This window comes from Tauraco erythrolophus, chromosome 19 (assembly GCF_009769465.1).
Source record: "Tauraco erythrolophus isolate bTauEry1 chromosome 19, bTauEry1.pri, whole genome shotgun sequence".
Taxonomy (NCBI): Eukaryota; Metazoa; Chordata; class Aves; order Musophagiformes; family Musophagidae; genus Tauraco; species Tauraco erythrolophus.
In genome coordinates this window covers 9,470,919-9,593,457 of record NC_141483.1, presented here as the reverse complement: position 1 = coordinate 9,593,457, position 122,539 = coordinate 9,470,919, and the positions used below count along the sequence as shown (strand labels likewise).

The 122,539-nt window shown below is 41.9% G+C and overlaps 2 protein-coding genes and 1 non-coding gene across 15 annotated transcripts; all 3 read left to right on the top strand.

The window, feature by feature from the left end:
* The first annotated feature begins 1,852 nt into the window (after positions 1-1,852).
* LOC147527424 (small nucleolar RNA SNORA49) lies at positions 1,853-1,991 on the top strand. The gene has a single exon (XR_015222731.1). It is a non-coding gene; the product is annotated as a small nucleolar RNA SNORA49 (small nucleolar RNA).
* Positions 1,992-5,157: 3,166 nt separating this feature from the next.
* On the top strand, positions 5,158-54,684 carry EP400 (E1A binding protein p400). Of its 12 annotated transcripts, none has more exons than XM_086623640.1 (55): positions 5,158-5,235; positions 7,184-8,537; positions 10,733-10,843; positions 14,740-14,827; positions 15,260-15,367; positions 16,067-16,446; positions 16,703-17,005; positions 17,819-18,004; positions 19,398-19,538; positions 19,646-19,724; positions 19,993-20,039; positions 21,069-21,123; positions 21,823-21,912; positions 23,121-23,228; positions 24,000-24,193; positions 24,400-24,577; positions 25,246-25,382; positions 25,750-25,919; positions 26,395-26,569; positions 26,976-27,112; positions 27,745-27,931; positions 28,897-29,063; positions 29,872-30,026; positions 30,535-30,771; positions 31,837-32,001; positions 32,847-33,014; positions 35,012-35,103; positions 35,871-36,169; positions 36,875-37,077; positions 37,179-37,348; positions 37,564-37,760; positions 38,229-38,340; positions 39,014-39,157; positions 39,450-39,608; positions 39,877-39,960; positions 40,561-40,692; positions 40,813-40,857; positions 40,968-41,121; positions 41,546-41,787; positions 42,344-42,517; positions 42,760-42,807; positions 43,827-43,963; positions 44,543-44,599; positions 44,720-44,798; positions 45,371-45,505; positions 46,635-46,680; positions 46,772-46,881; positions 47,495-47,699; positions 48,202-48,365; positions 48,746-48,952; positions 49,262-49,457; positions 50,072-50,202; positions 50,839-51,006; positions 51,765-51,842; positions 53,647-54,684. In XM_086623640.1, exons 2-55 carry the CDS (start codon positions 7,215-7,217, stop codon positions 53,917-53,919), a joined length of 9,330 nt encoding a protein of 3,109 aa, XP_086479766.1. In that variant the 5' UTR covers positions 5,158-5,235; positions 7,184-7,214; the 3' UTR covers positions 53,920-54,684. The 12 variants fall into 12 exon arrangements, with proteins under 12 accessions (XP_086479766.1, XP_086479764.1, XP_086479761.1 ...); XM_086623638.1 differs by having other exon boundaries at positions 45,371-45,571; positions 49,283-49,457; XM_086623635.1 differs by having other exon boundaries at positions 45,371-45,571; positions 50,839-51,000.
* A 1,714-nt stretch (positions 54,685-56,398) lies between these two features.
* Positions 56,399-64,999, top strand: NOC4L (nucleolar complex associated 4 homolog). Of its 2 annotated transcripts, none has more exons than XM_086623418.1 (15): positions 56,399-56,494; positions 56,596-56,716; positions 56,855-56,961; positions 57,212-57,319; positions 57,836-57,985; positions 58,586-58,685; positions 58,987-59,021; positions 59,125-59,175; positions 59,710-59,821; positions 60,454-60,514; positions 61,053-61,163; positions 62,472-62,635; positions 63,397-63,479; positions 64,400-64,513; positions 64,830-64,999. In XM_086623418.1, the coding sequence occupies exons 1-15, from the start codon at positions 56,399-56,401 to the stop codon at positions 64,944-64,946; spliced, it is 1,530 nt and encodes a 509-aa protein (XP_086479544.1). In that variant the 3' UTR covers positions 64,947-64,999. The 2 variants fall into 2 exon arrangements, with proteins under 2 accessions (XP_086479544.1, XP_086479543.1); XM_086623417.1 differs by having other exon boundaries at positions 56,581-56,716.
* Positions 65,000-122,539: the final 57,540 nt, after the last annotated feature.

The following is a 122,539-nucleotide window of genomic DNA, read 5'->3' as shown; positions in this document are numbered from 1 at the left end:
CTAAAATAAATCTGTAAGGCAGAAAAAGAACTCATTCTTTTGCTGTTTAGACATCTTTACAGTTACTGTGAAGTCAGCTTTTACAATTGTAGTGTGTTTTTAAAACCAGACTGTCTGAAAGTTTGTAGTCATTCAAGATGCATGGAAGTAGAGATCCCTTGCTTTTTGTACTTACATTGCACCTAGCAGTAGTTAAGACTTTGCTCCATTAAGAAGTTTGATCCTTATTAGAATCTTTTGGTGAGTTTTCTTGCTGTTTCCAGATTCCAAAGATGATTAAAGAACATGGGAGATCTGTGATGCTTGTGTACCTCTGTGTAATGTTTCAGAGGACTGGAGCCTCAGAGCATTTGGTGTATTTTGCATTTTACAGTATATTGTGTTTCCTCTGCGTGTTGAGAGAGGCAAAATCCTGTCTGCCGTACGCTCTGCAGCTGGTATCTCTTCTAGCTCAGATTACTGACTAAAAATAACTGTTCACTTTTTAACTTGATTTTGTATTTGGATGAAGGGATTAACAACTTCTTCATGTATGTTTTTTGTATAATTTATTAACTTTTAGCTTATTTACACAACTGTGATGTGGACAGAAACTTGAAGGCAGGACTAGAGACTTCTCAATGTCTCAGTTGCAGCAGACAGTGGACACAGCAACACTTATGGCGTATCATCATGAGGGAATAAAAAGAAGACAACCCTTGCCATGTTTTCAGAAAATCAGCACAGGAAAGGTGTGTGATACATATAATAAACTCTTGCTTTTCTGATGTTCTCTCCTTTTTTTTTTTCATAGTGCTTGAAGTTGAGGAAGAAATAATGTTGTACTGAATGCATTTGTGCATTACTTATTTGAGTATCAAGTTCCACTAGCAGTTTTCTAACAGGAATTTGCTCACAAAATTGAAACAAAATTCCTTATTGTGTGTCTTTTATAAACAGAATGATACTATTGTGCAAGCTGTTAAAAATTTCTATATTAAAGTTTTAGTTTGTTTTATAGAGATCTGTGTGTATTGCCAGCTGTAGCTGTTGCTCCTCCATATTTATATGTAGCAAATCCTCCTTATACATATACCCATGAAATGAAGGTCTTGAAGTTTAATCTAAAGAAACAGATACTTCCCAACGTCCATTCAATGCAGAAGATGGCAAGGCCTCATTTTCTACAGTTTCCAGATCCTTGACTGGTGCAGTGTGATTCAGGTATTAAAAAACCCACCACCTGTTACAACTGTGTGAATGTGCTTTTTCTAATTGTCAAATGCTACCTGCAGAACCTTCAGGTTCTTATTTTATAAACAGGTAAGATGGAAGCTCTGGCTGTCTTGCTTTGGAAGCTGAAAACAAGAGGACATCGTGTGTTGATTTTGTTGCAGATGATTCCAGTACTTGATATACTGGAGCTTCTCTTGAACTTCCATTTTCTCACGCACATAAGAGTTAATGAGAGTGGTGCTCACAGTTGGCGTTATCTGGTAGGAGGACCTTTTACTCAAGTTAATAGTGAATAGATGCTCATAGTGGGAGGGAAAATGCTAAAGGGAAGTCTAATACGTTTGCAAAATGCATTTGCATAATTCATTTCATTAGTTATTTAAGCAAATTGTACGTATGTAGCTGTACCACAAAATACGTAATTATATATTAAATATGTCAGTCATAGTATTATTTGATGAGGCATCCGGGGTGTTTCCAAGGGGTATGCTGCTAGTTGTCCTACATTTGAGTAATTTGTTCTTGAAATACAGACTTTTTTTTCACAATAGCGTTTCGATTAATTCCTTTTTCTTTCATTAGCTGTAACTATCTAATTGTTAGTGTTTCAAGTGTAGTTGCTGTTTTTATGTTGGCACTTCCTCAGCCTTACTCCAGGGGCTTTTATTTTCTGTAGAGTGCCCTGGCATTGCCTGAGGATAAATTGAATGTATGCTCATTTCCCTCCCCAGTAAGATTCTCAGTATCCTCTGGGGCCTACAATTTGAGCAAACATTAACGATATAGTTGTTATTCTTTTCTTATTTTTTATTTCAAATTGCATTGTTATGCTTTCTGTCAGATGCAGTATAAAACATAAAGGAATACTTTGCCTTAAAGCAACACAAGGCAGCACAATAGAAGGGATTCAATTTGGTCAATAGACAAGAAAAATGATGAAGCACGCGCAGAATGTAATAATCCAGTCAGGTGTGCTTAGTCATAGGACATAATGTGACTACTGTAATAGATCTTTAGATTTTTATCTGGTTGACTACGCCATAAATTAATAGTTTTAATGGTACACAAATTATTTTTTAATTGTGTAGATCTGTAATGTGGACAGTCAGGTAACTTGAAATGTTTGCAAGCTTAATATATGTTGGGAGTAATAAGAAAGCCATTTTTCTGATCTTCTCATTCTGTAAAAAAGTTTGTTTAGATATTTATGCTTTATTAATGTGAATTCGTAATTAAGTTGCTTGTCTGCTCATTTCAGAATCCATAAAAAAACTTCAAGACAAGTGATTCTTCTGTGCTCTTCTTTCTTCTCACATTCCTTCCACAGATGTCAGCCATGTGGATGTGAACACTGTTGTCTTCTATGACACTGAGTTAGAGCTGCTGATGGATACAAAGACTAAAGAATGGTCTGATAAAGTTGCAAGTGACAGAGATATTCATGTATAAAGGTGACTTTTATGCTAAGAAATAGCATAGGTGTTTTAAAATCAAAAATAGAGGGAAGATGTTTTTAGGTGACAGTAGAATTTTTGCTTGAGGTTGTCCTTTTCCAGTCTTTTAAGATCCCTTTAAAGATTGGATCAGTCATACACACTTTTTCCTTTTAGACTAAAGGGAAAATAAAACCCCTGTCCTTTCCCTTACTGTATCTTCTATTCCTGTCTTTCCCTCCCACTTGCATCTTCTAGGCCATCTGGATTTCTTGTTGGGAGAGTCAAAATGAACATTAGTGTTTGTGGGTGTTTCCTGCTCTTGATAAATAATAAATGTTTCTCTTGACGGTCTGTCATTGGATTTCAAATCCACTAGTGATGAGATGCTGATGTTCATGTAGTTGTAAAATATTTTTGAAAGCTTCTCTCGAGCAACTGTTTCTTTTCCTGGAGGGATCTGCTGAGAGCAGAGGGGAGCTGTTGCTCACCATACACCGCTGGCCAGGTATGCATGGGTGGTGTCTGTTAGCAAATACCCTGCTGTTTTAGGGATTTTTTTTTTTTAAATCCAATTGAATATAAGACAAACTATTTATTGTGTGTTCTGAAAATAAGAACTTAAAAGAACCCAGTGTTTTGAAAATATGATATCAGATGTAAAAAGAAAGCTTTCCTCTAAGAAACTTAAAAAGAATACTAAACTTCCTATGAAAATATCTGATGGGCTCTAAAGGAGTGTTGATGCTCACTGCCATAGGCAAGGAACATTTAGACATGATACACTGGAGTTTCAGGAAGTGTCAGTGTTTTCTAGGGAACAGTGTTTAATGAGTTTCTTTGTTTTACAGGCTTAGAAGTGGCAATTCTGTTGAAGAGAGGCTGTAGAAAAAAAGGTATTAAACGTTTGATTCAAGAAGTGGCTGCTCAAGGAAATGATTGTTCAACAGACTTTTTAACTCAGGTACTGTGGCATTAAGAATACAAACAGTTCTTTAATGATATGTAAAAAATAAGTGCTTTACTAGGTCTGAGTCGGAATTTTAAACATAATCTAGTTTTATGTTTATTTCCATGCTTGTTTGGAGGCCAGTGGTATGTGATAACAGTTAAAAATCAGTAAAAATCCTGAATTGTTAGCTTGTATAGAAAATTAGAAGGTAATATCTAGAAAGAAAACTCTGTTTTTTCCAATGATAATTTTACACTATTTTGGCATTGTTTTACTCAAATGAAAACAACATCTCCTGCAGCAAAAGGAGGATGTGTCAAATGTGTCTATAACTGACTTTTCTGAACTTGATTTTAAGATGATTAAAAAACTTTCAGCATCATACATTGTCTTATCAAATACTTGAAAACATATTTCCATAAGGTTCTTTGTCTGAGTATGGAAAAGAAGATCCCAGAAAGTTTACAGAAGAGACACCATGTGAGATAAAAGAGAGATTACATAGATTCAGAGTTGTATGCTTCAAGAAGTACCGTGGCTCCTTCACAATTAGCTGGCTAGCTTTGTGGATCCGATATGATGATTTCTCTTCTCTTATGTAAACTTTTAGAAATACTTGAAATTTACTTTCCTGTGCAGCAATCAAATGGCTTTCGTAAAGTACCTTATTTCCACTCCATTGACATACGAACTTAAATACTGAAACAATTCTGGGAGATAATCGGGGCTTGTTAATGTATCTGTTCCCGTGCCGAAATATTTAAGGCACCAAATGTTCTCCTGAGGATTGTGAAGTGCATTGGACTAAATTGTATCTTGTGATGTAAAACAGTTTTACAGTCCTGTGCTTTGTCAGATATTTGTTAAAGGCGTTGGATCGGTTTCTTCTTAGCCATGAAATGACTGTTCTTAGCATTCCCCAAGTTCTGTCGGATTCCGGTTGCCTCCTTTTCCCTGTGGCTACTTGTACAGAACCCAAGTAGCAGCCTGCTTGCTAACAATGAGGCAGGAGTGTGCATAGTAACGTGGGTGGGATTATCATCTTTTTTTCCAGTTAGGAAAGTGGAAGTCAGTAGTTGGACCCTATTCTCAGTGATCGTGGCGGGATGTGGGAAGACGAGCTAGGGACCGGAATGTCGGATTTTTGCTCTTTCCTACCTTAATTATGGTGCCACTGTTTGCAAATAAAATAAATACATTAATTGACTGGGGAGTTACACACCAGTTACCGGCACTGCAATAAAAGTTTATTTTTTTCTTGTTCTGTCCCCGCGTCTCGTTCCTGCGCGTGCTGTGCCCGAGTTCCAGCCCGGGGCAGCGCTCCGTGCCCCGACATCCAGCCAGCGCGACAGCAGCCCGCAGGTGCCCGTCTGCCCGCTCCGCGCCTCCCTGCCCGGGGGCGAGCGGAGCCCGGGGCCCGGCGAGCAGCCCGGGCGGGGGGAGTGCGGCGCGCATGCGCGGGCGTTGGCGCAGGCGCAGAGCGCGCTCCGACGGCGGCGCAGGCGCCGGGCGCGGAGCGCGGCGCAGGAGGCGCGGTTTGTCTCCTGGCGGCGCTGGTAGCGGCTGCCGCTCCGGCCGCCCCCCGCCCCCGCTTCCTGTGAGGAGCGAATGGAAAGTCTGGCCCCGGCGCCCGCGGTAAGTGAGGCCCGCCGGGCTCGGGGGGCCGCGGGAGGTGCCCGGGTCCCGCTCTTCCGCGCCTTCTTCCCTCTCCGGTCCCGCAGGCCTCGGGCCCGAGGCCCGGCGGCACCGGTCCTGGCGGCGGGGGCGGCCGCAGAGGAACGGGCCTTCCCCGCGCCGCCGCACGGCGCTGGGGCGGGGGGCGACGCACCCGGGGGCGGGCAGGGCCGGCCGCGTCCCACCGCGGGAGGGGGGGGAAGCGGCCGCGGCGGTTCTCCGGGCGCTGCCCGTCCGGGCCTCGGCGGGGGAAGCCCCGCGCGAAGTTGCGGTGGCGGCCCGGGCGCTCGCCGTGGGCCCGGCCCGCCGCGCGGGCCGTTCGCAGACTTCAGTTTTCGCACACAAAAGGCGATCCCGTCTCCCCGGGCAGGCAGAGGCCGGCGGTGGCAGCGCGCTGGTGACGCTTCCTTATCAGCGTGTAATTAATTAAGTGTTTTCACTTGGACCGTAAATGTGAGCGAGGTATAGCTAATTAAAATAATAAGACCTTGTTACCGGCGATAGGTGATATCGTATGAATCTTAATTATTTGCCATCAGCGCTATGAAAGAGTCACAATACCACGAAGTGTTGCAGCGTTATTAAATGTTTTGGAAAAGGTGCCTGTAAGGAGCGGAATGGTTTTTTCCCTTCCCGCTTTGCTGAGGGATCTCCCTCAGATGTGAGCTCCGCGGAGCGGGAGGGACGAAAGCTGCCCGCAGCTCTGTCGCGGTCCGGAGCCGGCTGCACTCCGCGGTACCTGCCCCGCGTCGGAGCTCCGGTGCTCCGCTGCTACAGCACGGTGACAGCGCTCCGCCGCTTCCCACCTTCCCGGGAAGCCGGCTCTTTCCCGGGGGCAAGGAAGGGAATATCTCCGTCCTCACGGCTTGGGCAGATGGCTGCAGGTAGCCCGGGACGGGTCCGGCACCGCTTCATCGCCCGCCTTGCAGCGGTGATGGATGGTGTGCTGCTGCCTGTTGCCGCTGGTAACCAACTTCAGAGTTGGGAGCAAAGACACATACTTGTGTGTGTGTGTTTAGCCCGAAATACCAAAACCCAAACTGTTGTTTTCAAAATATGAGAGACTTTGGAAAAAAAAATCAGTTTTCATTTTTCTTTTGCTGCTGGAGCTGTGTAACGCCCAGCGCTGAATCTTACCTGTCAGTTCATGTCAGTGGAATTTTTTCTGTGTTGATGATTGAAATACAAAACCAGAACGTTTTTGGATTTCTGGATAGCTTGGCTCAATAAACAGCATTTTAAATTAAATGCAGATTTGAATTTATTTTCGTCTTCTTAAGGGATTAGTGTTAGGAAGGAAAGAGAAGGCAGAGTTAAGTGTCAGGTACAATACTTTTTCATACATCTAGATGATTTGGTAGGAAGATTTTTTCGTGATGCATTTTTTTCTTCAATAGCTAGAACAATAAAGTTGAATAGTCTTTGTCTGTTTTTATCATATTTTTAGTTATTGTTGAAGAAACCTACTGTACATTTGAAGCAGCTGTTGTGTTTTTGAGAACATTTTATTAAGTGTTAAAGGCACTGAAACATTGGAATAATGAACACAAAAAAGAGTAGGTACTTTTGATATTGGAGACTGTTGGTTCTTGAAGTTCCACAGAAAGGGAAAAAGCATTTTTTTAAAAAAGTTTTTGAAGTCATTGTAATTAGCTAAGAGGAACGTATCATTTATAAACTATTCAATAGCACTTCGTTAGCTAGAGAAATGGATGAGGGATGAGGGATTTAAGTGAGCTTTTGTGATGATGAGGATTTCAGATAATTTGACTGCTGATGTAAAACGTTTTAAGTTACTGCAAAGACCGGATAACCAAGTTCTTACTGTAAGATAGTCTTTCCAATAGTAACTAAATAGTTTCAGTTATTTTTACCTTCCCTAAATTTCTGGTTTTGTGTGTTTCTTCAGAGTATACTGTAAAAAACCTAGAACAGTGAGAATGCACCATGGTAATGGTCCTCAGAATGCCCAGCGCCAGCTCCAGAGGTCTAGGTCCTTCACGGGCAGCGAGGGAGAAGAGCAACAGGCAAATTTACCCCAGTCCCCTGCAGCTTCTTTTGCACCTTCTGCAAGTCCATCTGCACCCCAGTCTCCCAGTTACCAAATACAACAATTTATAATGAGTCGAAGTCCAGTAGCTGGGCAGAATGTGAACATCACGCTGCAAAATGTTGGACCGGTGGCTTCGGGAAACCAGCAGATCACACTTACCCCATTGCCAATTCCAAACCCAACATCGCCGAGTTTTCAGTTCAGTCCTCAGCAGAGGCGGTTTGAGCACGGATCTCCGTCGTATATTCAAGTTACATCACCGCTGCCTCAGCAAGTTCAGTCTCAAAGCCCTACACAGCCTAACCCCGTGCCAGTGCAAACGTTACCAAACGTTCGGGCAGGCACTCCAGGGCCTGGCTTGGGTATGTGCAGCCAGAGCCCTACGAGAGGATTTGTAGATGCTAGCGTGCTCGTGAGACAAATCAGCTTGAGTCCTTCAAATGGTGGACACTTTGTGTATCAAGAGGGACCAGGAATTGCACAAATTGCCCAAGGAGCTGCTGCGCAAGTACAGCTTCCGTCTTCTGGGACACCTGCTACAGTAAGGGAACGCAGGCTTTCTCAACCTCACTCGCAGTCTGGAGGCACCATTCATCATCTTGGTCCTCAGAGTCCTGTAGCTAGCGGAGCAAATATGCAGTCTTTGACTAGCCCGGGCCATATTACGACAACCAGCTTGCCACCCCAAATCAGCAACATCATTCAAGGGCAGCTTATGCAACAGCAGCAGCAAGTGCTTCAAGGACAGCAGCTGGGTAGACCCATTGGATATGACAGGACTTCTGGTGGATTGATAGCAGGAGTCGGAGGACCTAGTGCATTTGGAATGACGTCACCACCTCCTCCCACAAGTCCTTCACGGGCTACTGTACCACAGGGGCTGTCGAGTCTTCCTCTTACTCCTACAGTTAATACAGCGGTGAAGAAACAACCCAAAAAATTGGAGGAGATTCCTCCTGCCAACCAAGAGACTGCTCAAATGAGAAAACAATGTTTGGATCATCACCATAAGCAGATGGAAATTCTTAAGGAAACTTTTAAGGAATGTTTGATTGAACTGTTTTTCCTGCAACATCTTCAAGGGAATATGATGGACTTTTTAGCTTTTAAGAAGAAACATTGTGTTCCACTGCAAGCATACCTGAGGCAAAATGACTTGGACCTGGAGGAGGAAGAAGAGGAAGAACAGTCTGAGGTTATCAACGATGAGGTAAGAAATCTGTTGGTTAACGTTTTGGAATAGGATCGTAGATGAAGTTGTGGCACCTGGATTGTGAAGTATTAGAGAATGTGACAATACCTGACAAATCGTTTTTACTTGATGAAGTACAGCATTTTTTTTTTTAAATAGTTGGTCTGAGAGACTGTGGTTCTGCTAGGTAGTGGGATTTGACAGGTCGGTTTGAGCGTGCTGTTAGATGTATGTATTTAAAAGAAAAGAACAGAGAGGTGAAAGGAGCTTTAACTGTCCTAGTGAGTATGTAAGCCAACACACAATAGAGATGGCATTGGTGTGAAAGCTGTTTTAAGGTATGAGAATGAATATGAATAGGTATCATAGGCTAAATTTCACTTACCAGGCTTACATAAACCAAAAAAGAATACGCAAAAAGTCCTGTAAGAGATTAACCTTTATTTGCCTCGTGTGACTTTTAACCATAGATGTTACCGAAGTTCAGTGTTGCTGTGGCCAGCAAAAAAGTTGAAGTAATCTAATTACTCAGAGAGAACATGTGAATCGTAATGTGTGTGGGTCTGTAGTAGGGAATCAGGTTACAGTCGTAGAGCCCTGTGCAGGTATTGCTGTCTAAATGATTCAACAAACAGCTTACAGACTGGACGTTAACGAGTTAACTTCGTTATTTACGCAAAGGTTTACAATTACTACTGACTTGAATTCAGTGTTTATTAATGGCAAAGGGCCTGAAATAAGCTTGCCACGGGCAGATGCCGTGCAACTTTTCCTGCACGTGTGTACCTGTTTGTGTGGCTCCCGACCTGCAGCACCCCGGTGGGTGCTGGAGCGGTGCCCGTCTTGTGCAGCGCCTACCCGCAAGCCTGCATGGCGGGTGGTTGCCACGGAGTAGATGCAATTGATGCCACAGCATCCCTTGGCACTCACAAATACCTTTTAAAATTTGTAAAAGTATGTATGGGTATATAGTTGTCAGTTTGTAAAGAACCAAACCAAACCTGTTATGTAAAGAAACTTATACTGCTTTGAAAGAATCTGTTAGAAACGGGTGTCTTCAGTGGAAATTGGTGACTCTCAGTGTGAATCAGTAGTGTTCCTATCTTCAGTTGGAATTTGCGGGAAATTTTAGCAGTATAACAGCTGAAGTGTAATTTGTTCATTGCTTTGTGGTCAAAACTTCTTGACTAGGAAAATATATTTCTAGTTGCAATAGCTATTGATAATTTTGAAGGAATCATTTCTTCCTATGTATAGTAACGTAAAAGCTAGCCTGTTGTTGTAATTTGTTGACAATGGATATTCAATATTTTTTTTTCACCTGGTTTGTGTTTTGTCAAATTGTTTAGGTGTTCTTGTTGTGTTGCGTGTTTGTCAGCTGAAATACCAGGTATTTTTAACTACAGTATGCACATTTCGAGAGATCTGTAGTGGGTGTAAATTGTACAGATTCGTTGAAATCAGTGGCACTACTGCAGTTTACATCAGTTGAGGCTCTATCCCTTGGTCTTTTGGGTTTGGAGTTTGCTGTACTCACTGCCTTCCTGCGATGGGTTGTCTTTTGTTTGTGAAAGCTGCTTGTCCGTTCAACTGCTGGAGAGTTTTGCAAAGTGCCACAGCGAAAGTCTTTATGTGTTTTCAAATGCTGAATCCTTTTGAAAGATTAAGACATCTTTTGAGTATGTTCTTTCTTTGTATTTTTTTGTCGTCTTCTCTTTTATTTCCCCCTCCCCCCTCTGTATCACTTTCTGCTAAAGCAACGCGCTTCATCCCTCGCCTGGAAAGGTTGATCACTTGGGGAATTCAAGGGGCGAGTGAATGGTGGCTGTGCTCATTGCTTAAATAAATGTTGGAGCTCTCTTAAGTTCAGACTGTCTGTCATGCTAATTTGTTGTCCATTAGGAGCAGCAATCATTCAATTTAAATCACACTTTTCCGTTAACTGGATTTAAGAAAAGGTTTTCAGCGGTGAGAAGTCACTGCAGATAGTCACGCCGTGCCCTGTTCTGCCATTAACAGTGAGACAGAGCTGCAAGGGTGGCCCGCGGTCAAACCGCGCCGTGCTGGTGGTCGTGTAGGTATTATGATCCCCTCTTCAGCGAGGTACCATCAGTGCAACAGGAGTGTGTTGAACAGTACAAAAATCAAGAAGAAAAACTTTTAAAAAGAAAATGATTCTCCCTTCTTTTTTTTTCCCAAAATATTTCTCTCAGGTAAAGGTTGTGACAGGAAAGGATGGGCAGACTGGTACTCCTGTCGCTATAGCAACCCAGCTTCCTCCAAATGTTTCTGCTGCTTTTTCATCCCAGCAGCAACCATTTCAGGTACTTTTCAATGGTTCTAAAATGTAGTTTCATCCCAGATTTTTTTTCCTCATTCAGATTTGATATTTCTTAGATGAATTAGAATTTTCCCAAGAGCCCATCCCTTATCATCTAAATAAAACAAAAAAACCACTTTGCAATCTTCAAATGCATCAGTATTAATGAAGCCTTGAGGAAGTTAAAACTTTTGTCTCCAGGTTGCTGGCTTATTTCATTAACTTTCAGCTTGAATGTTTTCACTTTGGTTTGTTTGTCTTTTGTTTCCCTAATGCATTCGGTTCATTTGTGCATTCTGCATAGTAATAATATGGATTCTTTTGTCTGTGGCATTGTAATTGTGGATTTCTTCTAAATTTCTTTTCTTTTTTTTCCTTATCTGTTAAAGGTTTTGAGTATGACTACAGAAGGTTTTGGATTTACCTCCCCTGAAATGTTTTAACAATAATAACACTCTGACACAATTTTTTAAAATAACTAACTGCTTTCTATTAGCTCTACCATAAATGTTGGGAAGAAGAAACTGAAGTGCTTGTTTTTATTATATAAGTCCTTTTTAAAAATGTTTTCCTTTTTTTTTTTTCATTAGAGAGCGAACAAAGTAAAGAAATAAATGTGATAATCAGTTAAAATTTCTGTGGATTAGTGATGATGCAGCTTTTAAGTTCAGGCTCATATGGGTTTACGCAGCTTTCTTCAAATCTGTGCTACCCAGACATCGTTGCTTTTTTATACCCTGAGAAGTAATATACCCTAATTCTCTGCAACTAAAATATTTGCCTTTTAGCTCACTTCTATACACTTGAATAGCAGGTATTGTGGGGTGAATTACTCTGCTGTACCATACAGCACTGCCTTCATCTAGGTTTCGCAAAATGGAGAGTTAAATGACATGCAAAATGAGTCGTATTCCTGTGTGTAACAAATGGGATGTGCACTGTGGTATTTTACAAATGAGTTGCACAGTAAAGGCACTTGCACTGAGAGCTCTTTGTTATGGCCAGTTCTGACATGTCTTGGAAGCTTCTCTGGGTAGTCAGGCTTCAGCTAAGCTGGTTAAAATACATAATATTGTATCTGGTTATTGATTATAGTGATTAGGGTTATCATCAACCTCTAGCTGCACCAATGATGAAGTGCTTTTGAAATTACGCCATTTCAGAGCTGTTTCAGAGAAACTAGCGTGCACATGCTAAAAACGTACAAAACTCTCTATGTAATTGCGATAATACCTTTTAGCACAAACTGTGAACAGAAACTGTCATCTCCTTCCATCAGTCTTTGTCCTTGTAACTGTTCATAGAGAAATAATGTGTCCCGATCAGCAGCATCATTCAAATTTGAGTGTGTAAGTGCAGCACTCAGAGTGATTATTGTGGGCGTGCTGCATAATCATGACCTCTGGAGAACTACATTATTTTAATTAAAGTTAGGACAGTTTTAGTCTAATATTAGTGGTATATGACTGCAATTTATAAAGACATAATATCTTTGCTCTTTGAAGCGTCTGGCCCAAATTACACGGTGATAATGCAGACTGCTGGGAGACATACTCTTAAGAAAATGTCAGTCAAAAATTCTAAAGTAGAGATGCAACCTGAAACTGTGAGTATGCAGTTATCCATAAGAGCAAGAGTGCAGGTGAAATAAATGGCATTTGAAGCAGAGTTTGGAGAACACACTTTCTTCAACAGATGTCCCAGAAAGCATTTGATGCAAACAGGACACAAACTGAATTTGTTAATTAATCCAGTAGCATTGTAGTAAATACATTTTTGTGACTTATTTTGAAAAATCTGTAAAGACCTAAGTGTGTGATACTCTGCCAGACACTGGCCATTGGACTTGACATATCCTGCATGTCTGCCTTATGAGAAGATGAACATTTGAAAACTTGATCCATATTGAGTGTGATACAACAGTGAACCATGACCATTAGGGATGAATATGAGCCAGAGATTCTGAAAACCAAAATTCACATCTCGAGGCTATAGCTGTATTGCTAGAGTGGCCACAAATGCCCTCACAGCAGCATAGAGATGAAGTGTTATTAACTCATAGCTATTGGTAGAATCTGAGTGGCGTAAGATGTATTCAGCTCCAAAAGGCGTGTTTGAAACCCAGATGTTTCAGTTGGCCGTAGCTGTTCGATGAAGCATTGAAGATGCAGGGTTGTGCCTGCTGCGGTTTATTTCAATATAGGCTGGTGTTTACTTCCCAGGGCTTAATTTGCATTGGTAGAATTTCTGTTCTCTGTTTCTCTGAAAATCAGAGAAGAAAAGACCTGTGAAGAAACTATAAGATTATTTGGAGAAATTGCTGTCTTTGCTATGTTGTCATAATAAATTTTCACAACATTCACAAACCCTTACTGTACATTGGTATGACAAAGGCTCTCACCATCAGAAAATTACACTTAGAGAACTTGAGTGCTCAATTAGCTCATTTTCTAGGACGCAGAGTCTGCCATACATAAAGTCTGTATTTTCTGGTAGGATGTCTTAAAACCTTTCTTGGGATAGCCCTTGTTTTTCTCATATCAAGCTTCGTAGTAGAATATTGGGTATAGCATGACTAGATATTGAGGAGAATTAAAAAGTATGACTTGGAAACTTCCTGAAAGGAATTGGGCTTGCACAAACACTGGTGGACATTAGTAAGTCCTTGCCAGTAGTGCTGAGAGCCCAGGGTGCATGGGAATCGTCATACGCTCAAGCTTGTTTGCTTCAATAATCTTGTACATGAGTTTGCCTTCTCAGTTTGATGCTGAAAGGATTATCCAGGATATATTCTCTGCCATCGTTGCCATTATTAACTGTAGTAATTTAAAAATAAAGTTTTCATGCACTGTGTAATCTTAACTGAAGCTAAACTCCAACTTGCTGAATCAAACCCCGGTGAGTTCTTTTGCATCTCAATATCAGTAGTGTTTTTCCAGGCATGTTAATTCATAGTTGTGTGATGTTTATGCTCAGACAAAATGTCTAGTGATTTCTGATGAGCTCTAATGTCACATTAGCCTTATGGCAATATTGTGTTTCTCCTCATCAGATTTCTTCATGGTACTCGTTTTGCCAGCTGTGCAAACAAACACATGTCTAGCATCTGGAAAACTGGGATTGGAACTTGTGTAACTTGGCTGAGATGTTTTTATTCCATCTTCTGAGCATTAGCAGTTTTTCCTGTAATATTTCAAGGCTAACTCTCGTGGAGCTGTATCCTGAGAGTGACAGTGGTGGAGATGCAAGTAAGCTTAAACTGTCTTCGGGACGAGAGTTAATTTGTGTGTTACTGATGTTTCACACGGAGTGAAAAGGATTAGCTTTCGCAGATGTATTGACTCTCATTTCCTACTTTTGTGTCTTGTCAGTTATGATACAGTTTATGCGTAAATTCTCTTTCCTCATCTAATTTCCCTTCTGTTAATCCTGTAATGAAGTCACAATATTTAATTTTTGTCATGTCAGCTTTTTATTGCAGCTATGTGAATGCGTCATTTTGACTTCATTGCAGCATTATGCAAATGTGAAGGGTAATACATTAATGAAAATTTCCATTTATTAAAAAAACTCCCCAAAACATTGGACAAGTTTATATTTCACATATCCTACTTTCCTGGGTTTACTGTCACTTTTAAAAAAATACAGACATGTATTTTACATAACCAGCTTCATCAGTTTAGTTCCTGATTTAAAATTTAAACTCAACAAGGAGTATCTGTGCATTATGGACATCTAAAACTTTGTAGCAGGTATTGAACGAGTCTTGTTTTCTCCATTGTACGACTGTTTGGAAGGATTTGTTCTGTGCTGGCCTCTTTAGATCCGTTTGTAAATTACATCTTGGTGTTAAACTATCTACGGATTGAACTTTTGTGATTTGTTTTCTTTTTTCAATAGCAAACACATACAGGGACTGCAGTAACGGGGACTGTGAACACCATAGAAATTGAAGCTTTTAAGAGACAGCAAGCACTTGCACCAGCAGGTATGTTCTGCTGACAGAATTTCACTTTGGTTCTTTTTTTTTTTTTTTTTTTTTTTTTCCAGACAGTTAATGGAGCCCACTGTTTTGTAGCTCTTGAAATACAGTTTTGCCTCACCTCAGGAATTGCCGGATTCTTAGGACTATCTGTTGTGAATGGTGCTGTGTGAAGAATGCACTCCACTCACAACATCTAGGACTGGATTTGGCAGGCATGGAGACGTTGTTAGGTTGATTGTTCTGGCTAAGAAGATTGGAGATGGCCAACTTGAAGTTAGAGGGACTCTGCCCTTGAAGCATGTTCTTCATAAATGCTACACATGTATAGTAGTTATAGCTTTCTGAGCTGATGTTGGAATCATGTGTAGTAGTTTGCTTTGTAAAATTGAACCCATTCCATTATACCATGCCATAAATGGAATTTGAATATCACAGATTCGTCTAAGAGACCACGAATTGAAGTGGGCCGTCATGGGATGGTTTTTCAGCACCCGGGTGTGGCTTCAGGAGTTCCTCTTCAACAGCTAATGCCAACGGCACAAGGTACTGTGTCACCACATGCCAATTGCACATTAATTTAACAAGGAGATGTTAGTGATGGGACTAGAAACTTGGGCTTCCAGCCTTCCAAGATCCTAGTCCCACCACTCACTTCTCCATGTAAATTAATACTTGGTATGCAATGCCTGGTTTGTTGAAGGAGCTGAGTGACGGGCTCCGAAGGTGCATGTGGGCATGGAAATACGTCACAGGTGCTGATGCAAAATGGTTAATCTGAGAATTCTGGAACTGAGCCAATGATTTATGAAAGGAAACCTCCTAATTTGCAACATCACGACAAATTTTTGTTCGTTAGTCATGCCAAGCTTTAGAATATGTGTTAGAGTGAATGTGTTAAGAACTAAACATTATTTAGACTTGATGCTGTTATTTTAGGTATTGCTATTTCATTAGCTCACCTGTCCTTTTTTTTTTTCAAGTATAAGACATTTAGAATACATTTAATGACTTTTTTTTATAGTTGCTGTGCTCCAAATTTTAGTTGCCGTCCTGTGCATGTAATACTTTGTTGTTTATTGTAATGGTGATTTCTTTTGTGGTTGTGATGTGAACGTTTACAAGTGATGGTGTCTTGTGGCAAAGTAAGTAACAAATTAGTCTGTGGTTGATTTCCTCTTTATATCAGTAAAAAGCATTGGACATTTTAATTTCATCTGTGCTGTGTTTCCTCTTGCTTTGTAGGTGGAATGCCTCCCACTCCTCAGACCGTGCAGCTCACTGGACAGAAACAGAGTCAACAACAGTATGACCCATCTAAAGGCCCTCCAGTGCAGAACGCAGCCAGCCTGCATACCCCTCCGCCGCAGCTGCCAGGGAGACTGCAACCTGCCAACGTCCCCATGACGTCTCTCCCAGCTGCGCTGCAGCTTTCACAGCAGCAGCCACAAATTGTGGAATCTCCAGCTCAGCCCCAGATTCAGGTGAAGATCCAGCCTCAAAGTGTACCTCTGACTTCAACTCCGCTTCCAGCACCTCTTCAACAACAGGTGCCACCAGCAATCCATGTGCAAGGACAGACACCAAACCAAGTGTCACAGCCACAAGCTACCACACAGCAGCAGGTATGTGATCTTTATTGAGGTGAAAATACATTTATTTCAATGCCCAGCAAAATCTAAGAACATGATCTTCTTGAAAATACATGAAACATGTTAACGTTTTTAAATTCCACTGGACACTTAAATCCTTTCCTTATAAAAATGGAGGTGTAAGTTTTTTATTAAATTAAATTTAAGTCCACTTTATGTTCTGCTGTAGTGTAGACTAAGACAGTACTGAATCCTAAACTCACCACTAACAAATGTGTTTCTTGGGCAGACTGTGACACTGACACGACCATCTGCAGATCCTGCTCAGACTTCTCAGCGTCTTACGGCAAATACACTACCGCCTACCTCATCCGTGGCGCCAGCGAGTGTCTCAGGCACAACACCGCCTGCCACATACCCCGCACAGACAAACAGGACCTCTCCAGCAACCAACAAGTCCCTGTCTCCTGTCGCATCCAAACCCCCAGGCTTAGCAGTAGCAGCAGCACCTAAAACGCAAAGCCCAGCTCAGAATGCAGCAGTATTACCACCGGACAACTCTCAAGACAAGCTTGCTGAGCAAGTAAAGCTGGTAAGATTTTTTGATTTTTCCCGAAACTTATGAACAGTTAACACACAAATAGCAATCGACACGAGCAATGTGTTAGATGTATTATTATGGGCTATTTTTTGGGGGACTTTGCTCTTTTTTTTTTTTTTTTTTGTCTGCTTTACATAGTAAGTTTTGCTTTTGTGGGTGTTAAGGTGAAGAAGACTTACTGGTCTTCATATAGTTGTTGCTTTCTTTCTGTTTCTATTACATTGATAATATATTATAATAATATTATATTATTACACAATATATTGTATATTATTTATATATAATTATTATATATTATATTATAATAATATAACAGTATTATATTGATTCTATCTACTCATTCGATGTGAATGCAACCTTATTTTCATAGCTAACTGGAGGTGCTGTTTTGCTTATTTAACATCGTGGAGAACTTGTTTTTTTCACAAAATCAAACAGTATTAATAATGAAAATATATTTATCTTCTGTGGATAAATATATCTGCAATTTCAATTTATATATAAAAAAAGGGATTGTTGGATTACAGTTTGCATATGTCTTGTAACATGTTTTTTGTGCTGCCCGGTGAACCTTTTTTATCCTATTATTTAACGAAGTACCTCTCATAATACAGGTTGAAGTACTGTGATTCTTTTTACGCACAAGTTGAATTTAGTCTGGTAATTTTTTCGTGGATGCAGTGTTCAGACTTCATTTGTTGTCAATTATTTTGATGGAATGGGAGCAATTATTATTTTTCTGTTTGGCTACTATTTTAGGTGCATTCTGTGGCTTCATTGTAACTGTATGTACTTCTTTTTAAGGAAAATCAAATCCATCAGCGAATAGCAGAACTGAGAAAGGAAGGTTTGTGGTCCCTGAGGCGACTGCCTAAACTCCAAGAGGCTCCAAGACCAAAATCTCACTGGGATTATTTGCTGGAAGAAATGCAGTGGATGGCAACTGATTTTGCCCAAGAGAGAAAGTGGAAGATGGCAACTGCTAAGAAGGTACTTGAAAAACATTTTTTTTGACTCAGAACAATTAGTCTTGGTAGCAATGCTGTTTGAATGTTCTTTTTCTACAGATAGAAGTGATCGGGCTATAAGGCACTGATTTTTAACTTAAATGAGAAGTCATGTTGTCAACTCTGGATATTCTAGCATTTGAAACAGACTAGATAATTGTATTGATTGTGGATGCAAATAATAGTTGTGGATTTTATTCATCTGGAAATAAATAGCTTGTTTAGGGGACCCAGTCAATACGTTGACGGTGTCATATTTGAAAAGTACAACTACTGTGGCAATCTCACGAATACTGTTCCCTTTCAAGGAAGAGTAAATATAGAATTTTGTAAATAACTTCCATTGGGGGTGTGTGTCTGTCTAATTCTTCTTTCTTAATCTTAGAAAAAGATGAAGGAGAGACCATGGAGTTCTAAGGACAGCAGTGGAAACATGATAGGGAACTGTTTCCATAGGGAAAGAGAGCAGCACAGTGGGAATAATTAAGTCAGTGATGGAATGAAAATTGGGGTAGTGTGAGGCGAAATATGTAAAATCTGTTTATTTACAATAAGCAAGTGTTTTCTATGGATTCTAGTGATGATGCACCTTGTTCTGATACATTTATGACCAGTTTCGGGTAGTGAAGTGAGCAACTGAAGGTCATTAGTTTAAATTGCCATGTTGTTTTCTATTGTATATTCTGAAATGATGGAAACTCAGAACTCTCTTCCTTATAAGCAAAGTATTGAAATAGGTGTATCATTTTGTAAAATGAAGATCTGCATTTTGAATGTAATTTAAATCTGAATTTGAAGCACTTTCCCTTTGTGGTCAACAATAAGTTTTTAGGAATAGGGGAAACAGGAAGGGCAAATACAAAATGATCCTTCGTCTGGCGGTATGCTTCAGACTTCTGGAAGTCAGTGTTTTAGGGACCTCCTGAGCTAAAGGTTGCAGTCAAGTCAGTATTTAACAGCCGTTGACTGATCTTTCACTCATGTATGTACACTCTTTTTGAACTCGTTTTACCTTTGGTCTCTGACATTTTGTGGAGTGATTTCTATGACTTCATATGTGCTATCTGAAAAAAAGTTTTCTTTTGTGTGTTTGCTGCTAATTTCAGTAGATTTTTTGCTAATTTTTGTATTGAGAGAGTAGTGAATTCAGAGTTTCCTACTTGATTGCTTAGTTATGGTTCTTGTATTTTCTTTTTTCCTTTGATTTTTGTGTCTGTTGTTTTACTGGCATGGTAAGAATTAGAAATATTGGAGTTAAGTGCTACGTGTGTAAAGCTACGGTCGACATCCGGCTGCTGATAACCACTATAATCCTGAGAAATGCAATGGTGTGTATTTTGAGGTAACCTAATTCAGTATCTCTCATGGTATTTTAGATGGTAAGAACTGTGGCTCGTTATCACGAAGAAAAGAAACTTAATGAAGAGCGAGCTAAAAGGGAAGAACAAAACAAACTAAGGAGAATTGCTGCATCAATTGCTAGAGAAATAGAATACTTCTGGTCTAACATTGAACAGGTAAAATACTGTCTTATTAATACTTGTGCGAGTTGTACTGGTTTTTTAATCTTCACTAATTTATTTTTAAAATGTAAGTGCTTTATTAGACTTGATTTACATTTTAGGTTGTTGAAATAAAACTGCAAATTGAATTTCAAGAGAAAAGGAGAAAAGCTTTGAATTTAAAGCGAATTTCAAGGAAAGGTAATTGTATTCCATTTCATAAGAAATCCAATATAAATTCTGATGCTATTGTTTTACATCATTTCACTCAGTGGAATTTAATCTTGTTGCTGATAGAATTGTGAGATGCTAAAAAATAGGTTGTGAAGAGATCTGAACTATGAGTTACAGGATTTTTTTATGTTCTTGTGCTAGGTTTTGGTTTATGTTGAATGCATTTAAAAGTTCACGTAAGAAACATAAAATTGCTAAGTGTCTAATGCTTACATCAAGTATAATAATTTTCCAGGTAGGGATACAAAATCTGCAGAAGACCTTTTATTGGAAAGTGAAATGGTAAGTCTTTCTGTTTCTTGAAAAATCCATTAAATTAGTTTAAATATTACCTGTGTGAAAAAGTTTTCTGGTTACGAACCACATCTGTTAACAGCAAAGTGGATTGTGGTTGATATGTGTCTTTTGAAGGAAGAATTCATACATATTCAGTGGCTTTGAATCAGTCATTCTAAGATTGCATGACCAAAAAAATGTACAAATTAATTGCTAGACTTCACTTTGGGCAAGAGTTTCGTCTACTGCAACCAGGGGTAAACTTCGTGGAGCATGAAAGTGTATTTTCAGCTGTTCAGCTGTGATTTATCTGCTGAAAGATATAGGTATACGTTACAAAATGGATCAAAATGAATGAAACTTAAATATCTTTTTGCCCTAGATTAAACATGTGCTAGGACTCCTCAGCTACATCTGTGCAATTGGGAAAAAGTGGGCAAGGGATTGTTCTGAGACCCTGAGCCATCTGGCATGGCACAGCTGATGCCCGCTTGCTGAAACTCTCCCTTTTCACCAAGCAGAATGCCTGTATCTGAATTTCCTGTTAGGAACAAGCTCTAGCATGTGTTACCAGCCAAACTGTGGCCTAGCACTGTCTGTGAGTGTTAATTTGCGCAGGCAAAACCAAGCTACAGAGTATGCTGGACAGCTGAGAGTGAACAATTGTCGGCCTGTGCCATATCCCTTTTTCATTGACTAGTGGAAATTGAGTCCTTGATTCCAACCTGGGTAAAAGTTTTATGCCTCAATAACGTATCTAAGGGAGCGAGTGTGCTGTGGCTCTGTGCCACGGCTGGACCTGGGTACTTTGAACCATAAACACTTGAAGTGGCTGGTTGCAACACTACTTCGGTACAGGAGCAGCGTTTCTGTTTTTGTGTGACCAGGAAAGTGCTAATGGGTGTTAAGTGTCTGTTACCAAATGCTGTTGTGATTTCAAGGCACTTGTTATTTTCTTTAAAAACAAACAAACAAACAAAACCCTCCCTAAATTTGTGTTTTATGATTTTACATATTTTAATTATTTAATGTTAGGGTTCATCATCTGGAAGGAAAAGAAAGGCAAGCACATCTTTGACTGATGAGGAAGGTAAGTCACTTCTCAAAATTGTGCATCTGTAGCATAGTACATAAGATATATTAAAACAGTGAAACCACAGGTTTTCAGTCTGTTACTGCATGAATTCAGTGCTTTTCACAAACGAAATACCAACCCTCATCCATTTCTTAGCAACATTAAATAGTCAATTAGATAGTAAATTTTCCTTGAAAGAGCTTCCGTGAAAATTTGAAAACAAAATTTTCCCTGAAAACACATTGCCGTCATTGTTGATGGATTTTAATTCTTTCTTTCTTCATTCCTTTGTTTCTCAAACCTCACTAGTGGTCTTAAACTTGTTTTGAAGATTTCAGACTGAATAACTCATCTGCGTTAATTCCTTTCTTGTGATGTCATCTGTGTCATGTTTCTGACAAAGAAAATCCGTGGTTTAAAGCCACAGAGTAACCTATCTCTGGTGACCCTTGTCAACTAACGCTTAAGAGTTCAAGACTGCTTTGTCAAGACAGTTTTGTCCTGAGGCAGAAGTGCCTCTCTCCTTTTCATGTATCTTTTAGATTCTGTGTATAGTTGCTCTCAGATTTTTTTGTTTTCCATACGTGTCTCTTTCTTTTGGAATTTGCTAACTTATAATATTCTATGCTAGTACACTTCAGAGGCATATAATTACAAACTTCCTGAATTATTGTGTAATTTGAATGCCAAGGTTAGCATTTGTTTTTATTTTAGTTGAAGATGAAGAAGAAACAATTGAAGAGCAAGAAGCTAAAGAAGGAAACATAAACCATCAAACTGAATTGTCTAATCTAGCCAAAGAAGGTAGGCGTGTAGCTTGACTCCTGTCTGTGGTGGCCTCTGAGAAAACAGGTGAAAATATGCAGCAGTTATTGTATTTGTAAATAGGGTTATAGATGAGAAGTTGAATGAATTCTGGTGCTCAGTCATATGTAGTCCTTATTTATTTTTTTCTGTTTGGAAAGTTGTAGCGGTTAGTTTGTGGGATGATGATGGACATCTGTACTTTATAAAGTGGTCCATATACTTAACTAGTTATCACACAAGGGAGCTTGAGAAAAGGTATTTCTCTAGTGAAGCACTGCATTTCTTTAAAACCTCACACAAAAAGACTCTCAACCTAATTCTAGAAATGCAGGATAAATACTTAAAACCAGAAATGTATCAGATTGAACATAAACATTTTATCATCAACTGTCCTGAGTATCTCAGAAAGGTTTTGTGACCCACTTGATAAGTCTGAAAGGGCCCTGAAGTGCTGAGCTTGGGGGATATAAATACAAGATAAGGGGCTTTTAGGGACAGTGCTCTGGCTAGCAGCTCTCTTTCATTAGCAACGTAACAATAACTGCTCTGTTGAGCTTGATGTATGCAAGCTCATGTGCATACCCATAGGGATCACCTCACTTATCACGGTAAAAATCGTGCTGATCTGTAGAGGCAAGCTTCCCATTAAGCTAAGATCTCCTGGCAATTAATGTGCAGTTTCCAAATCCGTGGGTTTTATCTGTTTGGCAGCTTAGTGGCTGCAGCCAGCTGGCCAGTTGGAGTGATTATAACTCTTGGCCAGTCAGCCAGGTTCCTAATGAGGATGTTTCCTGATTTGATTGGCCACTGCCAGCATGCTCATTCCTGCTTCAACAGATGAGAAAAGGGATCATGGAGACAACTTTAGTGGGACTGAGGTACAGCTCAGCTTTGAAACTTTGAAGTCTTGAATTATCTTTCAGCCACGCAGCTGGATTTGATGCCCCTAGATCCCCAGCCAGTGGTTTGCTGTCAGTTTGTGTGGTGGGTTTGTAATACAGTACAAAGCAAGCTGGGTGAGCTAACTGCTTGGTGTAATGCCAAGTGTCCTCTGTGACTGAGGTCTTAAATAAATATTGCCATCATCCATCTAGTAATTACCTCTTCAGTTAACTTCTGATTAGAGAATTTGGCTTTATACCATTATGGTATTGCTTGTTACAAGTTTTGATATTGTTAAACTTACATCCTTGAATGACCTTCAGCTGAACTGCCTCTGGAAGATTTACTGAAGATGTATGAAGGTGCCTTCGCAGAAAACTTTCACTGGCCCCAGCCGAAGCCTGACAGTGAAGAGGATAGCAGTGAGGAAGGTACAGTACTTTTGGTTTAGAAGAAGTTGTGCTGACATACAGGACGAAATAAATTGATCGGCTCTTCAGGTCTCTGTTAAAAGACATTTTACACTAGGGGAAAACAGATACTGAGAGAATCACTTTTTTATTTTTAATTATTATTTTTTAAGTGAATAATAATGTTACATACAAGAATGAATGGAAAGTACAGTGGCTTTCTTGCTAAGCATTTGTAATGATCATTAGAAAAAATTATATATATTCCTGTTATTGCTAAATATTTTGGGATAATGGTCTGTGAAGGATTTCTTGCCTTTTTTTTTGATTTCTCAGTTTATGAAAAAGGGGTAATGTTTGCCTATCTTAAAGTCAAAATATGTGAGATTCTCAGGAACAATAGTGAGCCATAGAAGAGCCTCTCTACACTGAATTAAACAGCACACTCCATAGCTAGCTATTGTTACACAGTTGCCACCTGTTCTGTATTGAAGTGACGATAGAATTACGTATTTGAAGATAGGTTTTAGGTAGTATGAGAGGACCTCCCCAGAAGTTGTAGAAAGCTATTGATCATGTTAGCTCAGGTAGTGTGAACATCCAGAACATGTATGTGATCCTGAGCTTCGACTATTTTCATTTTAGCTTGACTAGCTTGAAAATCATAGAATTGTTTTTAAAAGTTAGTTGCCTCCTTTTAGACCCCTGTCTGAATTCTAGCCATCTAGATTCCTTTGTGTAACTGATACTTAAATTTATTTTAAATGCCAACATAATTTTTCTCTCTCATAGAAATGGAAGACCACATGTCTGATAGGGAAAGTCCGCAGAAAGAAGTTGTCCTCATAGACTCCCTTCTCAGCATTGACCAGTACAAGGGAATAGACAGGTCAAGTCCTCCGAAGAAGCACACGCGAGACATAGCAGAAGTTGCTGCTGCAGCAGAAATGCTGTTACCTAAAGGCAGCTCCAGGATAACAACAGCGGTAAGACTCTCTGTTTTCTGGTACTGTGTGTGCTTACTTTTACATAAAGAATGCTTTTTTCATGATTTCACAGATTTTTAGCGACAAATTACAAGAAGTATTTTCTAGTTATTGAACTATAGGATGGTTGTGCTTTATGACATATTGGAGCTTTATGCTCCGGTAATTTAACTCAGAAAAAAATTATCAAATAATTCACATTACAGGTAAAATACAATACTCCATCCCTACTGTATGGGCCTCTCAGAGAATATCAAAAGATTGGGCTGGATTGGTTAGCAAAGCTGTACAGGAAGAATCTCAACGGCATTCTGGCAGATGAGGCTGGGCTTGGAAAAACAGTACAAATTATTGCCTTTTTTGCCCACTTGGCTTGTAATGAAGGTAAGTTCATTTGCCTCACAATTTTAAGACAGGAACTGGGCCAGCATTACCTTTGTGAATTGTAGCCTGTGGTCACATTTTTTTCTGCTGAAGCATATCAGACTTTAGCTAAAGCAGAGGGTAAGATTATGTCATGAAAACTTCCATAGATTGTGTGACGTAGAGCTTCCTTCTTACCAAGTATACTGTTGGATCAATCTGCTGTTACCTTCTAGGTGATAAAATTTTTCTGAAGCCTAGTTTATTAGTACAAAAAAATCTTACAAATGGTTTAATGACCAGATGGTTACAGTTAGTTAAATTCAAGGAGTAAATATGAACAGTTGGGACAAATGTGTCTTGTGTATCGTCTCAGATATTACTAATAGTGTTGTAGTCAGAATGGTTTAAGAATATAAGTAAGGCAAAGCTTGTTGTAGAGGTAGTATCTCTTATTCAAGCAGCTGATGTAGTTGAGGGAAAAATAGATATTAGATGCACAAGGGGTACTTGAGGTCTGAAAAATAATAAAGAATAGATTAGTCGTTAAAATATCTCCGTTACTATTGGATTTCAGTTTTAATGATAAATTTAGTGCTCTGCACTTTAAAAATCGGGGGAGAATATAAGCCACATGAATTGTCAAGAGTCTCCTTCTGCTGTTAACTGCTGTGTTTCCCCTTCTGTAGGTAACTGGGGCCCTCACCTTGTTGTTGTACGGAGCTGTAACATTCTGAAATGGGAGCTGGAATTGAAGCGCTGGTGCCCAGGGTTGAAAATACTTCTCTACTTTGGCAGCCAAAGGGAACTTAGGGCAAAAAGACAGGTACTGTGTTTTGCAACTGTTACACTGTTGTAGTTAGCTCTTCCCTTAACCTGCATTTATCTATATGTTCTTTACATCCTGATGGGATATGAGAAGTTTTTAGCACTTTAAGTTGTTTTACAAATAGTTTCACACCTAACAGTTCTAGATTTTCAGAGGCATTTTTGGAACTCCCCTGGTGTTGAGCAGTACATGCAATACTTAACCTGCTTTCTGAACTGGACTGTCATTCGAAGACCAAGGACTGTCTTTTAGAGTGCTTTAGGTCATAGCATCTTTCTGTTCTTAGTGAAGAAACAGCTAGTTGTAAGATGCTTGAGACTTCTGCTGTAACTTTTCGTCTCATCCTCTCTTTCCTTTTCTGTAGGGATGGACAGAACCCAACAGCTTCAATGTGTGTATCACTTCCTACAAACAACTGTTCAAAGGCCACCCAGCGTTTATGAAAATGCGGTGGAAATACTTAATAGTAGATGAGATGCAACAAATAAAGAACATGACAGAGAAACACTGGGAGGCACTTTTCAGTCTCCGCAGGTATGGAGCAGAGAATTACTTTCCTGCTGACAGTGGGTTTTTCTCTCTTCATGTCACACAGTTCTCTCTTTAACAGAAAACAGATAAAAACCCTCTTGATTTGGTCTGTCCAAATTCCTGTGCAACATACACCTACAGGGGTGCCTTGAGTTGAAACAATCAGGATTCAGAGACATGCTCGGGTTGTTCTTGTTGCCACTATTCTAACACTGTAGTTCTTCTTTGCTGATACTCTGTGCTCCTAAACAGATCTCCTTGTATGTTCCGACAGTTGCAATGAGGAAGCTAGTTTGGTGGTATATCCAACATTAAAAAGATAATTTATCCTAGATTTAATTTTATTAGCACTACTACTACTTCTGTGTGTCTGACAAGCCTAAAGCTACAGTAAACGGTGTTTGAATATTGGTGTCCTTTTCATAATGATGTTAGCTAAATGCTCTGTCAGTTAAAAATTTTCTTTTATTATTCACAGCCAGCATCGTTTACTCCTGATAGACACTCCTTTACATAACACATTGATGGAGTTGTGGACCATGGTACATTTTCTGATTCCGGGAATTTCCAGACCTTATCTAGATTTTCCAGTAAAAGCAGCTAATGAGGAGAACCAGGATTATTGCCATAAACTGGTCATCAGGTTACACAGAGTATGTTGTCATTTTTTCTCTTCTGTCCTAATACAATAGTTAAGCTGTTGGGGGAAAAAAAAAGGAAGAAAGGCAAAGATGTTGTTCACCTTGAAATTTCTGGCCTTTCTTAACACTTTGTTCGATTCACACAGAAAGTTCCGCTGAAAGCAGAGGTTTCTGCTACTGGAATAGTATGAAGATTTCTTTGAAAAAGTAATACAAAGCTCAGATTTTGGAGCGTAACATACAGAAATTAAAGAGCAAATTAATGCATATATAACTGTGTGCCTAGCAATATGATTGTGTATGATATACGAAGTTTATCACATCAAATGTGTTAGGTGTGAGTAGGTTTAGCTTCATGTTGTAAAGCTGTGTCTTTGAAGTGAGAAAATTTTTTTCCCTCAATTGTGAAATGTTTCAGATGATTCAGCCATTTATTTTGCGAAGATCAAAGAGAGACGTTGAAAAGCAGCTAACAAAGAAATACGAACATGTGCTCAAGTGTCGTCTTTCCAGTCGACAAAAAGCTATGTATGAAGATGTCATATTACAACCAGGGTAAGCAGTTCAAACAGCAGACAAAAAAGGGTGTCGTTTTTGGTGCTTAAACAAGACGATAAACGATTGTCACGATTGGAAGTGTTTTAGTTTTTTTTTTCTGAAATCATCTGTTAGGACCATTGAATAGAATGTAACTACATTGTAAATTGAAATTACAGGCAAGTGATGCTACGGGCCTAAGGAAAAATGTGCATTTAACTCTGGAACCTAAAATTCAAGTTGTAATGGTCAAGTTTGCAGCTATTTTGTGTTAAGATTTGTCCCTAGTCAGTGGTTCTCTACTTCTTAAAGCCAAAAGAGTTTCTTCTCCCACTCACCCGTTTATCTGTGCTGTGATATCAAGAGGTTATTGATAGGTGCAGGGATGAAACAGAAACAAAGCAGGTAATAGGGAGCTGCTTAGGTCGTAGTTGACTGGAAGGTAGCACTGGTCCTTAAGTTTTGTGTTTCCAAATTTATATTTGGTACAGGGCCACTTAAAATGCTCTAGGAAGCCCTAGGTAAATTCTAAGCTGTTTTAAGACTTTTACGTAACATACTGCTTTGCACATTCTCACCTTGCTGATTTAGGGACATCTCCATAAAAGCTGTACTTAAATGAATGTATTTCTGTATAAATTATTTGGTAGAACCCAAGAAGCCCTCAAAAGTGGACACTTCATCAGTGTCCTGCATGTCCTGATGCAGCTGCAGCGGATTTGTAATCACCCTGATCTGATAAACCCCCGGCTTTCGAGTACCTCCTATGTATCAGAAACACTGGAATACAGAACTGCGTCTCTGGTACTGAGTGCCCTAGAAAGGGATATTTGGAAGGTGAGTAGAAAAGTAAACTGCTTTTTCCTCTCTGTTGCCTTCTATAATTTCAACACTTAGTTATACATCATAAGTCTACCTAAAATTTATAAATAGAAGATATTCACTGTTCCATGGGTGTGCCTACCGAGTGCATGCTTGCTCCATCTCTTTTTTTTGTGGTAGTGGTTTGAGCTTTTCAAGTGGTTTGTAATGAGTAATTTTTCATGAACTGCTCGGTCGAAGAGAAATTAGCTTTGCTTTCATCATACTCACGTTTGCAGGAATTTTCCAGCACTGAAAACACTGTGTAGCACAGTGGTTATTTACCGCATTCTGTAATTTTCTTTCTGCTTTCAGTAGCTAAGGGAGAGCAAGACTTACTCTTTTTCACACAAGAGTAAACACGCTGATTCAGTGACTACATTAGTACACTTCTGTCAGTCTGTTTCAAGCACCACTGTCCGTGTTATCATTAAAGAAGTGATCTCCCTTCTTGAGATAATCAAAGGAAATAATTGCCTTAGAGAAAAATATGAGTAATGGAGCAGATGAGATGATCTTTTTGGTTGATCTTATTTCTGTCCTTCATGTTTTTCTACTCCTGAATTATATGTGTGCCTTTATAGTTTGGCATTTGAGCTTGATAGTTAACGAACACCTCCTAAGAATTCTATTTAATTATTTGGAAATTATGGCGTATGATACGTTGTTAAACGTGGCTTGCTTTGATTTCCATAACTGGCTAATGATTTCAATTCTTTTTCTACCGATGCTGATGCATAAAACGGGACTATCAGCTTAAGATATATTTCCAAGGTTTCCAGACAGTTTTGGCTAATAATTAATAGTTTACTTTTAAAACTTAGAGCATTTATTTCAGCTTAAAAAATAAAATAGAGAAAGTGTATTCAGCATAGAACATAGAGAGGACTTAACTGATCGGGTCATCATGTAAAATAAACCTTATTTTACAATGTCCCTAGGAATCAGACCTGTCTCTTTTTGATCTCATTGGAATGGAAAACAAAATGACTCATTATGAAGCACAAATGTTACCAAAACAAAAGGTTACTAGAAAGTTGATTGAAGAAATCTACAGCTCCCCTCCACCACCAGCTAGGCCCAACCCAGTGAAGCTCAAACCGAGCAGGTATGTACGACTGCCCTCCTTTTAAGCTGGAATTACAGGAGGAAAATGTAGTTCTGTTGCTGTGTTTACAAGAGTTCTGCCTGCATCTCTGGTAATGTCGGTCACACAAGACCTCAGCCTTGACTTTACTTTTTACTATTCTGTTGATTACATGTTTATCCTTGAAAATAAGAATTCTATTTTAATAGTTTTTTGAGGCATACAATTCCATTTGAGGTTTGTTTATGGATTTCCCATAGTTTTTACTTCACCAGCAGATGAATTTTGTTCTTGGGGCCCTTGTTTATGGCAAGGGAGTGTTGTTTTGCAAAAGTAGCATGGAAATGATACTTCAAGAGTAAGCTGGGCTTACAGTGTTAGCTGTGCTTGCAGTATTTCATAGCAGTAAATTTTTTAAGAGTGTTTCTCTCTTGGTGAGATAGTGATCTCAAAGTAATGTGCAGCTGTTTTTTTGCTGCAAAGTAGTCATCTGCCAGCATGTTGATGTCTCTCTGGGAATGATACGATGCTTTTTCCTGATACTGGTCTAGACTGTTTAAGCTGTTTGCTGTAATTCTGATGCATCCTGCATTAAATTGGATGTATGGCAATGAAAGTTTTCTTCTTTCTCGGACTTAGCAAATTGACTTTATAGAATATCCACACGTGAAGTTTGCTGAAGTTATGAGTCTTGCCAGCTTCAGCCGTCTGTAAGAAAGAGACTAGCATCTGATGAGACCAGTTTATACTTTCTTGAGGTGATAGAGTTTATTTTTAAAGGCCAAACTGTGATCTTCCTATAGATTTTGACTTTTCATATTCTTTTCAGGTTGTTTCAACCCGTTCAGTACGGTCAGAAACCTGAGGGCAGGACTGTAGTTTTCCCAAGCACTCAAATACAGCGCACGGTGACCACGGCGACGGTAACTCAACAGGGACAAGTACGAGGAAGATCGCCCATAGCTACAGTGTCTTCAAATCAAGGTAAGAGAGTTGGCACTGGGTTGGTTAACTTGAACCTCTGCATAGACAACGCAAGTTAATCTGTTAATAGAACTCCTTTCCCTCTAGCTTAATGCTCTAGAATACTAATGGCTTAAAAATGCCAACAGACTAAAGGCCAGTAAACTTCCCCACTAGTTTCTACGATATGATAATGCCAGTATAATGCAAAATTAAGCTTTGTGTAACCTGTTAGTATATAGAGTAAATACGGCACAGTTGGTACTTAAACCCTGATCGTGTGTAATGTTCTGTCAAAGATGGGAATTTACAGTGCTTTTGTGTATTTATTTAACCTTTAAACAATGCTTTCCAAATATATAATGTTGTAAAAATAGGATGGAGTAAAAGAAATCCCAGTCTGTAAGGACGAACCATTCCTGTAGCCGTTTTAATATCCTGTTGGAAGGTTTCTTTTTAATGCAGGTTGTTTAAAAGAGTGGAGTTAAAACCTCTAACAGCTTGCACAAACAACCCTTATTGATTGCAGCCGCAGCAGCACAGTTTCAGACAACTCAGGCTTCCACCAGTGCTCCAAGACACCAGCCCGCAGCGACCTTCACCACAGCAACTAGCACAGCCAACCCTGTGAAACCGCGGGGCCAGACCTCTGCGCAGCCCTCGCAGCTGGGCCAGGCCCAGCCCCAGGCCCCCTCGCACACCATCCAACAGAGTGTGCTGCCTCAGAGGCTGGTTCTCACCTCTCAGGCCCAGGCACGGTTGCCTAGTAAGTGGCCTCCCCTTTCAAGGTTTCTCCCACCTTTGTACTACAATGAGGTTAAGTTACTAGGCACCCTAAAATGTGTACAGAATCGTTGTTTTTTTTTCACTCTTCTGATTAGCCTTGCTCAGTATGTTGCTTTATGACCAAGGAAAATCAAAAATTGGATAAGAAACAATAGAATTGCTGTGGACATACATTAGTGGTGTCAACTTAATCTCCTATTTCTGCATGTTTCTTCTGCTGGCAAGACTTCCTTCAGACCAAATGTTTTAGCTCTATCCTAATTATTCCTTTCATATTAAGCACTAATCCATCGCTAAAGGCCTCTCTGTCGGAGAGGAACGTCGCAACTGTTAGGCAGAGAGAAGCGATGAGGCTTTGCTTTAAGGTTGTATGTGCACTGCCTATTAGCATGTGTGTAGAGTACTGAGCACTGATGTATTAATTTTATCTCTGGGGTAATGCACTGCCTTTACAAAAGCTAAGTTTTCACGCCAATGTTTTCTCTAGATCGTAAAGCTTAATGCTTAAATGCCTCTAACCTTTCTGCATTTAAATCACAAAAAGCTTGGTCCTTGTCACTTTAAAGCTTTTTGATTTGTCTAAGTGCAGATTGCTTAATATAAATCACGTTTCGTCAACAAATTTCAGGCCATTTAAAATGTGTATTTACAATGCCACGTGTGTGACTATTTTTGTCTCTTCCTTAAACCTTCCTTTGTGCTCTTGAAAAGGCAGTGGAAAATCACTTTAATGTCTATACTCGTTCTGTTACAAAGTGTCACATGAGTTTTCAGGTAGCTCTTAACCTTTTTGCTAATGAAAGTGATTAACTTCTAAAATGTTGATGTTCTTACCCTTTAAACAATCAGCTTTTTTCCAGTTAGTCCAACAAATATAGAAAGCAATACCTGCTTAACTTTTATATGACACTTTTGATGCACTAAGTATAATTATGCATGGAAGGCGCTTCAGCACCAGTTTACTAACCAAAACTTAGAACTGTGAATGTTGAACAGCCCACCTCCTACTTTGTTTTTTTTTAATGCCTGTTTCCCTCCTTAACAGGTGGTGAGGTAGTAAAAATAGCCCAGCTGGCTTCTATAGCAGGAGCACAAGGCAGAATCGCTCAGCCAGAGACCCCTGTAACGCTGCAGTTCCAAGGGAACAAGTTCACTTTATCACATAGTCAACTTCGCCAGCTCACTGCAGGGCAACCTTTGCAGTTACAAGGTACTTATTTCAATACTGGGTGTTTTCCATTATTTAGAACGCTGATGTTTTGATATGGGCAACATGTTCCTTGTTGTTACATGTTAAGGAGATTTTTCCATCCCTACTGCTTGTACTGTTCTGCTCCACCTGTTTTGTGCGTGACGGGGATAACAAGGTATCTCTGTTTTGAAAAATAGGTGCCTATCAAATGAAAGACATAGTTACTTTCTTTTTCTACATTGTATTTCAAGATTTTATTACTGAATTTGTTTTCACATGTATGCAATACAGCTAAAGTAAGGTGAGGCATTATTTCGGATAAACTCCGTGATGAACAGAAACAGACAAAATTGAGGATGTTCTTGGTTTGTTCTGAAATGGTGTAAATAGTACTTCAGGATTGGTGTGCCTCTGAATTTTGACCCAAATATTGCCCTGACCTGCATGCTCTACCTACAATATATTTTGCCCTCAAATTTCCGTGACTGGTGGTATGTGTGTCACCAAATTTGGGAGAACCTGGAAATCTTGATTCTCTATGGCCAACAAAATAAATAAAAGGAACACTAAGTGAGGATTGTTTGGTTGATTTGATTTCGTCCAAATTCTGTATAAAATACCTAGATTTAGAATGATACCTCGACAATGTGAAACTCCTCTTTAACTAGGAAGACTTACGTGTTTTCCGCTTATGGGATATTATGGAACTTTAAATCAGATTGGTGTGATGAATGTCTGGGAAAATTTAACGTAATTTGAAACAGTAACGATCAGTTTGTAACAGTAGTATCTTTTACTAGAGAACACTATTTATTCTTTTGCGCTCTATCCAGCATAGTTTTTTTTAAATCCTCCCATTGCAGGAAGTGTTCTTCAGATCGTTTCAGCACCTGGTCAGCAGTATTTGAGACCTCAGGGTCCCGTTGTCATGCAGACGGTTTCCCAAGCAGGAACTGTTCAGAACGCTCTGAATGCTTTAGGAAACCAGCATCAAGCAGGTGTCCCGACTTCCACAGCAGTGACACAACAAGGTAGGTTTTCTAGCCTGGAAAAATGTCTCTATATAAATATTCAATTACTAAAATCCACCTTGATACGTAATTCCAAATTGTTATAGATGGTAATTTTGTAAGTTGAGTTGAGAAGCAGTTAAACTGTGAAGCAAATCCTTCTGATTTGTGTGTGTTGTGCACCGGAGTTTTAGATAACTTTTTAGTACAAACTTGGGAGAGCTTGAAATTGTATTAAATATGTAGAACATTTTTTTTACCAGTTGTGTCTTGGGTCAGATTTTTGTGGGAAGAAGTGGGTTTGAAATAGTTTTTTCAAAGAACGATCAGGATGATTATTTTTTTCTACTGACAGAGAATGTCCAGGAAATCTCACTGGTTTTCCACACTGATTTTTCTTTTATCTAATTTTCTTTGCTTCTCTATCTAATCAAGCTACTGTTTTCCCTTTCCCTCTGCAAATACTGCTTAGGTGCTTGGTGCCTTGCTGCAAATGTGATCAGTTCTTTGCTTAAAACCACAATCAAGATGTTGATCAAAAAACAGTAGAGAAATTGCTGTCTAGGATGCATTTACAACAAAACAGCAGGTTGTTAAATGATGATAAATGTAGTGCTAAGAGTTTTTTCCCTGGAAATGGCCATCTGCTGTAATTTTCTCCGGATATAAACCGTTCCCTCAAAATAGACTGTTTACTGCTTCTTTTTGATGTGTTCCTGTGCCCTTGAAGTTCATATTTTGATTTTCTGAAGAGTAAACATCTCATCATAAAAAGGGGAGAGGAAGCTTCTACAGCCTCCCAGTTGTTGGGAGGTAAAGGATTTCCGTCATAGTTTGGAATATCTGTGGCTCAAATGTTTCACCCTCCAGCTCTGATTACATTACAGGTACTCCTAATATGGCCAAAGTTCAGAATGAAAATTGATGTAAGATTTCTACAAAAACTCACGCATCTTGCTACTCTCATGATGGTAAAAAGAGAGCTCCGTTAAAAGCAATAATAAGTATTGTTTCCAGTTGATAAAATAAAACACTGTTCTTCGGAGGAAAATGTAAAGCATATTGAAAATACTTACTTTGACTTTCTGAATTTTGGAAAAAATGCCAAATAAATTCCATTGCTTTGGGTGATTGGAAACTATAATTGCTGGGCTCATGTGTAGCTGTGTAGTAAAATCGGATTTATACTGGCTATCTGTATTAGCTTGTTTGTAATGAAAATGTGGAAAGGCAAAGCTTAAACCTCTGCTTACTCCTTGGAGTCTGTAATCTTAACGTAAGGACTAACTCCTGCTTGCGCACTTGAATGCAGTTCTTCAAGGGTGTACGGCCTTACAATACAGTTTCACGCTGACTAGTGCAGGGTTGTGCTGCTTTTCTAGTTCAAATAATCAGTGCTGACGAGCTGAGATGGAAAATTAAATATCCTCTCAAGGAAATAACCGCTCTGGAGTGTCTGTAGTTTGCGAGTGCATGAGGAGTACTCCTGCAGTTTCGATTAGTTTCCTTGTGTGTAATGATCTTATGGTTTAGTTAGGTGTCTGGGGAAACATTTGCTAGCAGTTGAATGCAGAAGAATGCTGCTGTGAGATTCCATCGTATAGTTTCATGAATTTGTAGATATGCTGAATTCATATGTTTTCTGAAAAATCTTAGGTGATTTGCTTGAGATAAATTAGAACAATCTTTTCCTGATTTAGAATATAAGTTCTAAATGTCCTACCTATTGCACTATACATGACATTTTGCATAAACTACAAATGCAGCAGGTCTTCCTGCAAAGAAAAGTAAAATTCCATTGATCTGGCTTGGATTTTCATGAAAAACAGTTGATGTACATATCTGTCAGATATCTGATGTGTAACAACGTACAAATTTGCAATGCCCAGTGGATATTTAGACTAAAAATTTGTCTGCCGTTATGATGTGTTACAGCTATGAAATGTCTACTTATTGAAAACGATAAATGAAACACATCTTCACGAGAATAAATAGATAAACACAAGGTTTATCCTCAGTTTGTATTCCAGGTAGAACGGCAGTTACTAATCTGTCATCTACTGACATAGGAGCAGCGCTAAAACCAGCACCTACACATGGACAATCACAGGTACTTAATTTTTATTTTTTTACGGAAACACAACTTTCCAGCATTGATACTAAGTCCATATAATAGTTGGAAGCTGGAATTTACAAAGTTGGAATTAGTTCGTAACTTTAATTACAGAGTAAGTAAAAAACCCAACTTTTGTCAGTATTTCAGGTTCACAGATCTGATGCATTTTTAACTATAATCCATATTTTAAAATAAATTCTGGTGTATAAAAACAGCTAACAGCTTTCTTGTGCTGTGATAGCAGACAGATTCTTATAACAGATATGTTGTAATTATGTGGTAATGCATGAATAAAGGAATCATAAGATTTTCTGTGTTTTGAACATAAAGGCAACTGGGCAACTTTTTACAGATTTCTAATCTTAACAAGTTTTTAGAAAAGATACTCAAGCAACCTATAAAGCATAGGGAAACATCAGGTATACATTAAACTGTGCAAGAGCCTGCACCTTATCATTATTAATGTGTTAACTGTCATGTCCCAAACTTAAATGATTAATTTAGTTTTATTTCCAGAACTATGAAAATGTGCTTTAAAAAAAGAAAGATACTAAACTAAGATAGAATTAAGTCTTAAATATGATTGAGTTTAGCTGTAGTCTTCAACTTTTATCTGAAATTTACACCTTTTGTGATTGCTCTAAGTAGTTGTTATAATCGAGGATGTTGGTCCTGATAGCTTCATTCTAAAGAAACTCAAATTCCTTAGTGATTGTGATGAGCAGCAAATGTTTTTTTTTTTTCAACTTTTCTTGGCAAAGGAAACATATGAAGAAAAGAACCGGCTTTTGAAGGAGCGGCTAGACAGAATATTCTCTGGCAATGAGCGCCGATGTTCGCGGGCCCCGATGTATGGCAGGGACTTGCTGAGTGTTTGTTCTTTGGCTGGTGAAAGGAAGCCCTCTCAGCTGTCTTCCAGTGAAGACAACAGTTGGAGGTGGGCTGGCTTCGTGAACTGTTGCCTTTCTTCAAGTGCCTCCGGAGGCCCAAGCAACCCGTTGCAAGAAATGATCCTGACTTTGGTTCAACAACAAGAATCTCTAAAAGATGTTGTTAACAGGTAATATGAGACCCTGCCTTGGAAGCCTTTACCGCATTTAGTTATTTCTTAAACCCTCCTTTACAAAAGAGCTTTAAAACCTTGTCTCTGTGAGCTTGTTTGGTTTAGACTGATTTGTTTAGCAGTGAATGATATGCAGTATGAACATAAAAATAACAGTCACTTCTGTTTCTTTTGGGATCTTTATAATAAACAGTTTCCAGTGTCTCATTCCTAATTTCAAGCCCAAATTCAGCTGACCGTACTTTAGCTTACTTTCATGTGCTTTGGTAGGTACCTCTTGGAGCCAACCAACAAGAGTTAAGACACAGCGATGCAGGCAGAAGCTACTTTAGCTAAAACTGACATTTAGTGGATTGTGTGCAGAGCAATAGCCGCAGTTTTCTAGAAACAGGAAATGCAATTAAAATTCCTCAAACCTTTCTGAATTGCTTTTAGTAAGTGACTGAATACAGTGGTCACAGTGCAAACACCTTAACAGAAACTGTCATCAAAGCAGACAAAACAAAACCGAACAAAAAGATAAAGGGAAATAAAGAACATTAACACTTTGAAGGTGTGCAGCACTTACGAAGTTACTTTAACAAAGCGGTTAGATAGTAGAGTAAAATTACATGATTGACAGGCTGAAAATCATTGCTGCAGATGATCATGTTGTATGTAACTTTTTAAATTGGTATTCCCTTGTTTTGATGCTTTTCACAGGGCTCTCTTCGTATTGCCAACTGCAGTTGCTGCTCCCCCGTGTTTGTATGTAGCAAATCCCCCCCCTTCCTACAGTCACAGATTGAAACTGCTTAAGCACAGGCTTAAGCAGAAGGCAGCTCCACACTTGCATCAGTTGCAACAGATTACAGCTCCCCACTTGCTACAGTTCCCTGACCTGCGGCTGGTGCAGTATGACTCAGGTAAAGGAGGACGTTTGGTGATAATGTTTTGGTAGTTTCCTGTTTCACAGGAATGGAATGTCTGTATAAAACAATTATTGGTTTTCTCGTTTGAAATATAGGAAAATTAGAAGCTCTTGCTGTCTTGCTTCAAAAGTTGAAATCCGAAGGGCGCCGTGTGCTGATTTTGTCACAAATGATTCTGATGTTGGACATACTGGAATTGTTCCTGAATTTCCATTTCCTCACATTCGTGAGGATTGATGAATACGCTAACTATGAGCAACGGCAGGTAAGTTTGCCCTGGTGATTGTCCACTGTCACAGCAATATGTGCTGCTCAGGCTTTTGTATGCTACGGCAGGGGAAGGAAGTTTGCCTTGTTTCTCACTCATTTTGAAACTCCTGACTTGTTTTTGTCTTTTTTATTAGGCTATAGTGAACTTTGTTTGATATTTTATTTTGATATATAGTTTATTTGCTCTTTGCTTTTGTTCTGTTTATGTAGGAGCTGATGAAAATTTTCAACAGAGACAAGCGCATTTTCTGTGCCATCCTTTCCTCTCACAGTCGTTCCACTGGAGTAAATCTTGTTGAAGCAGACACCGTTGTGTTCTATGACAATGATCTAAACCCAGTGATGGATGCAAAAGCTCAGGAGTGGTGTGACAGGATTGGGAGATGTAAAGATATCCATATATACAGGTGATGGTTACAGAGCAATGACCGCTCTTTAACATGCTTTTATGGAAGGTTAATTCCCATAACGCTACTCTGTATAATCTGAACTAAAGTGGAAACAGTGCTGAAAACTCCCATCTCACTGCAATAAAAAAGATGCCAGGTTATCGTAAGAGAATGTGATCTTTCTTAACACTAAATGTAATGAATGAATATACTTGCATGGTTTTTTTGTTAGTTTACATGGAATTTTTTAAGTTAGGTGTTTTTTGATTTTTATTTAATTACACTAATTGTTAAAAGAAAGCTTTAAAGTAGAGATGGTAGTATGTGTTTTATTCTCGGCCTGTATCAGAACTAAAAGAAAACCCCACAAACCACCACATTTTAAGAAGTCAGTTTTATTCTCTAAGAGCAATTTCTCCTTTTGTTTCTGAAAGCGTTTTTGGAAATTACTTACCAGATTTCTATTATTTTTCCTTTTTCTTTTAGGCTTGTCAGTGGTAATTCTGTAGAAGAGAAGCTCTTGAAAAACGGCACAAAGGACTTGATCAGAGAAGTAGCTGCTCAGGGAAATGACTATTCAATGGCCTTTTTAACACAGGTAAGTTAATATTCAAAATACGTTCAAACGCCTGTGTTGTAGTGTTTAATAAATTCAAGCGTCTGTGGTGGAGTGTTTAATAACAGTTTAGTAGGCTAGAATTGATAGGTTAGCATATTAGATTTCATGATTGCTTTAACTCTAGGAGTTAGGGCCACATTCTCTTAAGTACTGTCCATCTGCTCTTGTTCTGTTACTTGCATTGTGATGCACAGGCATCACCTGTGTGACTTAATATATTCTGGTTTCTTGCACCTGCTGCAAAATTCTGCAGAGTTTGTAAGGATGAAGGTTTCAACAACTTCAAAAATGTGACATGTAAAGTTTCGGTATTTAGTTGCTGCTCTGAAGATGCAGAAGACAGTGTCTGCACTGATGAACCTCGTCCATCCCTTCTGGCACTCCCAGTATGGTGGTACAGGATGAGAGTGTGTATTTCTGACTTCCATATAAATGAACTGTTAACACTTTATTCTACTCTGTAGTCCTACAGGAGAGTTTCAGAAGAGAAAACAGACAATTTTGCAGAAATAATAGAGGTTTATTTTTTCTTTAGTCAGTCTATAGTTTATAAAGTCATTAAACCTGAGCTAATTCAAAGTTATATAAAAAAATAGAATGGTCTTGAAAGCTGAATGTACTTCGCTTTTTTTTTCCCCTTCTGTTTACCAAGCAAACGATTCAGGAATTGTTTGAGGTTCATTCTCCTATGGAGGATTCTGGATTTAGAGTGAAAGCAGAAGAATTTGTAGTACTTTCTCAAGAGCCATCTCCAGCAGAAAATATTTCACCTAAAGTTGCAAGACCATTCATAGAGGTAATTGTTAACACGTACATTAAAAATCCAGCTCTGTAACGTTAGTATTAAACAGTATTTATTTGGGTAAATTCTGTCAGTCTCTTTTTCTGGTAGTTTTTATGTTATTTTGTCATTTTCCTTGTAACAAAACTTCCTAAAGCCCACCATTGTATACATTCTAGGGACTGTTTCTTTTGCCTCAGCACAGACTTATTCCAGAAATTCGTGCTGGATTTCAGTGAACTTCTTACGGGATTTCTTTCCATGTTTCTGAAGTCTTCATTGTTTTTTAAATACCTCTTTCTGAAAGGCCCTCAACAGTATTGAACACGAGAATGAGGAGTTGAATGATTGCATACAAGACATAGGATTTGAGTCAAGCATGGAACCTTTAATCTCAGAGCTCTGTGAGACAAAATACAACGAAGAGCCCTCACAGCTGCAGGAGTTAGTTGCTGTTGTGGATCAGGTACCGTGACTTTCCGTTAATACTTGGTTAAAAAGTAATGTTTAATGCAAATATTTAAATGTCTTTGCAGTCTGGCCTTAAAGCAACTTTTTGTCTGTGAGATTGATACTCCCATTAAATGAATGGGAGATCTCCTACTGATTTAAGATGTTAAGCCATCAGAGAGGGAGATTAGTTTTAAGGAGACCTTTAATACACTCTCCTTCAGTTAAAATTTCTTTTATTATCCTCCATGCTAACTTTTTTTTTCCTTGATGTGCTCTCTCAGCTGACTCCGATTGAGAAGTATGCTTTGAATTATTTAGAGCTCTTCCATGTTTCAGTTGATGAGAATGAGCCACGGTTGAATGAGGTAAAACGACAAATCTTTCTTTTCTATGTTGTTCTGTCACAGTATGTACAAGCAGGGTTATATTTTCCATGTGAAGTGGAAGTTTCTCCAATAACATGGAATATATTGTAGACATTTCTGTGATCTTCTCTTGCTGTACTTCATGAACACTGGAATGCCTTACGGAGAGCTTATTATTTTGGGATTCTCATGGTTTAAGCAGGTGTCAATTCTTAACTTCTTTTTTATAAAATGGGAATGACATTCTTCAGCACATCTCAGCAAATATTTATTGTACTCCATTGATAGCAGGGGAGAAAAAAATATCCATTAATTTCAGTGAGGCTGCTTATTTAGGTAAAGGAGCTGAGTTCTGATTGTCTTGGTTGTTTAACTGAAATTCGGAGTTTGCTTTATTTTGAGGGTGTAAAGACCCTCAGCAGACACCAAAAAAATCTCTTCTAAATGATTATGAAAGTGTCTGTTAAGAAATTGCTGTAAGATTTCTGTGCCTGAAAATATCAAAGTTCAAGAGGTTTGTCCATGGAAATACAAATTGATAACTTTTAATCCAGTGTCTGTTGTTGCATAAAGTTAATAAGGACTCCGTTTTTCATCTAGATGGAATTGAAAACTGCAAAGAAAGCATGGGAAGTCCAGCATATGAAGGAGTTAAAGGAGGAAGAACAAAAACTGCTTTGGGAGGATGAAGAAGAACTTCTAACCTACACTCGGGAGGATGCATACAACAAAGTAATTCCTGATTAATCTTGTTTTTCTAAGTAGTGTATTTCTTAACAGTTATTCTGAGAATACCTTTTCCTTCAGAGTTCGGTTGGATCATTTGAATTGTGTTCTCTTTTTGCTGTGTAGGAATATATCTATGAAGGTCCAGATGGACAAACTGAAATAATGCCAGTAAGTAGAAGTAACACTAGGCACCTAAAAAACCAGGCTTTTTATATTTTGAAACATAAATATCAGCGGAGGGTTAATATTGCAGTAACTACAAATTTTGTTCTGTGTAGCTTTGGACTCCTCCCACTCCACCTCAGGATGACAATGATATCTACATAGATTCTGTTATGTGCCTGATGTACGATACCACCCCTATTCCAGAATCAAAGTTGCCCCCAGTGTATGTCAGAAAGGAACGTAAACGACACAAAACAGATCCATCTGGTAAGTGTTTGTTCAAAATCATACGGAGACTTATCGCTGAAAGTTAGAAAAATAGGGGATTTTTCATACCTCCTACATGTCTGCTCCAGTAAAAATCAAATTTGCAGGTTTGAAGAGATGAAAATTCTTGTCTCACCGTGGTCTTGAAGCAATAGAATCACTGGAAGCTGTGGTTCGTACAGTGTGTCTTTCTATTTAGGCATATAGGTGTTTTTGAAAAGACAATTTTAGAAAACAGGCGTTCTACTGTGTGAATTAGGACAAGGCTGATCTTACTTTCTATCAGTTATTTACTGACAGTATGCTTTTGAGAGGCAGTGGGGAATACTCTGCACACATGTATGAGGGTTTTGCAGCTACAAGTAGCAGAGGAATCGAAGAATGGTAGTAACTCTTTACCAAGAATGTGGGTTTTTTATCTTAGCTGCAGGTAGGAAGAAAAAGCAACGTCATGGAGAGACAGTTATTCCACCTCGTTCACTTTTTGATCGAGCAACTCCAGGAATGTTGAAAATGCGCCGAGAGGGCAAAGAGCAAAAGAAAAACATCTTGTTGAAACAACAAACACAATTTGCAAAGCCTTTGCCGACTCTTGTCAAACCAGCTGCCGAAGCTGGGCAGGATAATCCAGAGTGGTTGATTAGTGAAGACTGGGCACTTCTGCAGGTCAGATGATACCTGCACCTTTTGCTGTTATTATTTATTGCATTTTGCTTCTAATTTTAGAAATGACTCTTTCTGCACTTTACCTCTTCGAGGTTATTTCTAATTCTTAATGGCTAGTTTGGCATTTTGCTAACTCAAAACAGATTGCCTATCATTTGTGTTCCTCTAAGGATAAATTAAAGGTTAATCCACAAAATGCATGAATAAGTCCTATTTTTCTTGTAGAGACCACTCACTGTTATGTTCCGGATTAGTTATGCTGTCTGGACATTGAATAATGCAGCTAAGATTCTCCCCACCTTTAAGAAGAGAGCAGCACTTGAATGGCAGCTCTCTCTTCCTCTCAGACCAATCTGCAAGGGTTCTCTTGCTCGTCTGCCTGCGTAATGGCATTTTATCCTTATTTATTCTCTGTAAATGGAGGTGAACCCATAGCCTGAGCCCTAAGCTGTCGGTGTGATGGCAGTAATGGTGTGTGGACACATGCAGATAAGGGTGGGTTTGGAAGACTGGAATGATTTGTCGTCTGAAGCTTTTGTACCTTTATCTCTTGTAGGCAGTGAAGCAGCTGCTGGAGCTTCCTTTAAATCTTGCTGTTGTATCGCCAGCACACACTCCCAATTGGGACCTTGTTAGTGATGTTGTTAACTCGTGCAGCAGAGTCTATCGCTCTCCAAAACAGTGCCGAAACAGATACGAAAATGTCATTATTCCAAGGGAAGAAGGAAAGGTGAGTTTACATAGAATGATGCGTCTTTTTTTACCTTAAGTTTGTAGAGTTTTTTTTCCTTATCTCCGTAAACACTTGTTTTTTGTTAAATGTTTCAACAGTGTAAATAAATAACTTTTAAAAGTTTGTAAAATTATCCTCATCAGGATTTCCACTTATTTTATGTGATTTCTTTGAAAAGAAAAAGCAGCTGAACAAAATCTTCCACAAAAGATCATCTAACTTTCCTTCTTATTTTACAGCTAATGTACGAAGCTAATCCTAAAAAGAAGACAAAAAGTATTTATAAGGTGTGCATTGGTATTTTTTCAAAATCAAATCTAGACACTGTGGTATTTAGCAGCAATGGAGGTGGGCAGATATTCATATGAGATCCATGTTGAGTGTTGCTTGAGTTCAGAAACATCAATTAAAATTCCATATTTATTTTTTCTTTCTTTGTTGATACAGTGGATTGACACCAGACTTCAGCTTTTGGATTTAATAGATAAATCTTAAATCATGCAAGAAGTTTGTGATTTCACTTAAACTGTAGTGGGTATTTTTCCACCTAACAACCACCATGTGACTTGTCCTGATTATTATGCTGGTACTTAAGATCTGTAAGAATGTACTTCATGCTAGGGTCTAAGTGGATGACAAACATGTAGTGAATTTAATGCTCGAAGCACCTGTTAGTAGATGAGGATGATAGTACGCTACAGGAACGAAAGTAAATTCCATGATTATAAACAACTTTTTCCAGACCATACAGCAATTTAGTGGCAGAGCTGGGTAGACAATCTAGAACTTCTGACTGTAGTCCCATTCTCTGACTGATAAGCAGGTTTGTCCCTGACTGGCAGTTTCTGCTTAGGAGAAGCGAAACGTTAGGATGGCATGGTGTGTTGGATGTTAACGTAGCTTTGCTGGGAGAGCAGTGCAGTGATGGTTTTGTTGCATTATGTGTGCGCTATGCATAACTATAAACTAATGGGCTCGTGGTTTGGGTACTGAATTAAACTTGCAAAATCTGAACTAAAGCAAAGATTCTTTTTCGAATTAGAGTTTGCCATTTGGTATGTCCCCAAGTGCTGATGCCAGTGTGACCGCGAAAACCGCTCCTTGTTTTGCTCTTTCTTTATATATTTCCCGTAGAGTTTTGCGTAACAGTAAGTTATCAGTGACACGAGGCAGAAACCAGTCTGTGATAGATATGTTGGAGGACGTTTTTAAATAACCCACAAGCGCGCCATGTGTTTATACATAGACAAAACGCCAGCGGGTGTGTTCGCCATTGAAAGTTGGTTGTTTTTTTTTATTTTTTTAGACTAAAAACAGTCGCCCACTCCGTACCAACCAGATCTATGCTCAAGATGAGGGTGCCACCCACACACAACTTTATACTAATCATTTTGAGATGATGAAAATGATTGCAGGGAAAAGAAGTCCACCCATCAAACCTCTGTAAGTTGTAACTGGGATCAGTCGATCTCCCTGTCACCACAGATCTCCTGGAGACTCTGTTCTGAGTTGCTCTTGCAACTGAGAGTTATTTTACACTGTTTCAAACTGCTGTTTTGATTCTCTGTTCTTGAGCTCTTCCCTTGCATCCTGACCTTGTGTTACCGGAACACCTTCATATTTCACGTGTTTGCATTAGCTTTTACTCAGTGCATGAATTTGTTTTGTGTGACTAAGAGCAAAAGAGCACTCAGTTGTTTTTTTTTAAATCTGCTTTATAAACTACACTTTCCATTTTCCTGAATTGCAAACATTTTGATGTCTATGTTGTTTAGTAGTACATTATGTTCTATGTATATTCCTTTATATTACGGCAGTAACTTTTTATGTATTCATTTAATATTTACTCTGAGTCTTTCTTAAAATGTCTATCTGTATGCAAGCTCCTACTTGCATATATCATGACATACATGAATGTCATGACAACTTCACCAAAACTGCCAGTGTCATCCACTAAAACATGTGAAATTAAATATTAAGTTTTTTTTCTGTCTCCAGTAATACAGTTTTGCTCAATTTCAGACTTGGCATGAATCCTTTCCAGAAGAATCCAAAGCATGCATCAGTGCTTGCAGAAAGGTGGGCACACTGTCTTAAAGGAGTTCATGATTCCATAAAAGTGCTTTTTTTTCTTTCCCTTTTTAAATTTCAGTTATTTATTTTTAATGATTGCGTACTTTGCCTTATAATTGTTTCTAGTGGAATCAACTATGATAAGCCACTTCCTCCAATTCAAGTTGCATCCCTCCGAGCAGAACGTATTGCAAAAGAGAAAAAGGTACAGTCTCTCTCTCAGCTGTACATATGACTGCAGTAGTAAAAAAATTAGACAACAGAGGAAGTAAAACAAAAGCCGCCTCCTGGGAGAAGTTTGGCAGTAGACTAAATGTTATGGGCAGCTGCAAATTGTTCATATATTAGGGTTTAAATATCCAAGGTTTCCTTGGGCTTGTATGTCACACTGATAATCATCGTTTAGAAGCATCTTTTTGGAAAACATATTAAAAACCATAAAAATCTTGTTTTATTCTTGACTATTCTGTAGCCTCCTTTCTTATATTATTCAGAAGGAGATACTTGTCCTGGCTGTTGGTGGTAAATCACTTGTACTATGCTCTAAGCCACAGAACCATCAATCTAGCTTGTAGTTTGAAACTAGTTAGGTCACGTATCTTGGAGCTACAGAGTTACAGCGAAGACACATTTGTCTGTTGTCTCTGCATACACACATATAATACATGCTTATAATTAAAGCGGTTTTGTTTGTTATTTTGTTTCATTAAAAAAATACATGCTGATTGTTACACGCACTGTTTTGAAGACTGTGAAGCTCACGCTTTGATTTCCTAGGCTTTGGCTGAACAGCAGAGGGCACAGCAACAGGCAGGCCCACAGCCTCAGCAGCAGCAAGCTGGCCAGCAGCAAGCCCAGCAACCCGCTGTACAGCAAGCACAAGCCCAACCTCAGCCGCAAGCTCAGGCACAGGTAGTTCCGCAGCCCCAGGCAGTAGTGCAGACTGCAGTAACTACTGTGGCCAACACAGCAGTATTGGTAAGAAAGGGAGGGCTTGGTGCCTCTGGTGTAGTAACTTTAGTTACTCTGTTAGTTCTTCTGTGTGTACTGAATTTGTGGGTTTTATTTTCTCTGGAAAATGAGAATTTCAAGTCAGTAGAGTGAGATAAAAGCTATTTCTTTCTTTCTCCCCTCCCCCCCCCCCCGAGTATGCTGGGTATCTTCTTTTTTTCTCATTGATTACGACTGTGTTCGTATTGTTATAGCAGTAGGTCTTGGCATTCTGAGGTGGAAAAACACGATATCCTTTGCAAAAATTTTTGCCTTTTTCGGTTTAGAATTTAATTTCATTTAATTTAATCAAAGTCTGAGCAAGTACATTTACACAGTCAGTGAACAGTGTTTATACTGAGAACTTGGAGAATAAAGAGAAAGTAACTGTAAGAGCTACTCTGTTAAGGTAGCTTAGAAACCAAAGCCTTATTAACCCTTGCAAGGCAAATGGAATGTTGCATCCTACAGGACCGACCATGGTTGTTTTATTGCAAATCTGTGCAAAGTTTTCATGGCTTTGTTAAATCTAGAGGTTGTTTTAATGAATCTTATGACAGGTCTGGCTTTTGTTTTTAGAGCCAATCCAGTTTGCATACTAACGTGTGCAGGCAGTGGTGATTTTATTTGGCTTGTCGAAGGGCAGGAATACTACAGTTTTTACAGAAAGAGACGGAGGATGAGTTCTGACCCGTACGCATGGCTGTGTATCTACTGCTCAGTGATGCTTATGTCTGAGTGGTCTGTGGCAAGCTGGAGTAATACATTACTCCCTTCTGATAACAAGGATGTCAAATGACCAGTATTTACCAAACATTTGACTGGTCTCCAGTTGTTCGTTAGTGTGGCAGTATCCCAGTTTACACATCAGTTGTTGTTGACACATAAAATGAGTGAAAAACTGCAGAAGTAGCTGGGCGTTTTATTGCGTTTTTCTTATTTTGTCACCTCTGGAATGCAGCATTGTGTTAAAGAGTGTAGTAGCATAGAGCTATATTCAGTTTCCTTTTATTGTTTGTCTGAACTGTTACCTCAATTGTCTCCTAAATAGGCGGGCACAATCAAAACAGCTGTTACAGGGACGAGTATACAGACGGGTAAGAAGACTTTATAATTAGGCATTGGAGATGATAGGACATTCAGATTTTCATTTTTAGTATGTAACATTTAACGTTGGCTTGCTTTCAGCTACAGTGAGTGGAAACGTCATAGTGAATACTGTTGCAGGAGTCCCTGCTGCCACCTTTCAGCCCATCAATAAACGTCTGGCTTCACCAGTTATACCTGGAACATTGACTGTGAGTAGATCACATCGCTGGTTACGTCCCTGGACTGATCTTGGCTGCACGTTTTATCAGTGTATCTGTTTTCTTCTGTAGCTTTCCATGTAATCAGAAACTGTTTCTTGCAAATTGCATGGGCATCATGTAATTCTGTACCAAAGCCCTCTCCCTTACCAAAATATCAGAACACAGAGACGGTTTATCAGAAAAAAGTGCCTAATAGATACTACTGTTAAAAATAGTTCCTAGACAAGTGCTGTCATAGACGATACATTATGTCATCATCATTTCCAGCCTGTAACTGTTTTGTGCTCTGTTAATTATGATCTTTGTTATTATTTTAATGGTTTAAGACTATGGAAGATAAAGCAAAAAATTGAAAAGTAGTAAAATCAAATTTCTGTACTGTAGTTAAGGGTTTGATGATCAGCCTGTTTGAAAAAGATTTAACAAGATGCTGATTATGAGACATAACCAAACAGAGAGATGTGTTAGAAAGATTTGGACCTTCTTTGCTTTTGTGTTTTTGATGTTTGTTTCTAAAATTGTATAGTCCATTTCCATAAGATTCCATAGCTTTATATGAGGTATGGAAACTGTAAGGAATGATGACTTTCTTCCTTTTCAGACTTCAGGAGGCACTGCAACTGCACAAGTGGTACATACCCAGCAGCGGACTGCGGCAGCACCTGCTGCTTCCACAGAACTGGTGACCATAGCATCTACCCAGGGAGTTCGTGCAGTGACGTCAGTGACAGCATCAGCAGTAGTAACTACAAACTTAACACCCGTGCAGACCCAGACCAGATCCTTGGTGACTCAGGTTACACCAGGTAATAATTGTGTGTTTAATTTTTTTTTTCTGAGGGTACATAAAGAGCCCCAGAATTTGTAGGTGGCTTCATCACCATAGCCCCACAGTATTGAAAGTCTGGATTTGTTGGCAGCACAGTTACATGATACTGTGATTTTTAACTTGTGTTACTGTTGGTGTTCACATTACATTTTTCTCCAGTATTTCTGGGTAAAGTGTTGCATTAGAGAGCTGCTTGGCCTCTAGGCATTACAATTAAAAAAGTTTATTAGTCATCTAGCAGTAAAATATTAGAATTGACTGTCTTGACTAAAAAACATAGTGAAGAAAGGAGCATATATTTTATTTACTCTGCTTTTGCATGTTTGTGCTAATGTGGTGTTGTTTGTAGTTAGTCTACAAACCATGCTGGAGCAGAAAAATATGCATTTAACAGCTTGGCTTTTCAGGTGAACTCAAGGAATTAAATTGAACGTTGAAAACCTTTCTTCAGAGCATTTTGGTTTTTTCTTTGTTCACAGCTACACCAACAGTCCAGCTCTCCGGCAAAACTATCACCCCTGCTCACTTCCAGCTTCTGAGGCAACAGCAGCAGCAGGCTGCTCAGGTGCAGGTCCCACAGATTCAGGCTCAGGCACAAGCCCAGTCTCCAGCTCAAATAAAAACTGTAGGGAAATTGTCACAGGTGAGGAAATGCTTCTGGAATAACATGACACGTTACTCTCTTTGTTACTGTAAGCATCATTAGCAGTGTGTGGTGTATCCCTTTTTCTTGGGCTAGAGTGAAATACAGCTCTTTCCTAAATTTGATTCTACTAAAATTTCATGAATGCAGTGAGTCTGACAGACGTTTCAAACAGTACCACTAGCACAGTAGGTCAGGATGTAAAGCACTTGCTTAGTCCCTGGCAACTCATTGCACAAGGGAGTTGCATTCTTAACTCTTTGATCTTAACTAAAGTCTGACATAGAAGGTTTCTCCTTTAAAGCTCCAGATTCATCTCCGATTTTTTTCCTGTAGTCATGTAAAAGAGTAGAAATGATGGAAGTGTTTCATTTTTGCAGGAACAGCTGATCAAGCTGCAGAAGCAGAAACTGCAGCTTCCCCAGCAGCAGGCAGCGCAGCAGACACAGCAAGGGGCACAGCAGCAAACAGCACAAGTGCAAGTGCAACAGCAACAGCAAACTCAGCAACTCACTGCTGTCACAGCACCTCGTCCTGGTGCAGTTCTCACAGGCACTACTGTGACAAACCTGCAAGTTGCTCGCCTTGTAAGTTGTCTTTGACTTTGCAAAACGTCTCTCGAAGGCATTGTTCTCTTTGATGGTTTAAATGAACCGGGTATGGGTTTTTCGGGTTTTTCGCAAGTGCCCTTTGCGTTACTCAGGCAGTACAAAAGATACAACCGTAACATAAACAGCTTCAAATTGCGTTTACACACTGATACTGTCTCTGGATTGTGTTACTGTAAAGGAGCGATTCTGTTTACAAACATGTATAGCTATCACTGTATAATGACCTCTTATATGCAGCAAATGTTTTTTGTGCCAGTACAATAATCTTCATTCCTTACTGCTTAGACTCGTGTTCCTGCTTCCCAGCTTCAAGCACAAGGACAGATCCAGGCTCAGACTCCACAAGCAGCACAGGTTGCTTTGGCAAAGCCTCCAGTAGTGTCTGTTCCCGCTGCTGTTGTGTCATCTGCAGGAGTCACTACACTCCCTGTTACCGTTGCAGGCATTAGTGTTGCTATTGGGCAGCCACAGAAAGCAGCAGGTATGTCAACAGACTTGCTAAAACATAATAAAATTTTAAATACTGCTTTTTTAAGGGTAGGGTGTTCCAAATAATGTATTCTGTGGGACACATGCTTTTTAAAAACTAAAGTGATAGAGGTTGAATCCAGTTTGTTTCAAAACTGAGGTAAGAGAATTGTGCATATCCTATGTAATCTGGAGGTCGGCATGACTCTTTAGGCAGATATGTTTGGGTTTTTTTTAAAATTTGTGCATGAGAGTAGGTGAGCAGATACAGTTTTTTAAAAGAAAGGCATAGTAATTTCACCTATTTTTTTTTAAATGCAAAATGGAAATTGGAAAACTTGTATTTCATAACTGTCTCCCCTGCTGTGGACAGAATTTTTCCTGTAGGAAGGTTATTGTTAGAACACAAAGTTAGCTTACTTATGCCCTTAGATACATAATGTTTTTCTTCTCCACTGTCAAAATCATATGTCTTATTCCCATTAAAATCAGTGGATTATTAGTGCTCAAAACTATGCAGATCTGTAAGTCCATAAAAAGCACAGTCTGTGTTTGCAAGCTATGATTACTGGGACAAAGCAGTAAAATGAAGACTCTTACAGTTCTGATTATTTTTGTATTTTTCAGGAGGCCAGACGGTTGTTGCACAGCCACTGCATGTCCAGCAGCTTCTAAAACTCAAGCACCATCAAGCAGCACAGCAACAGAAAGCTATCCAGCCTCAGGTTGCACAGGGTCAAGCTACTGTGCAGCAAAAGGTACTTGTTTGCTGTCCCATTGAGTCACGTAGTGCTTCTGTGGTTGTAAAGCTTCAGCTCTGAATTACGAGGGCACTCCGAGACAGTCAGTCAGTATTTCTAGAGGTGGATCTTAAGTATATGGAGAGAGAATGCTTTCCCATGTGCTTTGTCAGGTGCTTAATAATTTTTTTCAATAAGATTGTTGTTTGGTGTGATTTCTTATGCCCCAAACTGAATTTTCTTTTTTTAAGTAACAAAGATGAAGATTCTGTTTAGTCACTTCTAGTATAACCAAATATGGAAAATTCCCAAAGGTTTTCACTGTTTACAATACAAATTGTGCAAAATACACTTTTTCCCTCATGGGCTGTCAATCAGCCTCCAATGTGGTGTTTTGGAAGTACATTATCATATGAAGTGTGTGTGTATGTGCATGCATGTAAGAGAGAACCTTTTCAGTAAATACTTAAAAGTGATCCACAATGTTTGTGTAAGGGCATGAAAGCTTTCACCTACTGCTCATTTTGCTGTTACTAATCCTGGGTGTGTTTTGTTTCAGTAATTAAATGTAATTAATCTTGTTAGCTACATACCTGTTCTTTAAAATACACATATATTTTGCAGTTATTGATGCTTTTTTTTTCTCTTGTGCAGATAAATGCTCAACAGGTTACAGTCCAAACCCAACAGCAGACTTCACAGCAACAAAAAGTAACTTATACCACACAGCCTGCCATTAAAACACAGTTCTTAACAACTCCAATTTCCCAATCCCAGAAACCAGGTGGAACCCAGCAAGTGCAGGCCCAGATTCAGGTACAGGTAACGCAGGTTTACACCTTTAAACTCTACGGTGACTGGAGAATTGCAAAGACAAGAGGTGATGTAGCATTTTAGCACCCACTCACATTAATTCTAGTCACACATTTGTTTAAATTGACTTCATAATAAAAGTCATTGGTGCTGAATGTGCAGCCTTGTAGCAGGTCAGAGGAACTATCAAAGCCGTAAGTTCACTTTTCCTCTTTGAAAGAAATAAATTGTCACTCATTTTTATTAAGCAAGGAATTCTCTACTGTGTTTACTAAGGGAAATTCAGCCAGAGTTCTTCCTGGTTTCTGGTGCTGCGTCCCAGCCTAACCTCTGGGTTATAATTGGCAGCCAAGAGTAGCTGGCAGTTATCTTCTTTACTGCGTAACTGGATCAGTCTAAGCAAGGAAAAGGAAGACAGTTAGGAAGTGGAAGCCTTACTCCTTCAAAAGTATACCTAAGATAATGTAGCCCATTAGAACATCTGTGAATTCTTAAATTTTATCTGTAGTTAGGAGAAAGCAAGTATATTGCAGTTAAAACTGGAAATACGACTTTTCCTCTTCCCCTCCTTCAATACGCCGATCTGTAAAGTTTCTTTTTTACAAAAGTCCCGTATCACTGGGAATGCCAAGGTGCAACTTACCACGAACAGGACTTCGGAAGGGTTTTCACTTGGTAGCCATTTCGATAGGTATGGGTTTGGTGTTTTGCTGCTATTAGTATTTTTTTACTTTGACCAAACCTGTCTTTATTTCATGTCAATACAGGTTGCAAAACTTCCACAAGTGGTCCAGCAACAGGCTGCTGTTGCCAATATTCAACAGATGGTTTCAGTTTCCCAGCAGGTAGGTTTTGCGCTTCTCAAGTATAGCACTAGAAACATGATCCTATTGAAAGCTTATTTATTTGGAGTGTGTGTATTTTTCACCTCATGTGTGGCATAGGCAGTATTTTTGAAGGATGTAGCAAGTTCTCTTCTATAGAAATGAATCGTGAATACTGACTCAGCCGCTGTATATTCTCTGGTCTAAAACTTTGGTAGATGGACCAATGTTTATTCATCATTGTAGATAAGCTGCAAAATAAATTTTGAAAAACATTTTCTAGAGCTGAAAGAACTTTTAAAAATTGGTTTCTCGTGATGCGTAGTCAAGGTAGCAAATAATGGAACTAGCAAGCACTGTCTCAGTTTGTTCTGTAAAAATTGGGATAAATCAAGGGTTATAAGTTGGTATGTTCCAGTTCATAAGGCTGTGCCAAGTGCTTTGTGAAAGTCAGAATGGTGTGGTATCTGTTCTAAATGTGGTATGAAAGCAGATGGGACTCGGGCAAGAGAAGGTCAGAAGGTTTGGGCTCCCCTAACTACCAGGCAGTTTATTTACACTGCTTAGAACAATGTCATTCAGACCATTATCAACAGGCATAATTTAAGTTGTTGACTGGCAGGAATAATTTAACTCTGGACAGTGGATGAAGTTACTGCCTTCAGTGCACAAAAATCAGAGCAAATCGGCTCTTAATCTGTCACAGTTTATAGTGCAGTGTTTTAGTGCAGGATAAAATCTGTGACTGTTTATCTTCAAACGATGACAAAGTGGTGTAAGCTGAGTGATAACCACCTCAGATGTGAATGCTTCAAGGGCAAGGTAGACAGCAGGGAGGAGAAACTTCATCAGTCAACACAAGTTGAGTTGTCCTCTGTAGACAGTAAGAGCTCCTGGATAATTTTTCAATGGACATTAAAAGCTAGATTTTCAAGTCATGGATGTTGGCATAACGCTGAGACTGTTGAAGTCCATGATAAAAAGAAAAATAACCAGCTCCCCTCCCACTACACGCCAGTAACATCAATGACAGGAGGATTAGGCCATGCAAAACTGCAGTCTTGATGTGCGTGTGGCATTCTTTTTACCTGCATTTTTAGTGCTTCCTAGTGGATTCCTCTTGGATCATTCAAGAGTTAACTTTCCCCTGGCAGCTTCATTTGGCTTCTCCTCTGACAAAAGCAGCTGAAGCTGCTCAGTTTTCACTACCTTGTCTTCTGAACAAGGAGATGTTTAATTTTTTTTTTCTCCCTTGTTCTGGGTAGAGCTATGAAAATCAGATTTCTGGATGAAGTTCAAAGTATTCTACCCTAAATTGGCAATAGAGATTGACAGCTGTAGTCTGAAAGGGTAATGTCAGAGACTGGAAGCCTCAGTGACTGTATTTATTGTCACAATATGGATGCAGAGTGGGTGTTTTACCCTCTTTGATCCCCCCTCTGTCCATCTGTTCTTTTCCCTGTTCTTTCACTTCTGCTCCTGTAGTACAGGAACAGTGGGTTTTTCTACCTTCCATCTATCTTCTGTAAAGGCTGTCAGGGGATATCCTGTGGTTTGCACTGCAGAGGTCTGAGTTACCAGGCATCTTGGCTCATAGTTCTGGTTTATAAGGCTCTAGAAAATGGGACAGAACGGTGTTCTCCAGTGAAACCACAGAGCCTGCATTCCCAGAATTCCTTCCAGCCTTCCTACTTTGTCTAAGGTCCTTGTCAGTCAAGAGGGCAAGTGCTTATATAAGATGCCTTCTGTAGAGCGGAAATGTAGTGAACGCTCAGTTTAATGCCAAACTGTTGTTTTGTAATCATCTTGTCATCCTAATGTCTAGGTACAAGCTCAACCCCAAACTGTGACGCTTTCTCAGACGACAGCAGGTCAACAGCAGGTTCAGGTGATTCCTGCAACAACTGCTACTGCTCAGGTCGTGCAGCAGAAGCTGATACAACAGCAAGTTGTGACAACAGCATCTCCCCAGATTCAGGCTCCAGGTGTACAGAATCCAGCCCAGACACCAGCAACATCTGAAGCCCAGAATCAGCAAGCAAAAGTACAGATGAGGACGCCTACTGTCAGATTAAAGGCACCTACTAAACCAAGTTGAACTATTGATTAAAATGCAATACCAGGGAAACACAGCATTTCTTGTTTGCTAAGCCAAGTGAGAAGCTGTTCGAAACATCTAAATGAAGACAAACCACCTCTGTTTTGTTGTGTTTGTGTTTTTTTTTTTTAAGCAGAAGGTTTTTTGCTGGTGAACATTTAAACATGGAAACTCTCATACAACTTCAGCATATTAGCAACAGTTTAGCACTCAAAATCTGTACAAGATGCGTTCTGCCAGTGTTCTCTGTGCTCATTCAAACCAGATAAAGCACACATTACTTACGTTTGAGTTCTGCCCAGCTTCACAAAAGTAGAATGGTGAAACACCATAAGTGTCCGTACAGTTCATCTGTGTTAGCATACCCCGGACTGCCCATGGGAACATGCAGCTGTTTGCTAGGATGTGCGCTCAGTATCCACGGTAAAGCTGGTCAGAGAACCAAGTGTGGCTAATCTAGCAAAGTATTTTCCATCTGTATAAAAGCTGCCTGTTGTTCTCGCCTGAGGTAAATACCTCTGGAAGATCTAACATATTTGAAGTGTGCCCTAAAAAGTTTAGCCAATAAATGTGAAAACCTGTAAGTATATGTAATTAAGAAGGAAAAAAGTTTCATTCTCCATTTTTGTAAGTCTTTTAAAATGTTTGTTAGTAGTTTTGTGTACAGTTTACTGAATCACCCAACCTGTGCATTCGTTCTCATATTTCGCTTTAAGATAATGGATATTTTAGGCATGAACTGAGTAAATATTGTGTTGAATAGTAGATGTGTATTAAAGTGTAGCCCATTTTTTTTCTGTAAAAGAATTGTTCGGTGGGTGCAGCTAAACAAATGATCCATAGCTGTTTCTCATGGGACTTCCATCAAGGAAACGCTCCAACTGATAAAATTCAATATCTCAGTTTCATTCTGCTCTTGCAACATGTTTAAATGTTCAGTACTTTCTACTCAGCTTTCAGCTCGGGGGGGTGGGGGGTTGGGGGAAGGGGAGAATAGTGAAATTAAATCTAAGACTTAATTCTTCAACTGTGTAAAGAATAAGATCTAACTTTTGTACTATTCTTTTACTAAAGCTAATGATGAATGTATCTTCAGGTGGGTATTTTGGATGTGAATAGAGCGTGGCCTCTTCCTCCAAATCAGTTTGCCTTATTGTTATGGGGAAAAAAAAAAAAAACACAAGCAAAAAGCTGCATAGAACTGTGGGGGTTTTCTTTACTTTTCAGGCATAAAATGAAAAACAGACTGTTTGCAAACAGCACTGAGTGAGGAATCAAAAAGCTCTTGGTGGCTTGAATGGATTTATTTTACTTTGGCCATAAAACCGCACGACGTGTAAAATTCAGACAAAATTATGACATTCCTTTTCTGAAATGGTTTTAAAATTATTTTTCCATTCTGTGATCTTTTTACTCTTTTAGGAGGGGAGCCTGTTTAAAGGCAAGGAAAATGTGTCTTTTGTCCTTACCTCTGTATGTACACACCTCTTGGTAACTGGCAATCCAAATGGCTTAAACAAGAAAGAATGCCCCGTCAGCTCCGCTGTTTTAAGTCGGATTGGCACAGCCTGTTCTGTTAAAATCACGAATGTAAACACTGGGTCAGGCCGTGTTCCTAATTTTTTTTTTTTTAATTATTTTATATCTCTTTTCTCCTGCATCCTCTTTTTCTTGGACCCTCAGGTCTGCAAATACGGGGGCATTGTTGTTTTGGTTTTTTTTTTTAAGCTGTTTGTGCGTGCAGCAGTATTCCCTGCTGAACCACTGGTTTGTGCCATTGCCTAAACTTCATTCCCAGCTTCGAAGCTGGTAGTGCTGGCAGTGGAACAGTTTAAAATGCAAAGTAAATGCAATGGTAACGGATAGCCGACACTGTGTACAGTAAGGTGTTGCTCATCCAAAAAATATTGCTTAGTTAGCCCCAGTTTTACTTTTAAATGTTTAGCTCTTTGTTATGTGCATGAAAATCGGGGAGGGGAGTGGGAGGGAGGGGGGAGCGGGGATCACTTCCAGCAGTGGGAAACCTGTTGACTGCATCATTGTGCTGGTCTGATTTGGTGTCTAAAGAGGCAATTGTTTCTTGTTTAGGTCAGTTAATAAAGATAAAAACCACCTTTTATTTTTGTTCTTTTTTTTTTCTTCTTTTTCCTTTTGATGTGTCCCTCTCCCAGGAGCGTGTTAGGAAGTCAAGCCTGTAAATACCCGATGAACATAATAAGCGTTTGTACTCGATCCAGTAGGACTGTAAGGAATAGTGATGTATCCTACCTGAAGGTGTAATAAAGTGTACATTTTTATAACGCCGCCTCGCCCTGGCTTCTGTAACGCGGTTTTTTGGGTTCGGGCAGCCGCGCAGCAACGGGCGACCGCGCAGCAGCGGGCGAATGCCCGCTGCTGCGCGGTCGCCCGTTGCTGCGCGGCTCCGGCCCCGCCTGCGGGCGGAGCGGCCGCCGGCTCCTCCCTCCCTTCCGCCGGCAGCATGGCGCGGGCCGCCGCGCTCGCTTCCTGCCTGGAAGCCGTGCTGGGGAGCCGCAGCAACGCCAACCGCGTCTTCGAGATCCTGGAGCTGCTGGCGGTGCGGGCCGGGGAGGGGGGCCGGGGGTCGGGCGGCGTGTGGCGAGGCGCCGGGGGCTGAGGGGCCGCCCTGCTTCCCGCTCAGAGCCGCGCTCTTCCCAGGGCCACGAGGAGGAGGAGGTGCTGTGCGCCGCCAGGACCTGCAGCCGGCTCTTCGGGGCGCTGCTGGAGCGGGGGGAGCTGTTCGTGGGCCCGCTGCCCGCCGAGGAGGCCGCCCTCGCCGGTGAGTGGAGCGCTGGGGGGTGCGGGCGGCTGCGGCGGCGGTGTCCCGGGAGAGGCAGAGCCCCGAGCCGGGGTCGTGTCCCCCTGGGGCTCGTCGCGGCCGGGCGGAGCTTCCAACGCTTCTGTGCTCCACCCTCAGATAACCGCAGCGCCGAGGACAAGTACAAGGTGTGGATGAGGTACCGCTACAGGGACTGCGTGGATTGCCTGGGGGACCTCCTGGGCCACGATGCCTTCCAGGTCAAGGTAGGAAGCACCTACCTTGAGCCCGCACCGAGGTGCAGGAGCAATTCCCGCTCTCGTGTTTCTGTGTGGAGGGCAGGCAGTGCTGGTGCTCGGCTCCCCTCCGCTCGCCAGCGTGCCAGCAGCAGCCGTGCCGCCTTCTCAGGGAAGAACATTCGTTCTTCTGCCTTTAGAAGTTTCCTTCTTTGGGTCTGACCTCTGGTGTCCTTGTTGAGGTGGGTTTTTTCTGTTGATTGTTTTTTTTTTTTTAAAGGAATTGTCACTCTGCACCCTCATGAAGTTTGTTGAGTTGGAGGCAAAATATCCATTGATCAAAGTAGAGTGGAAAGGGAGTTTAACTTTTCCTCGTGAACTTCTTAAGGTAAGCTCCAGAAATGAAAAAAAAGCTCCTGCTGTCAGTGCCCGATGGCACACAGCCTCATGTGCTCACCTCCAGGGCTAAAATCACCAGCTGGGAGGTTTTCAGTGGGAAGGGACACGGGGGTGGTCATCTAGAGGGACCACCGAGACCTCGAGCATCTGTCCTTGGTGAGGTGGCACCTGCAGGTGTGGGAGCAGCTGCCTTGTGCAGGTTCGAGGTGGGTTCCCAAGTGTTTATGAGGTACCAATTCTGGGGTGTATTTTTGGAGTCCCTGGCCTCACTTTCAAGAATTGAGACGTGAGAGGGAAGGTACTGCCCCTGGTTCGGCCACCATGTCAAGACATTGGCTTTGATAGAAGGGGCCTGTCAAAATGGGTTGTGGACGTTGCTTTGGGGCAAGCAGCACACAGCTATGCCTTTCAGAAGGATGAGGGTACTCTCAGCCATCACAGCTCTCTGTCTACTCCAGTGCTGTACGAGATGACTTGTTGCTTTCCTTTACAAACCTTTTGTTAGGTAGTTGTTGATGGCTTACTTCCCTTAAACGAGGATGCGTCGCTCCTGATCTCTCGCTTTCAAGAGTACATGGAGTATGATGACATCCGGTACTTTGTCATGAAGGCAGTCACTGAGAGTATTGGACAAGTCATGCAAAAGACAAAAGAGGTAATGTTGCTGTTGAGGTGGGTTTGGATAAGCTGCTCTGAAACATGCATCTTGTGCATGAAGCAGGGAGAGACTAGTGTATGGAAAGGCTCTGGAAGCAGGAGAAATGAGTGTGTCTATTTGAAGGCATTAAACTTGTATTTTTTTTTTTTCTTGCTCACAGCTTACACCTATTATGCTAAGACTTCAGTCTGAAATTAGAGGTAGTTTGACACACATACTGTTTTTCTTGCACAGCCCCGTCTGAGCTCTGGCTTCCGTTTTATGGAAATCTCTGCAGCTTGGGCGGCACACACAGAACTTTTAATTCTGTCCTCTCTCTGGTGTAGGGGAAGAGTGTTTTGTTTAATTGGATCCACCAGTTTTGTTAAACCAGAATTAGTTCAGGCATAGGTTTTGTGTTAGGCACATCAGTAATACTCCAGGATGAGGCAGCAATAGGGAACATACCAGTATGTATTTCAGCCATCAGCATTTTTTCTTTCCTTTTTCTTTCCTAAATGCATTCAGTGCTTGGGAAGTAGGACAATATCGAAGTTCAGCATCTTACTGTCTGTTGTGGAACTTGCTTCATGTTTGATTATATGCTTTTTTTGTCAGAGGCCACTGCCGTTTTACCAGCAGAATGTGTTTTCCCTCATTTCGCCCATTAACATGCCGAGCAAAGAGTGTGACATGGTCAAATTTCTGGTGAAGCAAGGTTAGTAAGCTCCACATGATGAACTGTGCACGAAAAGGAAAATCAGGATTAAGATTTTTATTGTGTAAAGACTTTATTGTTGTTTGCCAATGAAATGTGTTTGCTTCTGTGATCACAGTGGTTCTAAACAATTTTACAAAATCCATATACCTCAGTCTGCAGCGAGGTCTGTCATGGCCTTGTATCAAGACAGGGACTTTAGCCCAAATTTTTAGAGTATCAAAGGACTAAGTAAAAAAGAGTCATCTTAATTTTTTAAATATCATTTCAAATTCAGTATATGTTTTCCCTTTCTTCTTAGATAACTGGGAGGAATTGAAAGTGTCAAAGCTGCAGGTAACTGTTCACTTGGTGCTTCAGAGTTGAAATTTTATCTACTTAAAATAGAGCTTTGTCCACACCGGTGTGTTTAACTCACTGTTTGCAATTCTGTTTTAAGGCACACAAGCAGGCGTTTGAAAAAATGTGGCTCAGTTTTTTGAAGCACAAGGTGGGTGTTACTTCTGCCACTGATCTGCATTACTCTTCCGTCGCTGATCGTTTGAGGCCTTGCATGGCACTCCTGGTAGGACCCCACTATGCTTTCAGTGTTGGACCAGAATAGCCCAGTCACCGTTTCTGTTGGCTTGTTCTCCTGCCAAGAAACATGACCTCATGTACAGTCTGGTCCTTCCCACTCTCTGCCTTTTTTTCCCCACCTTACCCAAGTTGGCCTCTAAGGAGTGGTGTCCAGTGGAACAGCCTCTCTTCACAGGTTAAAGGTTCCCAGCCTTTTTTGCTAGTGACTTTCCCCTCTGAGTTGTGATAACAATTTTAGTTGTGAGCACCTGCGTCTTTGAATGAACTTGATTGTCAGGTGTTTCTTGTAAACTCTCCCATTTGGGAACTGTTGCTGCAAGATGTTCTGTTTTGTCCTGGCATGATCCCTTTTGCTTGTGTGCTGCCTTTTTGAGCCATGAGTTGCTGTTGCTCTCTGAGTTCTCCCTGCAATGATTGTTTCACTGTATTGTTTCATCCTTCACAGCTACCCACTGGCCTTTACAAAAAAGTTCTTATCATTCTGCATGACTCCATCCTGCCTTACATGAATGAACCCACTCTCATGATAGACTTCTTGACAGTGGCCTATGGCATAGGTAAGTGAAAACAGGCTTTTTATCCTTTGGGTGGCTCTGCAGCATGGCACGTTTGGACTTGGAAGGGCTGCTGGATGCAACACCATGGCCTGGATGATGAAATAGATGTACTTTACCTGGGGTGAAGCTAAGGAACTAGGGTGGACTCTGTTGTCCTTGCAAGTGAGATGTTTTTACCTGTGTTTGTCAGTATTGATCCTTGTATGTAAGGAAGATCATATTTAAGGCTTTGGGAAGAGTAGAATACTGGAGTGATTTCTTTTACTTACAGAGTTCAGCCAGCACTGCTGATACTTGGACTGCATCTGGACACAGGATGCACAGATTCCTGTAGAAATGTCCTTTCTGAGGAGACCTTTGCCTCCTCGATGTGGCTTTCTTGGGGGATTAGAGCAGCACGTTTTTGTGTCTCAATTCTTCACAGTCTGTTCTTCTAAACTACAGCTTAATGTTTGTAAGAAACTTGTGAAATTCTGGAAGGTTTTAGATGAAATTGTCACAGCCATCAGGCAGGCTCTAATTTCAGATATTCTTAGTTTTGTGTTCTTTCTGGGAAGGTTTCATAGTAGAAACAAGTTGATTTTTTTTTTTTCAATTTTTTGTTGTGTTGATACCTGCCTGCTTTGTTACAGGTGGAGCAATCAGTCTTCTAGCCTTAAATGGATTATTTATTCTGATTCATGAGCATAATCTGTAAGTAAAAAGAGCATATTGTTTAAAGATTTTTGCATTTATATCTTTATGTAAAAGTAATTGAAATGGATTCTTCACACCTTCAGGCTTTAAAAATCCCCACATGAGAAAGCCAAACTCTGCACAAGAGGCTCAGCTGTTTGGATGCTGAGTTCTTTTGATAGTTTGACCTTTTTTTCAGCTGAGCCTAAATATCCTCTTCTCCAGAGTGTGGTTGCTCAGCACTTGAAAATCGATTTCTATTGATCTGATTACATATTGAAGCTGTAGCCTTTGGTGTGCCTTTCACTGGATCCTGTACCATTTGCAGTCAGTGGACATAGCTTCACATCCCCAAAATGGCTGGGCACTGCAAGAGCCGTAAATTCACCTTACAGCTTGTTTTCAAGTGGTGGCTGTGGATAGAAGCCTAAGAAAGTGAAACAGCACAGCAGTGGTGTGGAGTAGTCTACGAGGAAAGCACAGAAACACTTAGAGCGTAGTCCCAGTATACATCACTAATCAGCAATGGATGTTGTCTTTTTCTTTTTTTTAACAGGGAATATCCTGACTTTTACAAAAAGCTGTACAGTCTTTTAGACCCTTCTATATATCACGTGAAGTACCGAGCCCGCTTTTTCCATTTGGTTGATCTGTTTTTGTCTTCGTCGTAAGTAGCATCTTTATTATGTATGTTCACATATTTTCCTCCTCCTTTTCTGTTGGCCAGAGACTGTTCTTGAGCAGTCCCCTGCATGTCTGGATATAATGTATTCAGTGGGCCTACTGGATTGGATTCGTGTTTACTGAGAAAACTGAATTCAAGAGTCTTACTGCAGCGTTGTGTAATTTTTCATGTGCTATTTTTGAAGATCTGTCACAGCCATCTAGTTTCAGGAAGTAAAAATACAGGTAGTTATCTGAGTTTGATCTACAAATGATTATAGATGTATTTTGATCTGTTTTCCACTTTGGCTGAAAGCGATGATTTTTCTGTCTATCTTTTATGAATATGGAAAAGTAACATTTGCAAGCTTTTTATAGTTCATAAAGCTGTTGATAAATTGATGACCTTTTGCAGACATATAACATTGAAATACAGAGTGTTTGACAGTCTGTCTTGATGCTGTCAATTCATTGTACACAGGGAAGAAACTAGATGAGCAGCTGGTCATATAGTTGCCATTATAGGTTATAAAATAAACCAAGAGTAACTCCTTACCGTTCAGCACGAGGCACTTAATATCCAACCCCTTGTACTCGTAGTGTGCTTTGGAGAGACTAACAAGATGTGACAGATGGTGTCCTGTGGGGTGGTTTTGCTGAGCCTTGCAGGTGTAGCGAGCCCCAGGGCTGAAGGCTGAGTGGCTGAAAATTGTCATCTTCCATCTCGGCTCTTCTGACCTGAAGAAAGTGCCTAGATGAGCTGATTGCTGTTAGAAATTTGCATTTTTACCATAAAAAAAAGAACTGTCCTCCACATTTGCATTATAGCAGCTTTATGTTCCCATTAACAGCTGCACTGCTTGCTTTAGTCCTGGAAGTATTATGTAAATTTAACACCATGGCCCATGTATTAATTAAACCCACAAAACGACATTAGAATAATATAATTAAGGTTGCCTGGCCAAGCACTCAGAAATTTATAAAAGGACTGAGTAAAGACTGCCATGTGAATGACCACGTACAAGAGCTGTGTTTGGCTACAGCGAGTGCCTGGAGTGGTGCCATGCATCTGGATTGAGTCAGAGTGATTGAGATTATTCATGCTTTGAATGGAAATGCCCCCAGATTTGTTCCAGAGAGTGAGCAAGACCCTGTGTTACTGCTTGAAACCAGCATTCTTATGGCTCCTCTTTATTCCGTAGCCCAGTAAATCTGAAGAGCCCCACTGATCTTTAACCTGACGTGCTGTTTGGGTTGGTGAGGCTGCTGGCCCACATTTACATTCTGGTTTCTTCTGTCTTCTTTCCAACAGTCACTTGCCGGCGTACCTGGTGGCGGCATTTATAAAACGCCTCTCCCGGCTGGCCCTGACGGCTCCTCCCGAGGCTCTGCTCATGGTCATTCCTTTCATCTGTAATCTCTTCCGGAGACACCCTGCATGCAAAGTGCTGGTGCACAGACCTAATGGGCCAGAAGGTAAGAGGGAAGTTGGGACATGGGAGTTTTGTGTTATGCCTTTAGACATTGTAAAGAGCAGGATTCCTGTGGAGAAGGAGGGGTGGTTCCAGTTCTGAGATTTTCTAGCTCTGTCCCTTGAGTTTGTGGAAAGCCAGGAGTCTGCTCCTGGTAGTTCTCTGAGTGTGAAGACCCATCTGCATTACTCCTCTCTGACCTTGGGCCTCACAGTTGGCTTCCCTGCCTCTGTGATTCCCTGGGAGAAGGCTGCTTTGAGCCTGCCACACTGGTCCAGGCTACTTCCACGTGCTAAAGGGCTGGGGGGACCTGTACCTGACACCGAGCTTGTCTTGTTCACCTTAAGAAATGAGAAGAAAATGAATGCAGAAACCAGAGACCTCTTCAATTTCAGTCTTTAGTGGGTTTGTGTAGGTGGCGCCACTGGGCCTCAGCAGTCTACTGAGTTTTTACTTCATCTGTCTTTGTGATTTAACTGACCAATGTTGAACATCAGTAGTGATCCTTCAAAGTTGCCTGAGATGCCCTTTGCATCAGACTATTCCAGTTCTTTGTGCCCTACTTTCTGTGCTCTTTAATAGTGTGATTCCGTAGTGCTGCAGACTGACTCTGAGTCATGCTGGGATGTGTCACCTTGTTTCTGGACCCTAGGTGTCTTGGGAAGAAGCAACTCTGGCTGCAGCACTGCTCTGGTTCTGTTGTGTTCCCTTTGGGGTTATGTACATCACGCAGAAGGTATCAGCTCTTTACCTCTATTTCCTTAGATATGTCAGAAGATCCATATATTATGGAGGAAGAGGAGCCATCTGAAAGCAGGGCTTTGGAGAGCTGTCTCTGGGAGATTCAGGTATGTCAGATAAAAAGGAACATCTGCTTCTGGTATGGGCTTCTTCCACCCTTGCTGCTTCTTTGACACATTGGCCATGGGTAGTCCCACTTACAAGAACCTGCTGACATACGTTTTGCAAATGAGGTGAGTTTCTGGCTGACCTTTTATTCTGCATCCTTTTCTGTCCTGGCATAAGAGAGGCAAAGGATTCCCTGCACTGGAGAAATCATACATGCTAATTAGTAGGTGGCTTGTGAGCACACATCTCTCCGTGCAGCTGAGAAGTGTGCAGTTAACAGCTAAACAGACTAAATAGCTGTAAATGTATGAGCCTTTTATTTGCTTTGGAGAGGAGAGGAACTTGCTGAGCACTGATGGAAATTAATTGGATACAGCTAGGTCATCCTTTGGAAATGGGTTTAAAAATGCTGGAGAAGATTGTAATGTTTACCTCTTACCTGGATGGTTTGTAGGAAAAATTTGAAATTGGTTAAATTACTCCTGATGACTCTGAAACCTTAATGGCAGCATTGCCACTTTCCATTTAAACACTACGAGAGTTTTGTTTAAGGGGCTGAAGCAGCATGAGAATGTTGTGCAGGAGCAGGAAGCCCAGAGAGCAGGAGCTTGGTGCAACATCAGGGCTATGTGAGATAGCAGAAGTGGGTTAAGTATCATAGGCATGGGCTATGGAGCAAGCTGTTTGTGTGAGCTGCACGTGAACCAGGTGAAAGGGGCCTTTGGTGTGTTTGAAGGATGGCCAAAATCAGGATTTCCTGAAGCTCTGTAGTGGCACTTTCAGCAAACTTGCCTCTGCCAGAATTTGGTGTTCACTGAAGATCTGACCAACAAAGGGGCAGATAACTGTGTGGGAATCCAGATGGATGTGTGTTACTCTGTACTTACTAGACCATCTCCTATTTGTCTTGCTTTTGCAGTCTCTACAAAACCATTATCATCCAGATGTGGCCAAGGCAGCTGCTATCCTGAACCAGTCGCTGTCTGAAATAGAGGATGACATTTCAGGGCTCCTGGAGCTCTCAGCTTACGAGGTAGTGTTGCTGTGCCTTTGTGAATGATTGGAACCAGAGAGGGAAGGAGACTGGTTCCTGGACGCAATAGCCGTCCTGTTCATCAGCCTTGCTGCTGGGGAGGGAGCTAGGCTGGCTTTTGGTTACCCAGAGCCACGGAAAACAGGAAAATGTCTGTTAAATAATGGAGCATGAGGCAGCAGTGGTGACAAGGGTGGGTTTTATATGAAAGGTTTATTACTGGATCTTTTAAGAGGTTAGAGTGAACAGTGGTATCAGCCAGGGTGAAGAGCTTGTACTGAGTTTTGCCAATATCTCCTGGTTTTTTTCTTTGTAGCTTTTTGATAAAGAAGTAAAGAAAAAGGCTGTTGATGTGCCCCTGGAGTTTGAGCAAGTACGAGGTTTGTTTGGGAAGAAAAATGATATTTTTGCAGAGCACTTTGCTTTAGATTGACGTGATCTCTTACAAACACATCTGCACAACTGAGGGACACACACAAAGCTCAGGTGTTGTGCTCAGCAATTCTGCCTTTGAAGTATCTCCGTGTGATGAGAGCAGGACTGCTTGAGGAGAGCGCAGCCTTCTTCAGTGACCTTCGCCTCTACCTGTGGAGGGACTTTCCTTTGCTTCTTGTTTCTCACGCTTGTGTGTTGCTGCCTGATATCTGGGAGGGATTTTCCATCAGAGCAAATTTTTCTGGACTTGTTCATTGCTGGGATTCGAGCCCGTTTCTCAAAAGCTGCTGGTTCTGGCTGTGATCAGGGACTGCATCGGCAAACCGTCTCGGTGCCATTCGATGGGGCTGAGGGGAGGTGTGGTCTCTGGCTACTGCTCTTATTTTTCAGATGTGTATGAAATACTAGAGCTGATGACCTGTTTGTAGCAAGTGACTTCAATACGTAACTGTAAAGACCTGATGATATTCTGATTATATTTTTTATATACACTTTTGAACTCATGTCTTCAGAGGAATGTTTAGCTTCTCTGTACTCGTCGTAACACTCTCGCGTTGAAGGTGTTGAAAGCTCAGGTTTGTCAAAAACAACTCATAGGTGATGCGCAGTAATTCCATCTATGAAGTGCTGCTGATGTTTCTTCATGTACATCCCATCTCGTGCTGTAAGGTTGCTTAATTCAAAATGCTCATGAGCTTTCGAAATGAGCATAATCCTGGTGACTGCTGTAGCCAGGGAGGCCAAATGATGTGCAGTGGGAGGTATGTCAAATCCTTGATTTTTTGCTTCAGAATGATAAGCAGCTTAATGTAGTTTTGCTTGCAGCTTGCAAGCATTGTAGGAGCTGTGGCCAGTGTGTATCCAGGTGCTAATCAAGTTTTAACTAGTCCACTGATACTAGGTGGTATTTTGGATTTTTCATATAGTTCCAGAAGTCATGCAGAAATTTCTTCTGATAGGTTTTGAGGGTGTTTTTTTTTTTTTCCCCTAAGGTTTTAAGTTGAAGATAAACTCCTTAATAAGAATGCAGATAAACTCGCTCAGGACTTTTTTTCCTACTAGTTTTCAATGACTTAATGTTATCTCGTTAGACTTTAACAACTCTGCTTGCATATTTTGAAATCATGTTTTGTGGAGGAGAAGAATACAGTCAAGAAAGTGGAGGCCAAGAAATCTAATTTCTGGCAGACAAGTCTGTTTAAGTCAAGGAAAACTGCGGCTGTCCTGGAGACAAACAGTTATATTTTCTTCATCCAGTTGTCTTCATGCTTTCCAAGCAATGGATGTGTCCTCAGAGTATAGAGCTCTACCTCTTAGACTCTGATACTTTTGAATTCAGTTGGGGTGTTTTTCAGATTTTTTTGTTGTTTGTTAAGTGTTACTCTTTGTTGTTCTCTTGTGAAAAAGCAATCCTGTCTCCTCCCTGGCCAGCCTACTTTTATTTTTTCTTTGACTTCTGGTGTCTGTGGCAGGAAGGCAGAATGGCTGAGATAACTAAGAATTTGAGAGACCTCAGTTCAGGTTCACCCAAGCCTTGTACTTCAGCTCTAAAATACATCTCCCTATATCAATATGTACATTATATGTATGTGTTTATTAAACATTTTGAAGTGCTCTGATGCTAACGAGGACCACATAACTACCTTTGAAAGAAGCATATAAGTTTATAATCTTTCAGATGAAATGAATTAATGTATATTGAATACCTTTGCATCTTTTTGTTTTACTCAGGTTGGCCCAGTTATATCTGTCAGAAATTACTAATGGATGTCATTCACATCTTCCATAATATTGACATTCAGGAGTGTTAGGATTCTTTTTTTAATGCACAGATATTAAACCATTTGGGCGTGGGGCACGTCCAGGTCTCATGGTGTTCAAAATGAGGGAGTTTGGTTGGGTTCTTATATCTGGACAGAGGGTAAGCAGAGTCTCTGTCAACGTGGCATCCGAAGGGCTGTGTAAGTGGAGTCGCCTGGCACCAAACAAGGATCTGGGGCAGATGGAGTTGGTGGGGAGTAGTGGCAAGCAGCAGCTTCTGTCTTCTGATACAGCCTGCTGCTGCCTGGTGGGCAAAGCAATCTCTCTGAGCCCAAATGAGCACCTACTAAAACACTGCCGATACAGTTGGAAGAGGGATGCTACTAGAAATGGGGGTTTTGCCTTTTCCCGGGAGGAAGACTGCAAAGGCACCAGCATCTTCTCAGTGTTTCACCAGCTGTGGATCCTAAATACTGTACTGCAGTTAATAGTGACTTGATTGGAGCAAGATACAATTTTTTTTTTTTTTTTTAAAAGTGCATTTCCAGTGCCCTGTGTGCTGACCATGGCAGCTGATGTTGAGACAGAGGGTTAGGCTGACACGATGTGTTTTCAGATATCTGCATATTTCAGTGCAGAGTTGGAAATGCTGTTGGCACTTTCCTTAAAGTATGTGCAGCTGACCTGGTGTGACTTAATTATTTTGTGGTGATGCCTAGCAGTCCCAGGCACGGCCCCACTCTGCGTGGTGCAGACAAGACAAACTGCAGACAGCTCAGAGGAGCTTACAGCTTAAAGCCTGAGTGCTCTTTAGACAAGCCTTGAAGGTCTTCCAGGGGCTTCATCCCCCATCTCTCCTGCTGCACTTGCCTAAGCAGCACTCTTAAACCAGCTCTTAGGTGGAGATAGCTTTAAACCCCTGCCTGTCCTTGGAAAAACATTCAACCTGGTCTTTCATCAAGCTTTTATCTTTAAACTTTCACCCTCCTCCCCTCGATAGGAGGCATCAGGGGAAAAAAATCAGCAGTTATAAATATTAAAAGTTTCATCTGCACTGAGTGAACAACCCTTATCAGGCTGCACACCCGCTGCTGCTACAGCTCTACAGGTCTCCGCAGACTGCAGATTATAGATGCTTTAATCATGCTGTGTATTAACTGGAAGGCCAGATTGAAGTACCAGGCAGAGAGCACATAAGTCATTTCTGTTATTATTTGATTTTTATCAGGTGTGGGGAGTGGGGAGAGGGCTGTTCTGGGGTTGTTGTTGTTTTTGGGTTATTTCAGTGAGCATAAAAGATAGTTTTATGAAAACATTGACGTAGTGCCCCAGCCTCCCCACCCGTCACTGCCTCATTCCCCACCAGAGGACAGTGATAAGGTCTCTCTGGGTTGCAGTGGCCTGCCCTTGGATTATTTTCCTGAGCTTTTGTTCATTTAAAGGCCGTTCAAAGTCATCCCAGCCTGAACATAAAAGATAGAGCCACTCATCAAGAGCACGCTGAGATTTATCTTGTGAATCAAAGGTCCAGGTGACCATGGTGTTTGCATTAATCAGCTTAGATTCTTTTAAGATATTCACTGGGGGATAGAGGGAAGTGTAAGTTTACATCCACAAATAGATGGAAAACTGCAAATGCCAGCCAAAGGCCTGGGGCAGGTTTGCCCCAAGTAGAGGGATCTCTGTTCTGGGGCAGAGTTGGTGCCTGTCCTCTTCCAGCACAGTGGGACACAAGCACACCTGGTTGTAGGCTGGCAGGGGTCCTCTGGGAAATTAGGCTTCTGTGTGTAAAATAACTCGCTTTTCACACCGTGCGTTCAGGTATCTCAAGGGGCTGTTAGGAACCGCCTAATAGGCATCGCCTGCCTGTCGTCTTAATCGCCCGTGAGTCCACCTCCGCTCCTTTGAATTGCATGTAAGGTCCCGTAGCGGAGCTGGATACTGAGTGAGTTGATAAATCCTGCCTCAGCTCCAAAAGGGCCAGATCCACAGGCTCCCAAGTGCTTAAGAAAAACCCAGTAAGGGATGCCTGGTCCCTCTGACCAGCTGCTATCAGCATTAAGACTGTTTCTCAGCCCAGGGATAGCGAAAGCTGCAGTGCAGCCATAACCATGGTATTTTCCTCTATCTCATTTTGAAAAACAAATGAGCTCTCGGGTGATTTACAGCCCTGCTCAAACAAAGGGGGGTACAGCATCTCAGTTCGACTGACACCAGCCTCCTCCAGTACTATCGTAATCAATATTCATTAAGCAAAGTCTATTAGATGTGGAGATTTACTGATATTAATAAGCCAAGAGTCTATCTTAGTGTAGTTTATGAAGGAAATTTTAGGTCTGTTAACAAAAAGAATTGCTTTTCTGCAGTTTCTTAGCTCTGCCCCTGAGCCATGCTTGCATCACTAAAAAGAGAGAACTGGGGCACGTGGTAAAGGCAAAGGAGAGGAAAAACAGAGGGAAACTTCTCTTCGGGGCTGGTGAAAGGCACCTGCAGTTGGGTTAGCACTTGGCCAGCTTCAAAGCGAACCGTCTCGCTTTCCTGTAATTTCCGAAGCCACCATCTTGCATGAACAGGAGCAGAGCGAAACTTGAGCTGTTTGGGAATGCGACACGCTCAGCAGCAAGGCTGAGCTCTCTGGCCGCCTTCCCTGGGTGCATGAGCACTGTCAGTCGGGCAGAAGCACCTCACAGGACCCAGGGAACTCACACAGCGTTTGCAGCTGGAGGATACCTGCCAGCAAGGACCACTGGTTCCTCAGGGACTGCAGTGCCAACCTTTCTCTTCCGCAGAAACAAACCCCAAACCCAGGATGCTCTGGTTGCTGGTGCACACACAGAGGATGTGAGCGTCAACTCTGTCCTAACAGTTAAAACGTGCAGCCTGCTGGTATCCTCCTTTTGTTGATAAATGAATGGAGCAAACCTTATCAAAACGAGCAGACTTGGGCCTGCTAACGTAGCTCCACTTGTGCTAAAGATAATTGATGCTTTAATAATGCTACACATTACCCAGACTGTGGCTGGAGTGCTGATGTGAGGAGAAGCATCAATCACAGGTGGTTGTATTCAACTTTTATCAAATATTTAGATGGGTGGCAAGGTGCATTCTTGTGCTGCTCTTGGGGAAACAGCATTGGGCTCTGAGATATGCAGTGAATGAATCATCACATCCCTTTTGCCCACATCAGTTTCCTGCAGATGGGGAGAATGAGCATTTACGTTTTAGTTATCTCAGCTGGAGATGGGAGATACCAGAGATACCACATGCTGTGGTACTGGAAACAGAGGCTTGATGACAAAGAACTGCAGTTCCCAAGTGGAAGGCCTTCGGTCTCGTCCGCTGGTGAAGAGACAGGTCTCTCTGCCTGGTGTGCTGCTCTGCCCAGGTAAGGTCCTCCTGCAGCCCAGGCAATGGCTCCGGGAGTTGAGTGAGCCTTGAGAGAAGCTGTAGGTGAAATTTGCCGCTGTGTCATACAGGTAGACTTACAGGGGATGCCAGGGTGAGAGATGCAGGCAGTGATGAAATCCCACCCCTGTGCCAGCCCCAGGCAGCAGGGATATCCACGGTGATCGTCGCTGCTGCTGGTTACCCAGTGCGTGCCATGGGGCTCTGCTGCAGATCCGTGGGCCGGCATGCGGTGATCTTGTTTGGTAAGTGTTTGATACATGAAGGGTGTCTGAGCACTCACCAGCCTCATGCGCTCCGTGGGATGGCTCCAAGCCTCCAGGAAGCCAAAGGAAGCTGGGATAGATCCACTTTGCGTCCTGTCCCAGGGCTTGGCTTTCAGTGCATCATGTCTAAAGCTATAGCACGTGGCTCCTTCCAGAGATACAGTCCTCTCCTGTGCAGCTTTTCCTTGTGAAGGTGACTCCTGAAGCATCCTGCCTGGCTGAAATGTCTCCTCTGGACCATGTCTGCCTAAAGGCTTAGTTTCTCAAAGGTATTTAGTAAACAAACTTCTGTTATCTTTGAGGAGCTGAGCATAAATGTTGATGGGAGCTTTCATTCTCTTTCAGCTTATCGAGAGATTTATGGCCTGATTTACTTCAAATTTTCTCTATTTCATACTCTGCAGCAGGGATTGTTTTCCCAGCAAAAATCCTCCCTGTTCTCTGTGCCTAGAGGGTGGGAGGCTGGAGTCCCCCCCCTCCCCCCCATCTTCTTCCTGGGGGTATGGCTGTCACCGGCACCTTTTGCCTGGGAGCTTTGGTCCTGGAAGTCTGAGCTGCTCACATGGAGCCTGCCAAGATGTGTCCCACAGGCCAGCAAAGCTTGGAGCCACCCCGTGTGGTCCTCTGCAGCACCCAGGCCCTGGGGAGCAGTTGGAGGGGATCTCTCCCAGCTGCCCTCCAGCATGCTCATCACCTTGTCTGGAAGGAAATGCCACCCTGGGTGTTCTGTGCAGAGTTGGGCTGCAGGCGATTGCTATGCACGTGTTTCATCCACTGCTGGTCTCTTATCTCCATGTTACAAGACTGTGGAAAAGCCTCTGCTTTTAGAAGCTAGGAGCGTGTGCTGTCATGGAGAAAAACAGATTAAAAAGCTCTGGTTTGAAACTAAAGGACAGAGATCAGAAAGAAAAGTGGATTCTGTAACACCAGTTTAGTGTCCCACCGTTTTGATGCAAACTGGTGAGGTCATTTGGTCTCAGAGGACATCTGATGTCTGAAGAGGGATGGGGGAACTGGCTCTTTGGAAGCTGTTTGGGGTAGGCTGACCCTGCTGGGTTGTTTGTCCTAGAGCTGCACTGAAGCTGGCATGGAGCGAGGAGGGGTGAGAGAGCTGTCGTGGGAAGTAGCTTGGGATACTGCCAGGTTGGCAGGTTGCAAAAACGAGAGCAGCACACTCAGAACTGGCCCAGGACCCACATTGTCATGGAGTGGCTTTTCCCACCCAGGTACCCCTGAGATCCGAGCACCCCGTTCCCATTCCACTGGACTGGTGACCTGTCGGGATGGAGGTCAGTCGTGGAAAGGGTGGAAGAAATAGTGGCAATTGCTGTTCCCAACTCCGCTCTTGGGGTGACGGGTGAAACCAGAGCCTGGCTGAGGAGCAGCCTGAGGGCTGCAGCAGTTGTTGCTGTAGCCATGAGAGTCCCAGGCTCGACTGAAGGGAGGAAAAGAGGGAACCCCGGGACGGTGCGGGCACGGTGCGACGGAGAAAGCGGGGGCTGCGGCCTGGGCGCTGCAGGCAGAGCTGTCCCCGAGCTGCCCGGGGGCTTTGCCGGCTCCCCGCTACCCCGGCGGGCCCAGAGCCGGGCCAGTGAACCGGTGCTGGTGGCCACTAGAGGACGGTGCAGACCGGGCCAGGCGGCTCCGCGCGGGGCGCTGCCGAGGCGCGGCTCCGGCCGGGCACGATCGTGCGGGAAAAGTCCCGCGGGCTGCGGGATTGACCCGAAACCGCCGATTCCTGCAGCTCCCAAGGGAATTCCGTGTGCCCACCCGGGCTGGACCGTCATCGCCGGAGTGGAAACTCAATTGCACCGGGCTGCGTGGTGCCAGGGCGCTCTCGGGGGTGTCCGCGCAGCCGTTCGAGGCGGGGGAAGGAGAGGAGCACCCTTGGAATGGACGGTGCCTGTAATGCATCATATAAGGCTCTCTTGATGGTTTTCTACAGTGTATAGCAAAACAGAGCAGCATTCTGGTTCTGTTTTAGCTGTTTCTAACACTATTCATCATTGCTATATCTAAACATGATTTTACTTTGATAATAGGACTCCAAGCAGTGATAAAAGAAAGTAAGATTAAAATAACTACATAATAAAATTCTGGATTAAGCTGAAACTATGGTAAATCTTTCAGAGCCGTAGAAAGGTAATAGCTAAGCTACATGGACCCAGTATTTTGTTGAATGTCTGTGGTAAAATGTGTTGATCCACATTATAGTTTTATGTCTGTTTCTGTATAATAACCATAACTACAGCTCAGCTACAGCTTGGCATCTTAAAAAGATCTCCTTTGAATGTGTAACTCTTTGCATGTCTTTTGTTTGGCTTTTTTAATCTCCCAATATTAAAAAAAAAAGCGACTTTTCTTGTGCAATGATAGGTGATGGGTTTTGACTCATCCCTGGGCACAGGGGCTGTTAAAAAAATGGGAAGGACAGATCCCTTCTCCCCTGGTAGGAGCTCTTTGGTTTTCCTGATTCAGCACGGTACCCCTGCAAGTTCTGGTTTAAGACTGTAGCTGTAAAGGAGAGGGAAGAGGAGGGTCGTGGGTGCCTCTGCACTTTGTGAGTGGCCGGGTCTCCCCTTTGCCTTGTCTTTGACACTCGGAGCTGCGTGTCACAGGCTTTACAGCCAGGCAGCTGGTAACTCGTCCCTTAATGGCAAACTGCCTAATGGCCCAATCAACCTCCTGGCCACTGGTTCCCATCTGCTGGCGACGCTGATGTGACCCTTGGCTTTTGATTGAGGCCTTGTCATGGCTCTGACGGCACTTGAGAGCCGTGAATTGTCCCAGCCCTGTTTGCTAATTGCCACAGAAGCCTGCTGCGTGTCTGATGGCAAACGCTGCTTCCTGAGGGAGGAAGCTGTGGAGCTGCCTTCGAAGCGATGCACCGGCCAGCTGCAGGGACCTTGGGTTGCTTCTTCCCTCCAGCACTGCTCGCGTAACATCCTACGTTTTTGGTTCATACAGAAGAGCAGAGTCAGGCCAGGGAGGGTGAACAGGGGGGTCGGCAGCGGGCTGGGGCGAGCTGCCCGAGCCCTGTGCTCAGCTCAGCCTGCCCGTGTTCAGCCCTACGCTGAGCAGGTTGCAAGGCTGTGATCGCCCACAGCAGCACTCAGGGCTGCGGGTCCAACTCGGGCATGGCAGCTGGTGCAGGGGGAGAAATACCACCTCCTTTTATCACGGTAGGGGCGTGCACATCTGGGAACCGAATTGCTCGCAGAACAAGTTGCAGATCTTCTTGCTTTACAGAGCTGACGGTACTTTTGTATTCTTTTGATTTACTATTTATTCTTTCAGTTCAGACCAGTGATCTGGCACTTGGCTCTGCTTAGTGTATTGATTAGTCCAGAATTCCATCTGTCACTTTGCTGCAAGATATTGTAAAACTATTGTAAAGCCCTGAAATGTTTCCGAAATAATGTTGGAGCCTCGTGCTCTCCTTGCCAACGAGCGTCTCATGGAGCTGCTTTGAAGGTAGGCAGGGGAGGAAGATTGCTGGAGCAGGCTTTTAGAAGGAAAATTAGAAATTACTTAGTGTGATCCGGCCAGGGACCCCCCTCAGCCTGGGTCCGGGCAGCCAACCTGTTGTTGGAGTTTTGCTCGACAAGGTGAGCCCAGATGAAGCTGCTGCAATGGCAAAGTGTCACAGCGTGTCGTGGGGCTCTCCCATCTGACGGCAGGGCTGGCAGTGCTGGCGGCATGTCCATCGTGCTAAGGCCCATCCAGCGGCTATACAATGAGGGCACAATGGACATGACCCACTGTGTGTTCCTTGACCCTATCAGGGAAACCTGAGTGTTGACAAAAAGGGAGCGCGAGCCTTTTGCAGGGTCTGAGCAGGGACCAGAGGGAAGGACAATCAGGCTGCAGCGCTGGCTCATAAAGGGATTTTTCTCCACCCAGGCAGGAGTGGGAGGATGTGCCTTGAGAAAAGGCTCTCTAGACATGTCAGATGCAGAGCTTTGAATTCCTTGAGTGACATTTTCCTTTCAATTAACAGAGCGGAGCATTTTCTCCCTGCTCTGGACTGCTGCAGAGCGCTGACCCTGATCCTCTGGGACGGACCTGATGGGCGTTCAGCAGCTCCTAAAAGCCCTTGTATCAGTGATGGACGAACTGACTGACAGAGCTGTCTGTCCTCCAGTCTCACAGGTCAGGTACTTGAGGGTAAGGCACGGTGGTCAAATGCTTCTCTCTAGCAGAGCATCTCTCTCCAAGGACCCCTCTTTGCTCCTGCCTCAGAGCTGGATTTCAGCCCTTCCAAACTGGCTGATGTTGGAGAGGAGACTTTGAATTTTGAACATGCAAGAATGTGCCTCTGTAGGCTTGAATTACTTACGGAATATAAATGATGCCTGAGTGTTAATGTATGTTTCCGTATGAATGTTCCGGAGTGGATGGTAACTTCACTAAGTGCAGCGATGCTGCACCAAAGATGAATTCAGCCTGAGGTGTTTGCTTATTCCCCCGAAACACTCAAGTTTTTGTTAACTTGTGAGCCAGGAGGACCCCAGAAGAGAGGCAGGGAGTGGGAAATAACAAAGATATGTCTGTTCATTGGAAAAGTATATTGCTCCCTCAGAAAAAATGATCCTCAGGGTTAGCAAGTCACTGGTACATGCAGCAGCAGACTACAGCTGAAGAGAGTCCCTTGCAGATGAGAAGATCAAGCCTGGAAGGCTGCTGTCGGTGAAACCAGCAGGTCTCCAGTAGTCGGGGACTAATTCTGACCCTGCCTATAAGAGGCCAGAGCAGCAGTGGGTACGGCGTGGCTGGGAAGGGAAGGTTGATTTCCCTGGCAGAATGTGCATTTTAATTGCTCATTTTCTTTCCTTTTCTATGTGATTTGATTGTGAATTATGTTTTCTGCATTTGTAATTAGAGGGCAGAGCAGATGGTGATGCTTTGTCTGAAGTGATGCAGCCATAGAAATAACTCATGCTACTGGCTGACAGTTTGCTAGGAAAGGGTGTGTGATGCCATGAAGATCCCCTGGGAATTGGTCTCACAGAGATCCCCTTTCTAAATAGCCTGGGACAGATCTTTAAATGACAGAAATCAGCATCATCTCCCTGAAATCAGCATCCAGGCTGGTTTATACCACCTAGGAATCTGTTCGCTGGGAAGGAACTGTTTTACCCTTGAACCTACAAATGCTCCATCTCACATTGTGTTTCCCGCCAGCCGTGCTGTGTTTATGTACATGTAACATGCCCCAGCGTGCTAGCTGGGTTTGCTTGTGAGTCTGGAAGGGACCAGGTTATGAAAAGCTCTTGGCGCTTTACAGAGCCCATGAGCTGTGGTTTTACCAGGAGATGGAGGAGGAGGGTGGTGAGCTGGATCTAGGACCCTTCGCAGCCTTTCCAGCCTCACCATCTCAGGCTGGCACCTTGTGCCACGCGGCTTTGGCTGCCCACACCCTGATACCGCTGTTACAGGACGGGATGCAGGCAAAGCATCCCGCACAGCCAGCCCGTTTGTGGGTGATGGCTCTTCACATCCGTGGGAGATGCCCACCTCTGCTTTGTCCCCGTATCCAGCACTGAGAAGACAGATTTCATAATTCAAAGCTTCCAGCAGTAGTTACAAAGCTGGACTTTGAACTCTTGCAACTTTTCAAGGTTTCTCTCTTTCAATGAAGGGTGCAATCACCTTGCCTCTCTCTGTGTCTACCAGACACTTCCATTCATCAGCTTCCCACTTGGTTAGTGATTGGCAGTGAAAATGTTAGGCTAGAGTCCCAAAACAGTAGTGGATCCTAATCATATTTTTGAAAGAGAGAGAAAACTCTGCCTAGAAAGTTGGTTACATATATTTTAGACTTTCACTCCTTCACAAGCTTTGGATGATACACCAGTATGTGGAGCAGAAAGCTGAGCTAATCGGTCTTTTTCTTGGACCTCCTTTCTTGGAGGAGGAGGAGGGTGACCTGACCTGTGTTTGCAGAAAGCAGAGGAGCAAGGCTTTGAGGAGAGGCTGAGAAAACTTGATTCTTAACTCTGCTGGGGGTTTGGTGCCTTGGGGACCGTACCACACAGGGCAGGGTTTCTTGGGCAGAGGACACGTCACCCAGAGGGCACGTACACTGTTGAGGGCAGTCAGTCGCACGCTGGTGATTTTGTCCCTGTTGAGAATCTCCTTCATCTCATGCCTATGTAGACACACCTAGAGCAGGTCAAAGGGAAAAAAGAAAACAAGATTGAAGTGTAATGCTGTCTTCCCTGCCTGACTGAGCTCTGTCTGAAGTACGTACGTGATGAATTTTTTGGCAAAGTGCAGACTGCTTTGTGTTATGCTGGAGATAAATAGCCGTGTGGGCACCTTTTCACTCTGCTTACTCAAGGAAAGGTAACTTCTCACTTAGAGGTATTTATTCTTTGGCACTTATAGCTTAAATTGGGTCTGGACTGCAATTTGTTCTAATCTGCACCCAGTAAAAGACTTAGAGGTTTAAATCTACGAGATGTCTTGCAGCACAGTCCAGCCGCCCACCTCAGAAAGAGGAGGTGGTTCCCACTGCCTTTCTCCGTGCGCTTAGACCTTCTGTTTTCCTTCAAAAGTCCTTGATGCAGTGCGAGTGTCTGGTTAACGAGGCTCGGGAAACGCTGACGTTTTGGTTCCTTTCCCGGGCTGGCTGGAGGACACTTGTTTATGACATTCAATTATGATAAATGGAAGATATATGGATCTGACCCGCGTCAGCTCTGTGGAGCACCTGACTGCCTCCATGCTGAAATGCACGCAGATGAACGTTTTACAGCCCTGGTTATTGCCAGTTTCTAGGAAAACTGATCCAGGAAGGAGATTTGAGCAGTGCTATGTTACAGCACAGGCTCACCCCCGCGTGAGACGACGCTGGGCAGTGCAATTTAAGGTGAGCTTCAGGCTGTGCCTACATATACCTCTGAGGACTTTGGTTGCTCCATGGAGGCAGCAAAAGTTCCACCACGCTGGTGCATCCCCCTGCCCTCAATACACGCCCTTAGCTGCAACCAGGCACCCACACCTCACTTTTAAGGCAGCACTTGAGCAGCTTTTATATGTTTTCATGCACAAAGGACCACTGAGAAGGTCCCATAACAAATCAAAGCTACTTCAGGGGGTGTGTGCCTGCTCTGACATGGTGCTGGTGGCTTCTGAAACACGAAGGAGGAGGGATGGGAGGTTTTCAGAGGGAACTTTGCTGGCCCTGGTGACTGCAGCCAGACAGATGGGCTGCGGTGTGATAGCACCCTTCATCTTCTGCAGCGATATGGTTACTTACCTGTACTCTCCGGCTGGTGCTTGTAGACATTCGAAGCTTTTTATTTTTACTCTTTAATACAGCAACACTGCGAGCTCTGCCATTTGTAAAATCTATCCAAAAAGAATTAAAGAAATATATTTACAAATGCACACACAGGCACACACATATCATTGAAGACAACAAATAACTAGGAAAGGCGAGATGGTAGTAATTCACTCTTGTTTTTCCTCTGATGTTTTTAAATGCCTTAAGTTTTCCTCTTATGGTTTATGATGTTATCATGCTCCTGTCTAAACTACTACCTTAAAATACATTCTACAGGGTTATTTTCTCCATAAAACCCTGACAATAATAATTTCTCCTGTAAAACCTTCAGTTCCTACTTGCACTGTAATTTGGGATCTGCCAAGCCGTCCACACCTATTTGATGGCCAGCAAATTGCAGGCTTGCAGGTGTCTGCCGTCGTGCCACCGACTCCTGGGTCACGTTACTCTGCTCCGATGACTAATTCCCTGAGCTGGCAGACGTGGACTCGGAGCACCAGCAAGGATGGGAGGACATTAAGAGGCACGTTTAATGGATTGTTTCCTTTTAATATTGAGAGTGCTGTCCCAGGCCAGCTCGTGCTGCGTCTGAACATGATGCTGGTGACCTTGAAAATGGACCTGCTGATGGCGACGTGTTCGTGCGCGCGCTGGCTGTCCCCTCTGCGCTGAGCTGTCGGTTCGTGTGCCTTCGGCAGCCTGCACCGCTGCGAGCCGTGCCGTGCTGGAGCCGCCGCGGCAGGTCCTGCCCGGCCAGGCTGGTCCTCGCCCTGCTTCCTTTTCCAGCGTTAACGTGCAGGCTGGGATTAATGCGCAGGCTGGGATTAATGCACAGGCTGGGATTAATGCGCAGGCTGGGATTAATGCACAGACAGCAATTAATGCACAGACAGGGATTAATGCGCAGGCTGGGATTAATGCACAGGCAGGGATTAATGTGCAGGCAGGGATTTTGGCACTGGGATTTTGGCTGAGAGCTTCCCAGCCTGGAGCTACACTGGGGCTGCCTTTCACGCCGAAACAGAAACACGCCATTTAACAGGACGGTGCTTTTCCGAGAGCCGTTGCCTTCTGCTCGAGCTCCAGACAAGCGTCCAGTAACCTCTGGCTGCTCGAGCTCTCTCTGAGCAGCAGCTCCTCCCGGTCCCAGGCGGACAAGAAGATGGCCTTTGGACCTCGGGGAGGTCTGCTGTGTGCCGTGCCAGCCACGCACATGGTCACAGCTGCGGAGATGCCACCTCTATTGCCTGGTGTGTTTTGTTGAGCTGACGGTTTAACTTCTGGTTACAGCCCTCCCTCCCTGCTCCAGCATCTCCCCTCAGTCACCTCGCATGTCGTGTAATTGAAGAAATATTTATCATCTGTTGTAACCAGGTGAGGTTTTTTTTTCCCTTACCGCTGGAAAGCGTTCCCACATTAACCCCATCCTGGTCAGGTTTGAAGCAAAGGCTTTGCTCTCAGATTACAGCTCTTGCCAAATCACTTATAGCAAGGAAAGTAAAATGTGGGGCATTGCCAAACCAGTAGCACATCCTCACAGTGCCTGGCACTGCTTCTGCACAATATTATTTTTCCTGTAGATTGTTTCAGATCATCTGAGAAAAGAGCAAGATTTTTTTTTAGTTTTTTTTGTTTGTTTGTTAAGTCAGTCTCAGTTTAATTTTTACTTTGAACTTTTCAGAAACAGTTTGGCCTTAGTCCTAGAAGAAAAGATACTTGTATGTAAGTATTTGAAACAGGTTAACAGGAGCCTGTTCATTTCCTTTCCATAAGGAGCTCAGTAGCCACTATATGCTGCCACTGACTGCCAGGACTTGAGGAGGCATCACCTCTGTGCCCTGTTTGGCCTCATTAACTGATAATTGGTGAGGATACTGATAACTGGTTACTGCTGCAGTGGTAACAATCTGATTGCAGGAGTATCAAGAAGATAAGTTCAGTCAAAAGGAAGATCTTTTATCTCTAGGTGACTTAATATGGTGAAAATCAGATGGTAACTCTCTCTTCTCCAAGGTGATCCAGGGGTAGCTTTGTAACCGGAGCTGCAGACGGCTGGACAGGGCTGCGGGGCGGCATTAGGGCTTTGCCCGGGCTCTGCGAACACACACTTCTGCCACCCCCATCCCTTCCCCATCGCAAGGCCAGAGCCAGCTGGGTCCCCAGCTCCACGCATGAGTAAATGCAAAACCACTGGGTGACGTGTTTCCAGAGAGCTGCTGAGCAGCTAAAGCTGCCTGAACTGAACCTCAGAGTGACCAGGGCAGGACACTTCTTCTGCCGCCTGGTACCTGCTGCCTGGCTCGTGCTGGGGCTTGAGCCGCCCCTGAGCCCTGGTGATGGGCACACAGAGGGTTGTCCCGTGGAGCGATGGCAGGGTCGGTCACCTGCTGCCCTGCAGTCAGCCTGAAACTGCCACGCACTCACACACATGCAAACACACCAGCATTTGTACAGGACAGACTCTGTCCCGTCTGACGAGCTGCCCGCTTTACCACGCCAACAGCCCGTGCTCTGTTCCGGCCCCATGGCGCGACGTCTCTGCCTGAAGCTTTGTGCATGTGGCGAAGCCCCGCAGCGGAGGGCGCAGAGGTTGAAATGCTAATTCAAGGAGAAAACGTGTCTGTTACAGACTTTGGGCCAGACTCTGCTGTCGGTGACTCCTCATTCCTGTTCTTTCTGGGGCAAACTCTGTCCATCACCCAGCAGGGGCTTTTCTCATGTTTCAGGTTTACTGTTTTTCTCTTTCTGTTCGTTTTCACAAATAAATATACCAGTAATAGCTAAATCACGCACCAGTAAAGTTTATCGGTATTTTGGAATAGATTTTAGTAACATATTTGCTACGAAGTCAATGAGGGGAAGAAAATTAGCAAGACATTTCATGGATGAAAGCCTGTATTTCTTTTCCCTTGCCGCCCAGTTAGCTCTTAAGTTTCTCTAAGATAAAGCTGACACCGAACAGCAGAGACATCCAGTTTGCTTCTTCTCCCTCTTTCTCTTTATGATATATATAATATTTAAAAATATAAATTTATATATTTTTAAATACTATATAATTCATATTTTTAAATACTAGATAGTATTTAAATAGTAAATTTAATATAAACACTATAGTATTTAAAAATATAAATTTCCATATATATATATAAAACCAGTTTTAAGAATAAGGTCAAAACTATTCTTACTCTAATCAGAGTTTATAATCCAAGGAATACACTGCATTTGCATCCTAGAAGTGTAGTTCCTAAGACCAGCACAGAAGTGGTGGCAACAGAAAAAAGTGATACAGCAGAGGCTGCTTTTGTTGAGTTTTTGTTAGCATGGCAATAGCATTAGCATTTCATTTTTCTGCTATAAACATTTGTACTCGTCACTGTTTAACAAGCATATTAGCAATGAAAAATGTGAGTAAAAAAGGAATACAATCTGACTGTGTTGCAATTAGCTCATTATATGTATAATGATATAGCTCGAGGAGTTCCCGATGCAGTGCTAGTTTCAAAACTAATTATAGCAACTGCATTGTAAACTGCACCGCTGGTATCTGCTGCCTTCACGTCCAGCAGCTGAGTGTAATTGTTCAGTCCTGGAGCTGACCTGAAAGTCCTGTGTTAATGGGGGCAAAGACGAGCAGAAACGTGTGCTTTCTGGGCACGCGGAGGCACTGAGGGTTTATCCTGTGGCAGATATTTTTCAAGAGTATTGTCATGACAACTGAGCCAAGGAATTCCATTTCCTGCCCTTGTTACAGCTGTTGTTAGGTGAGAATTGAATCATGGCATTCAATTTGCTGTTTAATTTTTGTCTGTGCTATGGATATGCTTGATTTCATGCCCTACACATGATACAATTGCTGTAAACCTGAATTCTTGGCATCTTATTGTGGTTTTTCAGGTTTTTCCAAAAAAACTCGGAGGGAGTCTGTTTTGTTTTGCCTTTTTTTGTTTCATTGACTTTGCTGTTTGTTTTTCCTTTCCCCTCCCACTGGATTTAGTGGCATTACCATGATGGCAAAGTGAACAACTGGAGAATTAAGGTACTTTGAGAACCATAAACGAGCTTTTAACGCACTACCTTAACCCACCAGCTGCAAAACAGCAGCACGCCCGACTCACTTGGGCTTTCACGCGGCAACCTGAGCCAGCTCTGTCTGTCTGTCCAGGGCTGAAAGGTGCAGCCAGAGCCTGGGAGCACTGGGAGGGGTCAGGTGCCTTGTTTATTGGCAGCAGGTATTAATTGGGCTTAAAAACTCCAACATGGCTTTTATGTTTATTATCTGCAAGAGGCAGAGAGAAGATCTGAGGCCGTCACTCCCATTGCTGTAGCATCCCAATGTACCCAACTGATGAGTCAGCTCAGCACCACCCCACCTGCTCCTGCAGCACTAGACCTGCAAGTGGCTTTCTCTACGGAAAGGCAAATAAATACACATATAAATGCCCCAGCACAGCTCTGAGCAAAAGCATGGGGCAGGCTGGGGGCTGTGATGAAGGTGGATGCTGACAGCAACGTAGACACTGTGGGAGTGGGTCACACTGTGCAAGGGTGAAGACAGAGGTGTCGGTGTCTGTCCGGGAGCCAGAAATAAGTACAGACTGTGTCTGACATTTATGAGGGCTGTTGGAGTGCCACGGTGCCACTGGTGTAACCCTGGTCCCTCAGCACACACTCAGCCTGGGTAAAACGTGCAGGCGACGCTGGAGCGGGAGTGTGGCGGCAGCCCAAAGTCCCAGCGGGGCTTTGCTTGTAGGCCGTGAGGCTGTAACCGTCCTGAAAAGCACCATGTCTGAGCTGACTCGGAAAGTAGTAAGAAATGGGCAAAGACCTTCAGTTTGTGCCAACACACCCATGAGTCAGCACCAATGCTCAGCAGCATCGTCCTCGCCCACAGGCACCCTCTTGTACTTGTCTCCTTTTTAACAGTGTTTTCTTATTTATTTATTTAAATTGTGTCTGAGGCTTCATTCTGATGAGCTGACAGGGCAGAGGCAGCCTTTGCTTCCCCGTGAGCTTGCTGACGAGTGCTGGGGCTATTCTTGGCTTGCACGTGTCCAAATGACCATGATAAATGCCAGAGCACCTGGAGCAGTAGCTGCACTGTCAGCTCTGCACCACACCTAGGCTGCTGCCTGGCAAGTCCTGGATTTCCTGTGCAATAACAAAGGGTCATTTACTGAAATAATTGTGTTTGTTTCTAAAAAAAAGGTGAGGTGGGGCAGTAGTTGGTGTCAATCCACCCAAACTTGGAATTCAGAAACTGGGAGCAGGACATGGGTTTGCAGCTCGCATTGCTGCAGTTGTTGAGGAGACACTTCTTCAGCACTCTGCCCCTTGCTGCTGCATCCCCGGCTTTGCCATCGGGGTACGGCTTCCGCTCATTTCCTTAAGCACCCCTGCCCAGGATGGCGTGGGCTACAGTGTTGGTCAGAAAGCCGTGAGGTGGCATTTTATCCCTTTGGTTCGAGAAACTTCATTTTGGCTGCAGTTACCACTTTAATTTGCCTTTTTTTGAAATCACTTGCTATGCACAGTGACCCCATCAACTGGCAAAAGCTCAGCTGATGACTTTTTTTTTTATATATATTGATTTTTAACATAGGGGATAAAATCCATGGCTGCCATCTCCCCTCACTGGGCAGCCTGTGGCTGGGGCACGCAGGGCTGGATCCCTGGCCGTGTCTGCAGCACCCTATTCGCTTCTTATTCGCAAATGAGCGTAACACCAGTGGAGGCCAACACGATACAGCAGTGGGAGCATCAATCCTACCACTCAGTGAAGCCCTCGACACTTCCAGAACAAAGCCATCAGTCACTGCGAGTGAAATAGCACCAGAGGCAAAACAACAAGGAGCTAGGGCAGAAGAGAGTTCCTGGCGAGGGAAGCGCTGCCCGTCTTCACTCAACCCGTAAAGGCAGAGCCAAGGCAGCAGCCCGGGAGGCCGCCTGCAGCAAGGGTTGGAGCGGGGCTAGGCGGTGATGTTATTTCTTCCCTGGGCTAGCCTGGGTTTCTTTGCCATTATTGTGGTAGCTACAGCAACCAACTCACAGCCTATTATCTTTGGGAACAGCAGGACCTGCATATTAAAGTGGCATATTTATTTTTATTGGATTTGTACATTTAATTAGCTGCCTTTGTACGGGGACCGCATCTTTGACCTGTTTGTGGCACCTCAATAAACAAGCTCTGTGCAGCTGTTCCCCAGGGATCCTGCCTTTTGCAGGCATGCAGCCATGGCAGGTTCACCGTTGCAGGGCTTTTTGAGCTAAGAAAGGTTTCTGGCTAATAACTCAGTTGTTTTCCAGCTGGTGAGAGCATCCAGCTGAATGTGGGCTGTGGAACAGGCTCAGGCTGTACCCGCGGAGCCCAAGAAGCACCAGCGAATTCAGAAGAGCTGGCACACAAAAATTCTCACCTCCTCCTGGATGCATGCTGCTGAAATTTCTGAATTCATGCGATGTGTGAGCAGAACTGGAGGAAGGTCCTTAGCCCCATCGTCCTGACCCAGGCAGTAGCTGCTCTGATCGCAGACCATGCATAGCCCTGGTAGGACTGTACAACTGGTGACAGTGGGCAACACGGTGCATCATCTGGGGACTGCTGGGGAGGGCTGCAGTGTCCGGTACGGTTTGCAGCTCGTATCAGACACAGCTGGGCTACTCTATGCTGTGATTAACTTGCAGGTGGGCTGGTTGGTGGCTTTAAATGTCAAACCTTTATATTCTTATAAGCTCTCCTCCTGCTTCGTTCTGGGTTATGTGGATGATCAATGACCATGACCCTGATGTCCTGTACATCAGGAATAATAAGTTTCAGTTCTCATGACGAGTTTAAATGCATTCCTTAACTTAATTAAAATAAATTATTTTTCCTAAAGATGAGCTACCTGCTAGAGGGAGGAGGAGGGAAGGGAGGCTTGTGTGGTACCAGCCTTTGGGTTTCTGATAAAGGCTTTTTCCTGTCATGTGGCAGCTGAGGCTTATTTATGGAAACCATAAAGTTTTGAATCAAACTCTTCAATCTTGAAATCATGCATAAAATGTCTAATGGAATCTCTTTCAGCTCCCTGCAGATAAAAGCAACGCTCGTTCTTGACAAAGGAGTTTTTTCTGCTTCCCGGAGACGGAGGAGTTTGAATCTAAAGTTCAAGCAGGTGATGGAAACTACACGGGCTTGTGACTGTGGGTAGCAGGTGCTGTGAGACACACAGCAAAGAAACTGGGCAGCGATATATCTTCCTTTCTTGTGGTGGAGGGATATAGAAATGACTGGTCAGAAATGAGGTTAGCAGGTGGAAGAGCTTGCTGGTCTGTTACCATTCAATCCAACACCCTCAATACCTGCACCCAAGATCCAAGTGCAGGAGGAGACCAGAAGACAGGAAGGGGAAAAGTGTGCAAGTTCTTAGGCAAAGCTCCACCGGCATCAAGGGTATTTTTAAGAGTCGCGTGGCTGAGAGAGAAAAGAAGTATTTCCATGAACAGATCATTATGTGATGGCAACATGGCAGGTCTGGAAATCCTGGCACCAAGTGCAACTCACTTCCAAGATCCTGACAATCAGACACTGTGAATTCCCGTCAAAGCAGGGCACTGCCAGTGTCCCCAGCACCTTGACGACCAGGGGTCTGATAACCTCCTTAACTGCTGCCTCAGCAGCAGCCAGCACTGACTCATGTGAGGAATGGTCGTCGATGATTCGGACCGCGATCATCACAAGACTTTTCCAGCAATGTGCATGGGCGCTTTTGAGGATGAGACCTGCTGGATTTGCTCCGTCCACTTGGGAGGTGAGGCACTTGCCGCTGAGGCAAACCATGAGGGAAATTGGCTCCAGCATCCCATGGAAGATATGGAGCTCTTCCCGCTGCTCTGCACTCACACAGCGATGCGTGAAGGCTTATGGCTCTGGCAGGATGCAGCGGCCGAGCTGTTCACCAGATATATTGAAGCTCTCAAGAACTTGTCCGTGCTGAGCACTATTGCTCCAGCCTGCTGAGGGATCAGGACCTTCACATGTCTGCAGGTGCTGACAGTGCTCAGCACTTTAGCACATAAGGCCTTGGAAAGGCGAAGAAAAATGAGGCAGAAAATGATTTTCATAGCCTGGGAAAAATTATTGGATTACTTAAAGGGTACAGCATAAGCCCTAGACATAAAGCAGAGGATGCAGACACAGAAGAAACAGCCTGTGAATGTGAGTTTGTTGTCTGAGGTGACTGAGAGGTGATGTCCTGGGAGCACGTTTGATCCAGCAGCCTTAAAACAGCCCCATGGGCTCCACGGCACCCTTAGGTTTGGAGATTTGTAGAAACTAATGTATATAGCCAGATCAAGGGTAACCACCGTGCGTTAGCTCTTGCACTTGGTGGGATGTACTTCAGAGTGTGCTTCTTTCAGCCGTCTGTAGCTGGTGTAAATAACTGTGAGCCTCTTTCCAGGCTGTAGCTCACCTTTGGCAACATCCCCCTGGGAACACTGGCATGACTGCAGCTCCTCTTTGCATGAAATGTATCCGTGCTTCTGGTCTAATACGAGGGTTTGTTTTTCTTCTTTTAAAACTCATCTTTCTTCTTTGTTTTTAAAATAAAAATTAACTTGCTGTTCATCTTTTATTTCCTTTTCATGCTCTGAGCAGTGAGTAATTAGAGCTGCATCACACTGGAGAAATTACAACAATGTAATATTTCTACAGTTAAATCTGCATAAGTATAATATCTTTGAAAAATAACAAGCTTCTTTAAGGGAAATTAATTATCCCATTGGGACAGTTATTATTCTGGAACAAAACCTCTCAGTTTTCTTTGCCTGCTTTCATTTTGAACATTTCTTTCATTTTAAGTACTGGCCATATATTCCAGCCCTTTTCTGGACCACAAATAATAATATGCTTAAAGCAGTGTCAAGTCTGTCCTGGAACATTTTACAGATATCATGAGAATATTAAGCAACTTTAAAATTAAGTCAAAGTGCACTTCGCAGGTCTCGTTTGGTGGCTATATATCGTTATTGTTCATCAAGCCAGTTCAGCCCATCAAGTCCCATTTTCCTTGGCTGTTTTTTTCACGAGTTGCTGCTGCTTCTTTCAGGAACACGACTCCATTTATCATAATAAGCATTTATTGTCTGGACTATCATCATATTCTCTACCCAGGCTCAAGCTATTGTATTTAAGACAAGATTTCTTTTTTTGAAAGTGGTTGGCACTTCTGTACATGGTATATTCCAGTATTTAACGTCTGCACAGAAGCCCTGGGAGTCAGACTCTGGAGCGGATAGCAAGAGGCTTTGAATATAGCAACGCATAACAACTATGGCATAAATCACAAGCTCACTTCTACACTTTACAAAGGTGCAGAGCAACAGGCAGTGACATTTCAGGGCTGGCCTGGTGGAGGGAAAATCAGTGTGCTGTGAGCACCGTGTGTTGCAGACGGCGGTCTCCTGCATGGCTGGGCGAGGGCTTCGCAGCCCCGAATCCAGCCTGCACTCCTATAAGCCAAAGGTTTTGCAGGATGCAGGCTGACTCGCGTCAACTGCTTGAGACTTTTGCCATCTTAGCATCCAGTGGGAAGCCAGCCTCAAAGCGAGCAAAATCCATGGCAACTGGCCTAAATGGTCCCAGTTTTTAACGGAGTTGAAAAGCTGCAGTGCCATATTTGTACTTGCTTGGGCAAGTCAGGAAGCATTTCTGCTTCAGCAGCAGCAACTCCTGGGCACCAAACCTAGCGCCGTGCTGCATCCCTGGCCAGGACCATATTACTGTATTTTAAAGCAGGGCAAGGTCTTCTGTGCCATCGGCTGTCTATCAGCCAGCTCTTTTTTTTTCAGTTTCTGGTCATCACTTGACATTGGCATGAGGTGGCCTGCTGGCTTTGTATCGTGAGAGCAAACAGCAAGTCCTTGAGCTCGGCAGTCAGCTGTGCTGCTGTACGGCAAGGAGAGCATCACAGCCCTCCAGCCACCTTTGCCCAGCAGATAACAGCTCTCTTGGTGACCCTGAGAATTATGGGCATCACTTATACTGCTTTTGCATTACTGACGTTGGGCTGCCACTATTTTTAGAAAGACACTTTCATTTTACAGATCACAAACTTTGGGTGGGACATCGATATTTCTGTATTTTCTACAATGTACTAGGGAAAAATCAAAGGCAGCTTTGTCACTATGCAGGTAAGTTTCCAGCAGCACAAATGTGGAGACTCAGAGAAATCTCCTCTCGCCAACAGCCAAAACCTATTATCAAGTCTTATGTGCATTTGTAAGAGCTTTTGCAGCCAAGGTGAATTACAAGGCTTCTTGCTGAATCCCTGACAGATACAAATACTTAGTTATCCTTGGCTTTTCTGCTGAACCTAATCAAAGATATTGTTTATTAAAATCCTATTGTCTCTGCAGTGAAGAACAAGGACGAGCTTCTCCGTAGTGATTTAATCCTTCCGACAGTTCAGTGTAAAGATTTATTATGGCCAGCTGAAAGTGCAAACATGCAATGCCCAAGTCATTACTTTTAATTTGCCACTTCTCTAAAAAAAAAAGTATAAGCAAGTCTAAAACCTGAGTCCTTCTTTACAGTTCAGTGTGATCTCTTCTCAGCCAGGGGAACGAAACAAAGCATAACGCCTTGCCCTCCCCTTCACACAGAGGAAGGACATTAAGATTTAGCCCTGCAGACTTGCAGGCTCCTGCAACACAAGTGGTTTTAGACTTGAAACTGGTCTTAAAAAAAAAATAAATTAACCAGACTTAAATGTTTAAAATATCAGTTTGAATTGTCCAGTTATACCTGTGATTCTCTCTGAGAGGACCTGTCAGAGTGGAAAAGATGGATCTGCTTCACACAGAGGGGCTCAGCCCTGCAGCCTGCAGTGCACACAGACAGCCCTGAGCCGCTGCACCACACCTGGGTTATAGCAAGAGCCCTCCGTGCACGGTCACATAAACTGAACTAATTAAAAATGATGTACATTTTTTTTTTCAAGTAATGAGGTTTTTTTGTGAATCAATTTTATTAAGGTTTCAGGGCCTGTATCATAATAAATAAAGCACAAAGGTAAATGAGTGAGCACAATCAATAAATGCGACGATTCAGCCCTCTGATGTTTCAAACTGCTTATCTAATCATACGTAATCTTCATTCACAGTGTTAAAACTCTTACATTACAACAGCTGTAAGTCAATTAGGAAAATGGCTTTAACTGTTTAAAGAAGGTAAAGGCAATGTGTGCTTTTCCAGACTATACGTGCTCAGGTGAACGAAGCTCTGTCTTAGCAGGTCTACTAAGACACAAGGTCTAAATCTCAAAGATGACCCACAAAGGAAAGCTGCTGCTTTCCCTCCTCTGTGATACGTCACCCCAAATCTTGGGAGTTGAGAGCTCCATCACCATCTTCCACAGCTACTTTTTCTTCAGCCTGTTAAATCACACCAGTCAGACACTCGGCCCCAAATCCTCGTATCCTTAATTATCGTAGAAGTCCCAGTTATAAGTTTCTTACTGTGTGAAAGGAGTTTTTTCTCTCTTTGGCATTTTAATATTCCTAAACAGTGTTTTCCAGCTACATTCTTTCTCACTGCTGAAGCCTCGAAATTTACAATTTTGCAAAAAAAAAACCAACTCAACCACATAATCAAACACGCTTTGGCAGGTTTGGCCATACACCGCGCTGAGGTGCAAAGGCAGGACAGCATCCATCTGAGCGCAGAGCCAAGCCCACCCTTGCAGCAGCAGCACAGCGATCCCAGCTCCAGCTGTGCCGAGGGAAATCGACCATTCCCGAGGGTGTCTCTTGACTTTGAGTATGCAGTTCCCTCTCTTCACTATCATTTAATTTGCACATAACTCTTACAGTGAGCTACTTCTAGTTTAGAGCTCGTGTGTCTGTTTCCCCAGGTAATTTTCACTAGCAAGCTGTACAGCGCTGGCTTCTGCTTTACCAATTTCCAGCTGCTAACCCCCCCACGCCAGGCCTCCCGCATAACTAGCAAAAATGAAAGCAATAACCCCAAAGCTCGTGTTTTCTCTGCTTTCCTGCTGCTTATTTTTCATCTAACAACTCGCAGGTTTCTCTCAGGACATGCACGTTAATTTGCCCCAGACATTCTGCTCCAAGAGAGGCCGTATCTTGTTACATATTGTAGCGTGGAAAAACAAAAAAACAGGTCTAAATTTTCAGTAGTGGCCCTGACACCTATACAGGATGGGCTCCCTGAGGGTTTTCATTAAAAAAAAATAAATCTCCAAATGTAGCAATAATACCCTCGTGCTCTCACTGTGCATCGCTCCGAGCACGTAGGTGAGGAGTCTGGAGCCACGTGGCGCGTGAGCGGTCACAGACAGCTGCTGAGCGATGCTCTGCCTGGTCCAGGAGGCTGTCTTTCCTGCAGTCCTTCTCAAGGCTGAAATTTTACATGGCCTTTAAGGTAAAAGGAAAAAAAAACTGTTGTCTTTGATGATGTTTTATCTTTTTGTCTGGAAAAGTTGCCTTGAAAGTAGCTTGTGCAGGTGATCTATGGACACCGTCTTCCTGTAATTCTGCTGTGACCTTTTCACCATCCTTCTGGAAAAAAAAGAGAAAAATCCCCCAAAGCCAAACAAAAAAGTTATAAACAGGTATTATCTTTCTTCTGCCTTCAGAGAGTGTTTTTTTTTCCCCCCCACAAAAGCACGTGACTGCCTTACGGGCATCAAATCCCACCACAAAGCCATTAGCAGCAGACAGCTTTGGCCAGGGAGGTACAGTTTCAAAACAGTTTGCACTAGTGAGCAATATGTATCCTACCTGTGGAAAAGGTCACACTTGAATTTCTATTTGGAATTAATACTTCCCTGGAGAAGTGACAGATATCTGTGGGGACAGGAATTGAAAGGAGAATATGAATGTGAAGAGGAAAAAATGGAAAAAAACCCCATCCAACTCTGAAAATGAAGCAGAAGGTTTGGCCAAACATGAATGCATTAAAATCTCCAGTAGTGATGAAATTTTGAACACAAGCTTATAGGAGATTTAAGGACACTCTCCAGGTGTTACTGCACTATATACTATTTTTTTTTTTTTTTTTTTTCCAGATCTGGAAACTTTGAAATATCTTGAAAAAGGAAAGCTTTTGAACAGTATTTCATTCTCCTGAAAAAATGAAAAAGCTATATAATAAAAGCTTCATAAGATCACCTGCTTTTATAACAACACTTTTTTCTCACAGGCTGTATTTTCATATGCCGTGTAAAAGCATTCCAGTTCTGAGATTTTTCTCTCGACCCATGGCTTTTTTTTTTATCACTACCTGAATCTCAGGGCCTGTTTCCACCTAAACCCAGATGAAGGACTTACCCAGCTGCATTTCAGAGGACCTCACTGTGTTCCAGCAGCTGGGAAGGAGCATCCCACCCGCACCAGCCCATTACACATGACCCAACAGAGGCCACTGTCCCTCCATTAACAGAGACATTGTCACAAAACCCACCGAGCCATGAAATACAGTGAAACCACCACCTCCTTGCAAGAGACTTTGTGTTTGGTATTTAATGTGCTTTTAGCCTTTTAACACACTTCTTCAGCTCAGCTGCATGCAAGCAGGTTTAAAATAGCACCATGGCTACAGTGGTGAGCGACACCGAAGTGACTGACAGTGCTGCTGCTGCCTGACTACAAATTTCAGATGGGGGGGGTGGTCGTTTCTTTTCCCCCTCCTCTCTCCAGCTTATGAGCCCATTCTAGAGGCCGCTGCAGAGCTGGTGATGTTGGTAGAAACACAAACCTGACTCTTAGTCCACGTTTTCTTAAAGTTCTGTCTTGTAGTCACAGCCCAAATCTGTTATGCGCCTCTAAGCCAGACTCCAAGCTCTGGCGATGACACAGTCACTGGTATAGATAATTTTGCTCCTAAATGTTTTCTTTCTGCTTCGAAAAAACATCTTTGAGCAGTTTCTTAAATGTCATTCCTTGCAGTATACAGAGCAGGCAATAAACAATAAAATTATTCACCTTGAAGATACCATCTGCTGTCTTTAAGGACATCACCAGTTTTTTTGTTGCTTTGAATGGTCCTTTGGGATGCTGTAAGTGTCATTAAACCACTGTGTTTCCCATCGTCTGTGCACCAGACTCATTTTGCTTTGGAAACAAAAATGATGATGGGTACAATAAGCAGAAATTTCATTCTCTATTAATTTCTGTATTTCATTTATTTTGTATATGTCTTATATAATGCTTGGTATTTGGAATCATTCTGTGAAGACTGCATCAGAACGATTTAGCCCTTGGACCCGTGATGCTCCGGGTGCAGCCACCTGACCCGCTCGCAGGCTCTGCTGCGCCGTGACGGTCCCTCTGGGCCATCTCAGCGCCCCACTCCGCGCGCAATGGCTCTGCGCCGAGAGCTGGCCCGCGCGGCGCTCTTTGCAGAGAAGTCTGTGATGCTGAACTGCAGCAAAGCAAGGTTACAGTTAACCCAGGGACATCTGTCTCCATTTTTCTCCTATTTTTCTCATCTACTCAATCATGGATGGAGAGGACGTTGCCATTTTCAATGAAAGTTCAACTCCCTTCCTCCTCCCGTGCCTGCAATATATATGCTGTCTGCTTTCGTTTGATCTGTTCCTTGATAACGATGACACGTCTGACAACAGCAGTATGTCCCTGTGCACGGGGAGATCCTTCATGGCCTAAAGAGAACTTGTCTCTTGCTCCCTAGGACAGCAGTGCTGCAATCCTTAGGAAAAGGCAGGTAGAGCTGTTCCCACTCCCCTCTGCTACACCTGGGTAATTCCTGCCCTCTTCCCTGCCTGTCCTCACTCTTCTTGCAGCCTTTCTTGGTTCTTTTACTGAGTGTAAAACAAAAAGCCCAGCAATGCCCTTAAAACTCCCTCTCTACTTCACAGGAAGAACCTGAGACTCAAGACAGAAATTACAGAAAATATTGCAGCAATGTCCATCTCAAAACTAGCTCTTGCTGTCCAGGACATCAGTTTACGGGTGATGAAAGCCATGTGCATCTACATCCAAAACTCGGCTGCAGCAGAAATCCCTCCCAGCACAGCCCTTGGTATGGGCAGGCTCCGAACACAGAGATACGGCTGGGCTCGAGGGTGGAGCTGAATAAAAGGTCAAATAAGAGGCTATTTTAGTGAAAGAGCAAAGGTTGAGAGCTGCATTTGGAATAGGCTGGGAAAAGTAAATGGGTTTTAAAAATAAAGCTCCATTGTTTTAAGTGCTGTATTGTTCGGGATGTGTTAGCTTCCTCCTAATGAAAGCCTGCAAGAAGAGATCATCGATGCAATAGTCTGTGCCTTACAGTGTTCAACCTTACTTTCAAGGTTGTGAGGTTTATTTGTGAGGCTAAATTTACAACAAAAAACTTTCCAAACCCTAGCTAATATAATGAAAAAGCAATCAAACTTTAAGAAAGATCCATTGCATCAGATACAATCCACCATTATTAACATAGCTGAAACAAAAAGCTAAGGTCTGTCAGCTTTAAAAAATAAAATTAATTCTGTTTTAGCTCTACAGCCTTTAATTGTTCCTTTCATTAACCGATGAGTTATAAAAATATAAAAAAAATTTCAAGCTAAACCAAAGCTCCTTTTAAAATGAAATGAAATAAAAGCACAATAAAAGTAGCTCAAGGTTCTAGTGACATCAGTTTTGCTGTTGTGGTTTCTGATGTCAGAGCACCCTTTGATAGGATTATTTCTCCATGCCTCACAATCCATTCATTATTGTACCCATATTGTAGACTTCATGTTACAGTCAACAATAAAAAATACCCTTGACAACCTCCATTACATCCTGCAGTTAATTTGCGTTCTTGCAAAGTGCTTATATTTACTATGAGTGATAATCATACATATGCATGAGACCTTAAGTGAGGGAGAATGCGCTTAGGAGCTGATATAGCAGGGGGTTTGCCTAGAAGAGATGTCAAAATTAGTTCACTTTTGTTATATATGAGTAATTTAATTTCCTCTACAGTGTTATTAGGGCAAGAATAAAGTAACGTTCTTTGGCATAATTGAAGCAAATCCCAGCAAGACAAGAGGATAACAAAGCCTTCCCATCTTGTCATGTCAAATTCTTACCTACTATTCAGCGCACACAGATGCATTCTTGGTGTTGAATTAAATTATCCAGTTGAGTTTATTAACTTGTTATGTCCCATGACCTTCAGCATATTTACTGTTGGATCTTTAAACTTGTATTTGTCTTTAATTTACTCCTTCACAACTGATCTCCTTTTTGCATCAGACCAGAAATATTGGTGGCATTCAGTCCCTTTTCAGGTCTCCATTTTCATCAGTGGCTCCTCTCATTAAACCCTGAAACATGCTCTCCATTTCCAATGCTCCCTAACAGATTATAGACCAAACAGCCAAGGAACCCTGGGACGGGGAAGGATCTGTGGGAGGCTGGCTCTTTCCTTTCCCCACAATCCTCGATATAGCAGAAAATGATCATAGAATGGTTTGGGTTGAAAGAGACCTCAAAGGTCATTTAGTTCCAACTCCCCTGCCTTGGGCAGGGACACCTTCCCCTAGATCAGGTTGCTCAAAGCCTCATCCAACCTGGCCTTGAACACTTCCAGGGATGTAAGAACTGCCTTTGATATTTTTTTGATACTTACCAAACTCTAAGTACTGCTTGGTATGATCCAGCATGGCAAAGGCACGTCTAACTTGGACTCAGCTGTGCTCTTCTGTTACTGCCGTCTCTCTTACCTCACCTGCAAAATAGAAATAAATACAATTTATGCACCTGTGTAAAACATTTGAGAGCATCATCAGAAAGGCACTGTGCATGTGGATATATTATTAGGTCTATTCATACAAAGAACAGTAAAATGACGACACATATGCAAATTGCAACAACTCATTTTAGCACTGGTTAGCCTGGGAAGGTCAATATGAACAGTTGCTCCAGAGAAAGAAATCTTCAGTGCTCTGAGCAGAGCATGCCTGAAGGAAGAATACTCTATACACCAGGCTCAGGGAAGCCTCAGCTTACAAATCAGCTTATCTTAGCCATGCACAAGTTAGCCTTTTTTTCACATGATATTTAAACACTCTTCAACTTGTGAATTCCTGAATATGTGAGAGAAAAACAAGTCATTGTAGGATGAACCTCAGCTCACTAAAGCTGCCAAACAGGAATGGAATGGATAGAAGAAAAAGCAAGAGATATTTCCCAGATGTATCTGGTGGAGCTGCAGTTTTCTTGCAGATGTTGTATGTCTCATTTATCATATTCTTTCATTCTTGACTTGTTTTTAATTGTTCTCTCGAAGTGTTACTCCTATCATATCTGAATTGTGTGGCTGTTTAATTGAGAAAAGTGGTAAACGGCAGTCATTTCTAGAAGAAAGTAGTAAAAAAAAACAGAATAAAATAAAATAAAATAAAATAAAATAAAATAAAATAAAATAAAATAAAATAAAATAAAATAAAATAAAATAAAATAGGATATCAGCAAGTGAAACGAGTTTTGTTGAAATTTCTTATAGTAATAAATAAATTACAAAGTCCTCTGTATCCAAAGAAAGGTAAGTCAGGCAAATTAATAGTAGCCTGTTACTCTTTATTGGACTTAATGGATGCTCCACCTTTAGGTGATAGACATTATCCAAGTGTTTGGGACCATTCCATCCTTCAGCCTTTGTGCAAAGTCAGTCTGCTGGCCCCTCTCTGCCAAGCACAGCGATAAGTACCACTTACCTATAGGACATTCAAATGAGCCAGGGAGCTAATTCCACAATTACCAAAGGACAGTCATGAGATGCTTGGAGCCACCCAGGTCCATCAATAACATCTCAGTTTGAAACACACTATTTGGCAAGTTAAAAAAAAAAAGAAAAAGACAAATTCTGCCCACTCTGCTGTGCCCTCCATCAGTGCCAGAACTGCTGTGTCCTCACCGTGCTCCACACATCCAAACTCAAACACAGCTCCATCAAAGTGAAGGGCATATGTTTACAGCACAGTCAGATGTTCTTGGTGGACTTAATCACGATGGGAAAAACACTGCACTGTGCTTTTATTACTTGCATAATAATTGATGCAGAGATCGTGGGATTTTTAAGGCTAGAAGAAAATATAATCATCTAATCTAACCTCCTGGTTCACAGAAGAACACCCACAGGTAATGGGTGATGTCTGATGTTGGAGGAATGCAGCAAAGGCATAATCTGTGATTTTCACCCTGCTGTAGACCACTGTTGGTGAAACTGAAATGGGAACTCTTGAACTCTCTCTCTGCCATTTACAGGATAGAAAATTGCCTTCTGGCTGGTCTAGGCAAAGCTACATTAAGCTAAGCTGTAGATGAAATTATTGTTATATTCATTGCAAAGGCTGCTACGACAACAGAAGAATGCTGCAGGTAATTTAATTACATTTCTGTCAGTCCCTGTGCCTTTCAGGAGACAATGCAGAAGCCAACAGGATTTTCTTTTAATCTTGCAGGTGGCACAGAAAATGTCAAATTCTCCTCCAGAGGCCTAACAAGAGCATTTCACTTGAGTCAAGAAACATTATTTAAGTATCTTGAGGCATCACTCATGTTTTTTCCCCAGCATAGAATCATAGAATCATAGAATGGTTAGGGCTGGAAGGGACCTTCAAAGGTCATCTAGTCCAACCCCCCTGCAACAAACAGGGATATCTCCAACTAGATCAGGTTGCTCAGGGCCTCGTCCAACCTGGCCTTGAATGTCTCCAGGGATGGAGCATCCACCACCTCTCTGGGCAACCTGTTCCAGTGTTCTACAACTCTCATGGTAAAAAATTTTTTCCTAATATCCAACCTGAATCTACCTCCCTCTATTTTAAAACCATTACCCCTTGTCCTATCACAACAGGCCCTCCTGAACAGCCTCTCCCCATCTTTCTTGTAGGCCCCCTTGAGGTACTGGAAGACCGCTATCAGGTCACCCCGGAGCCTCCTCTTTTCCAGGCTGAGCAGCCCCAACTCTTTCAGCCTGTCCTCATAGGAAAGGTGCTCCAGCCCTCTTATCATCTTCGTGGCCCTCCTCTGGACCCTCTCCAGCTGGTCCATGTCCTTCTTGTGTTGGGGACTCCAGAACTGTGCATCTCCCATTCCGTGCGCGTTCCCTCCATAGGTTCAGGGAGCGTGCTGCACGGCGGCAGTTTCCATCCCTCTCGGTGCTCGCAGGCTGTACAAGGTGTCTCTAGGCTGAATCCTGACAAAAGCTGTCAGTACCCCTTGCCCACCCCACCGGGAGAGGAGGAGATAACAAAGGTGTGAAAGTTGGAGTTGTTTGTCTAGCAGGCAAGAGCGCTGAGAAAGCTGCAGTGTCCCCCTCCTGCACTTGTCTGTCTCATCTCAGGTGTGGTTTGGAAATCAGCGCCCACTTGACTGTGTTAACGGGAAAAAGCGTTGGGGGATGGAGGTGAGAAAAGTTCCTTTTTCACCACGATAATGAACCGTGCAGCAGGGAGAGGAAAACAACTGCTTTAAGGACAAAGTATTGACTGATAAAACAGAGAGAAGTTAATAGATATTGACTCGCACTTGCTTTAAGTAGGTCACACAGCACAAGAGCATGATGCACATCCTCCTTTGAGGCATGGGGGTAGTCAATTCTTGACACAACGATTAAAATTTTAAATGTTGTTATATATGTATCATTCCCTCACACTAAGGGACAGATTTTCCTATGCAAAAGTCCTAATTTCTGTACAGTTGGATGAAAGCCTGTACTGATGGACAGTACTGACTTCAGTGGGCACTGTGGGAGCTCAGCATGACTTAAGAAGTGATCTGTGTCTCACCAAGGCTGGACTCAAGATTATTCAGATAATCTTATAATTTACATTAATTAAAGCAGGAACATGGCAGTTATCTATCATTTATCTGAGGAAACTGTCTGAGGAGCAATACTTCCATACCAGAGTATAAACTCAGTTGCCATGTAATTAAGTCGTAGTTACATAAGCACTGAACAAATGTGCAACAAGATGCAGATAATATGCTAACGTGATAAGAAATACCCAGGCATTTAGCTGGCATTGAGGAAATTAGCCACACCAAATTAGATATCAATGAACACATTTACTACCATGTCAGTTATTATTCTGAATATAAATTGAAACTTAATCAATTATTTCTACAGAGCTCTAACATAAACTCATATTAGAAATTATAAAAAATACTGTTATTCTACAATGTTAGGTCTGCTATGTGTTTTACAACACTGATGAAGAAGATATGACATCAATGGTCTCTCCCCAGTACCTCTCAAGACTGAAGACAGAAAGGTGGAATAACAGCAAGACACAGTGTAAGGTCAACAGTGAAGGTAGTTGACAAAGCACTGAAGGAAAGTCTTAGGAGACCTGGATGCTTTTTCTCATCTCCTGAATAGCTTCGTGCCTTGATTTCTCCTCTGGTGTATGGAGGTTATGATACTTCCATTGTAAGGAGCTTTGAAATGTCTCTGCTGAATAGTTCTACAAAATGTCAAGTTATTACTCATGCTTGTCCATCAGGTTTGGTGGAGTCCTGTGCAGCCAGTGAGGAGGCTTTGTAAGATGGATCTCAGACGAGCTGCAAAAGAAACATCTCCAGATACTCTGCCTGAAAAAAAGAAACAATTTCTGATCACGAGATCAAGACTAAACTGCAGAAAATAATTAAATGTGTGAAAACCTAGAACATTCAGTCAGCATAGGAGACACTACCCATTCACAAACTCAAATTCATGTTGGATTCTTCTCAAAAGAGTAACAAAATAGAGGGTGATCTGATGAACAGACAAATAAAGGTTGAACATAATTTATGAATTCAATAAGAGAAACACATCTGAGCAAATATCTGACAACATTTATAAGGTGAGAAGAAAAGCATGAAGCACAGAGAGAGTCATTGCACCTTTTTACATGTACCATCCCAGAGCTCCAAGAGGGAACAAAAACTGGGATGGCGGAGTCCTCAGATTAGGAGACAAAGGAACGATGCTGTTTTCTAAAAGTCAGCATTAACCAAGCATAAATTAATATGTATACAAATATACATATACATATATATATATACACACACTTAAAAGCAGAAAGAGGAGACAGGTATGTGATAAAGCTGTGGGAATAACACAAGTTTTGGATGGAGGCTTTGTGAGTTGTGCAGGTTGTTCCAAGTGAATTCTAATAAAAACTTGCATGTCCACCATATTGTCTCTCTATTCTGAATACTTTAGAAGTAAATCAGGGTTCAATGGCGCTATTTTTCAAATCTTTCCACTGATACAGCCAAGTTCCCTTGGCAAGACAAGTAAAAATGCACAGAACTAGCAAAAAAAAAAGACAAACAAAAACCATGCAAACAAAAAACCAGTGCATTTTAGGAACCACCACTAAATTTGACCTAAAATAGCTTTATTTTATGTTTGCAGTTTTTTAGCAAAAAAAAAAGTTTCAGGTGTTGGAGCAAAAGCAAATCAGGGATTGTTCTTCCAGGCTCTGGGAAGTCTCACCTGTCTCGGATGGCAAGGCTAAATGTCTTTCTGTATGACTCTACCCTGACACAAAAGCTTCTGATACCTGAGCCTCCTTCCTTTCCTATTTTCCCCACTTCAGAATGATTTAAGATCCCTGCAGTAGTGGATGTGGAAAAACAGGACTTGTAAATAATTTTAGAAAGACTACAAGAGCCTTCAATTTAACAGGTCATTCCATTATCTTTCAAGGATGCACCCAAAGCTGCCCAGAGGCTTTCGACATTACCTTCCTCTCAGCATAGTTACGGAAGAATTTCCTGGAAATTCTAGTAGTGGCTCTTATTGTCCAGCATCTCCCTCCCTCTCGAGGCAACGAGAGGACTCTCCTAAGGGATGTACTTCAGGACTGATAAATTAGTTTCCTTGTGTGTTTCACTCCTTACATACAAGCATCTAAAAACCCCATGATTCTTCTATATGAGTTTTTCCCCGAAAACAGTACGCTCCATTGCTACATGAATGTTTCCTAGCACCTCTAAGAGACCAGGACCTGTTTTCAGACAACTTTCTTAAAAAATGCAAAAATTACCTTTTAACATCCTACCGCCACCTGCCTCTCTGTGAGCTCTGAAGTGGAAGGCACAGCCTCTCCCTCTGCCATCCCTCCTGACTGTGAGTTCTTACAGGATTACTCAGAGTGCTTTTGTTCATCCGTCAGAGCTAGTTGTCTGGCATCCTTCAACCACCAAATTCTTTTAGGGTCTGTCTTTTTCTCTGATGAAAAGGAAACATTTTGGTATGTGCATCCAGCCTCGCTGTTTGGACAGGCTAATGAAAACATCAATAAGGCACAGACCGGAGGAGAGGGAGGTGCACAGTCATTAGGATCTGTTATTAACATTTTACACAACACCACAAGCTTTTGTACATGAGCAATTAATACAGCAATAAATATCACAATGAGCTGGAGAAACCTCATTGAGGCTGGGAAGTGTAAACACTGCCTTCCACTTAAAATAATTGTCAGAAACAGTTAAGAATCTTCCTGGAAGGGAATAGCTGAAGCTCCAGCTGTAGACACAAAAGTCCATCCCCGGCCACCATAGAGATACCTTCTACCGTCTTAAAAAGACACCATCCAAGGGAGTCAGAACAAACGCAAGCCTAATCATCCATATGCTACCAGCCCACCTAGATGTAAATACCAGGTTTAGAGAAGGATAAGCCAGAGTTTACTCCAGTTGATTTAGCCAGCATGCATGATACAGAGTGTTGATCGGCTTTATTCTCGCTGCATAAAGGACCACAGGCCATACCTGATCTGGCAGTACACGATTAACTCATCAAGAATTCTTGAGCACATTTGAATGATGGGTTGACTTTATACAAGAAAAATGTTTCTTTTTGTGTTTTTGACTTGGCATTACAAACCGTAGTGCGGGATTTGCTGTACTGTAAGACGATGGCTGGGGATAAGTGGTGATAGAAATATGGGAACGCCCTGTATGGCCAGAGATAGAGCCTGGCTCTGCAGCAGTCTTTATCCAACACAGAGTTGAATTCCTTGAACCAGTTTTAAACATTTTCCCCTAGAGACAATTTTCCACTCATCCATTTAAAAAAATCTCATGAAGTTGAATTTGCCCGAGAAGAGCACAGACTGCAAGAGCCTTCTCCCACAATTTGCTTGTACATGCTAGTTACCAGCAACTTTGCTAATAGTGCATTGCTCATGCAAATTAATTCAGCTTAGAGAAACAAGTCTTGATGATTATAAAATGCTGCAATCACAGTATTGCTTCCAGCCAGCTGAGAGTAAATTCATCAAGCATTTGATATTTAAAGCTGCTGTGGTGATAAATGCTTGCCTTCATTTATGACTGTACACCAAGACAGAGAGAAAATGAATACAGAAGAATGACTGCATGATGGGAATCCCAACAGAAACCACCAGAGACAAAGGCAGAGATATGAAATCTCTTTCACAATCAGCTGAATGTAGCTGATACACAACAACTCATCCTCTCTTGTTTAACGAGGAGCTCTTAGAACAAAAGCAACAACAAATACAGTTTTACTCAGACAGAAGCACTGAGTAGTGTTCTTGTTGACTGTATCTGATAAAAGTCTTATCATGCCAAGGTCAAGGACAGCCGTACAGTAGTAGGTGTCTCTTCTGCCCAGTAGTACACCTGCAGCCAACTGCTATGATTATGGATGCTTACTCTATGTGTGCAGAGCATATAAAGGGGAGGATAAACTCCTCTGAGGTTTTGATAATAACCTTGCTGCTGCTGCATACCTTTGCTCTGTATATGACATTACAGGAAAAATAAAAGGAAAATTAATTCAACAGTAAATATCTATGATTACACTGCACTAATTGTTTTCATGTTTTCATGTGGAGTCAATGTTTTGGGCAACGCTGTCCAACACAGAGGAAAAAATTAACTCCATTAGTATTCAGAGTAACGTCATTAATCATGATGAACTCTCTTACTGATGGATGTGGTGAGAGTAGTGCAAGTCAGGGAAAGTTAGCTGAAACTTTTCATTCAAGTGGAGCTCTGCCCAGTCGCCTCACGGCAAACAGCTGATGGGTCTTGAGACCATGGCAAGTTCCCGGCTCACCCCAAGAGCACCTGAGCATCTGATGGTGGGGGGGACTTCAAACACCCCAGGAAGATGGTCCGAGTGAGGATACCAGGTAGAGTGGAGCAGCTTTTTTCCCCAACTGCTCTCACGACTCACTTTGTCCTCATGGCAGTCACAGGATATCTTCCCAGCATGACGCTGATCGCAGCAGCACTGACCTGTGGCTGATTTGTTCTGCGAGAGTCTTTCTAATGGATGAGACAGTAAACATGTCCTTCTGCAGTGTGTGGATGTACAGCACCCTGTAAGAGATCCCCTGGGTAATGCTTTATAAATATCATCTGCACCATCTGTGGCCAGAGAGGAAGCGCTAGTCCAGACTTGGCTGGCATGTCAGAAAGACCTGGTCCCAGATGGAGGAAAAAAGATCAAGGGACAAGAGGAGGTAGAAAATCCTTGAGCATAAACTTCTTGGCAACCTGTGTTTGGCAGGCCTCTATTGTCATTTATCCTAGGATAATTCAACTATCTTAGAAAAAGGAGCTGAATTCCCATCTACAGCTCTATAAGGAAATTATAAAGCAGCTATCTATTTTTTTCATTAAAATTAAATAATTGAATCTGCTCGGATTCATGTACTTTCTCCCTATGAGATATCCAGGAGAATTAAGTTTCAATTGACTTTCCAGACCTTGGTTATCATAGGAAGCTTTTCAAAAATTGGGACATTTGGCAATTTGAAATTCAAATAGGTTTCAGTCAATATGTTTACTATTGCCAGACAGGCATCTTTGTCCCCTGGGTGTTTAATGCCTCAATAAGTAATTGGTCCTTTCATCTTTTATATGCACAGAGTGAAGAGTTTATGGCTCATACAGTGAATTGTCAATACACAGGATCTTTGCATCAGTCTTAAGTAACCCAGCTCCTGGCTCCATTAAAGCCCATTAAAAACCTCCCCTCCCTCCACACGCCCACAACTAATCTCTGAAGACTTTTTTTCCCCTCCCCTGATTTTCCATGGCATCCTTAAAAGGCAGCTTTGCTTTACTCACCGAGCCTAGATATAGACAAAGACACGGAGGTCAACACAAGCAACAAGAATATTCCCTCAACAAACTGAAAACTCCAAGGATTTCCAGGAAATCCCTTATTATGCCTTTATCTGTTAGTTCTGAAATTCAAAGTAGTCAATGCACCTATATCCAGAGATTCAGATCTTTAGAGACAGGAATGTAACAACATCAGTTTTGTGGGAGTATTTTTCATATGAAGATAACTTCGGAAGCTACAGATACATGGACAGTGGTGTCTGTAGAGCTGAACTGAAATCAGATTTTCTGTTACACATGAAACTGCCACTCTCTAATCTTCTCCTGCTCTAGGATTTTTAAAGAAATATATTTGCCGCAATTTAAAATACTTGAGATCTATTTTCAGATAACTGAAACATTGTGTTTTGATCAAGGAAAAAAATCTGTCATTGAAATTGGACAACTCTTTTGTACACTGTGCACTATACATACAGATATATACTGCATAAGGACAAATACTAAAACCTAAGAAAAATCTTTTTTTCAAAGAAAGAATTGCAGTGTTACTTTCCAAGAAGCTCAGAATTGAAAGTTATCGCCCTCCTTCTTCAAAACTGAGGCACTTTTCAAAACATGCTTTGCTTTCTATGAGTCAGAATTTTACCAGAGGAACTGTCTCTCTTGGCCAGTTTCTGATCAGCTCTAGTAATGTGCTAGAGCAGGCAGGACACCAAAAGAAGCTGGTTTGGTTTATTGAGCTGAGATTCCGTATCATCCCAATGGCAGTCCACATGGAACAGGCAGGATTTGCACCAAGTTTATGTTGGCTTATGCAACTTGCAGAACAGATGGTACCTGCAGTGCTAGCAGAGCTGCACTCATCCTTTTGCAAGAAACACTGAGCTCACAAAAGTCTTTGTCCAAGACCAGACTGTAAGAAGCACAGATAACTTTCTATATTTTCATTTTTTAATATGGCACTGCATGCCAGTTTAAGATGTGTGGGAAGCCCAATATTAAAACTTGCATCTCAGTTTCGGGCCATAAAGATTTACAGGATGTGCAGACTTTAATTTAACTTACTGAAACGATGGGAATAATTGATTTCTTTTCTTATTTGTGGTTTTAATTTGTTTTTATTTGATTGCTTTTAATTCAACTATCACATAAAATATTTAATTTTTTAGACTAAGTTTCTGATTCAGTTAGATCTAGAAAGGTTTGCAAAGTCTAATTTCTTGAGGCTCCAACAGGAAGGGCTGCAAAGTGATTCCAAATGCAGCTTCTGCTGCATTTTTCTGCACCATTTTTCCTAGACTGATCATGAAATGAAATATTGAGCCTTTTCACCATGGATCTACACCATTATCCTTATCCTAGCATCACCAGAGCTGATGATACAGCACAGAGTCTGCAGTATTGAACGAGCACCTTTTCCCTCAGCTCAGCTCTCCATCTCTGCCTCTGGCCTGCGGCGTGGAGCACGTTGGGACACTGGCTAGCTGCTAATGACTCTCTGGATAGATTAGCAAATCTTCTCTGAGTGTTCATTAGATTTGCATTGCAACCGTTTATACTTAGTAGATGTGCTCTCTGTGCGACACAAAGCATTTTGACAGTATCTGGAGGTGACTCGGAAGGCTAGACTTTTATGCTGAGGTCCATAGGCAGAGGAAAAACAGGGTGTAATCAAGGACAAATGCAGGTAAAATGAATTTACCCACTTATACTATGGGCAATGTAGAGCTTTCTCTTTCTGTATATGTTGGAGTTGAGATTACACAGTCTTTATTTCTCACTGCGCTACAGGGATGAAGAAAGTCTTCACAGATTCAGATCAGAATCCTTCACTGCTGCTAATTGTTCATTTTTATTGCATATGTCTTTATTGAATTTAATTAAACTTGGCTCACAAGCTTTGCATATGTAATAATGAATAATAGTTAATAGTCCATTTCTCATTACTTTTCAGTCAAAGATGCCTTAATGCTCTACAAAACATACTGCATATATTTAGGATTTTTTACCCAGCAGTGAAGCAGCCTTCTCTCATGATGCCTTATAGCAAATCTTCAGCAATGCAGGGAAACCCCCCACTCACCTCAGACTAGACTACACAGATACCAGGTGCAAATGAAACGGCCCTCGACTAGGGATTAGTGAAGAGGGTATATTGATTTATATCACAATCTGGCAAACTGCTTGCAAAACCAGATTCGTGTTCTGTGAATGGAGAAATAACTCAGCGTTACCTTTCCTTATCAGAATAGCAGCATGTCCTCTTGGCAATGAGAAGTCAGATGCATCTGCAAGTAGCAACTATCTTATCCCTTAGTCTGTAAAGTCAATCAAAATCACAGCCCAATCTAATCAGGATAAAAAAGCCCTCTCCCCCATCAGTTGTGTTTTCAGTCCATATACACTCAGTCCTGAGAGGAATAACTAGGATACAAAGCAATTTCCAAAGAAATAGTCCTTATATCCAACTAAAACATTAAGACAAAGTATTTAGAAACTTTGCTAAATATTTTATTTACCCATGGGAAAATCCCCTCGGATCTCTCTACCAATCTTCACATTTCTGGGAGAGGTGGGGCTTAGTCCCCAAATACACGCTGTTCATTTTTGACCTGGGTGATGATGGGACAGGCATAGTCATCTCCATTCTCTCTGGGCTGAGCAAACAGCTGCCACATTATTTCTTTTTTCAGCACAACCTAAATCATAAAGTTTCAGAGGGAAACTGTACCTTGTCTGTCCTGTAACACCAGAGGTGACAGAGAACTTGCTGGGGGATAATTGACATCACCTCTTACAACTTTCTTCCTCATCAGAGGAGAAACAGTATTGGAAGTCAGTGGCATGTCCTAGTTCGGGAAAGATCTATCCCTGACTGGGATGTCTGAGCCTCTCACTGCGTGCTGTTGCCCCCGTGTTAAATGGGGAGCCTGCTCTCAGGCTGTGACTGCTGTCATGCTCTGCTTTCTGAGTAGCTACACCGTGCTTATCGGCGTTGTGCTGATCATCCAGGCGCTCATGGCCAAGAGCTCACAGCAGTGGATGAGTCGCAAGATTTTCATACAACAGGGGCTTCTAATAGCAAGTCAACACTGATCTGTCCAAAGGGCATCATGTGCAAATATAAGATACAAACAACAGACAAAGGTTGAATTTTATACCTTCCTCCTGCAGATGCTGAGGTTGAATCCCATACATGAAGAAAGAATTAAAAACTAACACAGTATCCCTCACGGCAAGGAACACATAGCACAGAGCCAGTACTAGGTTTTGACAACCTTTGAGGATCCTGGACAATTCACTGCTGTCAGGACTGAACCAGTAGATTCACGTAAAGGGCAGCGGTGAATTTGAGCCCTTGCAGAGCAGACTAGAGGCATATCCTAAGCACATGTCGTCTCTGCGATCTCATGCATTTTGCAAAGCAGGTCGAACATTTCTGCTCTGCAGAAGTCCATTGCAGGGCAGACATACAGCTACTCCACTCACAAGATTAAACAGAATGAGCAGAAAAGGTAAACTCAGCCGCAAATGAGCTGCTTCCTCGACACATGCAAAGAAAACACGCGGAGAAGATGCTGTGGTTCTTCCCGGAGCTGGTCACAAAGAGCCCATTCACCTCAGACTTTCGATAGCGTCCCAGTAACATCTGCTGTTATTGCAATTCAGCATCAACTTCCTGTGGCTCAGCATGAGAAATATCTTCTCCTAGGATAAGAGGAGGAAAAAGTAATTAATAGATAAGGGTCTTCCTAGTGGAGGCTGATTTCCTTTCTGATCCACAAAGCACTGCAGATTAAAAACTGGAACTAAACAATTCATAGAAAACAAACTGCTGGAGAAGCGAGTGCTTTTTTTTCCCTTCGCAGATTAGGGAGACCGCTACCCTCATCTGCAATCAGGACTGCTACATCCCCAGTCCAGCATGCCTACTGATCGCTCCCTTTGCTTCATTAAAAGGAGGGTGAAATGAAATTTCCTGCACTGATTAGAAATGTGGAGAAGGCAATCACTGTCATTTGCATTCGATCAGATCTTTGTTCCCTCTGATAGAAGAGCATCAAGATTATTTGAAAAGCACCAAACAAGCACTATGCCATTTCACTAATTAAACCCACCCTCCTGCTCTAAAATTGATGAATAATGACTGAACTTGACTCATAATCCCTTTGTCTTCCATTATTTACTCTTTTTTAACAGTGATTTATGGCAAAGCAGTGCTTTCATTATTCTTGTTAATTACCTCTGTTCTCTACTTCAGCTTGTAAAATGTAATTGCCTAAAACATAAATCTACTCTTGCCACCTATGCTCACACATCATTAATATTATTCAGACCATTCTTATAAAATCTTCATAAAACGTAATTATACATGTGCCATTAAGTGCTACGTTACGTTGAAGACGCACTAAGCTTTTTGGGAGGACTAAGCCTCAGAATAAGCCTGTATATCAAACCCTCCTGTTTGTGTTAACATGTTTGTGTTCACATAAGGAGAAAAAAAGAATTAATTGGTCAGTGACTGTCGGAGATCCGACTAACACACCTCCTTGAGCGTGCAAGCCCTGCTAAGCGGCTGCTAACACTTTTGCAACCGGGGAGCAGAGGCACTTTAATGAACTTTCCTTCACTCCCCACCCCTGGAAACAATAATTCCAGTGAACAGAACAATGATCACCAGGCAATAAGGTAGCAAACAAATGCAGCAGCTCCTCACTCGAGTGATTATCAAGTTTCTTTCTGCATGTAGATAGTCCCCAAACAAATTATTTTCATCCTCTCTGCCCCTGATACTTCAAATCAAAATAACTGTGTATCACAGAGAACAGACATCTTCCAGTGGCTGTTTTTTTTTCCCCGTTGTAATTTTTTAGTATTGCTTATGATTATATGTAAGGAAAAATCTATTAGAAGGAAAGGAAATGCATTATCTCCAGCTGATTGTTGACATGATATTAGCTCAGTATTTATCAGGTTTCTGGTAATGAACAAGTTTATACGTAGCACTTCATCTCTCCAACAAAACACTTGGCTATATGAACAGCAGTAATATCCCAGCTGAGCCTAGTGAGAAACATGTTTATTATCTCTCAAAAAAACCATCTCATTCCTCCCTGATTCATCTACTACATTATTACCTAAGTGTGCATTTGGAAGTAGTAGATCAGCTAATGTAAGCCCTTCAGCCAACAAGTATTATCAAGTGTATTTCCATTAACTTCCATTCTCCACAATCGTAGGAAGGACAGCTTATAAAATACTGCAATTGCATTTACAATTGTTAATTACTGTAAATTTCGTGTTTGAGATAAGAGCATTTGCTCTCTCCAGGTCTTCTACCTGATGTATTGTGGCTGTTAAGGCTTTTAGTCAGCTTTGCAGTGGCGAGGTCCTGTCCATGGGGTTTCTCCCGCCTTACACCAGCGTGCAAGATCTGAATCAGACCTTCCCAGCACTACAGCCCCGTCAGGGCCAGGACTTAAATGGCTCAAACCACAGCGCAGATCTGAGAGGCAGGGACCAGAAAGGGACTGAGCAGGGTGTAGCATGGCAGATGAAATCAAGCCTCTCTCCATCTTTTCCCTGTTCTTTAGATGACTGCAAGGAAAAATATTTCCTGCCTGACCCCACCTGTGGCATTCTTGATAATGAATTTTGCCTGAGGAAAGCATTTTAACTTAGTTAACTTTGGGGGAAAGCCTGGAAACAGGATGAGAAAGCTGAGCCTTTAAATCAGTTTGTAAATCTGTGCCAGATTGGGGTGGGCAGCATCAAAGAGGCAGATCAGAGGACAAATTCACCATCAAATACGGTTCCCAGAATTAGATTGATTCGTTCATTTTTTTTTTCAAGGAAAGGTTTATTTCTTAAAGCCAAATCTATCTGATATAAGGCATAAAACTAAGCCAAGTTCTGGGACCTAGCTTCCTTTCTTCTGAATGCAGATCTGCTTCAGAAGTGTATATGCCCTCTGGAGATTTCTTTCTCAAGAAACACGGACTAATCCCACTCCGGTCCTAATTTAAACTGCTAAAAGTGGCTCTTCAACCTAAACTAGTCATTCAATAGGCTCCACTCTAGGATCAACCATGAGGCAGTCTGTCCCATTCTAACTTATTTTTGTAGGAAAAGTTGACTGTCTTGCTTCTTGGCAAGCTGTTTTTCTCCATTTAGTTCAGACTTCTTCTAGACCACCCTCCCTCATGACTGAGGAAGCTGCCGTGTGTGTGGCTACCTTACCTTTCACATGCTGCTGTGGGATGGCCACCAGCAGCATGTGTGCGAACGCTCGTTGTGGTCCAGTTCCATTTCTGGATGGGTGTTTACATCTGAGATGTCTGCTGACATGGTTACAGAAAGCTAACACACTGTCTTGGTGGTTGCAGTCCTACATGTGTGGAGCGCTACTCTATGCATGCTGTCCTGGTGTCTCCTGTCTCCCGACCTCCTTGCTAAAGCCGATTTGAAACACAGGTGTTCCACACGAATTGTCAGCAAGGAAGGCTGTATCACTGGGGTCTCCTTACAGTCAGACACAGAATATATTCTCATGTCAAGCAGGTCCTTCTGAAAGTGATTTAATTAAAACTTCTGAATTAATAAGCCTATCCTTCATTAGTAGCCAGAGTAATAAAAGCAACATGGAACTTCTCTTTAATGAAACAAAGCACACCAAAAAAGTGAAGAGGAACATGAAAAACACAGTTGTACTTAGAGTTGCTTTTGCTGCTCTTGGTGCAGCATTATAATGACTATCAGGCAACTGCTGTGTGTGTTCTAGGGAAAGAAGAAAGACTGAACAAAGGAGTGTATATTACAAATAACAATCAACTTTGGAAGGTAAAAATACAGATACAGTGGGGAAAAAAATATGAGATCTGATATTGCTCAGGTATTCTGATAGAGCAGAACAGCCCATGTATTCAGAGATGACACTGCAAGATGTGTAACCATTGATCAAGAGAGCAGTGGAACAGATTACCTAAAACCTCTTCTGAATTTATCCTAGTGACTTTATGAAGAAAAGTCCTAAACATGGAGATCCCTGAGCGTGGCAGAACCTGGATCACAAGACTGTGCATCAGGCTCACCTTTAATTCTGGATGCATCACACACCACTAAGCACTGTTTTTTTTTTCTTTTCTTAAAGTTTTCTGTTGTTTTGTAGTTTTTCCTAAGTTTTACAATCTAGTGTTACAGACCTAACACAATTGTATCTCCTGCACAGCTGGGGGTTCCTGAAGCTAGTTTTCTAAAGAAAATGTATTTTCCATCCACTGCCTCCATGAGCCTCCCTACTGAGAACAGTTTATGCTTAGCTACACTCAGGACATAATAAATGCGAAAGAAAAGGAGGTAAAGTGAGGATTTAAAGAGCTGTATCGAATTTTATCACTGGAAGGTCTGGCGATGAACACGATCCTATTTTCTCCCGTTTAGCGCATTTTGGAGTTCATTTTTCACAGAAACCTCCTCATCTACCTAAGGGATTTTTTTTTTTATTTTGAAGTACCTAAATGGGTGAACTGGTCAGACTCTAATTGTGTCTGAAAGGCTACAGTTGACATACACTGGAGACTTAATTATGTAGTGTGCGGCTCCATCTGTCAGCTGCAATATCTTTTGTTACAAAGGATTAGATTTCTATAGAAGATGACACGACAGATTCAATTTGCTTTCACAAGGATAGCTGTTATGTGGGCATTTGAATGATGCTGGAAATTAGAACAACATTTACATTCCTTGTGCAGACACTGAAGTGCTATTTACAGCAAGGTTTGTTGAAAATATAAAACTAAGATTGAATGGGTGGCAGACAATACCAAGCTGAAAACCAGGAAACAATTCATTAAAATATCATTAAATGGAGGATAGTCTTACACAACACTGTCTGAGTTGAGATGCATCCACACACATGTGGAAAAATTCTAAAGAGTTTGTTTTTGTCTGAAGTTAATAGAAACAGCAGCTGTACTAAAATTCAAGAGCTTTTACAGCAAATTTGATGTAGCAAAATGTAAAGACCACAAAATCCTGGTTTGGGAGGGAGAGGGGATAAAGTTTTCCCCTAGACTAGAGATTTTCGACCTTTTCCAACTTGTTTACTATAATTTTTTTTAAGGCTGATGCAGATTGCTGTGAAACTATTTCAGCTTGATCACTATGAGCTTATCTTTCTTTTCTGCTTTTGCAAATAGCTCACAGATCACATTTCTAGATTCATTGCAAGGTAAACCATTATGCCGTGTGACCAGTTAAATCCAGCTCATGGATCCGGCCTTGCTGCTGCCCAGCCACTCATTTAGCTGAGACAACCTGATCACTTATGGTTGTGGGTCCAGAGCCCCCAAGGGAAATCAATACTGATGTTAGCATGAAAGAAGAAACAAAAGTTATTTTCAGAAATTACACATGAACCATAAGTTTTTCTCCAAGTCTTTGCAATCACATTTTCTTAATTTTTCCTAATACACGTCTCAGGCCCATTTCAGTTTGTGAAGCCCACACAGACTGCATGGGAAGCAAAGCAACTGATGATAACATGCTGGCGTATTTACAAAGAGAAAAAACAAAAGAGGGAAGAATATACTACGAGGGATTTTGCTATTTGCTCTAAATTGAAGAGACTTGTTAATTAGAAAATGGTTTTAACAACAGATTTAATTTGAAACTGAGGGGGACTCGTTTCATTTGCTTACAGGCTGGGACATATTTCAACCGATGAACATCAACATTATTTTTAGCAAGCTATACATTCACCATATAGCAATGCATCTGGAAGTCTAACCTGCCATTATGTCAGCATGCAATATACAGTTTTGAAAAACTCCCTATATTTATCAGCTTTCGAATTCAATGGTTGTCCAATTATCTCTAAAATTGTTATAATCTTAGTTTTAGCTGAAAAGCTTTTAGTGAAAATCTACTAGTAATCTTCTGTAAATGTTAGTCATAAACAACACTGCTAAATCATAAAAATATAACTGCTTGTGATTAATCTGGAGAGAGACTTACATTAACATATTCAGTTCTAAATGGTCTCTCATCCCAGCATCCAATGAGTACTGATAAATTGAATTAGCTTGCTTAGTGTGAGGTTTGCTGGGAACTGGCTTGTAAACCTCCCCTGAATTTCTATTTTAGCATCCTGGCAAAAGCGTGAAAAATCCAGCCCCAGACCAGATTTTTTGAAAATGGCACCAGTCTGTGAGGATATAACAAAAAACCACATCCATGCTCTTCTGAATGTGCCTCTAGCACCCATTTTACATTCAGTGCCTATGCAGATTTTACTTCCCAAATTGCAAAGCAACCTGAGGATGAGCAAACCACGATTTCTCCATAATTGCATCCCACGGCAAGCCAACAAGCTCTGCTCAGAGTGAACCTCTTCATGCCTTCTTGCTGCATTTACCCTACTCTGTGCACAATGTGTGTTTAGATTTGCAATGTGATCTACAGCCATGAAACAGGACACAGAAGCAGGGGACACTGAAGTGCCAACACCACCAAAGCCTACGGAGGCCATCAACAAAGGCATGAACAAACATGCCCTGGTTGGGAGCAGGAAGACATAGCTATATGGGGTTGCTTGGGAACATAAGTGTTTATAGTGGCTGTGTTCCCCATCCGTGTTTTGGTGGATAAGAGCTATGAGAGAAAACCTACACGCTTGTTAACGCGTCAAGGGCTGCACAGTGTTTGGCTCCTCCGTAGCAGAGCTGTGGCCAAAAGGCAGACGTATGCAAAGGATGGGAACGATGTCAATGTTGTGGGCTGGCGACAGCTGCAGCTCGGAGCCAAGCTGAACAAAGCCATGACCCTACAGACTCCACTTACCACGTGTGGATGCATTTTCCATACTAATTTGTATACTTTGCAAACACATAAAGTACACCTTTTCCTCTTCTACGACTGATTCATATCTACTTCCAGTTTGACACAAGCTATAATTGGAGCTGAAGCTGAACAAGAACTAATACTGGCCAGTGAGAATTCACTAAATGCTGATTTGAGTATTGCTCTTGTTGGCTGCCTAACTAGAGCTTGAGAGCTGCAGAAAGAAGGAAGCAAATCTGATGAACACAAAGCCAGGGCAGCAGCACTGCTCGCTTAGAAAGAAGCGGCTGAATTACGCTGTGGGAGCAGCTTGAGCGGCTGCAGAAATCTGTCCCATGGAGGCTCTGCCAGGGGGCTGCCCACGATGCTGGGCTGATCCCAGCTCCATCCCAGCAGCCCCTGATCTGTGCCATGTGAGGGTGCTCTCCCCTGCAGAGATCTGCCAGCCGACAGAGCTGTTCTGCAAAATTAATACCTGTCAACCAACTGCATCACTGGGATGAAGGCACATTTGTTTTATCTCAATATTTATCTTCTCAAACACCTCCTCTTTGCCTTCCTAGAAGAACCACCCGGACACAACCTCTGGGTGTTCCTCCCTGTGTGGGGCTGACGAGACAGGGAGGTGGGAGATGCCTGGGGATCACTACAGGAGCCGAGCGAAGCCCATTCAGCAGACGGTTTTGTTTAGCAGCCACATGGGCACATTAATACCTTTCACATATAGATAATATTTTTCACTTCCCAAATGCACAAATAAAGCAGAAAAAGCCTCCAAATGCTTCAATTAAATCCCATCTAACTGACACCATGGGAGGCTTTTGACCGATGCAAAAAGCTAAGATATGTTTTACTTCAGTAAAATGAGTAAATAGCTTCTCCAGCACACCAGAAAAATGTAGAAAACATGCAAACTTTAAACCACTCTTTGGTGTTAAATACTTACAAAAGCCTTTTTTCCTTAGATTAGTATCTCACGTTTATCTGCTCTATACATTTTGGAGACATAGTGAGAATTGCTTATTTCTAATAAAATGTAGCAACCGTACCCTGAGGAAAAATTACTGTGTTATGAAATATTTTTCCCCTCTACCACAGCCAATTTAGTTTTCATTTAAAATTCAATAACTGCGTCATACTCAGAATCTTCCACGACTGTCATAATGACTTCGAACAAAAAGTGTGCTGTAAACAAGGAAGATTAGAAAGACATTATTGAGGTAATTTCTCCCCAAGTTTCTTTCACACAGACAGAGACATAGAAAATGGATGCAACAGTTAGTGTGAATATGATTTAGAAATAAATAGGAAAAAGGAAGCGTGTTGTTCCACATATACTCTGGTAATAAAAGCGCTACTTCCCCCATTTTATCTGAGGTATCTTTCACCACTTGGTGGAAAGAAACACTTTGTTGCTTCCTCACTGAAATATTGATATAAGCAAAGAAGACAAACAATATAATAGTGCCAGGAAAAGGCTGCCTACTTGCTCTAAGATTTTCTTTCCTTGCATCTCAGGAAGGGGCTCTGACAGCAACACGGGCAGAGATCTGCTGTGTGGGAATGGCTGGCCCACGCGCCCCCATCCTGCGCCTCATTGCTTTGTCAGGAGCAGTTCCTTCAGAAGAAAGTGCTGGAAGAGAAGAGCCTTTCCCTTTTCTCTTTGCATGATCTCTGAAGGCAAATTCTGCTCCTATCATGTAGAAGAGGAAAACATTTAAAAAAGCACCTCTCTTACCCACCCATGGCTCTGTTCCTCGCTGAGCGCACGGCCAGGCATCTCCCCAGAGCAAAGCCCAGAGCCTCCATCTTGCAGAAGGAGGCTGAATTCTTGCAAACGTATCCAACAAGGAAAGCTGTGCACACCCAGATACATCACTTGCCATCATTCCCTATATGAAGCATCTTCATGCCTGCAAGAATCATTTCTATCATTTTAATTTAAACTCAAAACAATACCAAGAGCTGGAAGAAAGCCCGTGCTTTGTGGTGCACTGAAGAAGGACGGGTGCTGTGACACCAGCTTGCCTGACGTGGGAGCCGAGACTGATGGAAAGCAGTGAGGAATTAGACAATTCTGAGACTCCTTTAAGAGAAAGCAACAAATGTGGATGTTTTTCTTCTGAGACTAATTCAAGAATCTTCCCTTAACAAAGGTTTCTGGTATTTTTCCCTTCTGACTGTACCAAAAGGTCGATCTGTGCTCAGGTGCAAATTCTCACCTTCCCTGAGCTCATGGACTCCAGCTTCAAGGAAATCTTCTCCTTTTCCATGGAAACCAGACACAAAACACACCAGAAACTTCTGCAAATCTTAAAAATCCTCTGAAATTTTTTAGTCTGCATAAATTCCATTAATTTGTAATTGAAACAAAGCTGAGGCCCTGACCCTGCAGTTGTTCTGGGTGCTCTGTCTCACGGCTCCCATGTCCCCAGGACCTTCTGTCACTTCTAGTTGCTAATACCTGACCTTGCAGGTCTTGTAACACTGTTCGAGTTTAACAGAAAGATGATAGCATGTACAATTGAGTAAAAAAGTTGGAAAAATATATTTCTGGTGAAGCTGAAAATCACGTTCTCATTGTAAAACAGCAAAGCTTGTTTTGCAATTCTCTATTTTTCCACTCTGACAAATAGGGAAAACCTAGATGTTTTTCCTATGGAAATGCAATGTAACTCGGAGCAGCTTTCTGTGCTATTTCCTCGTTAACCTCTAGATTTAAATAGTTCATTACCAGCTTACTATCAAGTCTCACTCCCCATGTCAGCATTCTTTATTTCTGGTGAGGGATGCAGCCTAGGGCACCTGATCCAATTATTTCCTCAGGACTTTTCTTAGCACACGTTAGACACCTGCAGCTACTGCCGCAGGCACCTGATCTTATGCTGCAGTGACATTACTGGTGTTTCATACTCCTGTTACAACTTGATGGGAAAAGCAAAGAGCAATTTCTGGGAGGAAGGTGAAAATTCATAATGAGGCTGTACCTCGCTGTACTCTGCACCCACAGTGAGTCCCACCAATCGCTTCTGCACTCGCTGAAATGGAACCCATGAAAACCTTCTCTGCTCCCCCTTCTCCCTCTCTCAGATGCTCTTGAGATCACCTACACCATAACACTCCTGCACAACAAAAATGCCTATGGGTGCTGTCACTTTGCAGTGGCAGAAAGAGAGGAGAGAAGCACCCCGGGTAGTCAGTTGTTCTCTGGATACAGAGTGCTGGTCAGTCAAAAGAATCTATAATTTCCCTTACTTATATTATCCTTTCCGTGTATGATCTGTTCAAAATGAAACATTAGAATGGCCATTTCAGTCAACTTAAATTTTAACAAAACCTGTTCTTCCCTTCTCTCTCCAGGGCTGCACAACAAAACAGGCCTGAGCAGCTGCCTTCTCCCTGAAGGAGGACTGTGTGCTTTTATTTAACACAATCACGCAAACTCAATTAAAAAAATTCAAGTTTGATTCTCCTCCTGTCTACTCTGATCAATGTACTTTAAAAAGTTGATAGTAATTTTCTAGGGTTTTGCCAGGTGATTAAGCCAGAGAAGGTCTCTGTATGCCAAACCCTGATCATATTTATGCCAGGCAGTCTTACTAGTGCTCTACAGACACAAGATCATATTAACACCATTGACTTTCTGCCCCTCTTCATTCATCTGAAATAAACATCTATATGCCAGCAATTGATAAGCCATCTGCAAGCAGAGGCAGCAGGGCATGCCCTTTTTACAGACCTATGGCATAGGTGTTGGCAAGAAGTGTGGGAATCTTTGGAAAAATGGACTATGCACTGCAAATAGACCTTTCAAGAAATAAATCAAACTCTGTAAGTAAGCAAGAAAGTATTGGTCTGTTGTCTGATACATACAAGGTAAGAAGCAATCTCTCACTTCATGTCCTTAAGAAACAAATCCACTGTGTGGATTTTCCACATCTGGGTGAAGGAATGGTGTCTACCATTCACAAAGAATTAGATGGTCTCTACCATTCAGGTCCAATATCTAAAAACTGTGCCTATTAAGTGAATACTCCTGAAGCAATTTTAAGTTTGGCTAAAAATAGAAATGACTTGATTCAACAGCAATTCCAATGAAGTTAAGTTAATTGTAGGTCCTCTTAAAGTGATTTAAGATGGGCCACAAAGTGGGAAAACACAAACAAGTGAACTGGATGCTGATTTAGTTACACCGTTAATGCTTCTGTGTGATGTACGCTCAGACACAGTGGGAAGGCACATTGCTTATAAGAAATAACAAGCTGAGCCTTACTTGTTCTCGCACGAGGACAGTTGTGCTACAGAGCAATCCTGTCTAATATGAGAAACACAGACATACCAGCCTCAGCACAGGGGAATCAGGTCCTCATTTCCACAGGTGCTGCAAGAGCTCCCAACACTTCTGAGGACCAGGCTTTCAGACAAAAGGACTGTGAAAAGTCTTGATGATTCCATCCCATATGTGCACAGATTTGGCACCTGCTAGATTCGTGCACTTGACTCCACTACAGTTCAGCATTTGCCACTAGTCATCTGCCAGTCTCTGAAAAATCAAGAAAAAAATGTGCTATCTCCTGGAGAACAGCAATGTGCCAACCACCGGTAAATACCAGCTTCAAATTCATGACAGCCTATTGCTATTTCCACATGGGATCTGCTTTGTTCCGAGTCCTCAGTTTTGGAAAAAGTAAGAAACAAAAGGATGGATTCTGCTTGGACTTAACGCTATGCTTTTGTGCAAGAGGAAAATAATTGTGAAAGTACTTTCTAAAAACCTGGTCACACCATGCTGAATCAACAGGCAGTTGGTATTATGAGATAAAAGGATGCTGTTCAGTCTGATTAATCAAACCCCCTTATGCTTGCCAAAGCCTAATTATTCTTTGATCTACGTTAATGATTTCAGAAAGCATAGTACACCTGGTGGGAGTTCTCAATAGGGAGCATTTTAGACTAAAAGGAAAACTCCTCCCTGTGTCACAAAAACCTAATTTGCTTATATCAGTAGAATCAACTGTTTTATACAGAACTGTGGTCTCCCACAGGTACTGTTGGTTGTATCGAAAGATAATGTATGCAGTTTTTACCAGTATCAAAAAGCTATTGTTTGACAAATAGCAAACCTCATCTCAGGGTGACTTTAAAAATCACATCACTATCACATACTACTGCTGTACATAGCTTTTTATTGAGCAGTCTTGCTGTAACTCATACGAGCAGAGACACGTATCTCAGTTTTCTGTATTCTCAGTGAGATGAATAAGCTGCTCATATCACAATTTAAAATTCAGCAAGAGATTAATTTACAATCCAGATACAGAAACATTCACATGGATAAAGATGACACAGCATCACAAAAAAAACGAATCCAAAACAAAAACCACAAGTCTATGAGTAAAGCAATCCATCCCAGCTTTACCTGACTAAGATATCCTATCACTAAAGCAAAGTGAACCATTGAAAGCATAAGGTGTGTCCTTCTAAAACGGGAACACATATGACTACTTTATGATCATCTAATGGCAGAGACATTTAGGGACAATAGACACACAGAGAAACATAATAGAATTATTTCTAGCAAATCTTCCTGGAACTGTATCAATTTCTAACAGAAATTTTAAGATTGGCGCGAGTAGTGTGAACTGGGGTGTGTGTGCAAGCATCAGACAGAACAGTAGGACAAAAGTTTAAAGAATAGCCTGCATTTGTAATGAGATCAAGCTATGGTAAACTAGTGATGCCCACAGGGATGCCCTCCATGCTGAGGAGGATAATCTTGGGAAGAAGCTATCCTTTGCTTTACATGGAATGTTTGCTCAAATCCCAAACCCAGGAATATAATTTCTTGTGCATTCTTGGACAAGACTGCATTGACAACTCTCTAAATTTTGAGAAGCTGATACTGTTTGCTCAAGAATTTAACAAAAGAAACAAGAAACAATGATTTTTATATAAGAATGAACTGCATCAAGATAGCTGTTCTCCATGGAGACCTCAGAGGAAGCAAAGAAACCGACATCCTAGTGTTTCCCTTGGGTACATGAATATTTAAGAGCCCTGCAGTAAATCAGTGCTGGAGTTTTGCAATAAAATGACAGACATGAGTTGTGTTTGCCAGAGAATCTTTGAATATATCAGCAAATTTGCATGGTACCGATTGTCATTCAAACTGAGACATAACCTCCAAGGTTCCTGGTGTCCAGCTTCATGGTGTTGACTTCTCTCAGTCGTTATGAAGCTCAATATCTATCGGACCCAGTGAGTGAAGACCTGACTCTTTTTTTTTTTTTTAAAGCAAACTTTTCTAATTTAAGAATCATTGAAAACATCTAGTGGTACATATCTCAACAAAATAACATAAATTTATCCTGACCATCAGTCTGGGAAGTAATTCTCCCTATAGATTAATTGATATTATTACACACTCATATATAGCACTGCTTAAACTACAAGTTTAAGCTAGAACCTCAGAACAAAGAATGTCTTTACAGCTTAAGTCCCAGACAGAGTATGATGGTTGTTTAAGCAACTGTATGTCATACACAAGATCAAGTTCTCAAAGAGAACTCAGGCCATTACAAGGATTTAGTCAGAGTGTTTCCTTTCTACTCTCCATTAAGCCTTTGAATGCTTCATACCCATTGCTACTCTCAGTCTTCCACAGTCCTCACTGATGGGCTGAATCCTGATAGCAGGAACTTTCATGGCGAGGCTGGAAGAGCTGCTTCAGATCAGGACTGAGAAAAGACCACCTTTCCACATCCATTTATATGAGGTCATTGTTTTCTTCCAGGCTTTCAGCCCTTTTTCTTGTCAGAAAAGTGGATTTGTGCCTGGCATGTAGCACCAAGCAGCGTGTGAAGTGCTAAACTGGGACTTTGTAGGTGCTGTCACAAGAAGCAGTAGTAGAAGACTTGGCAGAAGGCAACTGAAGAGTCTCCTGTTATCAATTGCTTCAAGAACTCAGCTCATTGACTAAAGCAGGAGAAGACAAGTCTTAAATCAAGCACAAGACAGAAATGAAACAGTTTGACAGAAAGATCAATGATGACATCACTTTACTTCTTTCTTCAGCATATTATGAGCACATAGTATTTTCTCTTGCAGCAGAATTCATTAGTTTAACGTGAAATGCTGTGGGAAGGGACAGCGATCATAAAGTTGGAAGAGAGATTACATGTTTATTTCAGATAATGTTACCCAGAGCTCTTTTTTGCTTAGAATCATTATTATTTCTTTCTCTTTGAATATGATTCGCTCCTACTGTTACCCAACAATCATTCATTCATTCTTTTTTCCCCAGATGACTTTATTTTAGGTTCTTTGAATTTTAATGCCCTGGGTATAACCTGTTCAACGTATCTATGGTCAGACTCCATGGTTGTATGGGAGTCTGTGGCCACGAGAAAGCACAGCATCTGGAAGAGAGGTACAATCTTGCTGGTTATAAACCAGTGTTTTCCATTCATAGCAGTGAAGCATCTAAGTACCTACATATGCCTATAGCACATATAAGAGCCACAAATCTTGCCCTGCCAGCCCATTGATAAGCTCACTCAATTCAAGGGACCAAAGCTTTAGTTGATATCAATCTATCAATGGGACCTCACTTATTTATAACAGCAGACGTTCTTGCCCTGTTACGTTTGCTTTGTACTATCATTTCCTTCTCATCAAGAAACAAACTCAATTATACTTTTCTCTGCTCCAGGCGTAACTAATCAGCAGACAACTCCTTCAGTAAGCCCAGCCATTTCAGATACCTCCTTTCACACACACATACCTCAAAAAAGAAGTGTTACTTCTATACCCCTCAAGGGGTGCACGCAGAGTCATTAATCTTTCTTTCATCTCGCAGAATGCTAATAAAACAATCACCTCCCTATCCCCGAATTGTGTAGGTCCTAATTAACATGCTAATTGGCCAGATCTTCCCTAATGACTCCCAAACCTCAGCAGTAATATGTTATTTAGATAGAAAAGAGTTATCTGAAAGATGGGTAGAATTAAAAAACTGGCAAACCAGAGCACAGTTTGGATAGGCACAATACTGAAACAGACCTTTCTGCTGTGAGAATTAAAATTCTCCACCTGCCTGTGCTACAAATCATATATTTACAGATTCAGCGCCTTGCAAGGTTCAGAGCAAGACGTGTTTTGAAGGTAATATACAGCTGTAATAAAGAATACCATTCAAGCAGAGAGAAACAACATATGAGTAACAATGAAGTTTTTAAATATATTATTAAACCTGTTTATTTTAATATCTCTCTAAATAAAGCTGGCTTTTATTATCTGACACAAAAACGTACAAGTTATTTTGCAAACCCAGCAATGCCAGAAGCTCTGGCAGTTTGTATTCATGAGCAACTTCAAGATGGATAGTTCAGGTCTTAATGGAATTAGTCCACTGGGGCTAGTATTGTGTTTATGCAGTTAGAGACTCAATATAATCAAATTTCTGTGCATTTGCTCTCTTCAGAAAATAGGACTCAATAATAATTTAAATCCTCCGTTAAGCTAAAACGAAAACATTGGCAGATGCCATAAAAGTCATTGTTCTAAAGTTTTCTTTCATGCACACCTCAGATAAAAGCAGAGTTTTGTTAGTAAGAAATTAGAAGTTTTGAATCTTAATAAATCAAAAGCTTTGATGTGTTTCTCTTGGAACTGCTACTGCAGGAGTTCCTGCAAACACGGCCTTACCCTAGTGCACCTGCACATGCAGTTGATGAGCACACTGGAGCGTGTTAGCTCTGAAAAGCACCATTTCTGTAAAGATCACGCATGCAGCCAGTCAGTACTGCTTCACACTCCAAGGTGGGGATAGGGAGGACAAATTTGGATGGCATAGCAGCAGCTCACACCAGTCTAGGCAACTGAGACAAACCTGAAGCATGTGCTTTGGTCCCAAACTGGAAAACCTCAGAGGAAAAACAGATTTTTTTTTTGAAGGAGAAATACCAGCGTGGGGACAGCATAGCATTATTTTGTACAACTTTTTAGACTTTATTTACCTCCATTAAAAAGCCATCAGAAGGAGTCAAAACATTTCACTGCAATATTATGTTTTCTGATGCAGAATGATTTTTTCCTTAAAAGGTTTTTTTACAAGATGCCAAAAGCTAAAATGAAATGTGTTTGTCCTGATTTCTGCTATTCTTTCCGGTTTCAGTTTTTATGACCCTTATTCACAAAACCAACGTTCTTTCCCCTTCCCTCCTCCTTTTACAATGACTGCAAATAAAAAAACATCTATTCATTTTTTTTTTCTGCATACGAAAGAGGGACAGGCAATGCAATCATTGTTACTCGCAGCTGTGACACATCAAGTAAAAATGAGTACAGCAGAGCTTTGGACAGTTTGGATGCTTTTTCTTTTCATCATTGTATACCCAGGCAAACCTCCTTTCACTTCTGAAGGTCCATTTGATGGATAATCTTCTGGTTTCATTTACTGGAACTGCAATACAAACACTGAAGTTATATGTACTGTCAAAAGCCCTGTTAGGGTGTGATCCCCTACTCCACTAAAGTCAACGAAGCACTGATTTAAGCAAAGCCCCTTAGCTCCTTCGGTACCATACTGCTGCTCTTGCCTTCATATAAGGCTGTTTATAACATACTTTTAGATAAAATACAGAACAAGAGGTATCAGTTTGAACAGATAAGATAGAAGTCTAAGTAATATAAAATATAGTCTAAAAGAAAGCTATCCTTTTTTTATGTATGCAATACTGAAGTGTATGGGATCACAAGGACACATTATTTTCCTTATACTTTGTTTTGAACGATATCAGTTTTTTCTTTGGAGTTATTGACAGAAAATAACATTACAGTGAAATTACAGTAGCGTGTATCAGGCTGACCTCTATTTCTTGTTGGTATTCTGTTATATGGCATAATGGGGCTAGAAAGCCCTTGGGTTGAAACTGC

Coding starts and splice junctions, on each gene's coding strand:
- NOC4L (XM_086623417.1), top strand. CDS start 56,399: ATGGCGCGGGCCGCCGCGCTCGCTTCCTGCCTGGAAGCCGTGCTGGGG. Junction 56,495..56,580: donor AGATCCTGGAGCTGCTGGCG/GTGCGGGCCGGG, acceptor TCCCGCTCAGAG/CCGCGCTCTTCCCAGGGCCA. Junction 57,986..58,585: donor TCATGCAAAAGACAAAAGAG/GTAATGTTGCTG, acceptor TTTTTTTGTCAG/AGGCCACTGCCGTTTTACCA.
- EP400 (XM_086623634.1), top strand. CDS start 7,215: ATGCACCATGGTAATGGTCCTCAGAATGCCCAGCGCCAGCTCCAGAGG. Junction 42,808..43,826: donor AGACAAAAAGTATTTATAAG/GTGTGCATTGGT, acceptor TTATTTTTTTAG/ACTAAAAACAGTCGCCCACT. Junction 43,964..44,542: donor AGTCCACCCATCAAACCTCT/GTAAGTTGTAAC, acceptor GCTCAATTTCAG/ACTTGGCATGAATCCTTTCC.